This window comes from Oryctolagus cuniculus, chromosome 14 (genome assembly GCF_051225735.1).
Source record: "Oryctolagus cuniculus isolate XC-2025 breed Fujian yellow rabbit chromosome 14, ASM5122573v1, whole genome shotgun sequence".
In the NCBI taxonomy this organism is placed as follows: Eukaryota; Metazoa; Chordata; class Mammalia; order Lagomorpha; family Leporidae; genus Oryctolagus; species Oryctolagus cuniculus.
The window spans coordinates 93404516-93530095 of NC_142880.1; the positions used below are offsets into that span (position 1 = coordinate 93404516).

A 125580-nucleotide genomic window follows, 5' to 3' on the forward strand; every position below is an offset into this window, starting at 1 on the left:
GGGAAAAACACAGCCTCTAGGTTCCCACTGAGGAGGTTGCCCCAGGAGGCCCTTGGTGGTGGGCAGTAAGTCCGTGGCTTTGTCTTGGAACACTTAGCACTCACCCCTGTCTTACCGTGCGACCTGCAGTCCAACTGACGGAGAAATGCTTCCTCATCTGCAATGTAAAATGACAAACTGACTTGGAAGTGAAACTGAAAAATCCTCTCCAATGCTTCCCAATCCAGTACAGACCCCTTCCCTTCTTTCTCTCTCCTGTCTGTGGACCTTGGTCCCAGGCCACAAAAGGAAGCAGTCGCTAGTGTTGATGGTGGCTCCACTCCCTACAAACGCTAAGCTGAGCAGGGTGTGCAGTCCTCCCCAGCAGAGCCCACTGCTAGCCTGGCACCATCCCTTAGTCCAGCAGCCCAAGGAGGCAGTAAACTCTGGTCCCACACAAGTAAGCAGTTCTAGGTAAATAAGCCCAGATTGTCCACCTCCGGGAGAGGGGACAGAATCTGCCCTCTGCCTTAAGAGTCTTAACAGTAGGACGTGCAGTCCATTGTCAGGTCAGGTCCGTCTTTGCGTGTGTGTGTGTACACGCGTGCGAGCACACGCGTGCATGCTAAGAAAAGGAGCTGTTGAGCCACTTTGCCTGGCTTTGCCATGATTCTGCCCCACCCTGACTGTGTTCCCTTTAGCAAGCTGATGAACCCTGCTGGCCTCATCTGCAAGAACAGAGGCCGTGAGTAGCTCCTGCTGGACGTTGTGAGCAGAGTGAAAGGACCCACATCTGTGACGTGCTTGCCGAAGGCTGGACCCATAGCTCCTGCCCGTGGCTATGAGAGCAGCTCTGGTTTCCCTGTGCCTCTTACAGAAGCCAGAATTGTCTTCAAGTCTACCTTCTCATCTCGTCCTCTAATGAGGGGAGAAGCAGCCGATGGATCTGCTCCCTGCCTTCCGCCCTTGGTTCAGGCTCCTGCTTCCCCATTCATGGAAGAGAATGGCTCTCCCGCGCCCCAGCTCCAACAAGCTAATGAATTTCTCTATTTCTCTAACTGCTCTCTATTCCCTGCCAACCCCTCTGGGTGTCTGTTCTGTCTGTTGTTCAAGACTGTGAGGGCTGGGCTGAAGATGTCCCTGTTTCCAGTCGCTGTTAAACCAGTCACTTGATTCAGCAGCTTCCATCTGGGACAGTTGATTTCCAAGACAACTTGCAAACCCGGGAAGGGAAGCCTCCCGCAGACCTGTGTGCCCTGCTCCCTGGCCAGGGCTTCTTACCCCACAGATGAAGGTACACACTGGAGATTCTTTTTTTATTATTTAATCAAATGTGGGTCTATCTTGACTATTCTGTTCCCTTGATTTATGTATTTTTCTTTGCACTAGCACCACACTTCTTGATTACTGTAGCTTTACAGTAAATCCTTTTTTAAAAAAATATTTATTTATTTACTTGAGAGGTAGAATTACAGAGAGAGGGAGAGACACACAGAGAGAGGTCTTCTATCCACTGGTTTACTCCCCAAATGGCTGCAATGGCCAGAGCGGGGCCAATCTGAAGCTAAGAACCAGGAGATTCTTCCAGGTCTCCCATGTGGGTTCAGGGGCCCAAGCACGTGAGCCATCTTCTGCTGCTTTCCAGGCCGTCAACAGGGAGCTGGACCAGAAGTAGAGCAGCTGGGTGTTGAACAGGTGCTCATATGGGATGCTGGTGCTGCAGGCGGCTCCAAGACTAGAGATTCTGAGCCAGCAACCCAGGTAACCAGGATCGGGGGTACTGAAGACTGCCCACATGCTCCATGAAAGGGAAATGGGCAGGGGACCAGCAGGGAGGCCGTAGCAGTGCCACAGGAAGTGAAGGTGGAGGAAGGAGCCGGGGTCAGGTGCATCGCAGACGTCAAAGCAGCGCCACTGGGCCGGATCGGGGAGTGTGGCAAAGAGAAAGGCAAAGTGTCAGGTGGGCGGCCTGAGCGCTAGGCCAGTCTTCCCACAAGTGGAGCAGGCAGCATTCATTCTCTAGGAACTGTGGGCCTGCCCAGGGAGATGGCCAGGAGGCGGCTGGACAGGCCACGCTCCTGTGGAGCACGCACGTTGGTCTGGAAAGCCCCGTCATGGCTGGCAGCCGGCACTCAGCCACAGGGACAGGGCGAGCCCAGCACACGGGGGTGGGAGGGGTGAGGACAAGCAGAGCAGGAGAGGAGCACGGGGCGGGGTCTCTGTGAATTAGCCGCGTGGCATTTTCAACCTGTTTAAATTTCTGAGTAGGTTTTGAGGCATGTGTTTTCATTTGTCAGAGCCCCATTCAGTAAAACATGCGGGTAATTACTACACAGGGAAACTGGCTCCCGGCCACCAGAGCCTAAAAATAGCAAGTTTATAGACCTGCGGATTCTGTTCTCATGACGCCGAGCCACTGAGCAGTCCAAGAGGCTCTGGCCCCTCTTGGCAATGCACACAGAACTGGACACGGTGGCTTGCTGGCCAAGATGCAGACGGGGGCGACGCCTGGGCCCCACTAGGCCACCAGAGGGCGGCCCTTCCCTCTGCAAGTTTTTTTTTTTTTTTTTTTTTTTTTTTTTTTTCTGAATGCCTTTTTTCTTGCAGCCGCCGTGCAGGGGATGGGAGAGCCACACATCACGATGGCTGCAGTGGCAGAGGCAGGAAGGCGAGGAACCCAGGACGGCCACAGTCAGGAAGAGAGGGGGTGGCCATGAGTTCATGTCCAAGGGCTCAAATTGTGTGCCTACCTGGTGCCATGGTGGGTCCCTCACCACCAGCCGAGACCCGTCCTCCAGGAACAAAACTTAGCACAGAACTGCATAGAAACACACTTCTTGCTGCTACCGTCCACTTGCTACTTTCCAGTCCCTGGTCACTGACAGCGGCCCACGCAGCTCTGAATCTGGATGCTGCAACTTTATTACAAGATGTTGGTCATCCAGGGATGTGGGCCCAGAGAACAAGTTCTCCCAAGCAAAGGGACCTGCAGCTGGCGGGAGCTCGCTGTGGAGCCCTTGCCTGTCCTCACTGAAGGGGGACAATGCCCAGGGGCCATCACTGGGGCCACCGCCTTGCAGGGGTCACATTAGCCTGTGCAGAGTGGCCGTGATCTGCGTGTCCAAAAGAACTCACCAGGCCCATGGCCTGCTTGCCTGACATGCAGGGTGCTGTTTGTGGTTCTAACTGCACATCTCTTGTTAGTTATCTCTTGCTCCTGTCTTATGGAGCCGCTCCTCAGCCTGTCTTCTTCCTTCAGACACCAGGGCTGGAGCAGCAGCCCACCCAGGTCCTATGGCAGTGGACAGACAGACAAGGCACAGTGCCCTTGGGGGTCTCCTGGGATGTGGCGATGGCTCGGCTCGGCTCGTCGGGTCACAGGCAGGGGTGTGGTCCTCTGGCAGTGAGGTCAGGCAGGGGACAGGTGGGAGTTTCTGGGAAGCTCCAGAATCCTGCCCTGGGATACCCTCTGCACAGGCTGCTTCTCCAGGCACGAGGAGTCCGTGTTGCTCCTCAGCCCTCGGCCAGCCGGAGCCACATCCAGCCTGGCGCTCCGAGGCCGGCTCTGCATCTCCAGCCCTGAGCTAATGAGTGTGGGGGTGTTTATTGCCTCCCTCTGGCCAGCTGTGCAAAACAGCAGTTAACAAGTGTGGAGCTCATTATCATAAAAAGGTTAAGAGTGGAGGATGTTGCCACTTCAGAATGTCTGGAAAATAAAAAAAGTTTCGGGGTCAGCACTGTAGCGCAGCAGGTTAACACCCTGGCCAGAAGTGCCAGCATCCCATATGGGCGCTGGTTTGAGACCTGGCTGCTCCACTTCCAATCTAGCTCTCTGCTATGGCCTGAGAAAGCAGCAGAAGATGGCACAAGTCCTTGGATGCTTGCAGCCTTGTGGGAGACCTGGAAGAGGCTCCTGGCTCCTGGCTTCGGATCAGCGCAGCTTGGGCCATTGCGGCCATCTGGGGAGTGAACCATCAGATGGAAGACCTCTCTCTCTCTCTCTCTCTCTCTCCCTCTCCTCTCCCTCTCCTCTCTGTGTAATTCTGACTTACTTTCAAATAAATAAATCTTTAAAAAAAGAAAAAATATGTCCCCAAATTGTTGAAATTTTGCCTGTGATTTCTTCAGTGGATAAATTCATCCACTCGTGTGTGTATTCAGCCAAGCTCCGGTTAACTTGCCACATGGTGGGTGCAGGATGCAGGGTGGGGCTGGGCTTGCCCTCAAGAGGGTCAGAATCAGGATTTGGGGCCCAGTAGTCACCCTCAGCATCATCCCTGTGAGCAGGTGCAAGGTGCAAGGCAAACCCTTCAGAGTTTAAGTTTCCCGGCTGATGTGTTGTGTGCAGTCTGTGAGGCAGCCTTGCGGGTCGTGAGCCGTGTGCTCCTCAGCCGTTGTTCTGGAGTAACAGCTTCTATGATAGCTGCAGGGGTCCCCGTCAGCACACCCTGCCCTCGCCCCGTGCGGACGCCCTGGTCAGCACTCGGAGTGTTTCCCAGCCCCTTCTTCGCGGTCCATGGTCCCCCGACATGTCAAGGTTTCACCAACTCACCTCCTTCCAGGTCCTGCTTCTGCCACCACCGGCGGCACTCTACCTGCGGCCACCCGAACCCCTACGAGCCCCTCCCCCACGGCCGACACCTGGGGTCTGTGGGAAGAGGTTGGTTCACAGCCCCTCTGCTGGCCACAGTCTCCAGTCTCTGACCCGTGGTATAGAGCAGACCATGAAGCTCCTCCCACAGTGCCTGTGCAGCCCAAGCTTTGCCAACTCAGGTCCCACTGAAACCCGTGTGAGTCTTTCCCGGCCACAGCCACCTCAAGTGATGGAATTAGGAGGTAGAGAGTTGTGGAGTGACTGGGGAAATTATAGTGGCAATTTTGAAAATGAATGACAAAGCTCCTCTTATTGCCGTGAATTAGGTTCACTTAGTCTCTTATTGCCTTGAATGAATGATAATTACACGATTTAATGTTTCACTTTCCTCTGGCTTCCTCACAGCAGGAGCCTTGCCTCTGGGGATCCCAGCGCTTGCCTGGCCCCAGCTCCAGCTCCAGCTCCATGGCCTGCAGGCAGGAGGCACTGGGTTAGTACAGGCAGGTGTAGTTTGGATCTGCCTGCTTTGTGGTGCAGTGAATCAAGCCACCGTCTGTGACACCAGCATCCCATATGAATGACAGTTCAAGTCCCACTTCCAATCCAACTCCCTGTTAATGTGCCTGGGACAGCAGCAGAAGATAGACTGAGTGCTTGGGCCCCTGCACGCACAGGAGACACCCAGATGGAGTTCCAGGCTCCCGGTTTCCGCCTGGCCCAGTCCTGACCATGGCAGCCACTTGGGCAAGTGATCCAGCAGATGAAAGATCTCTCTCTCTCTCTCTCCCTCTCTCCCTCTCTTCTACTCTCCCTCTCTCCCTCTCCCTCTCTCTCTGCCTCTCCCGCTCGCTTTCCCTCTGTAACGCTGCCTTTCAAATAAATAAATACATCTTTCTTAAAAAGCTACAGAAGTCCCAAACTAAAACATTACTCATTTCCAGATGCTCTAATCAGCAAAAGGAAGAAACTGAGGGTAAGAAAAAAATTCAATGTGTGAATATGTAAGGAGTGGCTCTCAGTGCCACGGGCTGCAGGCTCCCAGCCAGCCCAGTCTCAGATGAGCCTGGAGGAGGAGAGACGGGGTCTCTAGCACCTGTGTGGAACTGCCATTATGACCCGGAAACAAAGATTGAAATGGGTGGCTGACTTAGTCAAGTAGTATTAACTAGCACTCAGGGCTGGCGCTGTGGCGTAGCAGGTAAAATCGCTGCCTGAGCCACTAACTTCCCGTATGGACACCAGATCAAGCCCCAGCTGCTCCACTTCTGATCCACCTCATTGCTAATGCACCTGGGAGAGCAGCAGAAGATGGCCCAAGTACTTGGGCTCCTGTATCTTTGTTGGGGACCCAGAAGAAGCTCCTGGTTCCTGGCTTTGGATTGGCCTAGCTCCAGCCATTGCAGGGGGAGTGAACCAGTGGTTAGAAGATTCCCTCAGGGCCAGTGCCATGGTGTGGCGGGTAAAGCTGCCACCTGCAGTGCCAGCATCCCATATAGGCACCAGTTTGAGTCCCGGCTGTTCCACTTCCAATCCAGCTCTCTGCTACGGCCTGAGAAAACAATGGAAGATGGCCCAAGTCCTTGGGCTTCTGCACCCATGTGGGAAACCCAGAAGAAGCTCCTGGCTCCTGGCTTCAGATCAGTCCTGCTCTGGCTATTGTGCCCATCTGGGGAGTGAGCTGGCAGATGGAGGACCTCTCTCTCTCTCTCTCTCTCTCTCTCTCTCTCTCTCTCTCTTTCTCTCTTTCTCTCTCTCTCTGCCTCTCTGTAAGTCTGCCTTTCAAATAAATAAATAAATCTTTTTAAACAATTCTCTCTTCCTCTGTAACTGTTTCTCAAATATATAAACCTTTTTTTGAAAGTATTTCTTTTATTTAATTGAAAGACAGAGAAAGAGAAGCAGAGATCTCCCACCCATTGGTGCACTCCCAAAATTCCCATAATGGCTAGGGCTGGGCCAGGCCAAAGCTGGGGACCAGGAGCTCCATCCAGGTCTCCCACAAGGGTGGCAGGGACCCAATTACTTGAACCAGGAAACTGGAGCCGGGAATTAAGCCCAGGCAGCCTGACACAGGGCACAGACATCTGACCTGCTGGGCAAAGCGCCACTCCTTGAGCATGTTTTGAAAGTTTCTGTCAAGTCCCAGGGATTTGTCTGTCTTTGGCCTGAAAAATACTGTTTTAATTATTATATTATAAATTGGTGAGTTTACTCAAAGGGATTGCTCTAGATAAATCTTAGATAAATTTGACAAGTTCAAATCAAAATCCCAATGGAGTTTTATTCATTTCAGTATATTATACTACATTTTTAGATTCTATAAATTATTTTTTATCAAATAGTATTAAATATATATAAATTAATACAAATCTCTTACTGGGAAGAATGCTGTCTTCACTTACTAAAAGATTACATGTCTTGAAGTAAAGTGTTAATGTTTTCACGGTGCTCTGTATTTTCTCTTTAAGTTTCTGGCTAATACCTTCATATTTTTGTTGAAAATATTTGAATGCTTTAAACATTTTCTAGTTATAGTCTCTATGTTGGAAAGGTATTGATTTCTGTGTATTGGATTGGTAACCAACCACCCAGTTAGAGTTTGTGATTAATTAAGGTAGTTTCCATCAGCTGATTCCCTTGGGTCTTTTCAGCAGGCATTCAGATCTCCCACAGAGACAGGTACTGTTGTCTCCTACTTTGCAGAATGTAGCTCCAGATTTTTCTCAACTTATTTTACCGTCTAAAGTTTGCAAATCAGTGATGACCCACGCCAGCAGCAGTAGGCATTTTCTCTTGTTCTTGATCCTAATGAGCATACCCATATCTTTCATTGCTAATGCATTCTATACTGTGTCCTATAGGTTATTAGATTACAAAGAAAGGGAATTCTATGCCTAGTCCGGCAGCTGTTTAAAGTTCAGAAGTGGATATTATCAAATATCTTCTTCATATTTATCAAAACATCCTGGGGCCTGTATTCCCTTGGCCTAATTTATTCAAGAGCTCTTTCCTGCTGCTCTGTTCATCAATTCCCATTGAGTTATTTGCATCTTTCTAACAAAACAGCCATTTCATAATCATTTTCAAGTTTGTATAGCTCAAAGTTCTGTTTATGTCCATTTTCTTTGTCTTTCCCAGGCAGTTTTTGTCTTTGGCGTTGAAGCACTTTTTGGTAACAATTTTTCACAACTGTGCGTGAATTCTGAATGTATGATTTAACAATACAAACTCTCCTTTGCTCTCTTGAAGTCCCTTTCCCTCGTGTGTCAGGATTTTGTCAAAAAACAAAACAAAACAAACAAACAAAAAAAACCAAAAAACAGCTACTACTAGTATTACAGAAATAGAGGACTTATTCGGCCAGTGCTGCGCCTCAGTAGGCTAATCCTCCACCTGTGGCGCCAGCACACCAGGTTCTAGTCCCGGTCAGGGCGCCGGATTCTGTCCTGGTTGCCCCTCTTCCAGGCCAGCTCTCTGCTGTGGCCCAAGAGTGAGTGCAGTGGAGGATGGCCCAAGTGCTTGGGCCCTGCACCCCATGGGAGACCAGGAGAAGCACCTGGCTCCTGCCTTCGGATCAGCACGGTGCTGATTGGAGGGTGAACCAACGGCAAAAGGAAGACCTTTCGCTTTGTCTCTCTCTCACTGTCCACTCTGCCTGTCAAAAAAAAATAGAGGACTTATTCTAGTGGCTAGTTGTACACTAGTAAGAAGAAGCAGTTTCAAATATCTATGGATACGAATAATTATTGACTTCTCTTTAGGAAAAATCAAATTATATACCAACTTAACACAACAATTTCAGATGTGTTGAGGATACATCAAAATACTTCAAAATTGAGCTACAAAATATAGAAGTAGTTATAGGAGAATGGGTATTAGGCAATCTTTTTCTTACTGACTTCCAGGCTTAAAAAGTCCTTTCATACTTCAAAGACATAAAAAATAAACCATTTTGGCAAAAGATGCCATGAAAAAAGCTGAAAGACAAACACAAGAAGAGGGAGAGATTTACAATGTATCTGACATATAAGTGATATCTGAGTATTTAGCAGGTAAAGATCTATGTCAAATCAAAAAAGAGAAAACGAGGGATACTTCCAATGGGAAAAAATGGACACAGGATGGTGGGAACCCAGCAGGGGGTGTGGGGAAGTGGCCCGTCTCACACCACAGTGTGTCTGGGAGGCACTTGGCATGCCCACCAAGTCTGGCATCGTTCTGCCACTAGACATCCAGCCTGCAGATGCACAGCCAGAGTGGCCCAGGTGCTGTGTGCAGGGCGCTCACTGCAGAGTCATTCTGCAGGAGAGTGAGCATGCGTGCGTGGAGAACAGAGGGCGTGCAAGGTCTTCATCCACCCAAAGGAATACCATGAAGCTTTTCAGAAAGAAGACAGTGCCGTGGAAATGATATTAACAATACGAGAAGACCAAAGCACCCAGCTTTATGTGATTCCATTTGACTAAAAAGAGAAATACACACGCACACACACATACACACACACAGAGTGCAAAAGCAACGGTGTATTATTTTGCTATTGCTGCTGTAATAAAATACCACAAACTTAGTGACATAAAACCACATATAATGATCAGTAGTTTTATTATCTCACAGTGCTGGAGGACAGAGGTCTAAATCGGTGCTTTGGGTTGCAGTCTGGGAGGTGCAGGGCTGCTTTCTACTGGGGGTTCTGAGCAGAGAACTGGCTTCCGTGTCTTTTTTAGCTCCTGCTGGCTGTAAAACCTAAGCCACTATCCTTGCTCTGTGGCCCCTTCCTCCCCCCTCACCGAGCATTCCTCCATCCTCTGCTCTGTCCTCTGGGCACCTGTCCTCTGAGTCTGACCCCCTCCCCCCACAAGGGCCCACCTGTACAAAACCTCCCCACCGCAGGACCCTCAGCTGCTCGTCTGAAAGTGCCCTCTGCCATGTAAGGGTTCCCGAGGTTATGACAAGTGGGTTTCTCAGCCACCCACAGCCCCGTCTGAACATACTGCATCTGGTTATGTTAACACTGCAAGACAACTTTCTATTCCCACCTTATACAAAGAGACTCTGCAGATCAGACATGTGACCTCACCTGCTGAAGCGGGCACCTAACAAGGGACGGGGTCTGAGGCTGGGACCACAGAACCAGTGGCGGGCTTTCCACCTGCACCACATCACCTCCCATGGATGTCTTCCAGTGGTGTCTTTGGAGTCCAGTTGGTGGGTGGAGCAACCTTGATCTTGCTGGCGAGATAAAATAAAATAAATGTACAAAACCTGTGTTTTTAGAGGCAGATTTTAAGCTAGTAGTTAAGACACCAGGCGATGCCTGCATCCATACTGAAGTCATGAGTTTAAATCGCAGCTCTAGCTCCATCTTCTTTCTGAGTCCCGCCTCCTGCTAACATGCACCCTAGGGGGCCCGTGACCACTCAAGTGACTGGTCCCTGCCACCCATATGGGAAACCTGGATTGGGTTCCCAAATCCCTGCTTTGGTCCCAGTCCCAGCCCTGGCCATTGTGGGCATTTGGCAAGTGAACTAGTGGATGGGAGTGCTCTCTCTCTCTCTCTCTCTCTCTCTCTCGTCTCTGTTTCTCAAATTTTTAAAAATTTTAAAAGCAGTATCTTATTTTTTATAAAGCTAAGACAGAAGAGGTGGAGGGAGATGTGGCTACATAATTTCAGTGGTTCTAAAACAATGGGCATCTTTCTGCTGAGGCCTCCACTCTCAACGCTTCCAATCCTCAGTAACTCTGAGTGGAAGCAGCCCCACTTCACAGACAAGAAGAGTGAGGCTCAGGGCATTCAATCCTCTGCACCCAGTCCCTGACTCCTGCCACTTTGCAGCTCTGTTTCTGTGTGCATGCCAGCCAACTCACTCTGCCCCAGGTGCTGTCCCCAGGGTCAGCTGTGCCACGTGTGCAGTTGAATGCAAGGCATAGAGGGGACATCAACACTCATGGACATGCTTTTATCTCTTCTCTCCATGTCAGTTGTTAGATCCTGCGATCTACTTTTGAGAGAATTCTTGAATGTGGTTTTGCCAAACCTGTTTTGCATTTCACCGAGACAGCTTTGTAGAATCTTACTGTAATGCCGTTTTATTGGGTAGCTGCTCCTGGGGTGCTGTCCATGGTATCACAACACCTTGCTGGACAACCTGCAAAAGTTCTGCTGTTCAGAATGGCTGTGTGCGGCATCCAGAGCAACTTGCACCTCTTAATTTGGAACTCACAAAAAAAGAAAAGAAAATAAAATGTCTACTATCCTGGCAGAAAGCTGTTCCTGTAACAAAACATCTGAGGCTGGATATTGTGTAATGAAAAAGAGCTTTATTCAGCTCACAGTTTTGGAGCCTAGGAGCCCAAGATTGGGCAACCCCATTGGTGTGGGCTCTGGTGAGGGCCTGCTGGCTACATCACAGCCTGGCAGATACCAGCATAATGGGAGCACATGCAAGGAGAAACCACGTGGTGATACAGGAATCCAGGGAAGGAAGCCAGGCTTGCTCCTTTATAACTCACTCTGTGAGAGTGGCATCAATTTCTCCCAAGAGCAGTGCCCCCAGTGAGCAAATCCCCTTGACTAAGCACCACCTGTTGCAGGTGCCACCACCTCCACACCACTACACTGGGGACCCCGCTTCCAGCACATGACGCTTTAGAGAACACACTTAGACCAGATCTAAACCTCAGCACCACATTTACCTTGACTTTTCTCTTCCAATGTCCAAGGCCTTGAGCAGGGTAGTTGGGGCCAGGGAAGCTCAGAAAGGAGAGTTTGAGTGACACTCTGGCCCTTTGTAGCAATAGTTTATGGTTGACCTCGTGTTGCAATGGATTAAGCTGCTGCTTGGGACACTGGAGTCCCATATTAGAGTGTGGGTTTGAGTCCCAGCAACTCCATTTCTGATCCAGCTCCCTGCTGATGTGCCTGGGAAGGCACTGGATGATGGCCTAAGAAGTTGGGCTCCTGCCACCCATAGTTGAGACCCAGATGCAGTTATGAGCCCTGATCATTGCGGCCATTTGGGGAGTAAATCAGCAGGTGAAAGATTCTCTCTCTCCCCTCGCCCTTTCTCTGTCACTCTGCCTTTCAAACACACACACCTTTTAAAAAGAAGAAGAGGGGCCGGCACTGTGGCATAGCAGGTAAAGTCGCCGCCTATAGTGCCAGCATCCCATATGGGTGTTGGTTCGAGTCCCAGCTGCTTCTCTTCCTATCCAGCTCTCTGCTATGGCCTGGGAAAGCAGTAGAGCATGGCCCAAGTCCTTGGGTCCTTGCACCTGTGTGGGAGACCTGGAAGAAGCTACTGGTTCCTGGCTTCAGATTGGTGCAGCTCCAGCCATTGCGGCCACTTAGGGAGTGAACCAGTGGATGGAAGACTGCTCTCTCTCTCTCCCTGCCTCTCCTCTCTCTGTGTAACTCTTTCAAGTAAATAAATAAATCTTAAAAAGAAGAAGCAGCAGAAGAAATCCTTTAACATCTGTGTCCTGCTGAAGCCACCGTTGAGATCCACTCAGCCTCCCTTGCCTCCATAAGGTGCAGGCCCAGCCATGCCTATGACTGACAGCAAGAAATGGTCCCCATAGACTAGACAGTGGAGTAGGAGCGTGGGACCCAGGGGCTTGAGAGCACCTGTGAGAGGAGGGCAGTAATGAGAGGAGGAGGCATAGCTGCTAACACAGAGGCCAGGAAGGAATTCTCACCAAAGGGACCTGACCAAGAAAACAGTCCGGGGGCTCCAACACTGCCAAACGTAACAGCAAATACCCCCAGGAAAGAAAGGGAGATTTCTGGGTTACAGCTGCTCCAGATCTCCTGCATCTCCCTCTGCCTCCAAATGCTCAGGAAATAAACTGAAATAGGCAGATGAAGGGAGGAAATCACACACTCTTGTTGTGCACAGCGGGGTGAGTCCCCAGTAGCTCAGGGAGACGCAGAAGTTCTGCACCCCTTTCATCGGGGAGGAAAACTGGGGTGTAGGCAGGTGAGGGGTTCGCAAGCAAGGGGGAATGGACGGACCCAAGGAACAGACCAGGGTCTGGGGCAAGGCTCTTGTGGTCTGCAGGTGTAGTGTTTGCTTTTCAGTCTTCCTTTGTTAATGAGATGCCAGCAAGGTTGAAGGCAAGCGTCTTTCTCTTCGGTGGCTTTGGTCTTTACTCACAAGAGGGAACCTCAGAGGCAAGCTTCCTCCAGCATCTGCTGACCCCCATATGCTTTTCATTAAAGTAATCAGCACCCAGGCACCAGGTTTAGAGGGGACAGTCCCGGGCCCCTTCAGACTCCAGCCCCTTGGTGTGGCTCCTGCAGGTCTGGGCCGGCTCCCTGGGCTGCCCACGGCTGCAGGGGGCCTGGCTCCCAGCCTGCAGCTCCCAGCAGTTTCCTTTCTGGCCCCTCCCTCCTTCCTCACCTGTCCTGCTTTTCCATGCTGTCCCCTTCTCAGGAAGTCCTCCTCATGATCCCGCCTTGGAATTGCGGGTGCACAGGAGTCGGATGGCCAGGTACACGATTGTTTCTGTGTGTTCTGGCCAGCACCTGCTTCCCAAGAGATCCCTGTGAACAGAGGCCACCCTGCTTATTCAGCAAACAATTCAGTTACTCGATCAATAACCACAGCTTGATAATGAGGCCGTTAATTCTCATAGGTCCTAAAAAGAAAAAAAATTCTCATCGGGAATGAGGGCCAAAACAGGAAAAAAAAATGCCTTGTTGGCTTAGTCAGCTTTCTGGCTCCTAACCACATCTGATTGGATTTTTCAAAGGACTTGGCTAATTGAGATGACTTCTGACCTGTCGCACACCCAGAAGGGGGATTGTTTTCCTTTTGGGGAAGTGAAGTGCCATTGTTGCTTTCTTGGGTTTCAGTTACTTTCTCTAACCTATCTGATACAAGTAGATTAATTTTTGCAAACAATAAAGGTTACCCAGCATGCTTATTGTATATTCAATGTGCTTAGTTGATCTAAAGAGATTTTTAGCACACCCCTGGAGATTATTTCTGATAACCCCAAGTCAGAAACACGGGAATGGGGAGAAGGGCAGGTGAATAGGGTGTTGGTAGTTCTTGGTTTGGAAAGTCCTGTGACCTAACCTACGGAGAAAGGGTCAAGACCTAAGCTGCACTTCCCCCATGTCCTTTCCAGCTGTGACAAATAGCCTCAGGACATTTGTGGTCTGAGCTTTGTCATGAAGTTGACACTGCCTAAGAGCCTTCTCCGACATTACAGAGACACAGGAAAGTCTCTCCTCCATCCTCCCCTGCAACCTCGGAGATCCCACTGCACCCCCAGGTTAACCTGTCCCCCAAATCACTCCTGTGTCACGGTTATGGTTTGCCTGGCCATTACAACAGTTAGCTCTCCTCCTGTCTAGTCCCTGACATGGGTCACAAGGAGAAACCCACGAAAGCCTGGGTGAGTCACCCTGGCCCCTGGGACCCTGCAGTGCAGCAGGTGCAGACTGTCCATCCAACACTGTCCCTTTGTGAGAGGCGTGCACCTGTGTCTCCTGGCCACACCCAGTAGCCCTTCACTCAGGGTGTTCCTGGTGCCTCCACTATGAACTCTTAGCATGAATTACTCTCTGACAATCTGGTGGATTTTTTTTTGGGTAGACATTGTGATATTTTTAAGCTCTGCATTTTCAGGCTGCAGTGTCCCATGGTGCCTTTTTTTTAAAGCGTGACATTTTTTAAAAAAAAGATTTATTTATTTATTTATTTGAAAGGCAGAAGCAGAGAAAGTGAGAGAGAGAGAGAGAGAGAGAGAGATGAGAAAGAGAGAAAGTCTTCTATCTGCTGGTTCCCTCCCCAAATGGCTGCCATGGCTGGAGCTGTGCAGATCTGAAGCCAGGAGTCAGGAGCTTCTTCCAGGTCTCCCACATGGGTGCAGGGACCCAAGCATTTAGGCCATCTTCTACTGCTTTCCCAGGCCACCATTAGGGAGCTGGATTGGACGTGGACCAGCCAAGACTCAAACCAGCATCTATATGGGAGATAGGCACTACAGAAGAGAAGCCTAATCTACCTGTGCCACAGCCCCAGCCCCATGGAATGCGTGGGACTCAAGGACTTGGGCCATCTTCTACTGCTTTCCCAGGACATAGCAGAGAGCTGGATCAGAAGTGCAGCAGCCAGGACTCAAACCAGTGCCCATATGGGATGCCGGCACTGCAGGCGGCGGCTTTACCCACTACGCCACAGTGCCGGCCCCCCATTGTGTCTTCAAACACTAGTCTCAGCATGGCTGCGGAGGGATTTCGTGACCCTCATGAACATTTCGAGTGGCTGATTTTAAGTAAAGGAGATGACCCTCGATAATGTGGTTGGCCTCATGCAAACAGGCGAAGGCCTTAAGAGCAAAGACTGAGGACTCCCAAGTTGCGACAATAGCCTGCCAGGGGTCTCCCTGCTTCTAGCCTCGTTCCTCCCACCCTGGTCTCTGTGCAGGAGCCCAAGTCCCACCAAAGCCCATGCTGGAGCCAGGGCCTCCTCTGCTCCAGGAGTTTCCCAGGTGGCAGGAGGAAGCCACAGTGCCTAGGGAGGCGAGCCCTACAGAGCTCCAGCCACCCTTGCTCTGCTTTGAGCCTGGGGAGCAGGCACCTGCCTTACAGACTGTGCTGCAGTTCTATATGCTGTCTAGACCCTGCTTCTGCCAGGCTTCCGCGTGGCCGGTTCCCTCACCTCCGGGCTGTTCCTGTCTCACTGTCTTGGCTGAGCCTATTGTAGGTACCACTGGACTCCATCCCGTCCTCCTCACACTCATGCCTCCAAGGCCTGTACTAGCAGGAGTTTCCACTGTCCCTACGATGTTTGCCACCTTCTGCTATGCTGTCAGTCTCACTTACTTATGGTACTATTGCCAGTTTTCTGTCTTCTCCCTTGAGGACATAAACTTTGGTCACTGCTGTTTCTCGGTAGCTGGACAATTCCTGCCATGTGCACACAGTGGGTCCACATTAATATTTGCTGAGTAAATAAATGAAAGTTGATTAAAGTAAAGCCCTTGGGGTGGCCCCTGGGGCACTGGAGAATTTGCAAGACCAGTCATGCTACTCAGGGCCATTCCTGTAGCTGGGGCCTGATGGGTGACTTGGCTATGCAAGTCCAGGAGCATGGAAGGGAAAGAAGAGGCCGGAAAGGGAGTCTAAGGAGGCGGAGCTAGTGTTATTGGAGTGCAAAGGGTAGCCCCCTGGACAGGAAGGCTTTTCCGTCAAGAATACTTGCTTTTGAGGCCGGCGCTGTGGCATAGCAGGTAAAGCGGCTGTCTGCAGTGAAAGCATCCCCTATGGGTGCCGGTTCATGTCCTGGCTGCTCCACTTTCTATCCAGCTCCCTGCTAATGCACCTGGAAAGCAGAGGAGATGGCCCAAATGCGTGGTTTTCTGCACCCACGTGGGAAACACGGAAGAAGCCTCTGGTTTCAGCCTGGCTCAGCCCTGGCCGTTGTGGCCATTTGGGGAGTGAACCGGTCAGCCGATGGAAGATCATTCTCTCTCTCTCTGCCTCTGCTTCTGCCTCTCTGTAACTCTGCTTTTCCAACAAATAAATAAGCCATTAAAAAAATACCTGCTCCTGATTTTGAGTTTGGCCAAGTAAACCTCTGACCCCGTGAGGCCTCCCAGGTACCACAAAGGTGCCTTGACCTCTGTAACCTTCTGGCCACAAGACAGACGAGTCCCTGACATGTCTTGATTGACACAGTGTCTCCGTGGGTATGGACCCTGCATGCTCACCCCACTCAGGAGCACCACAAGGCCTGCCTACCCGGGCTGTGGGCCACTGGCCCCAGGGTGCCAGGGGATGTGAACACATCGTCGCGGCAGCCACCTAGCCTCACCCTAACATCCTGTGACAGCCCACCCACTGGGTCCCTCCAGTGCTTCCCACGCACTCAGGGAAGCAACCACAAAGCCACCACCCGCCCCCATGCCTGTGTGGGAGCCTAGCCATGCCCCAGTCTCCCGAGTTCAGAGCGCCCTCTATCTTCAGGCCGTGCGTGCTGGTGGGCAGCTGCAAGCAGCTGTTGGTCACGTGTGCTGCACTGAGGCCTCCCTCACCCCTGAGCTGGGCAGCCCAAGCCAGACGCTATTGTGACCTTTGCCCTGTGTCCCAAAGGTAGCAAGGAAGAAAAGGAAGGTAGCATTCTAACTCCTGAAAACAAAGTAACCACCAACGGCCAATACCAGCTAGGAGATGTGTAGCTGTTCTGTGCCTGCTACAGAATAGCTAGTTACTGAGTAATTATGTGTCTGAGTTTTAGCTACAGAAGAAAATGTAGGCCTTAATCTTTGGCAGGTTTTATCTGCTGCAATACAGAGGCATAGCATTCAAGCAGAGCTGGATGCAGACTTATGCAGACAATGTGGGGCATACAGGATAGGGCAGAAAACACTGAGCAAATATCAAGGGCAAAAATCGGAAACCTGCTCATTTCCAGTGACTTCTCAGTGGTGCTGGGATGATGGGCGATGCACTGTCCATTCCTCGTGTGAAGGGATCTCTGTTTTATTCCCATGGGACGTATTTTTTTCCTTATGAACAGGGATTCACTTTGCATAAGCAATTGTCTTTCTGAACTAGCCCTGCTTGGAGGGAGTCACTCTTCACTGCTTTATACAAATGTAAGTATAGGCTGGTGCCACAGCTCACTTGGCTAATCCTCTGCCTGCGGCACTGGCACCCCAGGTTCTAGTCCCGGTTGGGGCACCGGTTCTGTCCCGGTTGCTCCTCTTCCAGTCCAGCTCTCTATTGTGGCCCGGGGGTGTGGTGGAGGATGGCCCAGGTGCTTGGGCTCTGCACCTGCATGGGAGACCAGGAGGAAGCACCTGGCACCTGGCTCCTGGCTCCTAGCAGCCATTTTGGGGGTGAACCAACGGAAGGAAGACTTTTCTCTCTGTCTCTCTCTCTCTCTCTCACTAACTTTGCCTGTCAAAAAAAAATCTAAGTATAGATTCCTTCTCTTTAGAAAACTTAAACAAAACCCTGCATTCATTATCTGCTTCTGCAAAAATGTTCTCTCTCTCTTTCTCCTCAGTTGTGCTTTTTAAAATTAATATACTTTTGTTTTCATTTTAGGCTTATAGAAAACTGACCAGAAAGTAGAAATCCCATGTGTCTCCCTTTCCCAACATGGCTTCTCCTATTAGCGACAGTTTGCAATAGTGTTGTGCATTGTTGCAATGATCATGTTAATTAATAATGTAATAACAAAAATAAAGAGTAAACAGGATTTAAATATAACAGTTAGATTACAATTTAAATACTCAGGATGGACCCTGGGCCTAGTGGCTGACATGCTGGTAAACGCGTCCCATCCGTGTCCCACATAAGAAAACCTGGGTCCCAGTCCCAGCTCTGGCTCCTGACTCCAGCCTCCCCCCAGTGCACTCGCAGGGGACAGGCAGCAGGTGATGGTGCCAGTGGTTCTGTCCAGTCACCTAAGAGGGAGCCCTGGGTTGAGTTCCCTGATCCTGGCCTTGGGCTTGGTCCACTCTTGGCTGTGCAGGCATTTTAGGAGTGAGCTGTCAGATGGAAGCTCTGTATCTCTGCCTCCCCAGTTTAAAAAAATTAAAATGATAATGGAAAAGAAGTAAAAGCAATCATGTCACATAATGGATAACAACACATTGCTATTAACTGCAGTGCTTGGTTTACATTTGGGCTCAGGCTTGGTGGTGCACACCCTGTGTCCTGCATCCCAGTGCCACACAGGTGAGTTTCACGGCCCGACATTCTCTATGCTCCACCTGGGACCTGTGTACCCCTCTCCCCACCCAAGCCTCTGGCAGTCACTGATCTTTTTGTTGCGTTTGCATTTGTGTCTTTTCTACAACATCGCCCTCCTGTAGTTGGGATCAAAGAGTTGTGTAGCCTCTTCCTTGGCTTCTTTCACTTAGCAATATGCATTCTTGTCTTTTTGTGACTTGTTTTCTATTTTTTTTTTTTTAAAAAAGCTCTCAATATTTAATTATATGTAGGTAGCACAGTTATTGATCCATTTACTGGTTGAAATGTATCATCATTGTTTCCTTTTTTTTTTTTTTAAAGATTTACTTATTTTACTTGAAATTCACAGTTACACAGAGAAAAAAGGAGAGGCAGAGAGAGAGAGAGAGAGAGAGAGGTCTTCCATCTGCCGGTTCACTCCCTAATTGGCTGCAATGGCCAGAGCTGCACTGACCCAGAGCCAGGAGCCAGGAGCTTCTTCTGGTCTCCCACGCAGGTGCAGGGGCCCAAGGACTTGGGCCATCTTCCACTACTTTCCCAGGTCACTGTAGAGAGCTGAATTGGAAGTGGAGCAGCCGGGACTTGAACCAGCACCCATATGGGATGCCAGCACTGCAAGTGGCAGCTTTACCTGCTACGACACAGTGCCAGCCCCCACTTGGTTTTGGATCCCCTGCCACCACCGGTCTAATGGAGAAATTCTTTATTCAAAACAAAGGAAAATTCTTATGGGAGAAATACATGTCTGAACTGATGGAGCCACTGCTCTCTTAACACATCTTTCAGATGCGAAGGGAAATGATGCTAATGCCAGGCGTTCCCACAATCAGTGCTGAGAATGACAGAGGATAATTGATGCCCCCCAGAGGACCCGAGTAGGGAACAGGTTTTTTCCAGCCACGCGGAGCCTGAGTACTGATTCAACTGCCTTGAAGTGGGAGGAGGAACCAGCCCCGGCTTTGACATACTTTGCAAAAGCCAGACACTAATTAATTTGAGGTATTTCTCCAATCCTGCCTCCCACAAGTGTATTTCAGACAGATCAGCTGGATTTTAAGAAAGAAAGGAAATCATTATCTCATTGAGAAAGTCAGCTTGTGTTTAATTCCATCAAACCATGGACGTTAAATTTAGTATCTGTGCTTGCTTCAGCAAATTCTTCCTGAGCCAGTATTTCGGAGGATGCGAGAATTACACGTATCCTAAGGTACACCATGTCAGTTACAGCGAGAGGATAAGAGCAGTGGCTCCTCCTGCCCTCGAGGGGTTTACAGCCACCTGAGAAATGCAGGCCCAAATAGAGAAATGCAGGCTCAGTACACAGACCACAGCAGGGCTGGCCAACAGCTGCAAATCACCCTGCAACAGCATGTTGGCTGTCAGGGTGCTTCGCTGTCCGGCTTGACTGTGCCCCGAGCTTTCTCAATGTCTGGCTTGGCACTGACAATTAGAATCTTCTCTGCAATGCGCTTCGTCACAGGGGACTGCCCCCTAGTGGAGCGTGTGCCCCAGGGCCTGTGGCTGTCAGTCTGAGACCTGACCCGGAGCCTGCAACCATCAGTGAGTGGAATAGCAGGTCCCTATGTCCCTCCCACTCTCAGCTCCAGGGATTTTCTCTGGAAAGCAGCAGGAAACCACGACCTGCACACCTCTCAATTCTCATTTCAGCCTTCTCAGGAACCCAGGCCAGACACATCCCCAAATCATCCAAGCTCGTGTCGCTCACCCACGACCTTTGTTTCTCTTCTTCCTGATTCTGGTCACGGTCCCATCAGCATCATTCTAAAAAGCAAGACAGGGAGCTGGTGCTGTGGCATAGCGGGTAAAGCCACCGCCTGCAGTGCTGGCATCCCATACAGATGCCAGTTTGAGTCCCGGCTGCTCCACTTCTGATCCAGCTCTCTGCTGTGGCCTGGGAAAGCAGTAGAAGATGGCCCAAGTCCTTGGGCCCCTGCACCCACGTGGGAGACCTGGAAGAAGCTCCTGGCTCCTGGCTTCAGATCGGTGCAGCTCTGGCCGTTGTGGCCAACTGGGGGGTGGACCAGTGGATAGTAAACCTCTCTCTCTCTCTCTCTCTCTCTCTCTCTCTCTCTCTCTCTCTTTGTGCCTTTCAGATAAATAATTAAATCTTTTTAAAAAGTATTCATTAAAAAAAAAGTAAACCCAGGAAAGTTCTCTGCTTTCAGCAGTGTCTGAACTGATTCGCAGGTGATGGCACTAACTAGATTCCTGCACTCTGTGGAGAATGTTCCAGAAGCCCTAGCTCACGTACTTTCCCCCAGAGGTCAGGTTTCCACCTGAAGCAGCCGGGCTCAGGCTCCAGCACATGCTCGAACCGGGGCTGGGGTGCGAGCAGAGAGCCGACAAGGCCGTCTCGTGAGGGACACGGTCTGCTTCTCAGCCAGGCTCGCCTGATGTCCCTATCCAAGGGCATTTGGCTGTTCTGAGATGTTGGCCTTCCCTGGTCAGTTGTGGCTTCCACACAGAGCAGCCCACCACGGGCCCCCTGCCCACATGAGCTGTGGGTGTCTCACAACACTCGGAGCTGTCACATCTCAGAGGTCAGCTACCTGTGCATGACTTTCCTGGTCCCCTGCTGACGGTCCTGCCAGGCTTCAACCAAGGGTTGTCTGGGCTGTGGTCTCCTCAGGGGTTAACTAGGGTTGGGGAGGGGCTGCTTCTCACTCATGTCATCACTGGCAGCATTCAGCTCCTGTGGTTGCAGGAGTGGAGGCTTTGGCTCCTTGCTGGGCACCTGTGGGAGCCCAGCCTCCGTTCCCTGCCCCATGAGAAGGAAGCTGGCAGCACGGGGCATGGCCTTATAGGACGGGAGTTACAATTGGGCCTGCATCCTGCCGCTTGGAGGCGCTCACCCGAGACTGCAGCACCAGAAGGCAGGGGCTGCTCCAACAGCACATCTTACAAAGATGTCGGGCATTCACTGGCACATGAGGACCTCAAAAAGTCATGTCGTGGTGAATGGAATTAAAAGATATGTTTATCCTGGTGTACAACTTTTTTTAAAAAATCCACCTAGATTTTTCATAATATGAATTTTCATGAACTTTCTGAAGACCCCTCATATGTTGAAAAATGTCACTGCAAGGACACAAGATAAGGGGCTGGTGCTATGGTGTAGTAGGCTAAGCCTCCGCCTGTGGGGCCCATTCGTGTCCCACCTGCTTCCCTTCCAACACAGCTCTCTGCTATGGGCTGGGAAAGCAGTGGAGGACTGCCCAAGTGTTCGGGCCTCTGCACCTGCATGGCAGATCCGGGAGAAGCCCCTGGCTTCAGGTTGGCCAGCTCTGGCTGTTGTGGCCATTTGGGGAGTGAACCAGCAGATGGAAGACCTTTTTTTCTGTCTCTCCCTCTCTCTGTGTGTAACTCTACCTCTAAAATAAATAAATAATTTACAATGACAATTTTTAAAAAAAGGGCACAAGATAAGGAGGCAAAGTTGCTCATGGGTTTACAAAGGAATCAGCGAGCTAAGATCAGAGGACAGCTGAGTTCCTTTCTCATATGTGGGTGAATTACAAAATGCATGGTGCAGTCGAGTGCACTGGGCTGGTGCATCTGACAGCAGGAAGGAATGGACCAATAATGCATGAACTGTTGAAGTTATTTTTTGACATTTGCTACGTAAATGCAGTGTGCTAGCATCTTACTCATTTACTGCTCATACTGCCCCAAGTGGTCATTAGTTTGCTTTGGTGGCACAGGTATTGAAATGGTGCAGCCAGGGTCCGAGCCAGCATTTTTAACCTCTCTGCATATCCTGTCGCTCTAAGTTGGGGGCAATGGCTGAGGGTGGGAGAACCCTTCCCCCTAATTAATTAGTTCTGCCTCCTGAAACTCAGTGCAGCTGGGCGGTTGGGGCAGGAGGGGAGAATGGGCAGTGATCTGGTGGCAGGAGCAGGTGTGCCGGGCTGCAAGAGAGAAGCAGCGTGAAGAGGGGTGAGCAGCACCAGGGCTGGACAGGCAGCACGGCAGGTGCTGGCCCACATGGAGGAGACGGCGGGGTGGGAGGCGGTCTCCGCTCTCCAGGGGGCAGAGGCACGGGGCATCGGAGTGCCACAGGCAGCAGAGGCCGCTGGAGTGAGAGCTCAAGCTGGATGGGGGAGGGGCCCGCAGTGCCGCTTCTGGTGATACCAAAGGCGCTGAGAGGTGTGGCTTCTGGGGCCTGGCTCCTGGGGTGGGCAGGGGGTTTCAAGACTGCTCCCTGCAGGCGCCGCGGCTCACTAGGCTAATCCTCCACCTTGCGGCGCCAGCACACTGGGTTCTAGTCCCGGTCGGGGCACCGGATTCTGTCCTGGTTGCCCCTCTTCCAGGCCAGCTCTCTGCTGTGGCCAGGGAGTGCAGTGGAGGATGGCCCAAGTGCTTGGGCCCTGCACCCCATGGGAGACCAGGAGAAGCACCTGGCTCCTGCCCCTGCCATTGGATCAGCGCGGTGCGCTGGCCGCGGCGGCCATTGGAGGGTGAACCAGAGGCAAAGGAAGACCTTGCTCTCTCTCTCACTGTCCACTCTGCCTGTCAAAAAAAAAAAAAAAAAAAAAAAAAAGACTGAAAGACTGCTCCCCAAACGTCTCTGGAAAAAGCAAGGTGTACACTCGTCTTTCCTGAATCCTATCTGATGTTTTCTTCCCCCAACCCCTGTAGCTGTTCTAAGATTTATTTATTTATTTATTTATTTATTTATATTTCTAATCTATGAAATCTGACTGCTTTCAGAATCTAAACTTTGTAAAGCGTCGGTTCAAGTGAGGATTTTAGAGCTGGGTGTCCATTCTCTGTCTCTGACGGCGACCACGCAATCTCAGGGCACAGGTGACCAGTGCTCACCGGGGCTGGGCTTCATGCACCAAAGTGCCCCCCACCACCCGCAGGCCAGCCCGGGTGGGGGTCTGCCTGCTGGAGACAGGTTCTCCAGGTGTGGAAAGCCAGTGGACCCCAGCTGCTGAGCTGCAATGAACAGGGAGACCTACCCCACAGCGCAGGGGTTCTAGAGACCGGATTGGGGCATCCTGGTCCAGCCTGCAGGACCTTGGAATCCAGGGCAGCATCCCAGCCTGGACCCTGGAGATGGAAGTTGCCGGAGGAGCTGGGGAGGGCAGGCAGCCTGATGGAGCCCATGCTTGCTGCAGTGGGCCAGGGGTCAGCAAGCAGACGCAGCACCTCACCCCTCCCTCCCCAGGGGCTTGGTCAGGAGAGAGGGACCGAATGCATGGGTTCCATATTTGAGGCAAGGTGGATGAGGCTCCGTCACATCAGGGGCCTGAGCAGGAGACTTCAGCTGTCTCAGTTCCCAGGGAGACGCAGGAGCCCCCCCATGCTTGCCTCGATTGTCACCCCCGGCAGGGACGTTCTCATCACTCCTGACGGTGCCAGCCCTGAGCACTGCTGGCTGACACAGAGGGCCGGGACCCTGACCTCGCTGGATTTTAGCTTTGTCCTGGACAGTCACTAGCTGTGGCCTTCCTCTAGGTGGCAGGAGAGAGCTGACACTGCTCTTGGTCCTGCGTGTGCCTGTATCTCTGACCGACAGCCCTGGCTTGGGTGAGGAGTGGGTGAAAGGCAGATCCCCAAGTCCCTGCCCGGGAGGGCCAGCCACCCTTGCGTCAGGGTGCCAGAGGCTCTGGCACTGGCTCCCAGCAGGCCGATGAGTCTCAAACAGGCAAAGTAACTGGTAAAACACTCTCCACCTGCTAAGCCAGCCCCTCTCTCTCCTGCACCCACACAGGAGCTGGGGCCAGTGGGGAGAAGGCAGGTGCAAGGGTGGGGCACCAGAGGCTCCACCCCCCTCCCTCTCAACTCGGGCTCTGAGTGGGGGAGGGGGAAGCAGGCTGAGGAGCCATGGGAGGGCTTTGCTTCTGTCCTGGCCTGGGCAAGCGGCCCCCGCAGAGAGACCGTCCAAGCATGGAGAGCCCCATGGTGATGGAGTTAGGTGGTGGGGCCTTGGGAGGTGGTGGGATCAAGAGGGTGAAGTCTCACAGAGGGGGCTAGGGTCCTTATCAAAGAGACCTGGGACAGACCCCTCGCCTTCCACCAAGCGAGGACACAACAAGAAGACCCTCAGTGGACACTGGATCTGGGGCCTCCATCTTGGCCTTCCCTGTCTCCAAATGGGGAGAAATCTGCTTCTGTTTTCTATAAGCGACTGAGTTTACGGTGCTTTGTCAGCAGCCTGAGCTGGGACAGGGTTCTTTCTCACCAGGGCACAGAAGGCTGGGGCACCAGGGTGACTGGTACAGGTAGGAGCTACAGGTTTAGAGTCCTGATTCCCCTGCACCCCTGGACTCCAGGTGGTACTGTGGTGCCCCTCTCAGAGCTGAGTCAGCACTTTGACACTGAGGTCAAAGAACAGGTGGAGAAGTGGATTGGGAACCCCTGAGGGGACGTCCCCACCTTGGGCCACCTGTGCACTAAGGGGCTGGGCTTGCCAGACTGTTATGGCAGAAGCCCCCAGACCTGTGTCTGGGTGCTGTCCCCGTCATTCCAGCATCTTTTCAGGATCCAGACCCCCATTAGGGCTGTCACGCCTCACTTTTTACCTTGGGTTTCATTTGTAGAAGCAGCAACCTGTGTTTTTCATTGTTCTTTTGTTTTTAGCAAATTTAGTTTTTTTGAATTAATTTTTGTATTTGAGCACAGAGAGAGAGGAGAGACAGAGAAAAAGGTCTTCCATCCACTGTCACTCCCCAAATGGCTGCAATGGCTGGAACTGAGCCAGTCCAAAGCCAGGAGCCTCCTCCAGGTCTCCCTTGTGAGTACAGGAGCCCAAGCGCTTGCGCCATCTTCCACTGCTTTCCCAGGCCATCAGCAGAGAGCCGGATTGGAAGAGGTGCAGCTGGGACAAGACCTGGCATGCATATGTGATGCCGGTGACGCAGGCTGAGGCTTAGCCTACTACCCCACAACGCCAGCGCCGCAAATGTGTTTTGAGCTTTGACCGTGTCCCAGGTTCCTGACAGGGTCTTAGTGAGGGCTGCCATGGACGGCTGGATGTGGTGCTGCCCTCTGGTAGCCACGGCCTAGGGCAGGGCTGGCCAGGAGGGAAGCGATGGGAGCCACGAGGCCCCCTTACCTTGCTGGAGAAGGCACCTGTTGTGGGAAAATGCCATTACAAGACAGGTTTATTTTGGTGCAAAAGCTTTTGAAATCCATGCATTTTTTTTACAAGACGCATTTCCGTGAACTTCCCGAAGCCCCGCTGTGTGCACGTACAGCTCACTCCTCCGCACGCTGCCCAGCACTGCTCTGTGCGTGCCGTCCCGCAGTCTGTCACACACCAGTCGATGCCCAGTCTTCCCGAAGCCACAGTTTCCTTTCTCAAGGTCCCTTTGTTCCTGGAGTGAGGATTTCTCCAGGGCCATTGATTTTTCTTCCAGTGATTTTGGTTCGTGTTCTTAGAAAAGGGCCAGAAAAGCTGAGTGGGGGTGCTGTGAGGTGAGGGTGGGGCCATCTGGCCCTGCAGACTTCCCTGAACCACGAGGCAGAGGTAACGAGCCATGAAGGGCTTAATCGCTAAAGACCAAACAGACTTTTTTTTCCCTGCGATGCCAATGCTAGTGCTTGGCTCCTCTCCAGGTAATTACTGCTGGTTTTAGCAAAGACCCTAGCCTCAGGCAGGCTTGCTTTTCCCTAGCAAGGGGTCTAGAGCTACTCCCTGGGCTTCACGTGCTCTCATGGGGAGTGGGAAGGCAGGGGACATGGCCATTTGCAATGTGTGCCCACGTCCTCATTGGGTGCCTGCTTCACTTCTGTCCTTTGTCGGCCCTGGGGTCTGCAGCTTCCGCGCTAGCAGGGTGCCATGCTCGCATCCCCTGGTGACCCCTCTCTTTCCCACCCTCGCTCACCCTCAGGTCTCTTACGGCGATTTTGACTTTTGAGCTTGGGGCGGGGAAGGGTGGAAGAAGAGTGAAGGTTCAGTTCTTCCAGTCTGCCTGGGAGCTCACACGAGCACTTCCAACATCTAGCAAGGTGACTCCAATGAGCTTGGTTTTGCAAATCAGTATAGAAAAATGCAAAAGAAGCAGCTCACAAACAATAAAAACAGAAAATATCCTAAGAGAAAGAACATTTCAGAGTAGTGATTAATAAAATAAAAATGCAAGCTAACTTATTAAACGGCAAAGTCCATTTATAATGCTGTTAAAGATAACATCTGATTATTGTTTATACTCTTGCCAATTATCCTGTTGGACTTTTTACTTATTTATTTAGTAGAGTTATTAAGCCTTGGCTATAATGTGTGTTAAAAATACATTGTTGCAGCAAGTTCGGCTGCTGCCTGGGACATTGGCATTCTATATGAGCACCTGTTCCAGTCTCAGAGGCTCCACTTCCGATCCAGCTCCCTGCTAATGTGCCTAGGAAAGCAGTGGGAGATGGCCCGAGTGCTTGGGCACCTGCTACCCATATGGGAGATGCAGATGGAGTTTCTGTCTCCAGTTCTGGCCACTGCAATGACGTACATGAGTGAACCAGTGGAAGGAAGATCTCTCTCTCTCTCTCTCCCTGTAACTCTGCCTTTCAAGCACATTTTAAGAAAAAGTTGTATCTGTTCCCTTCTTCCACTCTGCCCAAATAACTAACAACACTAATGATGTTTACAAGCTTAAATAAGGAGATGGGCAAGGAAAAATCCAATGGCTTCATCAACCAAAAAATGCAGTGTGACAATATTCTTAATAAACTAGTTCAAGTAATTCAACAAGGAGATTCTTTTGCATTGGTAACAGGTACAGGTAACAAGGAAAGTTGTGCAAAGGCACAGCATCTAAAGCATAAATCAAAACCTGTTAGAAATATCCAGGCAGGAAAATCAGACACGGGAGAAAAATGATTGCAGAGGACCACAACAATGTGTGAATTAAGAGAGAACAGACAGGATGGAGTTTCAAAAGTGCTTTTGTTGTTGTTAAAAATGTTAGCATTCTTTAGATTACAAAAGAAATCTCAGAATCTACAAAGGAGAAATTTCACAAAATAATCTCCAGTATATCCACAAATGGGAAAAGGAGTAATTACAATAGTAAACCCCCAAATGGATGAAAAGGAAAAACCATCATTCTAAACAAAAATTATTTACCTAAAAATCCCTGGATTGAAGGAAACCTTGGACGTACAACTCCAGGGGACTTGACTGTGAGGACGTACTTGTTATTCAAGTGAAGGGAACAGTGTTCCTTATAAGACACTCATGACCTCTGACCCTGAAAATGACAGCACTCCTTCCCAGCCCAGAAGAGACAGAGACATCTGCCAAGGTTAGAGCAGGCACGCTAACCAAGACAGAGGTGGAAATCCAACTACCAGGAAGTATCTAAGAAATCACAACAGATGTCAGTGTGTGATAAAAAAGAAAAATAAACTTCGGGAACATCTTAATGGAGAAAATAACTCACGGTCCTGGAACGTGCAAGTCGACATGCTGTTACAGTTTCCTATCTCCTCTACACCTCTTTTACATCCCCTTTTCCCATTTCTGACCTGTACAGAGTAAACCTGAAAATCTCAGAAGACATAAATGATAATTTTTAAAAAGCAAAGATTCCAATGGTTAAAGTAGGAAGCAGACCAAGAACCAGGTAAGGATATAAAAGGATGCTCAAAACAGCAATCTCAAACAAAGGCATTCCTGTTAATTACACGAGAATTCTGGTCTTCATGTCTATCATCCAATACTGCTCCCTAAGTTCTTGCACATTTAAGGAGGCAGCAACAAAAGTAACAGCTGCAAATGCGGCACAATACACACTTAAGATGTTTGGAAATGGGGCCAGCGCTGTGGTGTAGTAGGTAAAGCTGCCACCTGCAGTGCCAGAATCCCATATGGGCACCGGTTCAAGTCCTGGCTGCTCCACTGTCAATCCAGCTCTCTGCTATGACCTGGGAAAGTAGTGGAAGATGGCCCAAGTCCTTGGGCCCCTGCACCCACGTGGGAGACCTGGAAGAAGCTCCTAGCTCCTGGCTTCGGATTGGTGCAGCTCTGATCATTGTGGCCATAGGGGGAGTGAACCAGTGGATGGAAGACCTCTCTCTCTCTCTCTGCCTCTCTTTCTCTCTCTGTGTAACTCTTTCAAATAAAATAAATAAATCTTTAAAAAAAAGATATTTGGAAATGATGATGGCAAGGCTAGACATTCTAAGAATAAGAACATAAAAATGCTGGAATTCGTTAACACTAGCTTTGCAGCATGGCCGGGTGTGACAAACACATGAGTATCACCAGCTTTGGTTTATCCTCATTAATTACTGTGTTAGGGGGACAAATCCGTGTCCTCAAGAAATGAGACATCAAACTTCTAACAACCACGGTCATGAAAATGCATGAGAATGGCGTGGAGGGCGTTGGGCAGCTGTGCCCAGAGCTGTGTGAGATCACCTGTCGCTACAGCAGGAGGCAGGCGGGGCCGGGGCTGAAGCCATTGCAAGTACCTGCACCTGAGAGGGAGACGGGCAAAAGGGCTGGTTCTTCTGCAACCTTTTGAGCCTCTTAGAAGCCACAGTGAACCCAACTTCATCTGCTGCAGCTTACAGGAGCGGCACTGGGACCGAGACGCAACAGGATTTCCCCCTGTGAATCGCACACTCGCTGTGATCCTGGCTCTTATTTTATGGTGATGACACATATGTGCTAGGAGCTGGAAGCTGGGCACCCAGCCTCGAGTCAATCCCGAGTTTTGCACCTGAGTCATTAGGACGGAGTTAGAAGTGCCAGAGCTGCTGTGGTCTCCCGTATCTTCTTCCAGCCAGGCTCACTCTCCACAGCAGGGCCCAGCCTTTTGAGCTGTCCTGGGGAGATCCAACAGGTTTGTGGTTTTGGGGTTGCCAGCAATTACTTGGTCAGCACAAGGGCCAGAGTTCACGTAATAAAATCCCTCTGCAAGAACGCCATGTTCGGTTAAAGCCAAGCAGCTGCCTCGGGGCGTTCCCTGGGGGGATTCGGCAGCCCTGAGACTCTGGAAGGCACTGGGCCAGGGCCTGCAGCTCCTGTGGGCGATTCAGGGGAGGGAGGCCGACAGGTACCGGGGCAGCAGCGGGCTGTGGCCCAGACGGCAGGTGCATAGCTGCGGGTGTGTCGTGGGCTTCCTCATCTGGCCACAGTGGTGGGTCACCGAGTGAACCCCAAGTTCCTGTCTCTCGTTCAGCTCCCGCCCTGCCGAGGGACAGGCCCTGGGGACACCGTCAAGACCAGTTTAGTGGATTTTCACAGGATCCCAGACGCCTGGCAGACGCCTGGCCTCCCTCCAGCTCCCGCTGTGGCGTTCCTTATCTGAGTGGTAAATTTTATCTCTGCCCTTCATCTCTGCAGACTCTCCATTGCACTTGAAGGAAAAGACTGTTCCAAGATTCGATTTTGCAATCTCGAGGAAGACGTGAAAAACAAGTTTCTCAGAAAAATCCCAGTTCTAGCCAAGCTGAAGAAACAGAACCCATGATGGTTGAGGACGCCGATGGCTGGGGTGGGGACCTGAACCCCAGCTTCGCACGCACACCAGAGGCCCGAGTCCTCCACCAGGGACACAGAAGCTGGCTCCCTAGAGGCTGCCATGCCACCTGTCCCGTCCTGCCCATCGAGGCTGTCTGATGAGCTGGGCTGGTCCAAGTGCCAGATGCCTTGGCTGGGCCCCGGCAGGCCCTCCTCTACCTCCATGCCCCACTCTCTGCCCACACACAGCACCTGCAGCAAACACTGCCAGGAGGCACCTGGCTCTCCCAGGCCTCCTGTGAGGACCACAGGAAAGATCAGCAGGTCCGACGGCACCTCTGTGAGGGAGGGGCACCCCTGCAGTGGACCCTGAGTGGAAAGGGAGAGCGCCACCCGGAGGCCACAGAGAGCACATCCTGGCCCTGCACCTTCCCGGCTCAGCACAGCCCACACGGCTGAGTCCCAAATCAGGGGACCGTCAGCGGCGCTTACCCAGAGCGCCCCGTTCCTGACCTGGCGCGCACCGTGACCCTGGTACTGCCGCGTGGTTAGTGCATAACCAGTCAGCCTACAGGTCAACACAACAACACAAAACAATCTCCTTAGACTATCTTGAGGACAAGGAAGAAGCGGGGCAACGACAGAGCAGTCATTCAGCCTCAGTCTGCAGAGGAAGCGCTCAGAGGCTTCCAGCTGAGAGGCTTCCAGTGTCAGCAACGCACTTAGAACAAGAAGGGGATCAGAATTTTTCTGAACTTCGGGTAGTCTTCAAACTTCTCGAGGTACCACCTAAAAACAGAACAGCAAGTATTTAAAAAGGAACACATTAGACCACTCAGACGTTTACCCGATGCTAATACAATGGATATTAGTTTTTTTAAAAAAGTTTATTATTTATTTATTTATTTGAGGCCGGCGCCGTGGCTCAATAGGCTAATCCTCAGCCTGCGGCGCCGGCACACCGGGTTCTAGTCCCGGTCGGGGCGCCGGATTCTGTCCCGGTTGCCCCTCTTCCAGGCCAGCTCTCTGCTGTGGCCAGGGAGTGCAGTGGAGGATGGCCCAAGTGCTTGGGCCCTGCACCCCATGGGAGACCAGGAGAAGCACCTGGCTCCTGGCTTCGGATCAGCGCAGTGCTGATTGGAGGGTGAACCAATGGCAAAAGGAAGACCTTTTGCTCTGTCTCTCTCTCTCTCTCACTGTCCACTCTGCTGTCAAAAATAAAAATAAAAAAATAAAAAAAAAAAGTATTTATTGATTTGAAAGGCAGTTAGAGAGCAAGAGAGACGGAAAGGGAGAGGGAGAGAGAAAGAGATCTTCTGTCCTCCGACTTACTCCCTGGCGGAAGCCATGAGCCTGCAGTCCCTTCCTGCTCTCCCACATGGATGCAGGGCACAAGCACTTGGGCCATTCGCTGCTGCTTGCCCAGGCCTGTCAGCTGGGAGCCGGACTGGAAGTGGAGCAGCCAGGACTGGGACTGGTGCCCATATGGGAGGCTGGTGTCGTAGGCGGTGGCTTAACCCGCTGTGCCACAATGCTGACCCGCAGACTTCTTGTTATAAAAGAATAAAAGGGTGTTTACTAGCAGAGAAAAAAGCTGTGGCATTTTCAATACAGAGTTTCATTTGGTCTTCACCACGAATGATGACATAATCAGAAAGTGCGATTCAGAAGAGGGGACTCCCGGGTAAGTCCCTCTGTTGGGAAGGAACAGTACTGACCCGTGACGAAACCTCTGATGTCTCTACCTGGGAGTGCCGATCCCACCCGCCAAGGGGAAGGGTGCAGTGATGGGTGGGGTGGGGAGAGACTCCCAGATGCCATGCGTGACCCTGATGGCTGCCTCCTGTCCCCAGAACCACCAGGAGAACTTGGTGCTGGGGGCTCTGGGACAGCTCTAACGGAGGATCCAGTACCATCTGGGAAATGCGATCTGCCTTTGGCCACAGCTCAGCCCTGCACTTAGCAGATGGACTTTTCCATTGCTGGGTCTGAGCTGACATGCTGCTGCCTTCCATGGAACGGTGACTGGCCCCTCCCCACGTGACGGCCTGCGTCATGTCCAGAGTGTGCCGGGGCCAGGTTCACTGAGTCAAGCACTCCAACGGCATGACTCCAGCCTGGGGCCCCCAGGTCCTCCAACCAGTCTCCCTCAGGATACGGCTGACGCCACGAGTGACTGACCAGAGGCACTTCCTGAGTCACGCTGTGTGTGTCTGTGTCCGCCGCGCGGCCAGGGGGAGAGTGAGGCAGCGTCTCACAAGCACATCTCGAGTGTCCCTGGGGTCTGACCGTGACCCCTCACTCCCAGTGTCTTCAGGACACCAAATGGGTTCTTTAAAGTGACTCCTCCCACACCGTGTCCTGCCCCCTTGGCCCTGGGGCGGGCCGCTGGCTGCCCTTGGACTTGGCCCCTCTGGCCTCAGCTTCTTCATCTGTTGGATTAGAAAGACGCCGTCTGAATTCATTTCAACTCTGACGTCCTTTGAGTACTTATGAGCTGGCTCACAGGTGCTTCCAGGGAGCTGAAGGAAGTGCAGGAGCCACTCTGGGAATGGTGTCATTTCAGGGGGTGCCCAGGGCCCCCAGCCCACCTGGGACCCCAAGTTCAGAGCCAGGGCCTGAGCCACCACCCAGCTGGAGGCACCCATGTGCATGAGACCTGTGAGTGGGGCCCGACTCCGGCTTTGGGGCTCCCTCTAACAGCTGGTGCCCGGTTACAGCCTCAGCTTTCATCAGTGTTGGGCAGTGCAGACCCCTGAGTCCACTACTTGGTATTCAACTTGACCATGGACTCAGCAGGATAAATTCAGAGGCCACAAACGCGGCAGAGAAAACCATGCTGACATGGGTCTGAGGACTGCCCAGGGCAGGGATTCGTCTGGTTTCCTCCTGGTTAGCTCAAGGTCAGCAGGACCGGGGATTCAGCAACTTCACAGGACATTTGAGAAAGCAAACCTGAAAGCTGTTAGGAAGAAGTTGCAGGACAGGGGACAAGTGCGCCAGGACTTACTGGTGATGCTGCTCCGCTCTGGTGAGCAGGACACAGAACGTGAACATGGCAAAGGCGCTGCCTTGCAGGGACCAGCTGGCCAGGGCGAAGCCGCACCACTCCGTGATTTCTCCAAAGTAGTTGGCGGCGGTCACGAACTCAAACAGGCCTCCTAGACAAGACACAGGCAAAGCAGTGACGGCTCCTGATGGATGCTAATCAATCCTTGCTCAGAGAAGTTCGTGGGGAAGGGAAATTAAAGGGTAAGCTTTTTATTTTGGTGCAAAAGATTTTGAAATCTGTGTGCGGTTTTTTCACAGTTTGCATTTCCCATGAACTCTTTGCCAGCAAAAACTCAGCTATGGAAAGACATGACCTTGATAGAGAGCTGATCAATGAGATTCACCCGACAGCACGAGCTTTGCTGCTTTTCATCATAGCCCCTGGCCGTCAGCCATGTGAGCACAGCAGTCTCTGTTTACACAGATACCGTACGGATCTCTAGTTCCGCTGGAAGACGTTGGCTTCCACCTCACAGTCAATGGACTGTGCTGACAATAGCTATGCCAGCACAGAGAATAACACTCAACAAGGACAAGCTTAATGAAACAGACCCACGTGGACCCTGCCAACAAGTGAAGTCAACGTTTGTTTTCGAGCACAGCTTTACTGGTTCACTCACCGAATTTTCCCAAATACATGGAGGCTGCGTATGCACCAGGCCCTGCCCAGCCTTCCCACCAGCTAGAACCATGGACTCCAGGAAGGCACACAGGGTGCTTGAGGGGCAGAGCAGGGCAAGGGTCTGTCCATGGCCAGCAGTCCCTGGGGGCAGGAGGGCTCCAGGAGGAGGAGGAGCCACAGCAAAGGCCCCAAGGCCAGAGGGCAATGGCCAGCACCCTGCAAGCCCCAGGGGAAGAGGGGGTCAGGAGACCCCTGAGGTCTATCTGCATCTGTGGCCTTGTGGGTAGTGACTGGGGCTGCTCAGGGTGTCAGGGGGCTCTGGGTTCTAACTCTGCTGTCTGCTGGGAGGAGAATCATCTGTGGGTTGCAAGGGTAGAACGTTTGGAGAAGAAAGGGTTGCGCCGTAAGACTTGAAGCCAGTTTCCATCAGAACCTGGCATGGCGTAGAGACCACAGGCACTGGAGGCACTGGGGCTGCACGGGAGATGGCGCCCACCTCCCGTGCAGGTACTTGGGTCTCCCTAGCTGGTGTTCATCTGTAAGCCGCTCCCTTTGTCTTGGACCAGTTGCCGTGACTGTCAAGCGCTGGAAAGGAATCTGAAGGTCATTGCCCCGGGCTGCAGAGGGCACAGCTGTGTGTAGGCGACCGGTGGAGTGACAAGCCCTTTGGAGATCAGAGCACATAGACAGAGGAAGAGCTGTCACTCAGCGCAGGAGTGGCAGCCACATGCCCTGAGCCATCGTTTACGGGCTGGGGCGGGACTCTTGGCTTCCACCTTCCTCATCTGTCCTTGTCCCCCTGCCGCCTCCTGGGCTCTGGCATAAAACGGTGCCGCCGCAGATCTGAGGAACCTCCCTGGCCAGCGCTCCTGCTGCCGGCCTTTTCAAAAGGTGGACCTGAGTCTTGGTTCACCTCACACAGGCTTCCTGGAATTGGCTGTTCAGACACGTGCTCTGTCCCAGTGCTCGGGGCTTCTTCCCGCGGTTTCACAACCGTTCGAGGGCACCGCTTCCCTGCCTTTTATGGCCCTCATGAAAAATGAAAATATCAACTTCATTTCTTAACTGTTCCGTTTCTGTCTGCTCTGTCCTGTCAGCGAGTTTCTGCGTGTGTGCGTTTTAATTTGCCAATCAGAAAGAATGCATTTTAGAGGGGAGTTTGCCCTACGTTTTAGGGGTTCCCTGTTCCTCTCCACTCAGTCTCCAGGGTCAGGTCCTGCTGTCTGTGTTTCTGCCCGGCCTGTCCTCAGAGCTGCCGTGGATGTCCATCAGCCGGACATGGCCTGGGAGGCCAGTGGAGCTGGGCCTGTCCTGGCTGCGCCGTGAGGCCCCTGCCCGCAACCTCTAAGAAACCAGGCTTGGAGACTGTGAGTTTGACCCTGTGATTGCTTTGTTTCTGTTTTAAAATTCACCCTGGAGTTTGGATTGCAATCCTCCGCTTTGTGGAACGCGTCCCTGCCGGCCCAGGTTTGCTTCTTCTGTGGCTTGCACAGGTGTGGTGGCTATGCCTTTTGTTACTGAGGCTTGAATGTGCTGCAGGAGGAGAGGGCATCACGGGACTGGCGCTGGGACTCAGCAGGTTAAGCTGCCGCTTGCAGCGCTGGCGACCCATCTTAGTGCTTCTTCCAGTCCCAGCGGCTCCTCTTCCAATCCAGCTCCTGCTATTGCACCTAGGAAAGCAGCAGAAGATGGCCCAATCCTTGGGCCCCTGCCATCTATGTGGGAGACCCAGGAGAAGCTCCTGGCTTTGGCCTGGACCAGCCCTGGCCATTGCAGTCATTTGGGGAGGGAACCAATGGATGGAAAACCTCTCTGTCTCTCCCTCTCTCTGTGACTCTGCCTTTCAAATACATAAATGAATCTTATTAAGGGGGAGGGGGCAGTGCCAGCCGCTGGCAGCAGATGGAGGCAAAGGCCAGCGACACTGAGGCTGCACCCCCACGGCTGTGCCCCAGGAGGCAGGTTCCTCCAGCCAGGGCAGGACCCCCCCCCCCCCCCGCCCCGGGGACACCCTCTCTTTTGGAAGGGGAGTTTCTCAAATCTGCCACCTTATGGCTCCTGACGTTTTCTGCATCTCTTTACTCTGCCTCCCAGGACTTGAGCACTGCCCAGTCTCAGGCTGGCTTATGGCAGCCCCTCCTCCAGGCAGGGTCTCTCCTGGTAAGAGTTCATTCAGCTCCCTAGGGTGTGGAGTAGGGAATGGGGCGGCCTCCGGCCAGCCCCCTCTGGCCCCTCCCAAGGAAGGGGCTCCTTTTCAGACTACATGAGGGTGCAGTCTGCTCACAAGCCCACCACCAAAGTGGGCTCCTCCTGCAACCCACCCTGGCAGGGGCTGAGGGTGCTGGCAGCACCCACAGCAGCTCCTCTTCCCTGCCCGGGCTGTCACACCACTGCGACTTCCAGATGTTGGTTCGGCTGACGATCCAGCATCTCAGGGCCGCGGTTTCCGTCGCTAGAGATTGGCAGAGTTTTTTGGTCCATTTGTTTTTGTTGTTATTCTTGTCTGGTTTCCAGGAACATCAGTGGAAGCAGGCCAAATGAAGCGGTGCCAGGCAGTTTGTCCAGGAAGGTGTTAGTTTTCCCTCATGTGTTGGTTTTTCTTTTTCTGTTTTTAGAAGTGCGATTGGCTTCTATTTTAACACCTGCCTGGTCCTCTCGTATTGCACTTTCACAACCCCTTGAAAGACACTGCAAGTGCTCACTTCATATCGTGCTCCTGTTGGCGCTGAGCTCGGAGCTCTCTCCAGCTTGCTCGCGGTCCTGACTCCTCGCGGACCCTGCCCCTTTGGAGCACGCCCCTTTCTAACTCTGCGCGGCAGGCTTCCTTGGGTCCTCAGAGGCTCCCGTGGAAGGCAGGCCCCACTGCGGACTGGGTTTCCCCTGTGCCTCCACCCTCAGACCATCTGGAACCTCACTCATGGCTTGAGGCTTTGCACACCATCTGGGCATGAGAGTGGCTGCTGGCTCTCAATTCTCATAAGGTGCTCCTGGATTCCAGCAGTCACTTAGGTTTTCTCTCCTGAAAATTACTACTTCTCTCTACGGGACACTGATGCTCTTACAAAGATTCTTTGGAGGCTGGCACTGTGGTGCGGTAGGCTAAGCCACGGCTTCAACACCGATATCCTGTATGGGTGCTGGTTTGAGTCCTGCCTGCTCCACTTCTGATCCAGCTCCCTGCGTAACGTGCCTGGGAAATCAGCGGAAGATGGCCCAAGTTCCTGGGGCTCTGTACCCACGTGGGAGTCCGATGGAGTTCTGGGCTCCTGGCTTCGGGGAGTGAACCCGCAGATGGAAGGTCTCTCACTCTCTCTCTCTCTCTCTCTCTGTCTCTCCCTCTCTGTAACCCTGCCTTTTGCATAAAAATAAATAACTCTCTAAAAAGAGATTATTTAAGAATTTAAATAAGCATTTGTTTAAATGGAGGCAAAGGCCAGCGACACTGAAGCTGCACCCCCATGGCTGTGCCCCAGGAGGCAGGTTCCTCCAGCCAGGGCAGGCCCCCCCTGCCCCGGGGACACCCTCTCTTTTGGAAGGGGATTTTCTCAAATCTGCCACCTTATGGCTCCTGACATTTTCTGCATCTCTTTACTCCGCCTCCCAGGACTTGAGCACTGCCCAGTCTCAGGCTGGCTCATTCAATTAATAATTTAAATGAAATTATTTAAAAAATTAAATAAGCAGTGAGTGACATGTTGAATTGCTTTCAACAAGTTATCTGTCCTATTTTGTACTGCTACAGACAAAAACCACAAATTCTTCCTCATTCCCTCTTTTCAAATCCGGGTATTGCCTTTTGCTTCACCACATGCCATTCCACAGGGCCAGTGTGGAAGGTTCTTTTGTTATTCTAATAAAGCAATGGTGGTGACGCTCAGCATATAAACACCATGTTGCTATTTGTCAGAACTGGAGAGGAGAGGGGCACCGCACCTCCCCTTTGGTACCTACCCCTGGGTATCTTGTATCCCATCTCCCCTGGTCGCCGGAGGACGAGAGGGGCACCACACCTCCCCTTTGGTACCTACCCCTGGGTATCTTGTATCCCGTCTCCCCTGGTCGCCGGAGGACGAGAGGGGCACCACACCTCCCCTTTGGTACCTACCCCTGGGTATCTTGTATCCCGTCTCCCCTGGTCGCCGGAGATTCCTCAGGATGTGGTCTGAATGGATGTTTATCAGCAGCCCCAGGAACCACAGGGCAAAGCCTGTCAACAAAGAGTGCAGGGTTACCACAGTGAATGAGCCATACGAGGTCAGCATACGAACCCTCTCTGCGGCACAGCGCAGTACCCGCCATTGTGGGGGAGGCGGCACAGGGCGCTTTTCCAAAAGTCCTACTCCATCATCTACTCATTCAAAATCCTAGGGCCCGAGGATGCAGGGGTGGCCCAGGCTCCCAGCTGAGGTGTCAGCAGCATCAGGGAGGGAGACGAACGGATCCTGCTCTTCCGTCATGGCAGCTCGGTGAGCAAGGCCACCGTCTCCACACTGCGGACGGCGGGAGACTGGCACCTGCCCCATCCGTAACAGCAGAGTGGCGTCCTTTGCTTGTAGGCAGGTCTGGTCCTCGGCTCTCCCCACAACCTGCTTTGAACAATGTCATGCACGTTCATGGCTGCCCACTGGTCAGCACCTGCGGTCAGCGCTGCCTCCTCAGCTCCCGATGCCGGGGCACGGCTCTTCCCGGAGCCCTGGGGCTGCCCAGCGTCTCCTCTCCTGTTCTCACAAGCCGTCAGGGGCACCATCATTTAGGGGAGACTTCTCAGCCTCCCTTCAGCTAATTCTAGCAAGGACAGGTAAAATGCCTACCTGGCGTTTGATGACAGCACTAATGCTGATAAAAGAGGTTAACTTGATTGTTCTATCAAAACAAATGTGAAAGGCAGATTGGCGCTTCCATCCAGTACAAAAGAAATGGACACTTGGGGTGATACCGAGTAATTCTTCACAGATGTGTCCATGGACAGCTCCTGGTGCTGCCACTGGGGTGGCTTTCCCTCTTAAGCAGGTTGTACCATACTTTGAAATAGATTTTATAAGTCAGATCCACAAATGTATAATGGATTTGCTACCTTCTTTTGGATTTCAATATGTTGTCCCAAGGTGATTCAGCTCCTAATACAAGGTTCTAGAAAGAATTATGTGGTCTAAATTCTGTGTGTGCTTTGTTTCTCTTTCAGAAGGCAAGCTCCCTTTATCACGTGTAATGGAAGAAAAATAGCACTTGTGCTAAGCTGAACACTTAATTCCACGTGTAAAGTCCTTGCCTAAAATATGTGAAAGTTTTCAGAATCAAAATGGAATCAAGACCTACAAGACAGACAGAGAGAGGACAAAGGCTGGAGGTTGTGACGGACAGGCACCCATGATGGTTGCCTGGCAATAAGAACCATCACACAAGACCTCACTGTACCTCCAGCCTTGCACAGAAGCCACTGCAATCTCACACACACGGACACTTGGCCAAAGACGCTGTCCAACAACTGTATCCCGCATTGCCACCCTTGCTGTCAGTGTGGGGAGCTAAGCATGGTTGTTTCTGGAACACCCCACGTGGTCCTTCTCCTTCTACCTTTGAAAAGTCCTGGGTTGCACCCTCTTGGAACACGCCCATAGTTCCAGTCACTGCCAGGTCCCCAGCAAACTTCCTGCTCTTTGCAGAGTCTCTTTCTGCTGGTTATTTAGGTTGGCAAATCTCTTCGACTCTCTACTTTCACTGTGAGGGAAACTATTCTGTTGTAGTTTTCCTATTACTTAGCTTGACATGGAAACTATCATAGGTGATATCCAGAGTGCACACAATTTCCTGTTTCCTCACAAAAACGAACTCTGTGATGTGAACACAACACAAAACAGGCAAGCTAGTTTGTTTCCCAAGTGGCACGCTTTTCCCCTTTGAAGTCCTGCTCAGCGCAGCGCAGTCCAGAGGTCTGTACAGAACTTTCTGGCCCACCTCACAGGCACATCCAGGTGATACATCTGTCAGCCCAGCTGCTTCAGATGACGTTGAAAATGCAGAGACGAAAGACTCCCTTGTTGATGCTGTCCATCAAAAGCACCCAAACAACTCATCCCAGAGATGCGTCCTCTGGGAGTCTCAGCTGATTTAAAACCTGCATCTTGGGGCCAGCACTGTTGGCACAGGGGGTCAAGCGGCTGCTTGTGACATCAGCATCCCATGGCCAGCACCAGTTGAGGGCCAGCCAGCTCTGCTTCTGATCCAGCTCCCTGTTAATGCACCCGAGAAAGCAGTGGGTGATGGCCCACCTGCTTGGGCCCCTGCCACCCATGTGGGAGGCCAGGATGGAGTTCCAGGCCCCTGCCTTTGGCCTGGCCCAGCTCTGGCTGCTGCAGTAAGCTGGGAAATGAAACCAGTGCATGGAAGATCTCTCTTTGTCTCTCTGTTGTTCTGCCTTTCTTTTTTTTAATATTTATTTATTTATTTGAAAGTCAGATTTACACAGAGAGAGGAGAGGCAGAGAGAGAGAGAGAGAAGTTGTCCATCCACTGGTTCACTCCCCAACTGGCTGCAATGGCCAGAGCTGCGCTGATCCGAAGCCAGGAGCCAGGAGCTTCCTCCAGGTCTCCCACACAGAGGCAGTGGCCCAAGCACTTGGGCCATCTTCTACTGCTTCCCAGGCCATAGCAGAGATCTGGATCGGAAGTGGAGCAGCCGGGTCTCGAACCGGCACCCATATGGGATGCTGGCACTTCAGGCCATGGCTTTAACCTTCTGTGCCACAGAGCCAGCCCCCTTATACCTTTCAAATAAAATAAACACGTTTTTTTCTTTTTAAAAGCCTGGATATCCTAATTTTTTTATTTGACAGGTAGAGTTATAGACAGTGAGAGAGAAAGGCAGAGAGAAAGGTCTTCCTTCCGTTGGTTCACTCCCCAAATGACCATTATGGCCGGTGCTGTGCTGATCCGAAGCCAGGAGCAAGGTGCTTCTTTCTGGTCTCCCATGCGGGTGCAGGGCCCAAGCACTTGGGCCATCCTCCACTGCCCTCCTGGGCCACAGCAGAGAGCTGGACTGGAAGAGGAGCAACCGGGACTGGAATCCAGTACCCATATGGGATGCCGGTGCCACAGGCAGAGGATTAACCAAGTGAGCCACAGTGCCGGCTGTGGATATCCTAATTTAAAACAAAACCAAACCAGAAATCTCCCTACTTCTTCTTTGCTGCCCACTTTCGGGGGATCTGTTGGGGGAAAAGGTTGAAATCGCTGATCTGCCATTTACTAGACTTGCACGTGGGGCCAACGTCTGACCTCCTGCCCTGCCATGTGTCACCTGTGGGCAGCACTGGGAGGAACCCAAACACCTGGCACTTGTCTTCTTCTGACAGCCAGGAAGCAGGCAGGGCCCGAAGGTATCTGGGACAGCACGCAGTCAAAACCACGTGGTCCAGCGCTGTGCGGAACTTCCGCAGCGAGCAAGGGATCCTGGGATGCTCTGTCATCCAACCTTCCCTTCACGGAGCCGGACGCAGTTCTCACGGCTGCCGTGCCCGGTGCTGCGGGGGCAGAGGTGCTGCTCTTGGAGCAGAATTGTAACTCAGAGGCAGCAGTGTTTAGAAAAGTGAGTTTCTTCATCAAAGAGGGTTAGTTTGTTTATTGTATTATCATTTAGAATTATTTATACTAAAAATGTGTATTTATCATTATATTACTTCCCGTATGATAAATTCATATGCTGGGAGCAAAAGCAAAATGACACGGATGGTCACTTTATGTATCTTGAAGCCGGCACTGCAGGGCAGTGTGAGACCATGGGTGATCGACGCCAGCCCCCTGCCGACCACATCTGAATGGGATGCCCTTTCTAAAGGCCCAAAATGTATACAGGAGTCCTTCTTATATGAAAGATCCCTGGAGCGTGTATTTTTAATGCTCATGCAAACAGTGTCGATGTGAATGTTCTATTTTCATTTTTGCTCTGGACTTGTAAGGTTGTCATTACAACTAGAACATGTGCATCAGTTCATATTAATTGCTACATATAAGAAAAAAAATCAAAGGCTTCACAAACCCAAAAGTTTGTTCAAGTTAGGATAATCGCAGGGGTTGGCGCTGTGGCATACAAGATTAAGTCTCCCTCTGCGGTGCTGGCATCACATAAGAGCACCGTTTCAAGTCCAGGCTGCTCCACTTCCAGTCCAGCTCCCTGCTAATTGCCTGGGAAAGCAGTGGAAGATGGCTCAAGTCCTTGGACCCCTGCACCCACATGGAGACCTGGAAGCAGCTCCTGGCTCCCGGCTTCAGATCAGCCCAGTCCTAGCAGTTGTGGCCATTTGGGGAGTGAACCAGAGGATAGAAAACCTCTCTCTCTGTCTCTCTCTCTTGCTCCCTGTGACTCTGTTTCTCAAATAAATAAATCTTAAAGAAACAAAGTCCACTTGTATTATAGGAAAATAACCCAGAGTGACTCTCACCTAACAGAAGAGGCTCAGAAGTTACCTTGGAGCAGGTGTTCTGGCACAGCAGGTTAAGCCACCGCTTGCAACACTGGCATCCCACGTGGGCTCCAGTTTGAGTCCCGGCTGCTCCACTTCCAACCCAGCTCCCTGTTCATGAGCCTGAAAGACGGCAGAAGATGCCGGGGCCCCTGCCGCCCACGTGGGAGACCCTGATGGAATTCCAGGCTCCTGTTGGCTTGACCCAGTCCTGCATGTTGTGGCCATGTGTGGGGAATGAATCAGTGGATAGAAGAGTTCTTTCTGTGTCTCTGCCTTTCTCTCTGTAACTCTATAATTTTCCAGTGAATACATAAAGCTTTAAAAGAGACAAATTTTGCTAACTAGAAACCACTGGACCATAAAAATGGGAGTGCTGGCTTGAATGAGGTGGACCTCCTGGCCGTGGACACTCACCTGAGAGGAACCGAGGGTCTGTCAGCCAGTCGTCGGGATAGACTGCATACTGGCTCAGGTACCTGCTCTGCAAGTAGCCATTGTAGGCACAGAACAGGAACGCCAATGCACACGCATACACTGGTGTTGGCTTCCCTCCTCGGATCAGAAACGGGAAGATCAGGGTCCTTAGGAAACAAACAGAAGCAGACTTCAAAGAAACAGAGAACAGGATTTCTGCAGGTCTGTTTTAAATGTCTTGGGTTGATTTTTTAAAACCTCTCTTCTTTGTTGCACATGTCACTCTTGCACTGACTGTATCTATGCCAACCACAGAATTTTTAGATAAAATATTAACTGTGTTTCAATAATGTAGGCCACAGTGAGCCAACTCTTGATTCTAATCACCCAGAATGTGAAACAGATACAGTGAGTCAAAGGGAGCCCGTGGCTCCGCGAGGCTTCCCAAACTTCCACTATCCTGAACCATTAACCCATTCTAGTGGAGCAAGAGCAGGGGCTTGTGCATATCAGCATCACCATTGGCCTGTTCTGGTCCTGCCGCCCTCACTTCGAAACTCATAAAGAAAAGAAGGTGGAAAATGCCACTGCACTTGGGTTTTCTCTGTAACACCAGTGTATGCAGTGTGAAAAGAGAGGACATCACTATGCACGTACAAGTCTGCAGAGAACACAAGGAACTAGTGTGTTTGACACTAGCCGTGAGTTTGACAGCCTGAGGAAGTATACCCGGTCCTTGAAAGATGTGGATGACCAACGGTGACCCAAGAAGCAACAGACAGATGACTCACACTGTATCAATGACAGGATCTGAACTTGGACTTGGGAAATTCTAGAACAGGAACATCTAGCCTGGGGCTGAGGGGATTAAGCAGAGAGGATCGAAGGAGCTCCCAGGGGACATCAACATGTACGTCAACCGTGAGGCTGTGCTTGGCCTTACGGGACCTACAGAGGGCAAAGCCAGGGCCAGGAGGGAGCTGCGTGAAGAGAGGCAGGGGAATTGTTTCAGAGGAACGCGGCTGGTCTATTTCTTGATTTTGGTGAGATTACATGACAGCGCGCCATCACCAAAACTCCTCAAACCACAGACTGAAAATACACGACCTTTGATATTTATAAATTATACCTTAACGCAGCAGCAAAATGTTAAAAGCTCGCTCTTTGTTACCATTCTGGACATCTACTCCAGGGTCCAATCATCATTAGTCATTGATTATTAACAGCAATCTATCAGCACAAAAACAGAAGAAATGTTGGCCATGCATCCTCCAGGCACTGTCTCCCTGCAGGGCTCACTCAGCACCCTGGGAGACGTTCCCAGGGGTCCACAGCAGGCCAGGATCCCAAAGAAGACTTCACTCAGGTGTAGGACAAGGTGCTTATGGGAAACAAAGCATCATCCGTTTAGACCCCTCAGTAGGGAGGCAGTTGTATTGGCCTGATTTTTGTTGCTACAACAGAACACCTGATGCAGGCCAACTGCATAAAGCAAAGGGATTGATGTAGCCCAGAGCCATGGAGGCTGGCTCCCAGGGGCAGCCTCTGCTGCGGGCCTCATGGCGGATGGCGTGTGCCCATGGGAGGAAAAGGTTGCATCTCGAACTAGGAAGCTGGAGAGACTCAGGGTTGGGGTCAGGTTTACAACTCACGTGGGTGAGAGTTCAGAGGCTCACAACAGCTGTCCTCAGCCCCACATGGGGAAGCTCCCTACGGCCCCAAGGATCACCTACCAGGCCCCACTTCTTTTTTTAAAACAGATTTAGTTGCTTTTCAAAAAGATAAAATCACAGAGAAGGGGAGAGAGATCTTCCATCAGCTCGTTCACTCCCCAGATGGCTGTAATGGCCAGGTCTGAGCCAGCCTGAAGCCAGGAGCATGGAACTCCATCCAGGTCTCCCACAGGATGGCAGGGGCCCAAGCCATTGGGCCATCCTCTGTGGCTTTCCCAGGCACGTTGGCAGGAAGCTGGATTGGAAGCAGAGTTGCCAGAAGTTGAACCAGGACCAGCATTCCCAAGCCTCACTGTGCCAAAACCCAGTCCCAGGCCCCACCTCTTCAAAGTCCCACCATCCCAACACCACCCAGCTCCAACACAGCAACCTTGAGGCAAATACTCAAGCCATATCTGCGCCACAGCTGCTGTCAGCTGCCTGCAGGCTCTGATGGTGCCAAGAGGCTGATGGACGAGAACAGGGAACCCCAGCCGTCCCCTCTGTGACTCAGCGGGCAAGGGGCTGGTGGGGGCGGCTGCCATTTGGGAGGCAGGCTCACTGCAACCCCCGCCCCGCCCCCGCCAGCATTTTCCAGGCACTGGAAAGACTGGGTTCTGACAGGGATGTGTGTGTCTGGGGCCAGGGTGAGCAGCCACGGCCGTCAGCGAGTGCCCTGCCCCAGGTCTCCCCAGAAAGTTCCGACTTCTACCAAGAAGATAAAAGTCCCTGGTGGAAGGCAAAGTGGCTTTCCCACGGTCCCTGAGTGCACACAGAAGCACAGGGCTAAGCAGCCCACTGGCAAAGGAACTTGAAAGAAAGCTACCCTTTGAGTCCTGGCCCTTCCCAGGAGGCAAAATGCAGGCCTGAACAGAGTATTAGAACCTGAGTCTGAAGAAATTCAGGAAAAAGAGCAGGGAGTCCGAGTTGTGGGGCAGCAGGGCCTGGGGCTGCTTTAGAAAGATACCTGGTGAGACGGAGCTCAGGGGTCCCTCAGAATGGTTATGGGGGCATCTAGGGCCCCCCGAGGATACCAAAGCCCACGTGGGCCACGTCCCTTCTACGTGGCGTGGAGAAGGCACACACACTCTCCTGTTCACTTTACATCTTCCTAAGGGGCCTTACAATGCCTAGCCCAGTGCAAACACCATACCTGTGGCTGTCATTCTGTACTGTTGGGGAACAATGAGGAGGAAAGCCATCTGCACAGTTTTTAAAAAAGATTTATTTATTTATTTGAAAGTCAGAGTTACACAGAGAAAGGAGAGGCAGAGAGAGAGGGAGAGAGAGAGAGAGATCTTCCATCCGATGGTTCACTCCCCAATTAGCCCTAACAGCCGGAGCTGCAACGATCTGAAGCCAGGAGCTTCCTCTGGGTCTCCCAGGTGGGTGCAGGGCCCAAGCACTTGGGCCATCTTCTACTGCTTTCCCAGGCCATAGCAGAGAGCTGGATCAGAAGAGGAGCAGCCGGGACTAGGACCGGTGCCCACATGGGATGCCGGCGCTTCAGGCCAGAGCGTTAACCCGCTGTGCCACAGCACCGGCCCCTGTACCAGCAGTTTTAAGAGAAACATTTATGATCTACAGTTGGCTGAACCCAGACATGGAGGCCACAGATATGTAGGTGGCCCGTGCTCAGTTCCCAGAGATTTGGGCCCTTGAGCTGAACAAAAGCCACCCTAAACTCAGTGCAGAAAGGCAGGGTTCCAAAGGGAAAACCTGGGAAGCCTGCAGAGAGTAAATGGAACAGCCCGAGAAAGACCCGAGGCTGGGCACCCTGACTTAAAAAGGAGGGAGGGATGGAGCAGCATGGGACTTCACGGGTGGCAGGAGTGGGGACACGGCACACGCAGCAACCTTCCCTCTGGGCAAGAGAATCCTGGGCAGAAAGCTTTTGGTCGACTTCTCCCAATCTGGTTCCGAGTTCGGGGCTGAATTCTGACCGTGTTGATGCCAGTGAGAGCGGTGGGAGTCTAGGCAGGCAGTCCTCAGCCTCAGGCCAAATCCAGTCTACCAGGGGCTGAGCTACCACTAGCTCCGGGGCTTCTGGTCAGGAGCCAGCGTGACATCCTGACTTGCCTTGCGGCACGGCACCTGCTCGGCTCAGTAGAGTTTTACTGCATTATTTGACTTGGACCCAAGACTGAAACTTCTCCAGACAAGTGGTGTGGCCTTGAAGCGCTGGGCAGCAGCTTTGGTGGCAGACTTGATGACACAGCCTAATGAATTCAACTGAAAATGCCAAGACAACAGCTCACGGGTGCAAAGCCTATCCTGTGTCGTGCCAAGGACAACTAGCCATGTCGGCCATGCCAAGGTGCTTTGTGGACTTTCCACACTATTAAAATTAAAACAGGACAGGTGACCCGCAGTTCCACGTGGAGCTGCAGTGGGTCCAATTTCTCAGGTCAAACAGCAGGTACCTCAGCGTCTGCCGAGCCCGGGGCCCCGTATTTAAAACCCATTTACCTCTCCTCTTCCATGGGAAGGTTCCGATCAGCGGTGTGAGAACACAGAACATGGCAGCTACCCCGGGGGGTTCAGAACACCCTGGTCGACTGACACCAACATCTGCATTTTCTTTTCCGTTTTTTTTTTTTTTTTTAAACAGCTGACACATGTCAAACTTCACTGAAGGCCAAGTTCTGTTCTAAACATTTATGCTATTGCATTTTTAAAAAATTTATTTGAGAGGCAGGGAGGGAGAGACGGAGGGAGAGGGAGCTTCTTCCAGGTTTCCTATGTGGGTACAGGGGCCCAACCATTTGGGCCATCTTCTATTGCTTTCCCAGGCACATTAGCAGGGAGCTGGATGGGAAGTGGAGCAGCTGGGACTCGAACTGGCACCCATATGGGATGCCGGCACTGCAGGCAGCGGCTTTACCCGCTACACCACAGTGCCAGCCCCAACATCTGCATTTTCACAGATAAAACCCACGAAGCCCCATTACACACCAGCTGTGAACAACTACACGCACCTGGATGATGAGAGCATGCCCTTTGAACTCTAGCAGGTGAAACATTATTCCCCCCAAACAAAAAAAGAGCCCCACTTTTCTCACTGCCCAGGCCCCAGGAGCCCATGGTGCAGCTCCCTGAGGGGTGTCTGTGTATGCTTCCTGGGCAGAATTCTCTTTTCTCACTGCCCAGGCCCCAGGAGCCCGTGGTGCAGCTCCCTGAGGGGTGTCTGTGTGTGCTCCCTGGGCAGAATTCTCTTTTCTCACTGCCCAGGCCCCAGGAGCCCGTGGTGCAGCTCCCTGAGGGGTGTCTGTGTATGCTTCCTGGGCAGAATTCTCTTTTCTCACTGCCCAGGCCCCAGGAGCCCGTGGTGCAGCTCCATGAGGGGTGTCTGTGTATGCTTCCCGGGCAGAATTCTCCTCTGAGCAATGACGCAACACGCTCCCTGTCGAGCCCTCTCTTTGGTTCACGTTAGCTGCACGTGGACTTTCTGGAAAGACCAGAGTTGGGGACTGGGGGCACGGATGAGGATGGCTCTCTGGCCGCCGCGATGTTCAGCGCTTTTGGCTGAGCCGTGAGGTCAGGGTCCGGCTCCGTGAGTGCCTGGGAGCCGCCGACTCCGACTCCCGCAGCTTCTCAGCCTGAGCTTGATGACCGTGGCGCTCGAGCTGAGCACGGCTTCTCCCGGTTGAGTGCCAGCCGAGAGAGACCTGAACGTGTGCTTTTTCTCACTGAATATCTATGCAGTCTCTTGGCCCACAAAGCTTCAAACGCGCACTACCCGGTCCTTCCCAGAGAAGCCTGCCGACCGCAGGGCTAGCTGTGAGCTGGCACTACCTGTGTGTTCCACAAACACCGCTCTGCCTTCCTTGGCGAAGGCGTTTGCTCGGGCACCAGCACCCTCGCTGCAGACAGCTCCGCCGCCCAGGCCGGGCCCTGTGGGTGAGGAGACATACACAGGGAAGCCGACATCTGCTCGGGCACCAAGGACCCCAGAGGGCAGCTGCCCCCTCTGTGGTCTCATGTGAATGTCAGAAAAGTGGCAAGGACTGGAAACGGCCTCAGCAGGATCCACGCAGGTCTGTCACCCTCTGACCCCTGTCCTGGGAGGTGGCAGTGATGGCCCCGATGTCCACAGGCCTGGCCATGGGATCACCGGGAAGCAAGGTGAGGGGGTGCTGCCCAGGCCCCAGCCTCCCTTGCACACCCCTCCCCCCCTCCCTTGAGGGCGCCAACATGAATCACCTGGACACGCACCAGCTGGACATGGACCGACCGCTGGGCTCTGGGGACACACCTGCCAAGGCCTTCAGCTGCTGGCATTTTGGGGTTGTCTTTCTCCTTTAGGTCCATTCCCTTCAGCTTCACCTCTTTTCCTTTCCTGTAAGTACATGTAACTGTGGCCAGCAAAGCTTGTCCTTGACCAAGGCCAATCTGGAACTGGGATGGGAGTCCTGGCTGCAGCTCTTCCCTGGGCTTCGTCCAGGCTCTCGGGGGACAACAGCACACGAGAAGCTGCACTTGGCCCAGGCAGTTGATTGGGGCCAACAGAGTCCTCCTGGGGCCTGGTGGCGAGCCTCGGATGTGCCAAGGACACTGACCACCCGTGGGCCGACACAGGCCAGTGGCCTGGTGCCCAGGCCGTGCGGGGCCAGGCACAGGCGACCCGGCGAGTTTCCACCTGCGTCTCATGCACTCCCAGCAGCCCTCCCTGCAGGCGGGTGGGGCCCGGCCGCCCAGGGCCGCGCAGGGCCAGGCACAGGCGACCCGGCGAGTTTCCACCTGCGTCTCATGCACTCCCAGCAGCCCTCCCTGCAGGCGGGGGTGGGGCCCGGCCGCCCTCCCCACTCCCGGTCGGGAAAGGCAGGTTCCGAGCCAGAAGCTGGAACTCCTGACAGGAAGCACCTGCAGGAGCAACGACGAAGCACCTGCCCCAGAAGGCCCATCTCAGCTCCTTGAACCAGAGCAGGCTGGCTGAGTGAGACGGAGAACTTAAATATTGGTGCTGAAGAGCTACACTTGCTGATTGGAAAGACTCAAGGAGGGGCTGGCGCTGTGGCACAGTGGGTAAAGCCGCTGCCTGCAGGACTAGGGCATTCCATATGAGCACTGGTTCAAGTCCTGGCTGCTCTACCTCTGACCCAGCTCTCTGCTGTGGCCTGGGAAAGCAGAAGAAGATGGCCCGAGTGCTTGGGCCCCTGCACCCATGTGGGAGACCTGGAAAAAGCTCCTGGCTCCTGGCTTCGGATGGACCCAGCTCTCAGCATTGCAGCTATTTGGGGGAGTGAACCAGCAGATGGAAGATCTCTCTCTCTCTCTCTCTGCCTCTGTCTCTCTAAATCTGCCTTCCAAATAAATAAATAAATCTTAAAAAAAGAAAAGACTCAAGGAGAACAAAGCAAAATTTGTCACTAACCACACACACACACACACACACACACATACCAGTGGAGAAGATGCTGAGAAGAGCCTGAGAATCACACAAGTGCCCAGGATGAGGACGGGGTGACAGAGCCTGCCTGTGTGCCTGCTGCCATCCACCGTGGGGCTGTGGGCATGGACAGCGCAGGCCAGGGGAGCAGAGGATTTCTCAGGCCCCGGCAGGCAGGGCCTCCGTGCTTCTGGACTGCTGGACCTAGCAGGACGAGCCTCTGCTGAATGCCGTCGGTGGGGAAGGAACTGCCCCCGCCCACCTGCCGGGTGCCATCTGCTGAGCGTGGGAAGGGCTGGAGGGGAAGTACTCGTTGCCAAGGGTCAAGATGCGACCAACTCTGCCTCAGACATCCCTGGAAAGACACTCAGGGTTTGGCCATCTCAGAAGCCAGTTCGTGTTCAGCGCTGCCTGAGTCGCAAGTTGGTGTCTGCTCAAACTCTGCACCATGTTCACGTGTCTACATTTGTCTTTCAATACCCTCGGCTCTGTGCTGTGCTTCAGCGTCGTGCAGGCCTCGTGGCAAGAGAGGCTGGGCCAGGCCATGCCCAGGAGGTCACTGCTAGGACTGTGCGGCACAGTCGGTGTCAGAAGCAGATGGGGTGCTTTGAGGCACTCCAACCAGCGACAAGGCCAGCGGGGGAATCCCACGGGACATGGGCGTGACTGTGCCCAAACCTCAGGGCAGCTGTGAGGAGGAGGAGTCCTCAGGGCCAGGGGCACTCAGGGGCCCAGCTAACCCTGAGGGTGATCACCCAGGGCAGGCAGCCCCTCATGCTGGGGCATGCTGGGGCTCTTTCCTAAGTGTCCAGAGGCAGAGGAAATCATCCCCAGCCTACAGCTCTCACTGCTAGAGTGGGAAGGGAGCTGGGGCTCAGGAAACGCTGGGCAGATATGGGGGCTGCAGGGAAAGGAGCGTGAGGTCACACAGCAGCGTGGAGCCCTGTGCCACAGGGACTCCAGCCTGGCACGCAGACCTGAGCTGCTGCCGGTGACAGCGGGAGACCACGGCTGTGGCCGGCAGAGCGGGTGTAAGGGTGGCAGCACGAGCCAAGGCGGGAGCTGAGCATGGTGCAGACAGGATGGGGGAACAGAGGGTGGCAAGGGCACAAAAGCCAAGTCACCAGAGACTCAGGCCTGGACCCCCAGGCGACGGGACAGCGTCAAGTGCACGGAGATGTGGGAGGCCTGGCCGTGGCAGCAGGAGCCCGCCTGTCACAGGCAGCTGGGTACACATGGGACACTGCTCCCTGTACAGCAGACTTAGGACAGACACTGCTGCCCTCGAGAACTCCAGCCCCCTGAGATCGGGGGGAGGAAGCCTCAATGCACATGGGATGCAGCCACCCCAAATGGCCAAAGCTGCTGGCCAAGGGTGGAGGACATTCCTGGAAATGTCCTATGCCTGCTCTGCGGGGGACGAGCCAGGCCGGGCGGCTTGTCCATCCTGCCTCACAGCTGTCTCCGTCTCCCTCGCAGGCCAGGCTCTCGTGTCAAAAGACCCTGCAGATTCTCCACTACGTTCTTCTCCCTCCTCAACTGCCCAAGGGAAAGTCTTGCCCCCACATCCCCAGTACAGGGCCAGGCTGGCCACCCATCCTTGCAAAGCTGCCTGGACCACGCAGAAAATGCCACATATTCCCCTTCCTTATCCAAAAGGAGCTGACTGTCCCATCAGCATGGCCCTGAATGGTCAGTCACGCCTCCGTCCCATCCCACGGACTGCAGAAAGCCCTGGACAAAAGCCTCCCACTCCCCAGGCAGGTCCTGCCCACTCCTGCGCCGTCTCCCAGTTCAGCCAGCGCTCTGGGTACAGCTGCTGAGGTCTGTGAGCTGCTGGCTCCCTCACGGCTCCTCACTCCCTGGGTTGGGCAGGGCCGGCCGTGCCCTGCACCAGAACATGTGTAGGCGGCAAAAGCCGATCACCTGAGCAGAATGCCAAATGCTGTTTCCTGTAGGACTCTCTCCCAAGTGCTAACCAACTCAGGTCAAATAGCTGTTAATGAATTAGCTGCTTGGGTAGAACAGAAAATGTTTACCATTTGAAAAATGTAAATGTCCCCAAATCACAATGGTAATATACACAGAAACCCTGGAAGGGGCGGTGGCAACCGGGGTGGGGGGGCAGCAGTCATGGCTCACGTGACTGGGCTCCTACCACCCACCTGTGAGACCTGGGTTGGCCCCTGGCCACTGCAGGCATTTGAGGAGTGCAGCAGGGAGAGGGAGCGTGCACCCACATTCTGCTCTCTCTCTAAAGTTATCTGCCTTTAAAACAATGTGCAGCAGGGAGTACAATGCAGTGTTCTTTCCTTTCTGTCTGTCAAGCACAGCAACTTCACTTCTAAGGTTTTTTTCTTTGACAAGAAACATCACTCAAAACGATGATTATGCTGGTCTAATAGCTCGGTTTCCGTATGCAATCTGTGTGGTAAAAAATAAACACATGAAGTGAATGCGCAGGAGATGTTTAAAGTGAACTTTGGATGTAATTTGACATGGTGCAGTGATGTGAGTGCTAAACGTAAATTCAAGTACCCTTGACTTCTTAAAGTCTGTAGAAGAGACTACACACACACACACACATGCACGTGCACACACAGACACATGCACACACACATGCACACACGCACACACAGACACGCACACACATGCACACACATACACACCTGAGTCTTTAGGCAAATGCCTGCTTTTCCATACTGAAAAAACCGCTGGATGAGGAAACACATCTTTCTGGACATAAACACATCTTTCCTGGCAAAGCAGAAAAGGAAAGCACAGCACACACGCTGCGAGTTTGCAGCTCTGCTAGCTGTTTTCCACTTTCATTGCCTACCTATATCCTGGCCTGGATCCTGATTTCTGCTAGTTTTCTCCAACCTGGCTGCGACTCTTTGCCCAAGGACAGGACTCATTCCAACAGCCCTGTGAGCTGAAGCTGGACAACCCCAGGCAAGCCTTGTCCACACGGTAAGCTGGCCAAACCGCACCACACAATCGCAGGGACATTCGATCTGCCAAGCACCGTGTAGGGTTCGACCTTCCCCTGCAGCGCACAGCTTCTTGTTGTCCCAACAAGACTCCGAATCACCAGGCTCTTAATCCACTAACCGCTCCTTGTTTACCAATCCTTTCTCATGGGACAGGACATGGTTACGATTTCACAGGTCGATAGACACTGACCATGAATTGACCGTGACTCGTCAGGACCGGATCCGGGACACCTTTGGGCAGCATCCTCCATGCAACTTTGTGCAGATGACGCTAGTGGAGCTTTCTTGCCACACTCATGATTCAGCCCAGCCCTGGGATATTAAATAGTAAAGCTGCTCTCGATTACTCACTGGCTGAATAAGGAAACGTGCGGGTGCTAATTCTGCATGCTGGACCCTGATAAACCCATCTGGGGACAGGAGACTCCACTGCACAACACGAGGCCGGACTCAGTGGTCCCCACAGGCTCTTCACTTCTCCAGCCGGTTATCGCGATGCCCAGAGCTACGACACGAGCTGCATTTGTTTTGCTTATGTTGGTTTTGTTTCACACTACGTCCTTCCTGAACGTCTGCGCCCCTTGCCTGTCAAGTTTCTGCAGAAGTAACACAGGCCCAGCACCTTCAGATGATGGCCAAGGCTTATGAAACAGAGAACTGAATGATGGACTCCGGGAGACAGGCAGTCCCGGCCCAGCTCTCCCTGTGGCTACAGCCTGGCACTGACTCCTCACTGTCAATCACCTCCCCCGTGCCCCACAGGGTCAGACCAGTCCAGCAACCCGCACAGCTCCATCCTGGCACTGGGAGACCACCAGCGATGCTGTCAAAGATCTTGATCAAAATGTGCAAGCTGGCAGAATCAAGACAGAATCACTTTCGGCAAATCCTATCCACCCTCTAAACAAACAAGTAAATGAGAGGCTGTGCAGGCGGGGATCTCACATGTGTGGTTGGTAACAAAGAACCATTTTTGAAAGACTGGTGGTACCTCAACCTTGCACCACAGCCACCGTGACCTCACCCAAAAAATACTTCTGCAAGGACACCCGCCTGGCAACCAAGTGTTGGGCCGATGCCACCCTTGTGATGGCGCCCTTACAATCAAAGATTATAGTTACAAAATGTCTTATGTAATCTCCTCTTGCCCTTTGAAAACCTCGCCTTGCCAACCCCCTTGAGCATGAACCTGGTTTTACGACGGTGGGGCTTCCCACTGCAATCCTCTGCTGTTGCCAAATAATCCCAGGAGAATCTCTGTGATTTAGCTTGCCTTGTCCGGCAGCCTGACTCCAAAGCTTGCTTCTAGCCATCAGAGAAGCGCACACAGGGTCTGGGGAACTCTAGACAGGAGACTACAACTGACACTCAAGTTACAGTCATGCCCGACCCCCTTACAAAAACACAAGTGGCCTGACAGTCAAGACTGGGTACACAGTACTCCTCAAGTCTTTGTTGAAAGTTGCCTCCACCCCTGCTTTAAGTATCTTCGTCCAAACAGCCTGGGGACGGGGCAGGTGCGGTGGCACAGCTGCCTGCGACACCAGCATCGCACGTGGGCCCTGGTTTGAGTCCTGGATGCCCCACTTGTGATCCAGTGCCCTGCTAGCGCACCTGGGAAAGCAACGGAGGATGGCCCAAGGACATGGGCCTCTGCCGCCCACGTGGGAGATCTGGTGAAACCGCTGGCTTCACTTGGCACAGCCGTTGTGGCCGACTGGGGGAGTGCACCAGTGGATGGAAGATCTCTCTCCTTCTCTCTGCAACTCTGCCTTTCAAGTAAGCAAATCTTTGAGATAGAGAGGAAACCAGAGGGAGGACTCGATCCTCATTGGGTCTGGCTTCACATACTGGTACCCAGGTTCCAGTACTGGGCCCCCTCCAGGCGCCAACACGGGTTCAGGGCGCTAAGAGCCTGTGTTTCCTCACTGGAATGTGAGGCACCAAGCGAAGGCAGCAGCCTCTGAACTGTACACGCACAGAATTCTTCGGCTCTCTGGGTCACCAGGGTTCATGGCTAGTGAGCTCAGCTTCCTCTGATGCACACACATTAGCTTAGCGGCTTTTCTGTGTATCAAGTGAACCATCTCAACGCTGACTTTAAATTTTGCGTCAACCATTCGCCTTGGCTGTGCAAAAGCCAACAGGACTGAAGATTTCCGGGGTGGATGCTTAAAAGAAATCTTCGCAGAAAGTCAGCGATGCAGAAGTCACTTTCAGGCCTCTGTGTTCAGGGTCCTCGCCTGGGAGGCCGCCCCCCACCCCCAGGGCCTTGGGGGCTCCTGGGAGCAACTGAGCGATGCCTAGGGGCTCAGGTCCCCATGTGCAGCCAGGCCCTGCCCTGCCCCCTGCCCAGGGAACCCAAGGAGGACGCAGCAGAAAAGCCAAGCCCCCAGGGGGAAGGGGGGGGCTCCCCTTCTGCTAAGTTACTTCAACAAGTTACGGTGTCTGGTTATCACAAGAAGCAAAAGGAAACCACCGACCTAAAGTACCAGCAACTCCCTACACACAGCAGCCGAGATGAAGAGCTAAAACTGGAGCAGAAAAGTTTGGAAGCTCCTGGCTCCTGGCTCCGGCTCGGCACAGCCCTTGTGGCCATTCGGGAGTGAGCCGGTGGATGGAAGATCTCTCTTTCTTTCTCTGTCTCTCTCTCTCTCCATCTCTGTAACTCTGCCTTTCAAGTAAACAAACACGGCTGGGCTCACTGGAGGCCACCGTCAGGAGATGCAGTCCCCTGATACCGAGGAACAAACCCCAGGCTCCCTGTGCCAGGAACAAGGTCTCGAGCCCAGGTCCACCACCCGCAGGACCCCTCCGGGCTGCCCCGTCCAGATTGACCCTACTCGCTTCCGTTAACTCAGCGAGGGGAGCCGGGGCGCAGGGCTGGGCGACTCCTACTGGTGTCTACACAAACCCGCTAGGGGCCCCCGGGCCCGGCCCTACCGTTGCATGTAGTGGACCAGGAACATGGCCAGCAGGATGCGGCTGGGCCAGTGGTGCAGGCGCTCCGCGGCCGCGCGGCCGCACTCGTACAGCGGCCAGGCCAGCGAGGGCAGCTCCTGCACGACCCAGGCGACCCGCGCCGACACCCGCAGGCCGGGCCACTGCGGCGCATAGCGACCGTAGGGCGAGCCCAACAGCTTGAGCAGCACGAAGCACAGCGGGCCCAGGAAACACTCCAGGTAGGCGAGCGCGTCCAGCACGCGCGGCTCCGCCTGCTCCATGGCCGGGGGACGGCGAGGCGCTCCATGCCCGGCCGGCCGCGGAAGGTCACATATAGGGAGGCGGCCAAGGGGCGGGAAACCCGATTGCCCCGGGACCGCGCGGCCGCCTACAACCCCGCGGCCAGAGCCATGCGGGTCACCTGCGCGGGGTGGGGCCGCCGGCTAGCCCCACCCACCTGGCCGAGGCCCCGCCCCCGCCCGGGCGGCCGCTCTGCGCACGCGCTGGGGTCGGGCGGTCCGCGGAGCTGCCTGAGCCCGCGTGCCCGACCCCGACCCAGCGGCCGGGGACGCCCTCGGAGCTGCTCTCCCCGGGGCGGCCCGCGGCTGTATGCCGCCCGTGGTTTTCCCAGAGGACGGACGTGGCGCTTCGGCTTCGTTCTCGACAGCCCCTGCGGCTCCCGGAAGGGGCCAGGCCCCCAGGCGCGGGGGCCTCGGCGGCGGCCGGAAGTCGCGGTGGCAGCGGTGGCGGGCCGCTTTCTGCGCGCGGCGTGCGCGGCCGCGTGGGCCATGGGGCGGCGGGCGCGGGGCCGGCGGCTCGCGCAGCCGTCGCGGGCCGAGGCCGGGGCGGACGGCGCCGAGGGCGGCGGGCCGCGCGGCGATGCGGTAGGCGCCGGGCTGGCGGGCGGGCGGGCGGGCGCGGGGCCTGCGGGGCCGGCCTGGGAGCCGGGGGTCTGACGCCCCTGCCCCTCCTCAGGGCTGGGAAGGCGGCTACCCCGAGATCGTCAAGGAGAACAAGCTGTTCGAGCACTACTACCAGGAGCTCCGCATCGTGCCCGAGGGCGAGTGGGAGCAGTTCATGGGCGCGCTCAGGCAGCCGCTGCCCGCCACGCTGAGGATCACCGGCTACAAGAGGTGCGGGGGTCCGCCCCGGGGAGTGGGGTCCGCCCCGGGGAGTGGGGTCCGCGGTGGCTCCTGGGCGGCCGGGCGCCGGGCGGCCCGAGCCGCGGGGTAACGTGTCGCGTCTCCGCTCCTCCGCCCCGCGCGTTTGCAGGGGGAGTCGCGAGCGCGGGTGGTGTTGGGCGGGAGGGAAGGCGGTGTGGCCCGCAGCGTGTCACCGTCCAGCGACCCAGCCGGGGCGGGGGCCAGGGGGTCCCTGCAGGCTTGCAGCGTAGCGAGAAGGCGACGACCCAGGCTGGCTCCTCGGCGGGCAGAGCCGGGTTTCGGGTTGGAGGACTCGGGTCGAGAGACGGCGCCGCGCGCGTGTTGACTTGCTCGTTTCGCCAGCCACGCGAAAGAGATCCTGCATTGCCTGAAGAACAAGTATTTCAAGGAGCTGGAGGCGCTGGAGGTGGACGGCCAGAAGGTGGAAGTTCCGCAGCCCCTGAGCTGGTAGGCGGGGGCTGGGTGTGGGGGCTCTGGTCGTGGTGTGGCCGGCAGGGGCAGGATGGGCGCTTCAGATACTCTGTTTCTCTGTTTTAACCCAGGGCTTGTCCTGACGCGTGGTTTGTAGCTCCCTGTACCCGAGTCACCGAGTTTAGTTAATTTTTTCCGTCCATCTAGTCTCTTGTCTAAGTTACAGTTTCATCTATCTGCAGGCCTTGTTTTCTCACATCAGAACTGTGTGTAGGGGGAGAGTCCGTTCTGTCTGGTGGTCAGCGTGCTAGCAATGACACCACGTCCAGCTGGCTCCAGCTACCTGCTAACGCACACCCCGGGCGGCCGGGTGACCGCTCAGGGGCTGGGTTCCTGCCACCTATGCGGGAGACCTGGTCTGAGTTTCCAAGCCCACAGCCATGGCCCTGGTCCTGCCCAGCCACGGTCCTTGAGGGCATTTGGGGAAGCTCTTTCTCTCTCCATGTCCATCTCTCAAAACCAGAAACCTGTCCCCCAGGAAAGGACAGCTCTGCGCTGGCAGTGTCACCGCAGCCACCTACTGTGTGTCCAGCACAGACTGCACGGCCGCCAGTCTCCCTGCTGTCTGCAGTAGCCAAGCTTGGCGCTCCCGGTGCTGTCGCGGCCCGTGGCTCACGTGGCCAGGCGAGACAGGCCCCGCAGGTTGTGAACTTGAAGAAGGAGTGAGTCGGTCACTTCCTGCCCACGGCAGTGACCCTTCCTCTGTGTCCAGCTCACTCCGGTGGGACGGGCTCAGGTGCACGCTGGAGGCGCCAGCTCGCTGGTGTAGGTCCTTCATTGAGCAGGAACTCTTGTTGCGTGGTTCCCAAAAGAGAAAGGCAGTTGTAAATAGTTGCTGTCAAAGCATGCATTGAGTAAGTTGTGGGGCCCTTTCAAGGTTTCAGATAGTCACGTGCCTGGTGTTACCTTTTTCACACACCTTCATGGGTGGTAAACCACTGGGTAGATTCACCGGCTTTTCTGTTGCTGGCCATGTAATTTTTCAGTGCCTTTGAGTGCATGGCTAAACACTAAAATCAACCTTCAGTCCAGGCCAAAAGCACATGTCGTAGATGCATTTGTGGGATAGAAGAAGAAATCTTCAGTTTTATGGGATAAAAAAGTTAAGTGGTGGTGCTTTAATTACACTTTGCAGTCAGATTTTAAACGCTTGAAGGACACAGCACAGGGAGATGACTCGGGGCTGGGCTGCTGTGGGGTGACCCATAGCAGTTTCACGGTGGGGAGGCCAGTGGGGAAGGGAAGCATTTTTTAGCTGCTGTGGTCATTTCAGTTTTTTAAAAAGAATTATCTAAGAGGCAGGGAATAAGAGCTCCATGTCCTGGTTCACTCCCCAAGTGCCTGTGATGGCCGGGGCTGGCCGGGGCTGGCCTGGGCTGCATGGAGTTGAAACCAGGACCCAGGGACACAGTCCAGGCCTGCCACATAGGTGTCATAAATTCAGTCATTGAGCCATCGCTGCTGCCTCCCAGGGTCTGCACCAGCAGGGAGCTGCAGTCAGAGCCAGAGCAGGGACTAGGGCCCTGCTACTCTGGAGCTGGGCATGGTCACTGCTAGGGCAGCCGCCCTGCCTGTGGATGGCCTTCCTGAGATGCAGTGGGCTTTGTGGGACTGAGTTTTTGTCCTCAGTGGTAGCCAGGTGGTAGGGTACCTGCTCTCCAGTGCCTCAGAGATCTGATTGACAGCACTGACGCTGTGCGCTGTTGGAATCAGAGTGCTGTTCAGATGTCTCCATTTCTAGTGTGTTTTGTATGTAATCGCTGCTTCACACAATCACCTGAAAACAGTTGTTCCTGAAACCTTGTGGCGATGGGGTGTGGACCCAGGAGGACATCTCAGCCTGCATCTCCAGGGGACAGGCTTGCTCTCCAGGCATCATCATGGCTGTTTCCTTTCTCCCTCCCTCCCTCCCTCCCTCCCTCCCTTCCTATTTATTTATTTGAGAGGCAGAGAGCGAGAGAGAGGTCTTCCATCTGCTGGTCCACTCCCCAAATGGCCACAGCAGTCAGAGCTGGACTGATTAGGAGCCAGAAGTTTCTTCCGGGTCTCCCATGCGGGTGCAGGGGCCCAAGGACTTGGGCCATCTTCCACTGCTTTCCCAGGCCACAGCAGGGAGCTGGGTCGGATGTGGAGCAGACGGGACTCGGACCGGTGCCCTTAGGGGAGCCGGCAGTGCGAGTGGCGGCTTTCCCTGCTACGCCACAGTGCCGGCCCCATGGCTGTTTTCTTTTGCAGGAGCCAGCAAGCTAGGCAAAAACGCTAGTGTAAATAAGACTTCTATTTTTTTATTCTTCTTTGCAAACTAAGTTAACTTTTTCTTGAAGATTTATTTATTTTGAAAGAGTTACAAAGAGAGAGAGTTTCCACCTGCTGGTTCATTCTCCTGGATGACCACAATGGCTAGCACTGGGCTCCGCCGAAACCAAGGACAAGGAGCTTTGTCCAGGTCTTGCACTTGGGCCATCCCTGCTGGGTTCCCAGGTGCGTTAGCAGGGAGCTGGATCAGAAGTGAAGCAGCCGGGACTCAAACCGGCACCTGCGTGGGATGCCTGCACTGCAGATAGTGGCTTTACCCACTGTGCCATAGAACCAGCCCCGGATCTGCACTTTTTTTCATAATTTTTTCCTCTGTCCTGTCTTTTTTCCGATGACTTCCACACCAATCGACTTAACATCGTGAGGAGCAGAAAGGGCTTTGCTCTCTCCTCAGCCCTGGCATGTTCTGTTGTGATTTTATAGGAACGTTGCGCCTGTGTGTCCTGGGAGACCCCGGGGCTCTAATCTCAGTAGAACTGTGCTCTTTATGTCCGGGGACACCGTTCAGTGTTTATAACTGTGCCCGAGAGGATTGTGGCTATGAGCATTAGAGCGAAACCAGCTGTTTGATTTGACGCTTGACGCGTATGAGCGACTCGTGTCGACAGAGCGCTCGGTCTCTGTGAGTCTCTGTGACCCGTGAAGGTTTTGCTTTCTTTTCCGTCAGGTACCCTGAAGAACTTGCCTGGCATACAAATTTAAGTCGGAAAATCCTGAGAAAGTCCCCACAGTTGGAAAGATTTCATCAGTTTCTCGTCAGCGAAACTGAATCTGTAAGTAGATGTTTTAGACTTGCAGCTCTTTTAAGCATTAAGTGTAGAGATTTATCATAGTTACTGTTCTGATCGTGTGTCACCTCGAATGACAGGCAGAGAAGGCACACCAAGACTAAGTGTGTGTGCACTGTTACTTTGTGACTGTATCTGCTACGTGACCCTCACGCGGGTATCAGTCGGAGTTGTTTGATTTGTATTTCCTCTTCCCCGTGGATTTGGGTGTCCGGAGTTGAGGTGAGGGTGTGTGACGGGCAGGAGACTGCTGCTTGGTCGTCTGCACACGCTGGATGTCTGTGGTGTGTAGTGTGTTTAAGGCCATTATTTTTAACTGAATATAAATTTCCGAAGTACAGTTTATGGATTACAATAGCTTCCCCCATAACTTCCCTCCCACCCGCAACCCTCCCCTCTCCCAGTCCCTCTCCCCTTCCTTTCACATCAAGATTCATTTTCAATTATCTTTATATACAGAAGATCAATTTAGCATATATTATAAAGCCATGTTAACAGAGTACATGGGTTTTGTGTTTGTTTTCTGGGTTTTTTTTCTCTCTCTCTTTTTTTTTTTTTTTTTAGTAAAAATACATTTTATTAACAGTGAGACTTTGAAGTCCACCTGTATCCTGTCTTTGTTTCTCTGCATGTGCTCTACCTTTGTAGAAACACAGCACTCGGGGCCCTCGCGTCCTTGTAAGGTGACATCCGCCTCCCGCCCCTGAGAGCGGTCAGGGCGCACTCGGGGCCCTCGCGTCCTTGTAAGGTGACATCCCCCTCCTGCCCCTGAGTGCAGTCAGGGCACACTCGGGGCCCTCGCGTCCTTGTAAGGTGACATCCGCCTCCTGCCCCTGAGTGCAGTCCGGGCGCACTCGGGTCCCTCGCGTCCTTGTAAGGTGACATCCGCCTCCTGCCCCTGAGAGCGGTCGGGGCGCACTCGGGGCCCTCGCGTCCTTGTAAGGTGACATCCGCCTCCCACCCCTGAGTGCAGTCCGGGCGCACTCGGGGCCCTCGTGTCCTTGTAAGGTGACATCCCCCTCCTGCCCCTGAGAGCGGTCGGGGTGCACTCAGGGCCCTCGCGTCCTTGTAAGGTGACATCCCCCTCCTGCCCCTGAGAGCGGTCGGGGCGCACTCGGGGCCCTCACGTCCTTGTAAGGTGACATCCCCCTCCTGCCCCTGAGAGCGGTCGGGGCGCACTCGGGGCCCTCGCATCCTTGTAAGGTGACATCCCCCTCCTGCCCCTGAGAGCGGTCGGGGCGCACTCGGGGCCCTCGCGTCCTTGTAAGGTGACATCCCCCTCCTGCCCCTGAGAGCGGTCGGGGCGCACTTGGGGCCCTCGCATCCTTGTAAGGTGACATCCCCCTCCCGCCCCTGAGTGCAGTCCGGGCACACTCGGGGCCCTCGCGTCCTTGTAAGGTGACATCCCCCTCCTGCCCCTGAGAGCGGTCGGGGCGCACTTAGGGCCCTCGCGTCCTTGTAAGGTGACATCCGCCTCCCACCCCTGAGTGCAGTCCGGGCACACTCGGGGCCCTCGCGTCCTTGTAAGGTGACATCCGCCTCCTGCCCCTGAGAGCGGTCGGGGCGCACTCGGGGCCCTCGCGTCCTTGTAAGGTGACATCCGCCTCCCACCCCTGAGTGCGGTCCAGGCGCTGCCCTTCCCTCTGTGCCCGACTGTCCCCATCCAGAGAGCTCAGCCTCTGCGCAGTCCGTGATCAAGTGCGTGCCGGCGGTGGAGGGCTGTGAGCTTTGCAGGCCCCTCCATTCTCCAGCCTTTTCTGGCGGAGTGTCTGCTTGGTGTCCACTCTAGTGTCCCCAGGTGGTGCGGGGTTTTTCTTCTCTGAACCCGGAGAAGCAGGTGCCTCCGTGTTCCTGCCTGGCACCTCACCTGTGTGGCAGGCAGCCTCCACCTCGCTTGGTTCTGCTCTGTACCTACTCACGGCTGCTTTCTGTGCACATGGGCAGCCTGCTGCCCTGGGCCTGTGCGTGCCTGGCTTTTCCTCCCTGGGCATAACCAGAAGGAAGAGCCAGGTGCTGCCATATATACCCTGTGTGTACTGGGGCTGCGTAGGGAGGTTTCTCTGGCTCAGCCTTTGATCCGGATGGAAACTCAAGGTCAAGTGTGGATCAGTGCAGTTTGAGTGCAGTGGTGAGCTTTGCACTGTGAACAGTCTAGGGTTTGGGAGAAATTGTGTGATTCACAGTGAGTTAAGTTTGAAAGGCCAGGTTTGGGCACCTTGGCATAGGAGATGGGAGGAAGGGTAGGTAGATGTGTGGGAACCCGTCCAGGAGTGCGTGTGCCGGGAGCTCTTGAGATGAATAGTGATACCTGCCCAGTGATTCAAAGCCGGCAGCCACAGAACGTCTGTTACTCAGGTGACTGTCGGCTGGGCTGCGGTAGCCAAGGGCCTCCCGCCCCACCCTGGGCAGTGCTTTAGGTGACAGCCTGGAGGGGAGCAGGTGGGCTTCGTGGGATCACACTCCAGTCTGAAAGCCTGACTCTACTTGCCTGGCGAGTGCCTCAAGATGAGACAGCCAGCAGAGGGAGGCTGGCCGGAAGCCCGTGGGGTCAGAGTTAGCAGGTCTCTCTGGGCGGTGTGAGCTCAGGTTCTGAGGATGTGCGAGGGGAAGATGTGTGGTGGCTGCCTGGTTGGCTGCTCAGGTTCACGGGAGCTGCTGCTGTGTAACGTCAGGCTTCTAGGGCGCAGCGGCCGCGTCAGGAGAACCCTGCCTCTGAAGAGCTGTGCGTCGGGACCGGCGCCCTGGTTCCTGGGAGGTGAGCGGGTGGTGATGTAGTTCTGGTATTGGTTGTCAGGAGAAAGAAGGGTCAGTGGCTCGTGTCTATGTCTTCGGAAGGCAGGATGAGGAAGAAGTGGACATGGCTCTTTGAAAATTGCAGGATAAGGCCGGCGCCGCGGCTCACTAGGCTAATCCTCCGCCTTGTGGCGCCGGCACACTGGGTTCTAGTCCCGGTCGGGGTGCCGGATTCTGTCCCGGTTGCCCCTCTTCCAGGCCAGCTGTCTGCTGTGGCCTGGGAGTGCAGTGGAAGATGGCCCAAGTACTTGGGCCCTGCACCCCATGGGAGACCAGGAGAAGCACCTGGCTCCTGTCACCGGATCAGCGTGGTGCACTGGCTGCAGCGCACCGACCGTGGCGGCCATTGGAGGGTGAACCAATGGCAAAAGGAAGACCTTTCTCTCTGTCTCTCTCTCACTGTCCACTTTGCCTGTCAAAAAAAAAAAAAAAAAAAAAAGAAAGAAAGAAAATTGCAGGATAAAGAAATAGAAATGAGAATTTTAGTGAAGAGGGCAAAGGTGCCAGGCTTTGGAACTCAGAGGGCACGGCTGCCGTCAGAGGTGCTCAGAGGTGCTTGGCAGCGTCTGGCCGTCTGACTGGCAAGGGGGGCTGAGTGCCGACCCCTTTCCCGGGAGCTCGGGGCCGCACTGGGACTTCCGGTGGCTGGCGGTGAGTTCTGGTGGTGGTCATCCCCAGGGAGCCTGCAGCAGCAACGTTGACCCGGCAGCGTGGGAATCTTGGCTGCTCTGTAGGTGGGCCTCCGCTGCTCTGTGTAGGATTCTGTGCGCTTTCTACGCTGCCTGCCGTCCTCACGGTTGCTGCTGGTTTCTGTCCGCAGGGAAATATCAGTCGCCAGGAAGCGGTGAGCATGATCCCCCCGCTGCTGCTGAGCGTCCAGCCCCATCACAAGGTAGCGTGTGGCGCGGCGTCCGCGCTCGCCAGCCAGCCCGTGGCGTGGCTCAGGCCCTTTGTCTTAAGTTATTAACATGTCGTTCCTTCTTCCCCCTCTGGATAGGGACCTAGACATAGTTTACGTTCTTTTCTGCACTTTGGCCATTTTACTCCTCGGAATTCAGGTAGATATTTTCTTCCCCTTTAAAACTGGCTCGTGCTGTGTGTACTGCACTGATTGTGTCTGTGACCCTGACTGGCTACATGAGGCTGGAGACCGCAGGGAGTGGGGTCACAGCATGACTGAGCTTTCCTGGAACCCATCCTTCTCCCCCACCACCCCGGAAAGGGGTGCTGTCCCTGTGCACTTACCCACTCGTGTGGCCCTGGAAGGGGTGCTGTCCCTGTGCACTTAGCCCACTCGTGTGGCCTTGGAAGGGGGTGCTGTCCCTGTGCACTTAGCCCACTTGTGTGGCCCTGGAAGGGGGTGCTGTCCCTGTGCACTTACCCACTCGTGTGGCCCTGGACGGGGGTGCTATCCCTGTGTACTTAGCCCACTCGTGTGGCCCTGGAAGGGGGTGCTGTCCCTGTGCACTTAGCCCACTCGTGTGGCCCTGGAAGGGGGTGCTGTCCCTGTGCACTTACCCACTCGTGTGGCCCTGGACGGGGGTGCTGTCCCTGTGCACTTACCCCACTCGTGTGGCCCTGGACGGGGGTGCTGTCCCTGTGCACTTACCCACTCGTGTGGCCCTGGACGGGGGTGCTGTCCCTGTGCACTTAGCCCACTTGTGTGGCCCTGGAAGGGGGTGCTGTCCCTGTGCACTTAGCCCACTCATGTGGCCCTGGAAGGGGGTGCTCTCACTGCGTTTTCCCAGGTACGTAGAATGTCCCGGGATTGCAGGCTCAGTAAGTGGCTAGACTACAACCTGAGTGCAGGTAGCTGTGTCCCTGAGCCGTCCTCATGAGAATTCTTGCTCACTTGTCTCTGACATACTATGTTGCAAGCCCTGTGGAGGCCATACCTCTACTGTTGTGTGATTTGCAGGATGCCCAATACAGGATCCCTATAAGGAAATGTGGTATAGGTTCATTTTGTAAGGAATGTATTTAGGCCTTGGCATCAAAATTAGAACACTAGAATGCTTGCAGAAAGAATTCTTCTAGATTAACTGTAGACTATTTGTTCATAAACCATCGCGCATTGTCTTGCTCTGCTAATAGATCTTAGACATGTGTGCAGCACCTGGATCAAAGACCACGCAGCTCATTGAGATGCTCCATGCCGACATGAACGTCCCATTTCCAGGTATTCCTTGGACTTGTCTGGAGGGGGTGCTCCTTTGATGGGTTGTGTCCAGGAGGAGGCCTTGAAGTTCCTGTGTGCTGAGAGAATAGTCGTTTCTGGAAACGGCCATCAGTAACTCTGAAACCCACACGTCTGTGCTTCAAGGGACACTGTGTTTGCCGGCGGCACCGTGCCCTGGCAGACTTAGGCAGAGTAGCTGGGTTTCACAGTTTGAGTTTTCGCTGGTGCTGTCCTCCGTTCTTGTTTCTAATTACTGACTGCTGTACGGGAGGGGTGGGGGAATGCAGCTGTGGCAGCCGCTGTTGGGTTCTTAGCTCGAATGCCACGGCCTACTGGACAGTTGAAGTGACACGCGCTACATCGTGCGTGAGATGGGGCGTCTGCCCAAGCTGGAGGGGTGCAAGGTGTCCGGAAGACGACACTTGTTTCTGCAGTATCACCTCGGCTCCTGTACACAGACTGCTTTAAGAAGTGAAGGTCTGACCATGCGTGGTTCCTAGTGTCAAGTCAGCCTGTACCGTACTTTCTTGCGGGGAGCCACTGCTCTGTTCTGTGTTACAGCGGGCCAGCTTGTGAGCTGTGTGTTCTGAGTCTCTCCTTATGCCCAAGTACTGTCCTAAGGTGATGTTGCTCAGAAGCCTCCTTTTATTCCCGTTTTTAATTTCTCTGAGTTAATAGTAAGGAGCCCGAGTGGTCAGCAGGAGAGGTTCTTGTTTGAGTGATGTTACTGCTTGGAAGAATGATGTCAGTCGTAAATGTTTCCGGGTCTGAGAGGAGCCAGGAGCAGAGACGACACCAGGTGAACCTCCCAGCAGTGATTCTTGGCCTGGAGGACCCAGCTGAGTGTCCCGGGGCGCTCCCGGTGCAGGTGCTCTGGCAGCACTGTGGGAGTCTGCTTCACAGTGTAGGGTGCCCTGCACGTGGCAGGGTTGTGAATACTGGTCAGGTGATTTTCTTGTTTTCTACACCTTTCTCTTGCTCCTTATCCTTCCTTGTCATTATCACTCGTCATAGAAGAGACACTTGGCACCGTAATTGGTACCAAGTGAATGATTGTTAAACAAATGAGCATTGCGGTTTTGAAGTTGCCATGTCTAGAAAATACCCGCTGAGCTGCCGGCTCCTCTGCGTGCCAGGCGCTGTTTCTAGACGGTCTTGAGTTGGGTCTCAAGTTTGGTGGCTGCTGCTTCTCCCTCTGACCTAGACACGAGGCTGTCAGGAGATGACTGCGCGTCGGGCGTGTTTGCTCTGACCCCGCCATCTCGTGTTCCCAGAGGGCTTTGTTATCGCGAATGATGTGGACAACAAGCGCTGCTACCTGCTCGTGCACCAGGCCAAGAGGCTGAGCAGCCCCTGCATCATGGTGGTCAACCACGACGCGTCCAGCATACCCCGGCTGCAGATGGACGTGGACGGCAGGAAGGAGATTCTCTTCTACGACCGTATTCTCTGTGACGTCCCCTGCAGGTGCTTGCATTATTTTATTGTATTATTTTTTATTTATTTATTTTTTACAGGCAGAGTTAGTGAGAGAGAGAGAGACAGAGAGAAAAGTCTTCCTTCTGTTGGTTCACCCCCCAAATGGCCGCTATAGCCGGTGCGCTGTGCCAATAAGAAGCCAGGAGCCAGGTGCTTCCTCCTGGTCTGCCGTGCGGGTGCAGGGCCCAAGCACTTGGGCCATCCTTCACTGCCTTCCCGGGCCACAGCAGAGAGCTGGACTGGAAGAGGAGCAACTGGGACAGAATCTGGAGCCCTGACCAGGACTAGAACCTGGTGTGCCGGTGCCGCAGGCAGAGGATTAGCCTAGTGAGCCGCGGCACCGGCCAGGTACTTGCATTATTAAGGGGCCACAAAGCCCAGAGTCCACAGAGGAAGTCAGATCCAGTGCAGACTAAACCGAAGCTGCACGCGTAATTTGGCCCCGGGTGTGGAGGAGGAGACACTGCGAGCCTAAGCCATGGGGCAGATGCTGGCCTCTGGATGGATAGAAAACAGCTGCAGAAGTGGTGGTTTTTATAACATTTTCTTAAAATATACAAAGAAAATATCTGAAGGCAATAGAAACTCTAGGCTTACTATTTCAGGATATTATTGCTAGAATGATGTTGTAGTTGTAGTATTTCTGTTCTCTCATTGAGTGTTTATAAAAACATTCCCTGGCATGCCTGGAAACTGAATTTTTCCATAAAGAACAAACACAGCTGAAGGCGTGTGTTCATTTCCCAAAGGCAGGGCATGGATGATGACTCCCAGGGTTAATCCCTTCTGAACAACGCCTGTTTGTTGAGACCAGAGTCTCAAAACCGCCTCCAACTTTTTACCACTAAACATGGTGTTTCAGTAAGATCCTGCACTATGAAAGAATCTTGTTCAGACAGGTGGCAGACTTACTGCGCTCGACAGAGCTCATTTGCAGAAGTGCAGCCGCTACTTGGATTGATCCTATACTTTCTGTATCACTGTCTATTTTTTTCTTTCCTTTTCTCTGAAGGCAGCAGGTAGCACTGAATATGAGTGAATGTTAAAATACCTGGAAACTCTTTAAAGTAAAATAGGTCATGGTCTAAATTCCTGTCTTTCTAGGTTGCAGTTTTCTATTTTTCCCTTGGGTCCCATGGTTTCCAATCTCTGTGCTTTTGATCAGAAATATGATTTATTTCTTATATTCTGAAAAGGAAGTGGTCCTGTGAGCGGTAAGTTGGCAAGCTGAGTGGATTCTTGAAGTTACAGTCAGGTTTCCACCATACAAGACAGCAGGATACAGCAGGGATGGCGTTGAAATGTAGAAATTATTTTCATAACATTTTCCTCCTGTGACCCTTCACCTCAGTCACGTGTGACCAGACCATCAGGGGAGGCCCAGCCTCACAGAACCAGCAGTGGTTACCCCTGGAAAACTGGTGGATAAGATTGGGCATGAATGGGAGGTTAACAACTCAAGTCTTTATTGTAAGATTTACACGGAAGCAATTTCCATTAATGAAAAGGGTTTCTATTAAATAAAAGTAGAATGTCAGAAACATTTAACTGTGATTATCAGAATAGTCTGGTAGACAGTTAAATTGGTGTGGTTGAATTCACTGTGGAAAAGCCTTTGTGAATATAGATTTACCATTATATAAATCTGATTTAAATGCCATTTTTGATTATCTAGGCTTCTTTCTGTTCAAGGTTCTGTGTCTTGTGTCAGAAAGTGAGTATTTGTCCCAAATGGAAGCAAATGAGTAGCTCCTTCAGTGTTCAGTGGAGTTTACTTTTCAAACCTACTTTTCCTTTTTGAAGTGAAAATGCAAATATCATTAAGATGTATAATGGCATCCTTAAAACAGAACTAGGTAGTTGAGTTTTAGTTTGTGAGTTTAGAGTGTTTTCTAACTATTTATAATGTGTTTGTAATTTAGTTTGAATATGATGTGTTTGTTAAACTTTAATACGTACGTACAGCGCTCTAAGTTCTTTGACTTTCTTCCCAGCGGAGATGGCACCATGAGAAAAAACATTGACGTTTGGAAAAAGTGGACCACCTTAAACAGCCTGCAGCTGCACGGGTGAGTGCCACTGTAGGTAGTCACACTGGCAGAGGGATGTTAAATGGTGTCTGTAGTGACAGTTCATGCCATCTTCATGAATGTTTGCTTATCGTTCAGAAGGTATTGTTTTAAGATTTATGTATTTATTTATTTTTTATTTTTTGACAGGCAGAGTGGACAGTGAGAGAGAGACAGAGAGAAAGGTCTTTCTTTGCGGTTGGTTCACCCTCCAATGGCCGCCGCGGCCGGCACACCGCGCTGATCCGATGGCAGGAGCCAGGTACTTATCCTGGTCTCCAGTGGGGTGCAGGGCCCAAGCACTTGGGCCATCCTCCACTGCACTCCCTGGCCACAGCAGAGAGCTGGCCTGGAAGAGGGGCAACCAGGACAGAATCCGGTGCCCCGACCGGGACTAGAACCTGGTGTGCCGGCGCCGCAAGGCGGAGGATTAGCCTAGTGAGTCGCGGCGCCGGCCAAGATTTATGTATTTATTTACTTGAAAGGCTGTTAGAGAGAATTCTTCCATCCTTCAGTTCCCTCCCCGAAGGGCTATAAGGGCTGGGGCTGAGCCAAGCCGAAACCTGGAGCTGGAACTCCATCCTAGTCTCCACGTGGCAGGGCCGGGTCTTGGCCATCCTACTTGCTTTCGCAGGCACATTAGCAGAGAGCTGGATGAGAAGTGACACAGCGGGATGTAAACTGCTCAGAGGGGCGCTGGCGTTGCAGGCAGCTGCTTAGCCCACTGTGCCCCAATGCTCACCCCTATTTTTTAAAGCCTTTCAATAGTAGTGGCCAAAAATGACATGCGTTTCAGATATGTTTATTAAAAATGTCTTTCATAAAAATTTCCTGTAACATTTCAAACATGTATTATTCCATGAAATGATCCTTAATCTCAATGTCTTGCTAATCTTTTTCTTCTCCATTTTGTGTTCTTAGTGTTATTTTGAGCTCTTACAAATGTTATTAGGTTGGTTCTTTGTATGATTGGGAAAGTGCTCGTTAAAGAAGTGAAAGGAGAATCTTGGTGCAGTGGTACCTTCCGTTAGTGTTTGGTGTACTGCAGTGCTGGCCTGTCTGTAAGGCTTTTCAGATACCTGTTTCAGACGTGCTGTTCTCTCATTTAACATAAAGCCTATGCAATCCTAAATGTGCAGCTGAGGGTTATCTAAAGTGTACCACCGAATATTCACCAACGCCAGCGAAGTCCCTGTTACTATCGTTTTTGTGAAACAGAGGCCAGGGTAGGATGAGAATATATGAAAGAATACAAATTTTTCATAGAAAAATCGCCTTTCAGGTATGGAGGATGTTTAATAGTAAAATTCATCTGAATATTGAATGTAGTCCTCAATCAGCTTTGTGACGTGTTGGGAAAGGTTAACAGAACAATGAAAACATTTACAGAAATAGATGATTTTATCTAAAAGTTTACCCTAAATTAACTTAGAACCTTTTGTAAGTGTCATAAGAACTTGTGGTCGATGGGACATAAGACTAGATGCTGACTGAGCTTTGCATGTGATCTGTGTATGCGTTTGGGCGCACGGTGACCGTGTCATCCCTTAGCTTACAGCTGCGGATCGCAACGCGAGGCGCTGAGCAGCTGGCGGAAGGTGGGAGGATGGTGTATTCCACGTGTTCGCTGAACCCCATCGAGGATGAAGCCGTCATCGCGTCACTGTTGGAAAAAAGTGAAGGTAAGCGGATTCGCCGAGGCTTGGAATAAGCGCGTGCTTCTCAGGAATGCTGATGTCCTGTTTGGGGTGTACTCCTGCAGGCCACTTCCTGGGCTTCGCTTGTGTGCTGAACCTATAAGCTTAACCCCTCAAATGAGATGTCCCAGTGAAAAACTTGTTCATGTAATGAATTTGTTGTATCTTGTCCACTAGAATTCGAGGTTTGCAAACGAGGGGAGCTTGGCTCCGCTGTGTCTCTCTGAGTTTGGAAGCTCATGTGAGACTTGCAGTGGTTTAAGCTGTAGGTGTAGTAGAAGGCACGTGGTGGAGTGTACCGACTTCACTGTCTCCAGTGCTGGGCGTGTCGCAGGGTGGGCTTGCGTCACCGCCACGTGTCTCCAGGCCTCTCCGAGCTGAGAGCCGGAGCTCTGCCCCCGTAACCACGAGCTCCGTCTTCCCTGCCCTGGCAGCCACCGTTCTGGCTCTGTCACTGACCGTCCAGGCTGGTGCTCGTGTCACCGCCACGGCTGCCTGCATTCGCCGTGTTGGCGGCAACATACACAGTGCTTGCTGATCCACCTCGTGTCCACCGGGTTCCACCTTCCGGTTGAGACGTTGCCTCTCGTGCGTCTTTGCAGCCCACGATTGTCCCTGCTCAGACTGAAAGACCTGGAGCCCACTGCTCTGTGGTGGATAAGTGGACACAGTGTCACACATGGTGTACCGCATGTAGAATGGGAATAAGCAAGAGCAGTCCGGGCGACCGTGGAGTGAGGAGAGCTGCAGTCGGATCAGGCAGTACTGATGTGGCACTGATGGACATGCCCTTCTCCTGCCTGAACCTCCAGCCGGTTTTCGTCTGTTTAGGAATCTCAGCCCGGCCCGTTTTGTAGTTAGGTTCTTACTGCTGGCTTTTGAATGGGCACATGAGAATTTTACAGATGTCTCTCCCTGAGTGTCTAGGCTACAGCACAGCTGGCCGTGTCCCTTTCCAGGTGTTTGTGAGATGGGCAGGGTTTTGAGAGCCCAGGAACTCTACCCTTCATTCCCCCTTTCCCTGGGGGTCTGCAGCCTGGGGCACAGTGGCACCTTGATTACTAGTAGGGGTGACAGTGCGCCTCCAGACACGGATCGGGCTCACCTGCCCACCAGCGGTCACAGAGGTCCGGGTCTGTGGTGTGCGGAAGGTCTGTGTTCTCAGGGCAAACCCTACTGCGAGACCGGGAGAAGGAGCAAAGCAGAGAGAGGAGAGTGGGCCCCAGAGCCCAGGGGTTGCCCAGGGATTAGGAGTGGGGAAGTCCTGGTAGGGGTCAGCCTCTGCAGAGGGCCCCGCAGGACCAGCTGGTGTTGTGTTTGAGGACATGGTTATTAGGAAGAACGTGTGGACTCTTAGTGAAGTTAGCTGTGTGGATTTCTACCGTGTTTCCTTCCACTCTTGGTGTGTGCTGAAGAGTTGATGGTGTGCATCTAAGTTTCCTGTGGTGCTTTTCTCCTTCTCGCCTGGCAGCCCAGTGTGGCGCAGGTTCTCTTGGCAGATGTCAGTGATCAGCTGCCTGTGTTACCCCGTGGAGTAGCAGGTGGGTTTCCAGGGTGTACCTGTCTCTGCGCGTGGGTGTTTCAGACTGCGTTGTAGGTGCTTCGTCTCAGTCGTGTCAGAGACGTGCACAGGAATGCCTCAGTCCGTAGTGAGCACACCTGCCCTGATCCTGTCGCCACGGTTGCTGCAATGCTGACTGGAAAGCGTTGTCCCCACCAGAGAGTGCTCAGCGCGTAGCTGGAGCAGGGACAGCTGGTAGACCGGCCACGGACAGGAGTCACCCCTGAGGCCAGTTCTGCTGATTCAGAAGGCCCCTGGGACAGTGTCGGAGTGAGGACACCAGTCTCCATGTACCCTAATGACTTCGCGTTGGGTTTCTGAGGAAGGATGTTCAGAAATAATAAAGTCGATGAGATACTCGTGAAAGGTTGCCTCTGTCTCATGTCCGCCTTGGGACTCCTTGGCTTTGTTTTATAATTGTGCAGTTTTTTTGCTTATAGCTTTTTCATGGAGCTTTGTCGGATTGTCCTTTCGCAGGAGGCTGTCAGATTTCTATTCATGAGCTGGGGTGGGAGTCGACTTCGGTTTCCTGTAATGATTCCACCTTAGAGCTTCTTGTAGTGTCATTTGTTGTAGACATGTTAAGTTAGAGTACACGTAAAGTTAGTGTGTTTACGTAACGATTGTCCCGTTTTTAAAATTGAAGCTGATTTATTTTATTTGCATGGTAGAGTGATCTCCCATTTGTTGGTTCACTCCAAATGCCTGTACCAACCAGGACAGGGCCAGGCCAAAGCTAGGAGCCTGGACCTCAATCCAGATCTCAAAGTGGGTGCAGGTCCTAGAGCCATCGCGTGCTCCCTTCCAGGGCGCACGTTGCCAAGAAGCTGGATTGAAGTGGCGTGGCCATGTACTCCACTGTGGGATGTTGGTGGCCAAGTGGCAGCTTAGCCATCCCTCCGTCACATTTTCGGTGTTATTTTTGGTTCTCGGGTGTTGGTTGGACATGAAGTTGTGAAGACCCAGATCAGCTACCTGGAGTGTGTCCAGGCGCGGTGAGTCCTGGCTGCACGTGTGTCTGTGTCGCCTGCTCGGCAGAGTTGGTCCTGGACTGTGGTGGACTTCTGCTTAGCAGCTTTACTGAGCAATAGTTGATGTGGTGTAACCTTCACTCCCTGTAAGTGGATCTGGTTCAGCGATTCTCAGTACATTGACCAGGTCAAAGCCCCTCACCACAGTCCAGCCTCAGGCCATTTCCACCCTCCCAGGATGGCCCCTGGTGCTCACGCGCACCTCCTCCCATTCCTGCGCCGCTCTGCTCGTGTTGACGGGTCGCCCCGGGCACGTGTGTGTGGTCCTGTCATGTGACCCTTCCTGTCTGGGTTTCTGCCGTACAGGTGCTCTGGAACTGGCCGATGTGTCTGCTGAGCTGCCAGGACTAAAGTGGATGCCCGGACTCACACAGTGGAAGGTACGCTTTCTGCGGGAGTGGAATTCAGAGAGCAGGGCAGCTCAGTGGGCCTAGAGCCCGAGAGGGACGTCTGGTTACACAGTGGAGATGTTGGCAGTTAGATTGAATGACAGGTATGATTAAACAGCTGTCTTCCCGGCGACGGGAGAGTTCTGTCTGCATTTATCCCAGAGTAATAGCTCGATTGTTCTTGTGTCCCTAAGTACGCTTTGCTCTTTTTCTTTTCTTCTCTCTCTCTCTCTCTCTCTTTTTTTTGTTGTTGCTTTTCTTTCTTTGTTTCAAGCTTCATTTCCCACAGGAAACAATTCCTGTTACACTTTTCTAGGCCACAAAAAGTCTGAGACTTGTATTTTACAAAGGAATAGAAGCCGGTACTCGTTGTCCTGGTTTCTAGAATGAAAGTAGTTCATTTGTTTCCAGTAGATTGGTGTGACTTGAAGATGATCTGTAAAGACCATTTCATTTTTATCTCTGCACACAGCCTCCTGTCCTGGAGACACTGGGAGTCGCCGTCGCCCTGCCTGAGGGTGTGGCGCCACTCCCCGTGTCCCCATGTTAGGGCAGTGGGCTGGCAAGGTGCCCTCTCGTTGGCAGGTCATGACGAGAGATGGACAGTGGTTTGCGGACTGGGATGAGGTTCCCCACAGCAGACATACCCAGATCCGCCCCACCATGTTCCCGCCCAAGGACCCAGAGAAGCTGCAGGCCATGCACTTGGAGCGGTGGTGAGCCTGTGGGCCCTCTGGGGGTGGGCAGGGTGGGCTCCTCCAGCCGACTCACGTTGTTGGGATGAGTGAGAGGCAGCGATAACGTTGCCACAGCCCCACCTGTGTGAACTTGCAAGCAAACAAGATGTTCCCGGGAAGTCTGACTGTCGTCGGGTTTCTGGGAGAGAGTGGATTAGAGTGAAGGGTAACTCCTGGATACCTGGAGTGACCTCATGGCCGTTCCCTGAGTGAGGGCTGCGTGTTCACAATAAGACGAGACTTTCCTCCACGTCCTCTCTCTAGTGTTAGTCTTGATGCTAAACGAATGCGTTTTGCATTGGATAAAAAGTGTAATTATGTGTCTTTTAGCCTTAGAATATTACCGCATCATCAGAATACTGGAGGGTTCTTCGTGGCAGTGTTAGTGAAGAAATCTCCAATGCCGTGGAATAAACGTCAGCCAAAGGTAAGGTTTTTTACCCCAGGATAATATACTAAGACATCTTTTTTAAGACAAAAAAGAGGGGCCGGTGTCGTGGCACAGCAGATAAAACGCCACCTGTGATGGCAGCATGCCATATGGCTATTCCAGCTCCCTGCTATGGCCTGGGAAAGCAACAAAGGACGGCCCAAGTGCTGGGGCTCCTGCCACCCACGTGGGAGACCTGGAAGAAGCTGGCTCCTGGCTTCAGCCTGGCCTGGCCCTGGGCCATTGCAGCCATCTGGGGAGTGAACCAGTAGATGGAAGACTTCTCTCTGTCTCTCTTTCTCTTTCTGTAATTCTGCCTTTCAAATAAATAAATCTTTCTCTAAAAAAAAGAACAGGAGTTCAGTGAAAAATGAGGCTGTTTTGGGGGAAGACTTCGGGGTGGAGAGAGCTGAGCCTGGGCAGAGGGGAATTCATTTCCAGGTGAACTTTCCCAGAGTGGTAGCGGTGAGTCTCCCAGGGGTTGAATAGGCCAGAGAGGCAGCCTGGGGCGGGGGTGTTCGTCTGCAGCTCACATCCAGGTATTTGATGAGAATGAAGAGCTAGGAAGGCCCTGTGCTGTAGCAGGCCCCGTGGGCGGTGCGGTTCAGCTGACTGCAGGTCCCAGGCGCTGCCGTGCCCCTGCCCGTTTGCACTGGCCAGGGCTGGCGCACAGCTAAGGCCTCCCTGTTCCTGCCAGTCCAGCGGCCTGCTGCTTCCTTCCTCTGGCAGGCCGTGAAGCCCCGGGTCACAGGGGCCGTCCTCGACCTGGGGATCTGCCCTGGCAGTGTTGCGCTAGCGCGGGAGCCCATGCCTGAGTGAAGAGTGTGGCCTGGAATCATTTGCTTCTTTAAGGTCTATGCTTGAACAGTAGGACACATCGTGCTTAGCCCTCGGAGAAACAGGGAGGGAAGGGCGCCTCAGAACGGAGCAGTTCCTCACTGCACACCTGGTCTGGGCAAAACCCTGCACTCGGGACGCAGCTGTCATGGCTTTCCTATCAGGTTAGAAGGGGTTCCTGGCGCCGGTGTTGTGGTGCAGTGTGCTAAGCCACTGTGGACACCGGTTTGAGTCTGGCTGTTCCACTCTGATCCAGCTCCTGGCCGACAGGCTGGAGAAGCAACGGCAGGTGGTTCAGGTATTTGGGCCCCTTCCACCCATGTGGGAGACCCAGTGGCACTCCTGGCTCCCGGCTTTGGCCTGTGCTGGCCCCGGCTGTTGGGGCCATTCGGGGAGTGAACCAGTGGGTGCATCTCTGTCTCTCTGCAACTCTGCTTTTCCAATAAGTAGATAAATCTTTAAAAAACAAAGAAAAGGAAGGGTTGGCCGCATAAGTCCCATGTTCTGCCTCACTGTGATTCACCCTACACTCCCGTTCACTGGCGTCGTAGGAAGAGCAGCCGTGTCTGTCACGTTTTGTAGCAGCCACGTGTTCAGGATAAGGAGGCACTGACTTCCCTGCTGTTGCAGCAACGGCGTGCTTCAGCCTCCAGGAGGGGGCAGAGCTGCCCTGTAATGCGTGTGTTTCCGTCGAGATGCACTTGGGGCCACGTTCCCGCCTTGGTGAAGGGCTTCCCTTTCCCTGGTGTGCCTCTGACGTGCCATCTTGCTCTCTAGAACAACATGGTGTCATTTGCTCATGCGCATGTTGACACTGGCTCCCGTTTCTGTTACTGTGTCGGTTGCTTCTCCACTTGAGCAGTGCGTCTGGGTTGTCTGCCCCGCAGGGTGTGTGGTCCCAGAGACAGGCGGTCTTAACGACCTGGTTGACGTGGTGAGGCAGAGGTAGATGATTGGGGTGGGACAGAGTGCCGTGGAGGCCAGGCTGTTGGAGACGAGCTCCGAGAAGGGAAGCCTGCGCACATCGCTGGCCTCATCCAGGGCTTAGCTTCTGTGTCGTTGCCTCCTCTACATTGAAGTGCACTCGCGAGCGAGCGTGGACTTGCCTCTGCGGGAGTGTCCTCACCGTAACCTTGTTTCATGGGGGCCGTGAGTTACTACTGCTGCTCTTGTGACTTGTTAGAATACGTATTTTTTAAAGGTTTCAGTGTAAGTGAAATGTGTTTTTATTCCCAAAGCCCAACTTAAATCATATTGTTGCCTGATGTAGCAGGCCGTCCCTCACCAGGTGGGCTCTGTCCCTCCTCATCCCGGAGCCATGGAGCAGAGCTCACGCCCATCCACCCCCCTGTTACTTTTGCACTGTCGTTTGACCCCGACTCACCTTTTAGGGGCCATGTTCGACTTATTCTTTGTGTGCTTCCCTGTGCCTCTCTCAGAGCAGGTGCATGTCAGCATTTTTAAGCAAAGACAGGTAGGGGCTCTGCTGAGAACCCGGCTGTGGGAGTCAGGGAACATCAGCTTTGACCTCACAGAAACTGCCCGTGAGTGCTGATAATAGTAGTTAGGGCTACCATGATGCATTTCGGAGTTCTGTGGCCCGTCTCTGTGAAGCTGTAGAAAATAGAGCTGATCTTGTGAACTTGGTATTTTAAGTCTTCTCATAGCAGCGTGAAGCAAGCTACTCTTTGTGTCTGAAGGACCCGTCCCCCCCACAGGTGCAGGGTAGGTCTGCGGAGACCAGAGACCCCACGCAGTCCAGCCCTGCAGAGCCTGCAGAAGAGAGACCTGGAGACAGCCCCGACCTGGACGGTCAGTCAGCCTCTGGGACTGAGGATCCGGAAGCCATCCAGGCAGCTGAGAACTCGCGGGACGGCGGGAATAGGAAGGATGGCGTGTGCGGGTAGGGAAAGGTTATTTATGTCTTGGTCCTGATGCCCTCTGTCTTCACAGCCCCCTTGGGCCAAAGGGGGTCCCGAGTAGAGCTGTGGATACAGGATACAGCACACGTGTTAGCCCGCGTGCAGCCAGGGTGCTGTGCTCCGTGTTCGGTGGGGGCGGGAGGTCCCTGGGCCAGCGCCCTGTTTGAGGCCGCAGTACACGGACCAGAGTGAGAGGGGCTGGGGAGGGAGAGGTGCTTGCACTGAGCGTTACTGCCCACTCCGGCCTCACTTGTCTCTCTCTCTTCTCAGCCCCCCTCCGTCAAAGAGAATGAAGTTATTTGGGTTTAAAGAAGACCCCTTTGTGTTTATTCCTGAAGACGACCCATTATTCCCACCTATTGAGTAAGGACTGACCCAGCTTTTAATTCTTGGTTTGAATGGGTTGATGGAAGTAGCTGGGTGCACAGCACTGCACTTTGTGTGCAGTCTGGGCAGCCCGTTCTTACTCAGCTTTTCCGTTTGGGGTGAACTAGTCAAAGGAAAAGGTAAAGCTGGCAGAGATGAGGAACCCAGACCGTGACCCCAGCTGTAGTTGGTTGATGAGGTCCCTGGCGGTCCAGGTCAGTGGCTGAGGCTGTCTAGGTTGGCTCCTGTTAGGAGGTGAGGAGCCGTAGGTCTGGGGAGGGCGTGGGGGGCACGCTAGTGAAGAAGAGCTAGGCAGCACGGAGAGGGAAGGTGTTTGGGGGATGGGCTCCGTCCTTCTCCCTGGTGCTGTGTGTTTGCCAGAGGTCGCTCCTGTTGTCCTCTGGGAAGCTGGAAAGTAGCGTAGGTTTTCTCATCGCCAGGTCACCGCCATCCGAGCAGCAGTTAGGGAAAGGAGCTGCGCTTGTTCCGGCAGGCCCCTGAGCTAGTTGTGCCCCAGGTCAGCGCTGCCTGGGAGCTGGAGGTGAGGGCAGAGTGCCTGTAGGGAGACAGCACCACGGTGCAGGAGTGGAGTCCTGTCGGGGGGAGTAAGGTGCTGAGAAGGCCTAACAGGTCTCGGCCTGAGCGCGAGCGCATGACGCTGCTTGTTTCCAGGAAGTTCTACGCTCTGGACCCTTCATTCCCCAAGAAGAACCTGCTGACGCGGACCACAGAAGGGAAGAAGAGGCAGCTCTACATGGTCTCCAAGGAGCTGCGCAACGTGCTGCTGAACAACAGCGAGCGCATGAAGGTGCGGCCCGTGGGTGCCTGGCGGGCGCGGCGCTGGGCGCAGGTCCCGGTGCGGTCGGCTCAGGTCCTGCCAGGACCGGGTGGATGGTGGGTGTCCTGTGTCTCACACACACCTGATGGATGGATGGTGGGTGTCCTGTGTCTCTCACACACACCTGATGGATGGATGGTGGGTGTCCTGTGTCTCTCACACACACCTGATGGATGGACGGTGCCCTGTCTGTGTCACACACACACACACACACACACACACACACACACGCCAGGAGAGCGTGCAGCATGAGGAGGCTGGGCTACTCGGTGCCCCGTGCATCCCCGTGCTTAGCCCCAGCACACGTTCTGGACCTGGACCTGGGCCACTCCTGTTCCCTTCTCCATTTGCCTCCCTGCTGTCCAGGCACATTACCCAGTTTGCCTGTCTGGTCCTGGGGCACACCCTGAGGCTCACCCTGTCTGGTCATGGGGCAGCCCTGAGCTTCACCCTGTCTGGTCATGGGGCACACCCTGAGGCTCACCCTGTTTATACACCCTGAGGCTCACCCTGCCTGGTCGTGGGGCAGCCCTGAGCTTCACCCTGTCTGGTCATAGGGCACACCCTGAGGCTCACCCTGCCTGGTCATGGGGCACACCCTGAGGCTCACCCTGTCTGTTTATACACCCTGAGGCTCACCCTGTCTGGTCGTGGGGCAGCCCTGAGGCTCACCCTGCCTGGTCGTGGGGCAGCCCTGAGCTTCACCAGGTCAGAGGCACATTTGGGACAACAGTGACGTTGCGGGTCCTGTCCACTGCTGTGGGTATCTGCTGGGCTGGCGCTGTGGGACACGCGGCAGCTCCCTGCCCTTGATGGCCAGCATGTGTGCTGTTAGCTCCTACTGTGGCACTTCAGCAGAGGCCCTCGCTCCCAGGGGCCGGGCAGGCGGCTCTTCCGGCTGCTCCCACTTTCCCTCCCCTCCCTGTGGTAGCTCCGTGCTCAGGCCCCCCCCCCCCCCCCGGGTTTGTTTATTGATTTCTGTATGCACCTGTGTGTGTTCTGCGTCCGTTTCCACCTGCAGGTCATTAACACGGGGATAAAAGTCTGGTGTCGGAATAACAGCGGTGAAGACTTTGATTGTGCCTTCCGGCTGGCACAGGAGGTGATTCTGGGAAGAAACTGGACTAGCATTCGCCACCAATAAGTGTGACGCTTCCTAGCCAGCCAGTGGGGTCTGAGGGAGGGAGGGAGGGAGGGTGGGGCTGACGCCCGTAGCTGATTGGCTCTCGAAACTCACTCAGTTCCTGGAGGGCCGTGTTGTCCCCCCATGCTCCGAGGGGGGCAGGTGCTGGGGCTGTGTGAGGGCCCAGCACCTACGCAGACAGCCCTGGGACTGTTGTCACTTAAGAGTGGCGTGTTGACCTGTCTTTATCCCCACAGGGAATATATACACTGTACCCATTTATTAATTCAAGGATTATTAATGTATCCATGGAAGATGTTAAGATACTGTTGACCCAGGAAAATCCATTTTTGAGAAAGCTCAGCAGTGAGACCTACAATCAGGCCAAGGACCTGGGTAAGCTGCGAGGAGCCGGGACGCGTGCCCTGCTGAGACTGACGTGAGGATCAGAGCGCCTGCCTCTGCAGGTTCTCGGTGGCGAGCGTCTGCGGGCGGCCCTGCGTGTGCAGGCTCTGCTGGTGGGGCTGGGGGTGCTGGGGCGACTGCTACCACTACCCAGCGGGCGTGTACATCCTGCGGTCATAGTGTGCGGCAGGCTGTGCTGAGGTTACGTGCAACAGTGCCCCTTTAGAAGGGACTCGGGCTTCTGCGGATTTTGGTATCTGTGAAGTGAGACGGGGCCCAGTCCTGAAACCAGTCACTGTGGCTTGCGTTTTACCATGTCGGAGTCTTACCTTGGAGTGCCCAGTAAGTGTTGGAGGGGTGCTAGAGGTGCCTGCTCCCCAGGCCATGGTGGGGTGCCTGGTGCTCTGTGTGGCCTTTGGGGCCGTCCTTGTCTTGGGTCCTCCTGGAGGTGCTGAGCTGAGACCAGCCCTGGTGAGGCCAGCCGCCCCGTGTTGATGCTGACTGCCAGCAGGTGCCCAGGGGAGCGCCAGGTAGAGCAGGTCTCTGGTGCCCGGGCTGGTTGCTGCAGGGTGTGCAGGATGGCGCGTCTCATCTTAGCCAGACGTGTCAACGCGGAGTCTGCTCCTGCCAGCAGGCAGTGAGCGTGAGTGCATGACTTCCACTTGAGACCGCCCTGATGGCACTTCCCTAAGCATAGAAATAACCTGGCCAAGCTGTTCCACGTCGTCTTCCTGACTGACGTGTCCCGTCGCTGAGACGCACACAGCCGTTCTTGCAGTTCCTCGCGTGTTCCTGTGCTGCAGGTGGCTGGCCTGCGGGGAGGGGCTGCGGCCCCGGCCCCTCCGTGTGTCCTAAAGGCTCGAGGAGCCTGTCTGCATGTCTTGTGTACGCTCTCAGCCTCACTTTGCAGTAGTTGCACTGTGGTTTTGGCCAGTTTTTATGTGTTGTACTATTTCTGGGAGTTGGCTCTGTAACCTACCTAGTTCTGAATTTTGGGAGGTAACTGGTAGCGAGTCCCCAGCCTCCCTCCTGAGAGTGACCTCTAAGTGGCTTCCCTGGGTCACCCCGTGCCATTGACCTCAGTCTGTCCACAGTATCCGACTGTGTGGGGGACGTGGCTTCTGTGTCGCGATCCTTGAGACCTGGAGTGGGTTACCCATGGTTCGCCTTGCTCAAACTAATGCAGCCCCGGTGTTAGTTGCACAGACACGCCCACCGCCTGGAGAGCTTGACCAAACGTGTGTTGTTTGTCTTGCAGTGAAGGGGAGCGTCGTGCTGAAGTACGAGCCGGACCCTGCGTAAGTACCTGCCTTGCCTGTGGCCTTGGCGCTCCCAGAGGCCTTCCGTGAGCGAGCGTGGTGTCCGTGCCTGCTCCTGTGCTGCGGAGTGCGGCACCTGGACACGTGGGCCAGGCTGCAGGTGGGGCACAGTCATCACTCACCGGAAGCTCTGTTCACTTGCAGGAAGCCAGAGGCCCTGCAGTGCCCCATCGTGTTATGCGGATGGCGGGGAAAGATCTCTATTCGGACTTTCGTGCCCAAGAATGAGCGGCTTCATTATCTCCGGATGATGGGGCTGGAGGTGCTGGGAGAAAAGAAGAAAGAGGGGGTCGCGCGGACGGACGAGAGCACAGCCGGCGCCCAGCAGCCGGAGGACGAGGCGAGTGAGGAGCAGAGGACGGGAGAGGTGGACAGCCCAGCAGCCTGCGACCCGGCAGGGCCCGAGCCGCCCCGGTGAGGCGACCCAGGGTGGACGCCATGTGACCTGGTGTCCACCCTGGCCTCTGCTGTCCCAGCTCCGGGAGCGCCTCTGACCAGAAGGACCTGGTTGGGAACCCGGAAGCTGCTGGGCTGAGGGCGCCGCGGGAGGAGGTGTCCCGCTTCCGGGCTCACAGGAGAGGGCTCTTCCGGCGTCTTAGAAGTGGCTCCCGGGACAAAGCTGTGCCTGCTGTTTCCATGTCGGGGTTTCTGTCACCTCCCAGCTCCTCCGCCAGGGAGGAAGACTTCCCTGGGCAGGGATGTCCGTCCCTCTGCTACCCCCGTACTGCTCTTGCGGTCCAGAGTCGTTAAGTTATTTATAGAGTCGATAGCTCAGCTCGGGGCGAGTTCTCGGACCCGTGTGAGTGTCCATGCTTGCGCTGAGCCGCTCGCTCTGGCTCCGCAGGCGGAGGGGGGCCGGCAGGCCTCCGTGACTACTGTGCCTTCTCAGAGCAGGAGCTGTGTCGGAAGCGCCGACGCTGGGAGAGGGGGTTTGGGGGGTGCTTCGCAGTTTTTATTTTTAAATGGGGTTTGGGATCCTAAGAGTGTTTAAATAAAGAGTTATTACTGATGCTGTGTGTGTGCACACGTCTCTCTTGGTTCTGCTCTCGGAAGAATGAGAACAAGCTTAGTTCTGGTGCAAGGGAAGTGTTGGCGTTGCAGCCTGGTCTCTGCGTGGTGAGAGTGCACCCTGCCGGCTGCTCTGCCCCCGGGGAGCGCTGGGCTCCGGGCCCTGCGGGGCCAGCCTGTCCCTGAGCCGGGCCAGCACAGAAGGGAGCGTGGCCCGCTGTCTCAGCGCCCTCTCTGTAAACACCACCCCCCTTCTGAAGTCAGTCCCCACACCGTGTCCACCTGTGAGCTTTTCCAGGCTGTGGTCGCTGCACACCCAGGACGGACCACCGAGCAGCTGAGTGTCAGCTCTGTCCGTCTCGGGTTTTCATTGGTGTGTCCACACGCCCAGCGCGCTGCGCCTGCCTGCTGTCTCCCAAGGCTGTTCAGAAGCTCCTGCTTCACCCGCTGGAGTCTCGGTCAGCATCAGACGGCACAGGTACAGGGGCACCACGGGGCCGGCAGGCGCGCTCTTGGGGCTGCCGGTCTCTGCCCTGTCCCTGTGCCGGTGGTCTTGAGTTCCCCGAGGGTCTGCAGACCCAGATGGCTCTGAGGGGTGCAGGCGGGTCCTGCTGCCTGTCCTTGAGTTTGCTGTCGCTGGTGTGGCGTGGGTGGCGGCGCAGCGAGGCTTGCTGCCAGCCCTTCCCTCACATGGCTGAGCGGTCACGGGGGCGGGCCCTGCCCCTGCCCCTGCCCCTGCCCTCAGTGTTCCTCACCAGGCCTCGTGCCACTGCCTTGAGCACCTGCTTCCCCGGGGAGGGCTGCAGAACGTGGCTTTGCCCGCTCCTTCCTTCCACACAGCCCCTGGGCCAGTGGGGCTCTGCCCTCTCCCGTTCATTCACTTCCGTTGCTGAGTCAGCACACTGCCGCTGGGAACGGCTCGGCGGCCCCTCGCGTGCCGTGTGATTGAGCGGTGACTGGAGTTAACCGTGGCTCGGCGGCCCCTCGCGTGCCGTGTGATTGAGCGGTGACTGGAGTTAACCGTGGCTCGGCTTCAGGAAGGCGTGGAAGTGATCCACACTCAGTGGGAACTGTGCTTGGAATTGGGTTTGTGGGCCGTGGTCTTGCGGGCACAGCTCCCGTGGGTCACAGTCGAGGCACAGTGACGGACCCTGCAGTGTGTGCCCGTGCTTTTCGGGTGCAGGTACCCGTAAGTTACATGAGGACGGGCATCAGGCATGATGATTAAGGCAGCACTCGGGATGCCTTCCCACGCCAGCTCCCTGCTGACAAGCACATCTGGGAGGCGGCAGAGGGCAGCGATGGCTCTGCGGCTGACTCCAGCCCCTCATGTTGGGCACCGCGCCCTGGCTTCTGCCTGGCCCAGCCCAAGCTAGTTGCAGGCATTTGGGGAGTGAGTCAGTGGATGCATGATCTCTCTCTTTCCAATAAATAAAATCAGCAAAGCCAATCACCGGAGGTTATTCAGTACTTAGCCAGGCGGGCTTGGTTAGATGGTTCTGCCTAACTGTACACTAGTGGAAGTTTGAGCACATTTAAGGCAAGCCACAGTGTTCAGTGAGTGTGTGAAAAGCACTTTTTTTTTAAGATTTATTTATTCGAGAGGTGGAGTTAGAGAGAGAGAGGTCTTCCATCTGCTGGTTCACTCCCCAAATGGCCGCAACGGCCAGGAGCTGCTTCTGAGTCTCCCTCGTGGGTGCCTGGGCCATCTGCTGCTACTTACCCAGGCCACCAGCAAGGAGCTGGGTTGGAAGTGGAGCAGCCAGGACTCAAACTGGCATCCATCTGGGATATGGCACTGCAGGCGGCGGCCTAACCTGTGCCTCCGTGCCAACCCCAAGGAATGCACTTTTTACCTAGTGATAGGTTCACCTTACGAAGCATCTATAAATTTTTTTAAAAGATTTATTTATCTGAAAGTCAGAGTTGTTAGAAGGAGAGGCAGGCAGAAAGAGGTCTTCCATCTGCTGGTTCACTCCCCAACTTGGTGCAACGGCTGGAGCTGTACTGATCCAAAGCCAGGAGCCAGGTGCTTCTGGGTCTCCCACATGGGTACAGGGGCCCAAGGACTTGGGCCATCTTCCACTGCTTTCCCAGGCCATAGCAGAGAGCTGGATTGGAAGTGGAGCAGCCGGGACTCGAACCAGCACCCATATGGGATGCTGACACTGCAGGCAGTGGCTTTACCCACTACACCACAGTGCCAGTCCCAATATAAACTGTTAAAAACCATCCCACACCAGAAACTCTTCTCAACATTGGGCTTGATTGTTCTCCCCTGTTCTGTGTACCCTCTCAGACTGGAAACCCCACACCATGACCAGGCTCCTGGCTTTGGCCAGGGCAGTTGCAGCCGTTTGAGGGGTGACCCAGCAGATGGAAGTTCTCTCTCTGCCTTTCAGATAAAGAAATCAAAAAACACCAGAACGGAGGAAGCAAGGATAGAAAAGCAAACCCTTTGTGATGTGTTCATGAAATTAATCCGATAATTGTATATTTATACATTTATGTGTGAATAATTTATATTGTAAATTATACATGAATCTATAAATAATTAAGGCATAAGGACTGTGGAGATGTTAAAAACAAATATTTAATAAAGTTCAAGACTAATTTTTTAATCTGAAAATATTAGAGTGAACTTCATTTAACGTAAGAGTACCTAGAAGTCTCATATCCAGCATCATACGTGATGGTAACGTAGCACAACCAGGAGCCAGTGAGCAGCATCTCGTTCAGTTCCTGTCAATCCTGGTGGTCAGTGCAGTGAGGGCCCAGGAAGAAGTGGGCTGCAAGGGAGGGCGCTTGGCTGTGTGTGACCCAGGAGCAGGCGCCGGCGGGGCAGAGCGCTCACACAGGAAAGACGGCGTGGACAGGAGGTTGTGCAAGGGGCACCGTGGGAGGAGGCAGCTGCCGACGGCGGATGGCGCCACGCGTCCACACATCCCTGAGACGCACCGCCGGAGAGAAAGGCTGGCCGAGGACGGCTCACTGCCCTCCTGTCTCCCCGTGTGCCCGGCAGCCCTGCAGGAGGCGGCTTCAGTGAGCGCCCGGCTGGGTGACTTCTAAAACCACGTCCTAGACAGCCGCACCCGGTGTGACGTGGGGAGCCAGCGCGCTCACAGGTGCATGGTGCGATCTGGGGCGCTCACAGGGAAGGCAGTCCGATTCCGCGTGGGAACCGTTGGAGGTGGGGCAGGGGGATAACGGGGAAGGGGCTTCTGCCTCAGGGGAGAGACTGGCAGTGGCCTAATGGGAACAAGCCTCAGAGCACTTGGGTTCAGCATCAGGAGCACAGCCGTTTGCAAGTTAAAACCGAAACCTGGGAGCTGAGGCCTGCAGAATATTTGGGGCTGGCGAAGCTACGTGGGAGGCCCACCTTCCTGGGGTGAGGGGGCCTCACTGTGCGGGGAGGCCCAGTGTCATCCCCGGGGCACTCAGAGGTCCAGAAACAGCATGCGGGCAGCGCGATGCAGCCGGTGCAGGTGCAGAGGCCCGGTGGCCTCGGAGCCCTGAGCAGGAACGCCCGGCCGTGGTGACCGGGAAAGGCCGCGTTCTGCAGGGTCTCCGCGTGCTGCCCGCGGTGGCGGAGGTGGGGGTGGGTGTCACCCCGCACCTGGCCCGCAAAGCCCCGCTTCGTGCCCTCAGCGTGAATCAAGGACTGGTCACCGGTGGCTCTTCCAAACTCCCGCTCTGGGAACCCCGGCGCTGCAGACGGGGCGCCGGGGCCCCGCTCCAGGAAGACCCTGTCCTGTGCCGGCGCTGGGGTCTCCCCTCCCTCGGTCCCCCTCCCCCGCTCCGCGGCCCGTCTTCTCTTCCCCTGCTCCTCCGCTGAGAGGACAGCGGGAGGCGCCCGGGCTCTGCGCCCGCCCTCGGGAGTGGTCCAGTGCGCCCAGGCGCCTGGGAGAGAGGTGGCTCCACCGGGGGTTGGCTTGGTTCGTGGCGTGCCTGGTGTGCCTGGGAGTTCGGGGCAGGGAGCAGCGTAGGCTGACAGGGGCCTCTTGGTCCCTTCCTACCCCCGTGAGACCTTCCGGAGCTAGCCTGGCGCCAGGCCACGGCGTGACCCCCGGGGCGCCCGTGTGCAGCCTGGGCTCAGGGCACGCAGCTCCATCTGCGGTCAGGGGACTCGTCCCCGCAAGGTGGTCGTGGAGGACCCCACCTTACAGGGGAGGAAAGGAAACCGCGCCCGCCCGGGGCACCTTCCACAGGGGCCATTGGCTGCTTCAGTCCCCACGGGGGCAGCCAGGAAGCGGGGTCGGGAGCCAGCAGGGATGGCGTCCAGTCCCCGAGATCTGGGTGTCGCCAGAGAAGTGTCTGGGGGCTGCGTGTCCCTGACTTTAAGCCAAGGAGTGGACCCCGGAGTGGACAGCGCGCAGGGCGGGCCTTGTCCACCAAGGACACGCACCCAGGCTGCCGGCCTGCATCCTTGTCTGCCTGTCCTCATTCAAGGGCTCTCCCTCTCCGCCCGTACCTGTTGCCAGCTCCAGTGGTTTTTTTAATAGCCACGTGGATGGTGAGTGTGGGCAAGATTTGGTTCTTTTTCTTAAGATTTATTTATTTGAAAGGCAGAGTGCCAGCGAGAGAGAGAGAGAGAGAGAGAGAGAGAGAGAGAGAGAGAGGATGCATGAGCCCAAAGCCAGGAGCCGGGAAATCCATCCAGGTCTCCCGTGCCGATGTATAGGTGTGAGCACTTGGGCCGTCCTCTGCTGCTTTCCTGGGCCATCAGCAGAGAGCTGGCTCACAAGCAGCCTGCTGGAACCTGTAGTCTGATCATGGCATGCCGGCGTCCTAGGCAGCAGCTTACCCGACCCCCCGCCCCAGCCCACGGCGCCAGCCCAGGATCCATTTCACCGAAGGTCGGTTTCGCTCGGCAGGGAGGGGAGCTACAGGATAGTGCCGCCGCTGTGGTGAGCCTTTGAGGGAGAGGCCTATCCGGCGGCTGGAGCACCGAGGGGCCACAAGGGCATGACCTCTGGGGTCATCTTCATTCCCGGACACATGTCACCTGCAGTTTATCCGGCTAGTAGCTGGCGTCCTGGAGTGTGGGCCCCACTCAAGTCGAAAGCATTCCCTGAGCACAGGTGACCCTTGGCAGGTGCATTAAGTGATGCTTGGTGTTTCCGGGCTGGGGGCAGTAGCAGCGTCCTCCCTGTCTTCTGGGCTGCCAGCCCTGGGTGCGGCAGGAGGGGCCGGGGTGCGGTTGGGGCAGGAGGCTGGGAGAGAGGAAGGGGAGGGCGCCACCTGCTGCCTGTAACCTACTCAGCATCCGCGTGCAGGACCCTGGTTTCCCACTGCGGCGTGGGAGGTGTGACCAGCGCCAGTGCTGTGAGGATGTGTGTGGGCTGAGCGCGACTGTGCCTCACACACAGGGCACCTTTCTCCAGCCCCGGGCAAGTTTGAGGAGTGCAGCGTGGAGCTCAGGTCCCTCCTGGGGGCGCCTCCCTTTGCACGGCGTGGAGTGTGGTGAACACTTCAGCACCCCAGCTCCTGGCCCGCCCTCCTTTGGAATTCCTAGGGCAGCCACTGAGACTGGACAGGTGTGAGGTGTGGCCCAAGGGAGGAGAGCAAGGCTGGCCAGAGGGTGGAGGCCCCAGCTGCCCTGGGCGCATGTGCTGTGGTTGACGCACTGTGGGTGCCTGGGGACAGGGGTTTGTCCCTTACCAGCGGAGCCGGCTGACACGCAGCCGCCCAGGGACCCCACCTGGGGGCCGCCTCCCCATAGCTGCACACAGAGAGCGCCTGAGCACCTCAATGTTGTCCACGGGTTGCAGGTGCTGCCGTCACCGAAGACAGCCGTGTGTGTGGGTGCGTGTGGGGTGGGCAGTCAGCCTGGGCGCTGGTGGGCCTGGTTGGGCCACCTGTCAGGCGGCTCCTGGCCTCTGCTGACATCCACAGGGCGGTCAGGCAGGGAGCCGCGGCCTTCCCTGTAGTGGCAACCTCGGGGAGCAGAGCACCTGCGGAGGCTGGGCCTTTTCCCAGGGCTAAACCGGCGGAGCAGGAGCTCAAGGAGGCTGGGGCTGTGGGGCACAAAGCAATGGCGAATGCAGTGCTGTCCACGCTGCCCGGGGGGCTGCGGCGTGGGGGCTGCCTCCGTCCCCTGCAGCGCGCAGGTCCCCACTGCCCACCCCCAGGGAACCACACCAGGTGTGACTGTGCAAGGGGCGTGTGGGGGAGGTAGTTCAGCCCAGCCAAGTGGGTCCTCACGGCACCCGGCGTTCCCTGTGCCGGGCTCCCATCTAGAAAACTCTGACAGGTGCTGGGATCTGCTCCACCAAGGCCAGGACGCCTGTAACCCAGTCTGGTGGAGCTGGCACCCGGATGTCCCGTGTGCTTCCTCAGCCTCCTTCTGGGCTGTTCTGTGTGTGCTTTTTTTTTTTAATATTGCAGCGAGCGGGACCCCAGCAGGGATTCCCACCCCATCACCAGCTTGCCTCATGTGCCTGGCACTGTGGCGTGTGCTCAGGATGGCCATGCCCCCATGCATTGGCAACGTGTACCTGAAGAGTGCCCATTTGTCCTGGGCTGCTGTGCTGTGTGGACAGCGCCCAGCCCCCCAGGCCTGTGCACCCTTGTGCTTGGCTTTTGTCTCTGGGCCGAGGCCTCTCTGTCCCCGATACACTGCCCCCCTCCAGAAGGTGGGTCCCCGAACTGCAGGCGCTTTTCTCCAGGGCCTGAGCAGGTGCGGCGGAGCTGAGCGCTCCCGCTGTGCATTCCTGCTCTGTAAGGGTCCGCTGGCTTTGCAGGCAGCTCTCAGGGCGCCCAGGGCTGGGGTTCGGACAGTGGTCCCCGAATCTGTTCCCCAGCAGCGCCCTGTTGAAGGGGAGGCACACGCGGGACAGGCAGCTCCAGGTGTGAGCCCACAGGTGGTGCAGCACTGGGTGGACCAGGCTCCCCGCCTGGCCTGGGGCTCCAGCGGGAAACAACAATGACGTGGTGGAAAACAGGCCATTGCCAAGGCCGCTGGTGGTTTTTTTTTTTTTTTTTTATAACTTTTATTTCTTTATTTGAGGGGTAAAGGGAGACAGAGACACAGAGATAGAAAGACAAGTGCAAAGACACAGAGTGCTCCTACCTGCTGACGCACTCTCTAAATGCCCGATTGGCTGAGAGGACCAGAGCTGGGAGCCAGAAACTTTCCCAGGTCTCTCCTGTGGCTGGCAGGAACTCAGCCACCTGCTGCCTCCCAGAGTCCACATTAGCAAGAAGCTATAATCAAGAGCAAAGCTGGGGGGCCGGTGCCGTGGTGTAGTGGGTAAAGCCTCCACCTGCAGTGCCCGCATCCCATATGGGTGCTGATTTGAGTCCCGGATGCTCCACTTCCGATCCAGCTCTCTGCTGTGGCCTGGGAAAGCAGTAGAAGATGGCCCAAGTCCTTGAACCCCTGCACCCACATGGGAGACCTGGAAGAAGCTCCTGGCTCCTGGCTTCGGATCAGCTCAGCTCCTGCCTTTGCAGCCAACTGGGGAGTGAACCAGCTGATGGAAGATCTCTCTCTCTCTCTCTCTCTCTCTCTCTGCCTCTACCTCTGTAATTCTGGCTTTCAAATAAATAAATAAATATTAAAAAAACTAAAAAAACAACAAACAAAAAAGAGCAAAGCTGGGACTCAAACCCAGGCCCTCAGATGCACGCGTGCACACTTGCACCCTCATGCACACACGCTGTTCATTCATAAATTCCCAGGAGAAAAGGCGGCCAGGGAGCTTTGCTCTGAACAGCATCATGACACAACTTTCTCATCGAAGGCAAAACGCAAGACTCTGGAGTTGAGTTCTGTGTGTTCCGGTTACAGAGCTCAAAGCCCAGGCTCCTGGCAGCTCTACGGCCCGTGATGCCCTACGGTGCCTCTCCAGAGACGGTGCCCGCGCGCGCGGCGCAGACTGGCTGTGTCTCCAGCCCTGCTCTTGGAGCTCTCGGCGACACTCCTGGAGCGAGGGCGGGTCCACTCCCCATCGCCCTGAGCCCCAGTATGCTGGACACCCCTGCTGTGACACCATCAGAAGTTTCCTCCGTGACGGTCCAGCCTGGTGGCTCCTCTCCCCGGCTGTCTGTGCTGTCCGTGAGGGTCCCCTGGGTGGCCTTGAGGTCGCCGCACCCTGTGCTGGCAGGGGCGTCCTCTGTCCGGCAGGCACGGAGGACAGACAGGCTGATGAGCAGAAAGAACTGCTCGGGACGCCGGACACCCTGTGCTTGTCCCACCTCCCTTCTTTCAGTCCGGGCAAGAGCCAGAGCCAGGTGACCACAGTGGTGAGCCCAGCCTAATGGGAGCCTCAAGGGGCCCCTGTCCTGGAGAGACGGGCTGGCCCTTCCAATGGCTTGTGTCTTACCATGGTGCTCCCACGTCTTAAAAGATGGGTGGAGCGCTTCTGAAAGGACTCCATTTTATTCCGTCTACACCCCACGGTAGGACCTTTCCGTCGAGGCCCCGTAAGCCCTGGGGAGGAGCTGCAGCACGTCCCATCACTCCTGGTTGTTTTAGGGGCACTCAGCTGTGGTCCTCAGTCAGCTCCCAGGACTCCCGCCCCCTGGTGGGCATGTGGGGGATGGGCATGCAGAAGCTGGGAATGTGGTGGGGGTGGCTCTGGCTGGGATCCTTTCTGGAGTGACAGACTGGACACGGGGTGGGGGTTGGGGGGCGCCTCTCCCCCTCCCCTTCCCTCTCCCCCCTCTCCTTAGCTGCACGTTAGCAGGAAGCTGGAATTGGAAGTGGGGAGGGGAGTCAAACCCAGGCACTCTGATATGGGCTACGGGTGTTCCAAGTGCTGTCTTCATTGCTGCTCCAAATGGCTGCCCCAAAGCGTGCTTTATGCGCTGCTGGGGGCAGTGTCTGTTGGCTCACCTGTTTTGAAAATCAGTCTCTTAAATTTGCGCATTAGCAGACCCTGCAGTCTGGCGGGTGTGTTGCTTCCTGTGTGTCTAAGAAGGGCTTGCACTGGCAAGCAGGGAACGGGAAACGTCCCAAGTGCACGTGTGAGGGAGTCTTTCCATAACTATTGGACAAGGTGGAAAGAAGGGGATCACAGCTGCCCTGAGCTCACAAGACATCGCGGCGATGCCGCTGTGTGAGGCGGCAGCTCCCCACAGGCTGCGTGGGGTCTCACAGCCTCGTATGATGGCTTCTCCTTGACTGTGATAAGAACCCTCACCATATGATTCCTCTCTTAGCAACGTCGCAGTGTTCGGTAGGATGTTGACTGAAGGCAGGATGCGGGGCAGATCTGCAGAATTTAATCATCTCACATAAAGCCCCTGGCAACAGGCGCTGCAACATGAAAATGCAAACATTTTCTCTTTTTTTCAGTTCTTTGGGTAAATACCCAGTGGTGGGATTTCATCCAGCAGTTCTGTTTTTTCGTGTTTGGAGGAATCTCCGTATGGCTTCCCGCGGTTGCTGTGCTGTGTGACATTCCCACCAGCAGTGCACAAGGCTCCCGGTTTCTCCACCTCCTCGGCAACACATCTTATTTTCTGTTTCTTTCTTTTTTTTTTTAAATAATAACTACAGGGTGAGCAGCTCTCTTGGTGATTCTTATTTGCATATTCTTGATGATTAGAGATGTTGGGTATCTTTTCATATCTCTGTAGGCCATTTGTATGTCTTCTTTGGACAAATGTCTATGCAAATCCTTTCTCCACTGCTATTTGTATCTTTGCTGTCGAGTTGAAGGAATTCCTCGTATATTTTGGATATTAATACTTACAAAACACAGTGGCTTGCAAATATTTCCTGCCTTTCCCTAGGTTGTTTTTACTCTGATAACTGCTGTGTCAAAGGTTTTCAGTTCGATTTAACCCCATCTGACTATTTTTGCTTCTGTTGTTCATGCTTTTGGTATCGTATCTAAGAAATTGTGGCCAAGGCCAGCATAATAAAGATTTTTGTGTGTTTTCTATAAGAAATTCTTACAGTTTCAGATCTTATGTTTAAGTCTTTAACACATTTTGGGTTGACTTGTTTTAAAGATTCATTTATTTATTTGAAAAGCAGCATTAGAAAGAGAGAGAGAGAGAGAGAGAGAGAGAGAGAGAGAATGAGGTCTTTCATATACTGGTTTACTTCCCAAATAGCTGCAACAGCCAGGGCTGCGCCACACCGAAGTCAGGAGCCAGGAATCCCTTCTGGGTCTCCCACTTGGGTGGCAAGGACCCAAGCTCTTGGGCCGTCTTCCACTGCTTTCCCATGCACATTAGCAGGGAGCTGGATCGGAAGTGGAGCAGCCCAGACTTGAACTGGCGCCCACCTGGGACACCAGCATTGCAGGTGGCAGCTACATCTTCTGGGCCACAGCACAGGCCACTTGACTCTCTCCTGTGGAGTAAGGGAAGCGTCCACTTGCACTCTTGTAGGTGTAGACAGCAACTGCCCTAACTGCGTTTGTTGGAGAGATGGCCCTTGCCCACTGCGCGTTCGCAGCATCCTTCCCGCGGGCCAGGTGACCGAGCAGCCGCGGCTTGTCTGGGGCTCCCGGTTCTGCTCCTTGCTCTGCATGTGTGCTTTTATGCCGGCGCCATGCTGTTTCAATCACCGTGACTTTTTTTTTTTTTTTTTTTTTTTTGACAGAGTTGCAGACAGTGAGAGAGAGAGAGACAGAGAGAAAGATCTTCCTTCACTCCCCAAATGGCTGCTACGGCTGGCGCTGAAATGATCTGAAGCCAGGAGTCAGGTGCCTCCTCCTGGTCTGCCACGTGGGTGCAGGGCCCAAGCACTTGGGCCATCCTCCACTGCCTTCCCGGGCCACAGCAGAGAGCTGGACTGGAAGAGAAGCAACCGGGACTAGAACCTGGTGCTCCAACCGGGACTAGAATCCGGTGCCCATATGGGATGCCGGCGCCGCAGGCGGAGGAGTAACCAAGTGAGCCACGGCGCCAGCCCCTCGTGACTTTTTAACATGCTTTGAGATCAGAAGTGTGATGCCTGCAACTTCATTCTTCTTAAGACTATTCAGGACCCTTTGCTGCTCCCAGTGAAGGAGGGTTGTTTTTCTGTTTTTTTTTCTCTGAAAAGTGCCCTCGGAATTTTGAAGAGGGTTGTGCTGAGTGTGTACGTTGCTGTGGCAGTGTAGACACTAGCAATATTAGGTGTCAATCCATGAGCATGGGATAGCTTCCCGTTTATTTGTGTCGTCTTTGCTTTCTTCCGTCAGTGTTAATAGTTTTCAGTGCACTTCTCTTTCTCCTCCATATTTATTTATTTATTAGAAAACTTTTATTTAATAAATATAAATTTCGAAAGTACAACTTTTTGATTATAGCAGCCCATAACCTCCTTCCCACCCACAACCATCCTATCTCCCACTCCCTCTCCCATCCCATTCATTAAGATTCATATTAAATTATCTTTATATACAGAAGATCAACTCTATACTAAGTAAAGATTTCAACAGTTTGCACCCACACAGACATATAAAGTACTGTTTGAAGACTAGTTTTACCATTAATTCTCATAGCACAACACATTAAGGACAGAGATCCTACATGGGGAATAAGTGCACAGTGACTCCTGTTGTTGATTTAACAATTGACACTCTTGTTTATGGCATCAGTAATCTCCCGAGGCTCTAGTCATGAGTTGCCAAGGCTATGGAAGCCCTTTGAGTTCGCTGACTTCGATCTTATTCCGACAGGGTCATAGTCAAAGTGGAAGTTCTCTCCTACCTTCAGAGAAAGGTATCTCCATCTTTGTTGGCCCCTTCTTTCCACTTCTCTTCCTTATTTGAACTGATGCTCAGATTTTATTAATTTTGTTGCCATTATAAATGGAATTGTGTTCATAATCTCCTACTGTTTGTTGTTAGTGTATAGAAATGTAAGTGATTTTTGCATGTTGATTTTGTATCCTGCGACGTCACTGAATTAATTTATCAGTTCTAACAGTTTGTGTGTATGCACAGCCTTTGGGATTCTCTACATGTAAGATCTTGACATTTGCAAAATGAGATCATTTTACTTCTTGCTTTCTGGTTTATTTCTTTTCTTTGCTTAAGTTCTCTGGCTAGAATGTAAACACACACACACGCAATGCACACATATGCACACACACATACACACGTGCATGAACACGCACATACACACACGTACACACATACACACATGCACACACATACACACATGCACACACACATACACAGCTGAACAAAACACACTTAGGCACATTTACATGCGTCATAATACTTTATTTATTTTTAAAAGATAATGAACCCAAATCCACTAGCAGTTGCCTCTGGGGAGAGAGGTTAAGTGACAGGTGAGCAGGTGCGCTCAGTGAGCTGATGCAGTGCTCTTGTTCTCCTGCTGGCTGGGGGTCAAGGGTGATCCCCGAAACCTCACAGCATGGATGATAGATGCACACAGCCAAGAGGATACCAGGGACTGGTGAGGACATCGTAACCTGAGCCAGGGGCTACGCTGACCCAGCCCTGTGCTTCTGGGCTCCATTAAGAAAGAAAGCAGGGAAGGGAGGGGGGAGGGAGGAAGGGAAGGAGGGAGGGAGAGAAGGAGGGAGGAGGGAGAAAGAGAAGGAGGGGGGAGGGAGATAGAGAGGGAGTAGGGGAGGGAGGTAAGGAGAGAAGGAGGGAGGGAGGGAGGTAGGAAGGGAGGGAGGTAGGAAGGGAGGGAAGAAGGAAGGAAAAATCTCTAAAGAAACTCTGTTGAGCTGCCATATGTCGAGAAATGAGGAGCAAGTGATGCCCTGTTTACAAATCTTGTGACCTGGCCAACATTTCAAATCCGTCTTCCAAGACTGACAGCGACTCTTGAATCAAGGGGTGTAGACATATTGTGGAAAATGTAAGGATGTTGCAATACAATGCTGTCAAAGTCTTTCAGCCAATCTCGATTGTCCCCACCCTATGCAGGTAACACCTGAACTCGAGGGTGCCATCAGCCCCTGTGCAAAGCTCCTTGGGGCTGGTTTGGTTTTCTCCTGGAAACAGGAGGGATCATCACCTTCCTGCAGGCCCAGGGTCCCTGCTCTGTGCACCCTCACCCACAATTAGGCTGCCCGTCATGGGATCCCTCTCTGGGCTGACACCTGGCCCTCTTCAAGGAGTTAGCGGGTGACTGACTGCTCCTGGCATCAGTGGTCTTTGTGGTGATCTGTGAACCCAGTTCCCATGTGTGCTTGTTAACTTGTGTTTCTCTCTGCCTTATATTCTATATGGAAGTTATTTAACGATCAATTATTAAAGCAACCCTATTCACGCTCAAATACTGGGTGCTTGAGCAAACGGATTTTTGTCATGCCAAGAAAGGACCTAGCAGAAAGCACTCAGTTAATGATCAAGCGGAAAAGACTCAGCCAGTATTTATTTTATGGGCAGCCTTTGGGGCATTCTCTGCAAACGCACACGTTAAAATTTAAGACCCTCTCAGCGATGCAGGTTCTTTCCTCCGAGGCTCGTGGTGTTGATGACTCCTAGTGGAAGATTCAGGGTGACAAAAGTCCTCTGTCTTTTTCTTAGGACAGCTCAGAAGGCTTGTGTTCAGCTGGCCAGGTGGTGAGCTGGTATCCCCCGTCAGCCGCCCTCACCAGCCCCACCTCTGTGCTAGTCATTCTGCTACCTCCCTGATCAGCACAAACCCTAGCGATGTAGAGTCAGCACATACGTGTGTTACTAGTTTGTATCATTCCCCCTCCTGGGAGCTTGGCTCTCAGCCTGGCAGTGGGCCAGAGCGCCTCCCTGTGGCCGGGGTCCGGCACGGCACTGGGTACCGCAAGTCCAAGGCTCTGGAGCAGGAAGCGCCTGGGCTGAGAGACTGGGGCCAGGGGTCGCTCAGGCTGTGGCTCCGTCGGTGCGGACACAGAAGGCCAGAGGATTTGCACAGGGGTTTGCGATGGGGACCGGCCTCCGGGTTGGCGGCAGAGGAGGAGGCGTTCCTGGTACGGTGCTTGGGGAGCGGACCCAAGTGGTGCCGCAAGCTGCTGACCGTGCAGTTGCCGCCACACCCGGGCTGGTGCCCTGGACAGAGTGCGTGCCCCCGGAGGTCCTATCCAGAGGCCCTGAACCCCAGGGTGACGGGACTTGGGGGTGGTGCATTTCACAGGTTAGGCGGGGTCCAGAGCAGGTCCCTGGTGCTGGGATTCATGTCCTCATAGAAAGAGTCCCTCTGCACCCCACACCCTCCCTCCCCAAGGAGGCAGGGAAGAGGCCCTCTGGAGGTGAGGGTCAGTGCTTTCAAAGTCACAGTCAAGAGGCGGGGCGAACGTCATGGCGGAAAATGACCACTGCATCCTTTAGTGAAAGTGACCACGTGGTCATCGGACAGGGACGGTGAGCGGAAGGGGGACACACAGCAGCCGTCAGAGGAAGCAGGGAGGAAGCAGAGCGCGCGGCAGCCGGGTCGCATCAGCGTAACGTGCGAAAAGGCGCTGGGGTGGTCTCTGCAGCAGAGGCCCCGGGAGAGGGTGGACCGTGTGACAGCAAAATCCAGGAAATCCACGTAGGGCAGTCACGTCAGAGACCGCCGCACGGGCAAGCAGCTTGTAGGGCACGCCCAGCGGGAGGAAGCAGCACTGGCAACGCGACCAGCCCAGAGCACCGCACTGTCCGCTACAAGTGTGCAGGGCAGAGGGAGGCGCTGAATGTTACAGAGAGGATGCGCTGCTGTGTTACTAGGTCTCAGTCAACAGAGTCACATAAAGCAAAATGTCTGGAGCTGAAAAAGAATCTGATGAAAAATGTGATTATCCTGGCGAATTTTCCTATTCTACCCTCAGAATCAGATCTAACTGATAGTGATGATAAGCCAGATATTCAGAATTTGAAAAATTCAATTAGTAAATTTAATGTAATTCATAAAAAGAGCCACCGGCCTGTTAAAAGGCAATGCACGTTATTTCTCCAAAGGCTAAACGAATACTTACAAACGTGGAATATTTTTCTAGAAGGAAAATTCCAGTGCATTCCAATAATGAAAGTGTCGGCCATATTCTCTATTCACAAACCTAGGAAGTTGGAAATAGTGATGGACAACAAAGGTATTTGGGAATAAGAAACATTTCTTGATAGCTCTCGTGCCAGAAAAGAAAAATTAAAGGAATCTGACAAAGGCTTAATAACCAGAATGTTTCAGGAACCCAAATAACTCAATAGCAAAAATCCACTTTAGAAGTAGGCAGCTGATCTAAACAGGTGTTTCTCAAAGCAAGACATACAAACGATCCGCACCATCAGTTGTCATGGAAATGCAAATCAAAGCCCGCCAGGTAGCGCCCTGCAGGTGGATTGGTTGTCATGAACAAGACAAGCGGTGTAAGTGCTGGTGAGGATGTGGAGAAAGGCACCCTTGGCACTCCTGACGGGAGTAAATTAGTACCCCCGCCGTGGAGCAGTGTCGGGGTTCTTCAAACAACTAAAATGACCTTCCGTGTGATCCACAGTCCTATGACTGGCTACATATCCGAAGGAAATGAACTTGGTCTGTTGGAGGGACGTTTGCACGCCACGCTTACTGCAGCACTGTCCACAGTAGTCGAGAAGTGGAATTACTCAGGCTGATGAATTGTATCCGCTGATGAATGGACAAAGAGAATGTGGTACGCACACACAGTGGAATACCACTCAGCCGTAAAAAACGAAATCTTGTTATTTGCAACAACATGGATGGGACTGGAGGGCATTATGTTATGTGTAATAAGCCAAATGCAGAAAGAAAGTATTGCATAGTCTCAGTCGTGTATGGAGTCTAAAAAAAGAGTGATCTCATACGTCCAAAGTGTAACGGTGGCTATGGGGTGGGGGACGGAGGGGGGAAACATGGGGAAAAGCTGATTGGTGGGTACTAGGTCATAGCTGTGTAGGAGTAAGAAGTTCTGGGTTCTACTAACAGTGGGGTGACCATGGAAACTGGTAATACGTGGTAATATTACACCACAGCTGGTGCTGTGGTGTAGCTGGTAAAGCCGCCACCTGCAGTGCCCGCATCCCATATGGGCACTGGTTGAGTCCTGGCTGCTCCATTCTGATCCAGCTCTGTACTATGGCCTGGGAAAGCAGTAGAAGATGGTCTAAGTCCTTGGGCCCCTGCAGCCACATGGGAGACCTGGAAGAAGCTCCTGGCTCCTGGCTTTGGATCAGTGCAGCTCCAGCCATTGAGGCCATCTGGGGAGTGAACCAGTGGATGGAAGACTTTTCTCTCTCTCTGCTTCTCTGTGTAACTCTGGCTTTTTTTTTTTAAGATTTTTATTTATTTATTTGAAAGTCAGAGTTACACAGAGAGAGGAGTGGCAGAGAGAGAGAGAGAGAGAGAGAGAGAGAGAGAGAGGTCTTCCATCCTATGGTTCACTCCCCAACTGGCCACAATGGCTGGAGTTGCACCAATCCGAAGGCAGGAGCCAGGAGCTTCTTCCCGGTCTCCCACATGAGTGCAGGGGCCCAGGGACTTGGGCCATCTTCTGCAGCCTACCTAGACCACAGCAGAGAGCTGGATTGGAAGAGGAGCAGCTGGAACTAGAACCGGTGCCAATATGGGATGCCGGTGCTTCAGGCCAGGGCGTTAACCACTGTGCCACAGCGCCGGCCCCCTGACTTTCAAATAAATAAATAAAATGGCAATATGCTGTATACTTCTCTGTTAAGACACTGGAAGTTAGGATTTTGGTGATTGTCACATGAAAAGGGTTAAATGGGGAGATAGATATATTTACCTTGGTTGCACACTACACAAATGTACTGAAATATCACATACTAATTATACAATTATATATACAAATTATACAATTTATATTAACTAGTAACCCATGTCTATGTAAAATTAAGTAGTAACCCATGAGTATGTATGATTTATATCAAATAGTAACCCACGACTATGTTCAGTTTTACATTAAAATTTATAAGGTGATAAAAAAGAATTACAAGGAAAAAGATCACATAGGAGCCGAAAGGGAACGGTTCCTGCTAACCATCTCCAGGAAAATGTGTCATGTCCAATAGCTTTGTGATTAAAGAAGAAAGAGGAGAAAGAGATACTTAGAATTCACCTTATGAATTTTGCAGACCAGCAAAATAAAGCTTAGCAAACTAAGAGAGGGAGGGAGGAGAACAGTGAAACTGATGAAGAGCACGAAGGAACAAGGATGCTGAGAGCCGGCCGCGAGTGCGGTAGGGCAGGCGAGGCTGGAGGAGGAAGAGGCGCCGGCACTCGTGTGGAGGGGAGAGAAATCCCTGGGTGGGAGTGAGGCCGGAGCGCAAAGCAGCAAAACGAACAGAAAACGTGAGAACGGCGACCACACTGATCGCCCAGAAGACGTGGGGGTGCGAGCAGGGCTGCTTGGCTTCTCAGCTGGGTTCCATAAAACCCCGAAGGCTGCTCATTTCCCCTGGGTGTCTGGGCCATGCTAAGGGCGGGTATTTCGGCCAGCGCTGCGGCTCACTAGGCTAATCCTCCGCCTTGCGGCGCTGGCACACCGGGTTCTAGTCCCGGTCGGGGCGCCGGATTCTGTCCCGGTTGCCCCTCTTCCAGGCCAGCTCTCTGCTGTGGCCAGGGAGTGCAGTGGAGGATGGCCCAAGTGCTTCGGCCCTGCACCCCATGGGAGACCAGGAGAAGCACCTGGCTCCTGCCATCGGATCAGCGCAGTGCGCCGGCTGCAGCGTGCTGGCCGCGGTGGCCATTGGAGGGTGAACCAATGGCAAAGGAGGACCTTTCTCTCTGTCTCTCTCTCTCACTGTCCACTCTGTCTGTCAAAAAATTAAAAAAAAAAAAAAGGGCGGGTATTTCCCCAGTTTATTATATGATCTCAATACCAGTGCTTCCCTACGTCTGTTACTGTCTGTGTAACCCACCGATTTCAGCAAGAGTGGCGAAGGCCCAGAGAGCGACCCCAACCTGTAACTCATTGTGTCAGAGAAAAGCCACGAGGTGGACTGACACACGCGCCTAAGGCCGTTTATCTGCGACGCCTGTGAAGAACTTTAGGCTGAACAGGGACAGGAGAAAAACAGATCACCTGCCATGAACACTCAGTGGCCATTTGGCTTTGTTATTCTAAATAGCAAAATGCCTCCAGTATTTTAATTAAAACCAGGAATTAGCGATTCCTGCTTTTGCCATTTTTATTTAACATACTCTGCAGGCGCTAAAAATACAGTAATAAAATAAAATAAAACAATTGCTATAGTCATTGGAAAAATGTGCTAGAACTCTCTCAGCTTTCTGAAGATACTGTATATTTAGAAAACCCAAGAGTCTAATAGAATTAATATGAGATTTTGTATACAAGGTTGGAGTGCAATTATCACGAATGTTTCTGTGTTCTAGCAAATTTCTAGAAATGGAAACAACAAACATGAGAGTGAAGAAGATGATGAACTTACAAAATCTTGCTAAAAGACATCGTGTTGGTCCATTTTCCACGGCTGTAATAAAATACCAGCGGAGGCTACTTGGTAAAGAAAAGAACCTAATTTTGGCCCACAGTTCAGTCTCAGGTCGAGGATCTGCACTGGTGATGGTCTTCCAGTGGTGACAAGGGCAATGACAAGGTGCGGCAGGAGCATGCGTGGTGTGCGTGGGTGTGCCTGTGTTCTCAGGTCTCTCCCTCTTCTGTGACCACCAGCGTTCAATCGAGGAGCTCCGATCGATGTAATCCCTTTAGTGCTGACCACCGCGTTCACCGCTGGAGGACAGCCCAGCCGTACCCAGCAGAGCGGGTGCCAGATAAGCATCAGTGGGGAGGCGCGCTGGTTTGGATGGTCAGTGGGGAGGCGCGCTGGTTTGGATGGTCAGTGGGGAGGCGCGCTGGTTTGGATGGGACGGCTTACCATCTCAAGTAGCATCTCCAAAGCTATATTACACATGGAGCTCAGTTGCAATTCGTATTCCAGCAGCGTTTCCATGGAGTTGATGGATCTCGCAATTTTCGGGAAGAACCCAACCCTGAAGAAAGCCAGGGTGCCACAGAGCCTACAGCACAGGTTCTGGATGTGTGCTGGCTCCTGCCGAAGAGCAGAGTGGCCCGGTGAGGGTCGGATCCTGGAGTGGACCCGGAGTCAGGGGAGGACCCAGAATGCCGTGCCTGCTAAGCCGAGAAGCTACAGTGCGGCAACGGCTGTCGTTTAACTGAATGGAAGAAACACGAATTATTTAATGCACACCAACACAACCGCCCCACACCGAGGGAGCCGCATCCGTGACTCAAGGCCTCTCGCCTCGAGGTGGGTCCCGCGGTTTTTGCATCATGAGGATTCGTGCCGTCACGTGTGTGTGTGTGTGTGTGTGTGTGTGTGTGTGTGTGTGTGAAAGGCCCAGCGAGGCAGTGGGCGCCCAGAGGCCGCTGTGGTTTGCTTGTGGTTTTCGTCCTCTGAAACTGACGCTACAGTTTAATCCCCAGCAGAAGCCTTAAGAGGGGGAGCGCAGTCCGACTGTGGTGTTGACAGGTGAGTCAGGTGAGACACGGTCATCAGCGTGGACCCGGCGGTTGCAGGCTGGTGGCTCTGCACAAAGAGGAGAGACCAGAAGACACACACACGAGCTCCCTGTTTATTGCCCTGCAGAGCCCTGGATCAGCCCGGGACTCCGCCAGCAAGAAACCCCCAGCGCGAGCAGCCCGTCGACCTTGGAGCAGACCCTGAGCCCACATAAACCTCTTTCCAGTCTGGCTGTTGTGGAGATGGACTCAGTGGGACAGGGTCATTGATAGGTGGGTGTGAGGAGCCTCAGGGCCGAGGGCTGCTGTGAGCTGCCACAGAACGGGGAACGGCCCCACAGGCACGGAGGGGCGGCCCCATCTACAGGGGCATGAGAGGGGCCGAGCGCGGAGGGGTGCAGAGGCAGCAACCCCAGGACGCACCTGCAGCAGCCAGAGCCCGGCCGCGGTGCTCGCAGGATGGAGCTGCTTCGTGGAGGGTGGTGCTGAGCTAGGGAGAAGGCGTGGGGCACGTCTCGTCCAGGTGAGCTGCAGGTGAGGGTTTGTGTGTGGGCAGAGGTCAATGGGAAAGGGACACTTGCATGACCTTGGCTGTCTTGGCTGAGCTCAGGGGAGTCGGGATTGGCAGGTTCTCGTTCTAGCCTGTGGGGTGACGGCGGCGGCAGCCCTGCTGGCGGAGGGCCATGGCGAGGCAGCAGGCGGTGGGGACAGCAAGAAGGGGCAGCACGGGAGGGTCCTTACAGTGATCACGAGGTCAGAGGGCCTGGACGCCATTCCTGACCGCCGGAAGGCGTCATTGGTGTGACCGAAAGCCAGTTCATGGGAAAATGAGTGCTTTTACGCTGGTGGCAGAGGTAAGCCGCACAGCCGCTTTGGAAAGCCATCAGGCAGCTCCTCAAGAGATGGAATCCACAGTCACGATTCGGCTCAGCAGTTCTGCTCCCCAGGATTGGCCCAAGACAAATGAAAGCGTGTCCATGCGAAGTGGTTTGTGAATGTTCACAGCCGCATGGTGCGTGATCGCCGACAGCTAGAAGCTACTCGTGTGCTATCAGCCGGTGAACGTAAGAGCAAGACGTGTCGTAACATCTGTACCGCGAAACAGGATCCAGCCCCAAATAGGAGAGAGGCACGTACAGCTGAGACACGGGCGAGACGTACAGCATGACGCTGAGTAACATTGGCTGGTCACCAAAGGCCACATACTGGATGACACCATACAAAGTGTCCGGAACAGGGCAGTCTATAGAGGCAAAGTAGAACGTCGGTTCCCTGGGGCTGGGCAGTAGGGGTGATGGCTGAGGTTTGGGGCTTCTGTTTTGAGATGACGAAAAGCTCAAACGTTGCTTGTGGATACTAAAAGCTGTGGAATCCCACACTTTAACGGGGTGAAGTGATGTGTATGTGCTTAGATCTCGATTAAGTCATTTCAAAGGAAGCACACGGAAGTTTTTGAACAGGCAGGACCTGGGTGACAGAAGAGAGAAGAGGAAGCAGTTGGGCTGCAGGTGCAGCATCTTGGGCGTGGCCCTCCTTCTTCTCGTCCCGGCTCCCTGTCTCTACCCCAATTCCTAGCAAGCTTCGTCGGTGTCATCCTAAGAGGGCTCCCAGCAATGGGTGGGCCAGTCGGAGCTCGGTCAGCCAGGACACGCCCAGCTACGAACCTGCTGAAAAGCGGGGGTGAGACCAAGCCTTTGAAAGCCACGTGGAGAGAAGAGATTGCCCCCTGCCCGTGAGGATTGCAGCACAAGGCCTCTGCATTTGCCTGACACGCATCCTAGCTATGGGCAGGAACACAGCGAAGGCGGCAGGTGGACTTACGAGCCCGAGAGGAATGGAGCCCTGTTCTGCTTTGTCGCCGCCTGCGTCCGACTGGGAACGGCCGCTTCCTCTCCCGCCCGTCGTCCTCAGCTCTGCAGCAGAGGTCATGGGCATCGTGGATTCCATCAGAAACTCGCTTGTGCTCAGAATGCGATAAGAGAGCTACCACGCAGCATTTGTGTCTGTCGGGTTATTGTGCAGCGTTTGTGTCTGCCTGGTGCTTCGAAGAACGCGGAGCGCTAATAAAGCAGCCGAGCCAAGGTTACAGGTGACACGTTTCACAGGCCGGCAGCAGAGGAAAGCAAACTCACAAAACACCGGACGCTGGAGGGAGCAGGCAGGGGACCGTCCCCACCCCGAGGTCTCTCCATGCTGAGCGGTTTCCTTTCCCGCTGCAGCCGTGACGAGGCCAAGGTCAGCGAGAGGCTTTCTTCGGAGACGGCAGAGCCTGCTTTCGGCGTCACCTTGACTTCTCTACCATCCTCCCGTTGACCGTGGTGGGTGGTCGTCAGCGTGCCCCCTGCACCTGCCGTGGACAGGAACACTGTGGGGTGTGGACAGCCGGAGCCCACGGTGCTGCTCTTGCTTTCTGTCCGTGCACGCGCCCAGGAGCAGGGCTGGCTGGGCCTGGGGAGGTGCCAGCCACGTCTGTCCCTGGCCTGGCTTCCTGCCTCCTTCCAGCTCCAAGATGGAACCCAGGAGAGGGGGAGATTCTAGAAGCCCTCGTGGGAGTTTGTGCAGGGAGGTCTGGGGAAGAAAAATGAAACGCTTCCTCCGACGGATGCAGGCTGCGATCCAGTAGTAGTGGAGTAGACCCGAGCCTTGAGTCTAACAGGTGCTCAGCTGAGGCCGCTGCAGGCGCAGGGGCCACCCACACAGCAGGACTCACGTGGTTCTGGGGCTCCCAGGGACTGAATAGGGCAGGGGACAGCATAGGCAGAAAAAATTAGAAAGTACTTCTGGGGCCGGCACTATGGCGCAGAGGGTTAATGTCCTGGCCTGTGGAGCCAGCATTCCACATGGGCGCCAGGTCGAGACCCGGCTGCTCCACTGTCCATCCAGCTCTCTGCTGTGGCCTGGGAGGGCAGTGGAAGATGGCCCAAGTCCTTGGGCCCCTGCACTCATGTGGGAGACCCAGAAGAAGCTCCTGGTTCCTGGCTTCAGATTGGCACAGCTCTGGCCGTTGCGGCCAATTGGGTAGTGAACTAGCGGATGGAAGACCTCTCTCTCTCTCTCTCTCTCTCTCTCTCTGCCTCTTCTCTCTCTGTGTAACTCTGACTTTCAAATAAATAAATAAATCTTTAAAAAAAATAAAAAGTACTTCTGCCAGGAGGCCAGTCTGCCTTCTCTCTCGCCCTTGCCGCCACTCTGAGAAGGCGCTGTTGTTAAAGGTTTGACGTGTGTCCTCTTTAGTCACAGCCTGAGGGTCGGCCTGGGCCCGGGTGACCACCGGTGTCCTTGCACAGCCCAGTGGCCACGCTTGCTCTCCCTGGCCGTGCTCAGCCTCTCTCCACCCCTGCCGCCCTGGCCACGCTGGCCTCTCCCTCTGTCCTTCCTCACCTGCCTGACGCCCTCCGGCATCTGCAGCCAGCCTCCAGTCAGGAATTCCACTTGGGTCTGGGGCTGTGCTCTGAGTGCAGTGGCCTGTGAGCTGCTGTCGTCCATGCCCCTTAGGTGTTCAGAACCGACCAGGAATTCCACACACATGGTTTGGAGACGGCGCTTGCTCCTGGGGCTTCCTGCATAGACAGAGCTGAGTCCTGGCTTACGTGATCGCCCCTCCCCTTTGACATGGCACTGGAATTTTTAAAAAGAGGCAGAGGCAGAGGCAGAGCGAGAGTGAGAGAGCAAGAGAGAGAGAGAGAGAGAATCTTCCATCCTCTGGTTTACTCCTCAAATGGCCACTTCGACCAGGGCTGGGCTGATCTGAAACCAGGAGCCAGGAGCTTCTTCTGGGTCTCCCACACAGGTGCAGGGGCCCAAGCACTTGGGCCGTCTTTTGCTGATTTCCCAGGCGCATTAGCAGGGAGCTGGATTGGAAGTGAAACAGCTAGGACTCAAACCGGTGCCCATATGGGATGCTGGGGCTGTAGCTGGTGGCTTTACCTGCTATACTACAGCGCCAGCCCTTGCCATTATTTTTTTAAAGATTTAAAAAAATTTTTATTTGAAAGGCAGAGTTACAGAGAGAGAGAGAGGGAGAGGGAGAGAGAGAGGGAGAGGGAGAGGGAGAGGGAGAGGGAGAGGGAGAGGGAGAGGGAGGGGGAGGGAGGGAGAGGGAGAGGGAGAGGGAGAGAGAGGGAGAGGGAGAGGGACAGAGGGAGAGAGGGAGAGAGAGAGAGAGAGAGAGAGATCCTCCATCTCCTGGTTCACTCCCCAAATGGCTGCTATGGCCGAGGCTGGGCCAGGAGCTCACTCTGGGTCTCCCATGTGGGTAGCAGGGCTCCAAACACGTGGGCCCATCTTCTGGTGCTTTTTCCCAGGGAGCTGGATGGGACGTGGAGCAGCCAGGACATGAACGTGTGCCTGCACGGGATGCCAGTGTCGCAGGTGCAGCTCTGCTCCCTGCACCACAGCGCTGACCCCGGGATCACTTTGCATTCGTGTTGCTGACAGTTCTGTAAAGCTGACAGCCTGCCAGGTGAGCTCCGTGCAGGTGAAGGGCTTTGGAGATTGCAAGGCGTCCCTGTGGTCCAACCCACAGCAGTTGTCCTGGGTGGGGAAGGGTCCTCTTTCCAAAGCACAGGGTGTGGCAGGGGAGGCAGGGGCAGGTCAGGACATGCACACACGGAGAAGCTTCTGGAAACAACGCCTGGAGCAGGATCACAGCTGTGGCGGCAGGTGCTGGTGTTGCGCCACACCCCTCTTCTCTGCCTGGAGTAGTTTTAGAAAATCTGCAATCAACAGCGCAGCTCCCTTTGGCTTTGGAAGACATGTCCTGTCCTCGCGTGGCTGGCCTGGTGCTGCCGTGACGGTGCACCCCACGCTGGGGGCTGGAAGCCACAGGACATTGCTCCATGGACCAGAGGTCAGGACTCAGGTGTGGGTGTGACTCTGCTCCATCCGAGCCTCCTGGGTCAAGTTGTCTTTGCCTCTTCTTGCCTTCGGGGGGTGGCCCACGGTCCGCGGCACTGCTGCATGCCCAGGTGCTCATGTGGGCGTCTTCCTCTGTGTCTCTCCTCTTCTTTCTGGACAGCAGTGGGGTTAGGAGAGGGGCCGCCCCCTCCAGGATGATGTCATCCTAACTCGTGGCATCTGCAACAGCCTCATTTCCAAATAAGGCGACTCCGGGACTCCTGGGGTTCGGAGCTCAGCCTACCCTGTGGTCTTCTTCTGCCCCACAGACAGGGGCTGCACCAGCTGAGGGTGGCCTGGCCACTCCCACAGCAGAAGCTGTGGAGTCCCCCGTGGACGGGACTGTGGATGCCGTCCAGGGGCTCTGCAGGGAAGAACTGAAGTTTCCTGGTGACCCGTAACTGTGGGAGTGTGCTCGGCTAATAAGGTAAGCGTGCAGCCTGGAGCTTAGGGCTAGAGCCAGCTGAGCCTCTTCCTGCCTTTGACTCCATTCCTACACAGGGGACAGGCGTTCTGATGAGGAAGTGGGAACCCAAGCATAGACCTCAGCCCCCCTCACACCTACCTCGCTGGTGCTGTTCCTCTGGCTGTAATGTCCTCTGTGCCCCGTGTAACCCCCTCCAGCCCCAGCCCCTCAGGGGCCCTACAATGCCAATGAGGACTCATCTGTGTCCCTTGAGCAGCCCCCAGGCCCCTCCCCTTTAGTGCCACCTCCCCCCAAGTCTTCTTTCCCACCTGATGGTCCTCCCCCAACCTCCCCCAGGCCCTAACCCGATGGCTCAAGCCCTTCTCAGAGAGAGGGGGGCTCCAGGCTTCCCACCTCTCCTGGGAGATTTTCCCCCAAAAGCTTCCGTCTCCTCACTGGGTTCTCCAGGCCCAGGTCAGCCCGATCCTCAGCAGGACTGGAGGAGCCGGGTGCAAGGTGTGAGCAGGCCGACAGCCAGCAGCGGGATGACACGCCTGCCGGGAAGTTCTGCCTGCTGGCTTCGTCCTCCGCTCCGCTGGGGAAGAGGAAGGGGCCAGGGTTGGAGAGGTTTTGAGAGGGCAGGAGGCGAGCCTGAGTGTGAGTGCGTGTGAGTGCACAAGTGTGTGAGTGTGAGTGTGAGCGCACAAGTGCGTGTGAGTGCACAAGTGTGTGTGTGAGTGCACAAGTGTGTGTGTGAGTCCACAAGTGTGTGTGTGAGAGTGCACAAGTGTGTGTGAGTGTTAGTGCACAAGGGTGTGTGTTAGTGCACAAGTGTGTGTGAGTGTGTGTGAGTGCACAAATGTGTGTGTGAGTGCACAAGGGTGTGTGTGTGAGTGCACATGTGTGTGAGTGTGTGAGTGCACAAGGGTGTGTGTGAGTGCACAAGGGTGTGTGTGTGAGTGTGCGTGAGTGCACAAGGGTGTGTGAGTGTACAAGCGTGTGTGAGTGTGAGTGCACAAGTGTGTGTGTGAGTGTGTGTGAGTGCACAAGTGTGTGTGAGTCTGTGAGTGCACAATGTGTGAGTGTGTGAGCGCACAGGGTGTGTGTGAGAGTGTGCTGCTCATTGGAGGACACAGCACTCGGCCTGTATTGGCCTTGAGTTAGGTGACTGGAAGTGAAGCTCAGCTTTGCTTTAAGGATGGGGTGACCCGCCATGGGCGAGATCATGGTGGGCGGAACGACAGACGGGTAGGTGGATGGCTGTGTGAGTCGGTGGACAGATGAATGGATGGACACAGGCGGATGGACAGGTGAATGGACAGGTGGGTGGACAGAGGTGGGTGGGTGCATGCTCATTTGCATGAGTGAGTGGGTGAGGTGTTGACGGCTCAGAGAACCTGGCCTGGCAGGAGGTGTCTGGGAGGAGTCACTGGGCAGCCGTCCCTGTCCCCTGTGCTCCACAGAGGTGCGCTCAACACCTGGATCCGGATGCATAGAAACTAACACCCAACACAGAGCGAGAGGCGTCTGTTCCTTTCATAAAATGATTGGCTGCTGCGACTGAGCTATTGTTTTTAAGAGTTTTGTCTGATTTCTTGGGGCTGGTGCTGGGTCAGAGTGGGTAAAGCCGCCTGCAGTGCCGGGATCCCATATGCGTGCTGGTTCAAGTCCCGGCCGCTCCACTTCCGATCCAGCTCCCTGCTAATGCGCCTGGGAAAGCAGCCAAGGATACTCCAGGGCCCCTGCACTACATGGGAGACCCAGAAGAAGCGCTTGGCTTTGAATTGGCCCAGATCCAGCCGTTGTGGCCATTTGGGGAGCGAACAAATCAGTGGATAGAAGATTTCTTTTCTCTCTCTCTCTGCCTTTCAAATAAATAACTCTTTTTTTTCCCACAGGCAGAGTGGACAGTGAGAGAGAGAGACAGAGAGAAAGGTCTTCCTTTATCCGTTGGTTCACCCTCCAATGGCCCCCGCGGCTGGCGCACCGCGCTGATCCGATGGCAGGAGCCAGGTGCTTCTCCTGGTCTCCCATGGGATGCAGGGCCCAAGCACCTGGGCCATCCTCCACTGCACTCCCTGGCCACAACAGAGAGCTGGCCTGGAAGAGGGGCAACCGGGACAGAATCCGGCGCCCCGACCGGGACTAGAACCCGGTGTGCCGGCGCCGCAAGGTGGAGGATTAGCCTAGTGAGCTGCGGCGCCGGCCTCAAATAAATAACTCTTAAAACCGAGGATTTTGTCTGATTTCTCAAAATCCAGTCCACGTTCTCTGGTACAATAGGTCAGACTGCACCAGGTGCAGACAGCTCCTTCTCCCCTCAGGTGTCAGGAGGCAGGTGGCTCATTTGCACTCTGCATTTGTTTAGTGCTTCCTTTCCTTAAGGGACCCTTCCCTTTTCTCACCAGACTCCATATTGTTAGCAGCTTTATTTAGATGCACTTTAATCCCCACAGCATTCATTCATCATAAGTGTGCAATTCGACAACTGCAGTGACTGGCCTTGGGCACCCATCTGCACAACCCAGGTTCCGAACTTTCCCTCCCTCCCCCACCGGGCTTCTGCGGATGTCGTTTTACTGCGAGTTTTACTGACCAGGAAGCCAAGGGGAGAAGACTCTCAGCTCTGCCCTGCCGGGTCCTGGGCAGCGTCCGGGGCCTGGCTTTGCAGGGTGGACTCTGCTCATGCTGCGGCTTTGTGGTGTGTGAAGCATCGCCTGCACTGGCTCCTTGCAGTCCACGTGTAGCGGGTGGGCCGCTTGCACAGAGGGGAGGGGCGGCTCAGGGGAGGAGGGGACCTGCTGCTGGTGCGTGCTGAACAGGGGGCTTGGACATGAGGCGTCCCTGGCTCTCATGGGAGGCCACAGCAGGGTGTGTGCCCCTCAGCCTGGAGACCTCACGTCCCCACCTGGACCCCAACCTAGAATTCCAACTGGGCACCCACAATTCGGAGTGCTCCCTCCTGTGGCACGCTGTAGTTTCTCACAGTGAGGCCTTCCCCATCGTGACCTCGGGGTGCCAGGCCCTCCTCGCCACCCCTGCTCACTCTGCCAGAAGCCGGAGCCACTACAGGGCAGGGAGACAGGACTGTGGGCACACCTGTGTGTTTAGTGCTTTGTTGTCAGGCTGGGGGTGGGGGTGGGGGCGCGAGGGCTGTGACAGCCGAGGACATCCCTGGGTGCCTGCTGTAACCCCAAGGTGGCCTTGACCCCCCACACTCTGCCTTCCCCTTGGCTGTAACCAGAGCTGTGTTTCTCTCCCATCTCTGGACTGAACCTGCCAGATGGCATTGCCAAAGCAGTGTGAAGCCTGGTGCCTCCTCGGAAGAGGTGTCAGCTGGAGCCTGGGGTGACTGACAGGGGCTGGCTGTGCCCAGCAGGTGCGGCTGCAGGAGGCTGGGAGGGGTGGGGCCTTTCCTGAGAGGGTCACTAACAAGGCCCAGGTATCCTGCAGACAGCGCCGTGTGCCTTCCTGTGTACTTCATATGCCTTGCTACATGCCATTCACATACACCCACATGCATCTGTAGACACCAGTCTCCATAGACAAACACATCTCCCTACACTATACACACATCTAGCTGTATGTGCATTCATATCACACACGTATGCTATATATATCTTCACACACAGAAATCTATGTGCACATCCACACACACCTGTTTCTACCATACCCACACATGAGTGTATCCATATATACACGTATCTCTATATGGACACATCTATCTAGACACATGTATATATATTACACACCCATATATACATATATATGCACACATATCAATGTACACACATCTGATATTCACATATGTACACACAAATATCTCTATATATACACACGTCTCTGCCTACACACATATATCACTAGTAAATACTCATATATATCAGTAATATATTTTCTTCCAGAAGTTTGTGGGGAGATGGAATTAAAAGCTACAATAAGTTTCCATGAACTCTTAGTAGACTCATCATATATAACATTGAGATGGAATTCATCATCATAAAATGAGCTGCCTTTTGAATTAATTAATTAGAGAAGCAGAGAGACAGAGACAAAGAGACCGAGAGCTGGACAGCAGGCTCCTGCCTGCTGGTCCCTCCTCCAGGGCTCGCTGTGGCTGGGGCTGGGCTGGGAGCTGGAAGGGCGAACCAGGTGTCCCATGAGGGTGGCAGGGGTCCGTCGCCTGAGCCATCCCGTGCTGCCTCCAGGGAAGCTGGAGCCGGAAGCTGGAGGTGGGGAGTGCGCCCAGGCCCTCCGGGGTGGGGTGTGGTGTCTTTTCCGGGGTTGCAACCTTTAGGTCAAATACCTAGCCCCAAAGCAGCCATTTTCAAGGGACCGATTCAGTGGCGCCTGCACATTCGTAATATTGTGTAGACATTGCCTCTATCTAGTTCAAAAGTATTTCCTCATCCCGAGAGGGGACCCCATGCCTTCTGACCCCGCGCTTCCCCCAGCCCGGGCTCCACGTGCGTTCTGTCTCTTGGGCTTCCAGCCTATGGCCACGTCTCGGGAACAGAATCTCGCCGGGGTCTTCTTGCAGCAGGTGAAATGTTTTCAAGGCCCGCTCAGAGCGGCCAAGTGACGTCCCTTGCATGGATGTGTCACGACGGCCAACCGTTCACCTGTCGGGAACCCTTGGGTTGCTCCCCATGACTGGCCGCTGTGGCTGGGGCCCTGTGAGCCAGCAGGTGGCCTGACCAGGGGGCACGTGAGCTGCTGGCATCATGTCGGTAGGGATGCTGGTAAACCCCCCACCAGGCTCAGGACAGCTCCACAGCCGAGAATTCCCCAGGCCCGAGTGTCAGCAGTGCTGTGGCTGGGAAGCGGCTGTCTCCACACACACTGTGCTTGGATCCCAAATCCCCTTGGTCAAAAGGGTTGCTTGTAGGGACGCGCACCTCCCAGAGTCCTCGATGTTTCCCCTGGCTGACTCCGCTTGACGACGTGTCCACATCCCAGCATCCCGCCCGCTTCCGGGCACCGCCCCAAGCTCTGTCGCTGCTCATCTGGACCCCGGAGGTGCTCACACTTGAGCCCTGCCTGTGTTTTCCCTTTGCACCTGCCCTCAATGTGTATGGGACCACCCGGTGACGGGACGCATTCTGTGGGACCCTGTGCTGTCCCACGTGGCCAAAGGGCCTGCCTTGGGAGTGGGCACGGCATGTTCTAGAACACTCCATGCCATGGGTGTTCCCAGGCCAGGCTCTTGGCTCTGTTGCTCTCTGGCTTTGAAGCTGCCCCATCACACTCCTCAGCAGTGCTCTGCTTTTGGGGCCGGTGCTGTGGCGTAGTGGATAAAGCTACTGCCTGCAGTGCTGGCATCCCATATGGGCGCCAGTTCGAGTCCTGGCTGCTCCGCTTCCAATCCAGCTCCCTACTATGGCCTGGGAAAGCAGCAGAAGATGGCCCAAGTTCTTGGGCCCCTGCATCCACGTGGGAGACCTGGAAGAAGCTCCTGGCTCCTGGCTCCTGGCTTCGGATTGGCGCAGCTCCGGCCATTGTGGCCAACTGGGGAATGAACCATTGGATGGAAGACTTCTCTCTCTTTCTCTCCCTCTCTCTCTCTCTCCCTCTCTCTCCCTCTCCCTCTCCCTCCCTCTCCCTCTCCCTCCATCCCTCTCCCTCTCCCTCTCCCTCCCTCTCTCCTCCTCTCCTCTCTCTGTGTAACTCTGATTTTCAAATAAATTAATAAATCTTTTTTTTTTTAAGAGCTCTGCTCTCGCTGCTGGTGCCTGCCACCCTGCCCACACCCGCTCCCATGCCTGCCCGTTATTTTTCACAGCACTTGCGGCCACTCGCTCCTGAGCCACGTCGGGTACAACTTCTGTATGCCCGAGTCCGTGTGCCAGTGTGCTCGGCCCTCTCTGCCTCCCTCCCAGGGAGCTCCAGGGGCAGGAGCTTCTAGAATGGACTCTGCCCCGTAAATACCTGCTGAGTGAACACAGATTTATATTCCGTGAGTGAGCTCAGGCTCCGTGCAACGTGACACTCCGGAGAGTGCGGCCATCTGGAACATGGCGTCAGCCTCAGCCAGGGAGCAGGCCGGAGGTCGCGCGTCCACTGCTCGTGCTCACTTACGCGTGCGTGTATTTTTAATGTAGAGAAGCCCTTCAGCTCTGACTCAGGGCCTGTTTCTGTCTTTGGGTGAATTTCCCACAGATGTTGCAAGCTGTTTCTCGGGCTGCCACAGGACATTGGCACAGAGCCGAGTTGGGGGATTCAGATCGAAGGCTGCAAGGGCTGAGGGCCCCGACTCACCCTGTGCAGGCCAAGAGCTTGGAAGGCCATTGCCACACATGTGTCGGGGTGCCCTGTGCACCAGACCAGTGCCAGGACAGCCCACATCCCCAAGGTCTACACTGATCTCCATGAGGTCAGAATTCTCTGTTCCAAAGTGTGGCCATTGTGCACCTGTGTTGGAAAGAGTTCATCAAAGATGGCTAAAACCCTTGAAGTTTAGTCTAAGCGTTAAGCCTTTTCTGGCCTGGAAAACCACCCCAATGGGTAACGCATCCTGCCACGAGGCCGGAGAACACGGGGTCACTCACAGTGAGCTCCTGGCCTTCCCACAGAGGCATCACAGCTGGCTCTGGCCAATATTCCTGCTACTGGAGGCGTCCAAGGCCTGGGCTCCCTGAGTTCTTGGGGGCAGGTGGGCCAGGGAAGTCCCAGAAAAACCTGGAGTCCCCTGGGTCACCCACAACCAGAGGTGAGGCAGGAACTGTGGCTTCCAAGGGTGTTTGGGCAGGTGGTGTTTCAGCAATAGGCGGGGTAGTGAGAAAGCCACACAGGTGGGTGGGTGAGGCCGATGGCACAATCAGAAGCCCTTGGTCGGAGCTGAGGAAACGAGATCTGGGGGACCCCATGAGAGCCCCCCACAGAAGTCAGGACAGGGGTCTTGCAAGGGAGGCAGGAGGCAGAGCCGGAGGGCCCTGGGCCCTGCTCACATGGCCCGCTGGCCTCAGCAGGTGTGGACTTGTGCCGCGGCATTACTCCTTCGTGAATCCCTGGTCCTTCATCCCTCGTCTTCATGTCTGTTGATGTAACTGTGGTTTCTCTCTGATAGGAAGTTTCCCAACCCTGGGGCCCTGTGTCAGATTCACTGGCGGCCACAAGACAGCTCACAGACGTGTGTGATTTTTGCTCAACCCAGGTTCAGAAACCGTGTGATTGGTTGTCCACTTGGGCATGGCTGAAGACAGACTCACCTCTCTGCACCTTGCGTGGTGCCAGTGATAGAAGAGGGGTTGAGCATGGACTCTTGTCTAAGGAGTTAGACACATGGCTAACTTTATTTTAAGATTTATTTATTTGAAAGTCAGGGTTACACAGAGAGAGGGAGAAACAGAGACACAGAGAGAGAGAGAGAGAGAGAGAGAGAGAGAGAGAGAAAGGGGAGAGAGAGAGGGAGGGAGGAAGAGAAAGGGAGAGGGGAGAGAAAGAGAGAGAGAGAGAGAGAATCTTCCATCTGCTGGTTCACTCCAAATGCCTGCAACAACCAGGACTGGGTCGGGCTGAGAGCAGGAGCCTGGGACTCCATCATGTGGGCAGCAGGGACCCAAGTTCTTGGGCCATCATCTCCTGCCTTCCAGGCACAGTAGCAGGAAGCAGGGTTGGAAGCGTGGAGTAGCTGGGACTCAAGCTAAGTCTGGTTGGATGCAGGTATCCCCAGCAGAGCCTTAATCCTCTGCTACACCTCCCTCTCGGGGTGATATTTTTCGATAATTCAATTCTCAATTTGTTTGGAATCCAAAAAGATAGAACAAGGAGTAAAGGGTGGGATTTGTCCTAGTACATATTAAGACATTCGGTAGAGGCATAGTCAGCAAAAAATAGATTCTTTTTAAAGATTTATTTATTTATTTGAGAGGTAGAGTTACAGAGAGAGAGAGAGAGAGAGAGAGCAAGGTCTTCCATCCACTGGTTCACTCCCCTAATGGCCGTAATGACTGTAATTGAGTCGATCTGAAGCCTGGAGCCAGGAGCTTCTTGGGGTCTTCCCACACAGGTGCAGGGGCCCAAGGACTTGGGCCATCTTCCACTGCTCTCCCAGGCCACAGCAGAGAGCTGGATCAGAAGAGGAGCAACCGGGACACAAACTGGCACCCGGATGCTGGTGCTGTAAGAGGAGACTTAGCTTACTACAACACAGCCCCCGCCCCATACGATATTTTCAAAGGAAACTAAAAGGATTAATAAAACAGAAGATGGAAGTGGCACCCCCTCAGAGTAATAAAAGATATTGTAAATGGATATCTTTGCAACAGAGAGGTGGAGAACGATTCGTTAAATTGTGTCCCCAAATACTGGGACAGAAAAAATTGCCGCTGAACGTAGCGCCGCTGTGATAAAAGAGTTCTGTTCAATGCTGCTTGGGAGAAGAGCGCCGCGTCTAAACGAGAAGAGAGGAACGCGAGCCGACCTCCCGAGGAAACACTGACGTTAACAGGAAAGACAAGAACCCCAAACGACAATGACCCGCGTGTACAAGGCGGCAATTTGCCGCGGAAACTTCAAAGGCTTACAGACTAGAGCTGCGGAGACTCTTCAGGCACTAAAGAATCGCAGACGGAACAACACCTTCGCTTCACACCCAGGAAACTCCCACTTTACCCGCATTAGCATTAGCGCGGCAAGTGTGGTAATGGCCCCGGTGCCCGGTGCCCTGAGGCGGGCGTGGGCTGGAGCATCCACTCCGCAGGGGGAGAGCCTGGCTGTTCCCTGTGGTCCGCCTTCCTTGCCAGCTGTGGGCCAGTGACGGAGTCAGCTCCTGGCCCCGGGGGATCCCGCCTTTATCTCAAGAGCCGGCAGCTTCCATGCCTTCAGCTGGGTCGGGAAGGCACCTGCTCTCCTGTGGCCCCATTCTCTGGCTGGAAGCAGGTTCCTTAGGGGCGGGGTGACCCAGGCTGGGCTCTCAGGACACCCCCAGGAGTGCCACGTGGGCCACAGGCCTCAGGTACGTCACATCATTCCTGTGGCCACATACGAATAGTAGGGACAAACTGGGAGGGTTTAGTAAAATGTTCTATTTTGTCTAGGGTATCTAAAATGTGATTTCAACATGTGTTTGATATGAATGTAGGAAAGAAATATTCAGCACTGTTCTTTTCCCACTCGGCTTTGAAATCTGGTGAGAACTGTACCCTCACACCACCTGTTAGCCCACACTCTGCAGAGGGATGGCCACCCACCGCAGTGACCCTGGCTGCCCACGCTGCTGCCGTGAGCTTGAACTCACCAGCAGGTGTTCTCCTTCTGTTAGGTGGGAAGTTGGAAATCAGCCTATGTGTGTGTGAGGGCCCGAGGAAGACAGGCACCTGCAGAAGCCCCCCTGGGAAGGCCCCCAGGATCGTACACTTCAAGGTCCTGCCCAGACCCGGATAACTACAGGTGGGCGCAGCCCTTCCCCCAAGGAAAGCCCCCAGGAGAATCCTCTCTGCTCAGCACCACGTGGGCTCCCTGGCCTGCTAGCATGGAGCAGTCAAACCTTCCCGGCCTCCTCCCAGGCCGGCGCCCTCGGGGAGGCTCCTGTGCCCGGTGCGGTGGGCCCCACAGTCTGACAGCACTGAGTAGTGAAACCTCGGGAGGAGTTTTTCCTAATTCACACTCAGCAAACCCCTTCGTCCTGGAGGAGGAGGGGGGGGAAGGGGAAAAGGCAGGAAGAACTGGGCCCCTCTTCCTCGGAAGTCTGAATACAGACTGCGCTCAGCTCTCGCTCTCCGCTGAGCCGCCCGCCTGGCCTGCAGGTGCATTCTCGCTGTTTAACCACGCATCCTTGCCTGAGCGACCAGGCCCTCTCTCTAGGATTCTGCCCCATCCGTTCTGATGAAGGCCCTCTTGCTTGGGGTCAGGGGCCAGAGCCGGGAACTGAACCGGGGTCCTTGGATAGACGATGTGGGCGTTTCACCACTAGCCCAAACACCTGCCCCCACGAAATGGATGTAAAGAAAATGAAGCGACGGCTCAGTCTTACTTTCCTGAGTCTGTTAGACCAAACGTGTACCCATAACCACCTGTGTGCTCCCTCTGGCCAGCACTGTCACCAGGAGCCTTGATCACTTCCACCCCAGCGGGCAACCCAACGGGACTGACGCCAGGCTCTCCCCTTGTCCGTGCTCTCTGCAGGGACCCCTGGCCCAGTGTGGTCGGCAGCACCAGCTCCAGCCACGCCAAGCGGAGAGGGGTGAGGGCAGCACCTCCACCCCTGTCCTGCCAGCCAGGTGAGCGCCGCACCTGTGCTGTGTAAGAGCCGCCTTGCAGGAGGAGGAGGAGGAGGAGGAGGAGGAGGAGGAGGAGGAGGAGGAGGAGGAGGAGGAGTTTTGTCCCCTTCCTCCCCTGGCACTTCCGTCTCAGCCACTTGCTGCTCTCAGGAGTCTCGCTCACCGGACGTAGAGATGTAGAGCAGCGTATGGGAGTCGTCTGATGGAGCGGTGTCAGAACTCCCAAGGGGCGAGGCAGGGTGCAGCGGGGAAAGCGTTTCCTCGCCCTCCCAGCTTCTGGGCCACCTGCAGGCCGGGCTTCTGGCTCCTTCCTCACGTCCCTTGCCCCTCAGCCTCCGTCCTCACGTCTTCTCTGACATCCGCTGTCTTAGGAGGACCCAGCGATGACCCTGGACCATCCCAGTGGCTCAGGACGGTCCCCATCTCGAGTCCTCTAAATTAGTCACATCTGCAAAGGCCCTTTTGCCTGTGAGCAGACACTTTTTTTTTTATAGGCAGAGTGGACAGTGAGAGAGAGAGACAGAGAGAAAGGTCTTCCTTTTGCCATTGGTTCACCCTCCAACGGCCGCTGCGGCCGGCGCGCTGCGGCCGGCGCCTGTGCTGATCCCGAGGCAGGAGCCAGGTGCTTCTCCTGGTCTCCCACGGGGTGCAGGGCCCAAGCACTTGGGCCATCTTCCACTGCACTCCCGGGCCACAGCAGAGAGCTGGCCTGGAAGAGGGGCAACCGGGACAGCATCCGGCGCCCCGACCGGGACTAGTACCTGGTGTGCCGGTGCCGCAAGGCGGAGGATTAGCTTATTGAGCCATGGCGCTGGCTGAGCGGACACTTTTGCAGGCTCTGGGGACTGGGACGCCCAGTTGGAGGGGCTGTGATTCTGTCAGCACCCCAGGGCGAGCCTGTTTCCCTGACGCCCCGCCCCCAGCCCTGGTCTCCGCCTGGGGATGGGTCACCTGGCACACAGCTTGCACTGGCTGCGACCCTCACTGCACTCAGTCTGGAGCACTCCCGGGAGGACACTCCCGGGAGGACACTGCTGGTAGGTTCGTCCTGACCACAGAGCATCCACTCCTTGGTCAGCTAAAGGGCCTCGTGTAAGACCCCGGCAGCAGTAGGGCAGATGACGCACCCCAAAGCCCCGAGTCACTGGGATGCGACTCTAACCAGGCAAACCCACCCACACTGCCAAGGGCACCCACGGTCTGCGGCCATGGCCATGAAGAAGCTCGGAGAGCAATCCCAGCAGGTGGCAGGGCCTCCTGTCTCGTAGGTCTCCTGCCCACAGCAGGCCAGCCTGGGGGCTGGTCCAGGCGGCCACCTGCCTCGCCCTCTGCCCTGCCCGCCGTGGCCAGAGTGTCTGGGACGTTCTGCACGGCTCCTCGGCGCCCCCAGGCCCTCCGAGCCGCCTGCTGAGGTTTCATTTCCAGCCCTGTTTTCCGTCTGCTTCTTTTACCTTTTTCCCTTTTTAAGTAAAAAATTACAGGAAATATATGGGTTGTTTTTTTTTCTCCTGAAATGGAAAAAAAAAAAGAACATGCACAAATAGAACAACTGTTAGGAAGCACGAGTGGGCAATTTGGGCCGTTCTGTGCGAATTCTGTCGTTTTCTGGCCCACGCAGCCGCTTCCTGCCTGGCTGCCTTTCTTCCCAGGGGCCCTGCTGGGCCCTGGTGTGAGGCAGTTCCAGGCCAGCCGACTCCAGGCCGCGTGCTAGTCTTTCATCGATGGCCCCTGGGGGCAGACCAGGGCTCAGGACGATGGGGGACAGCCAGAGAGCTTTTGAAAGGAAGAATGAGAGAGAAAGTCAGTTACAGGGTGGGCCCCAGAGCGGGGCTTGCTGGTGTGGCTGCAGGGCTCTCAGCGTGGGGCTGCGGATGAGGCACCAGCAGAGCTGCGCGGCCCCTGAGCCTCGGCACCCTGAGGCGGCGCCCACCTCCACTGCCCCCTGCCCCCCGGCTTGGGCTCCCGACAGCATTCCCCGACAGGATGGTGGGAAGCAGGCCGGGCCTGGGAGAGACTCCGATTTGACAGGCAGCTGGATGATGTCTCACACTGCTCAGCATCTCGCTTAGTCCTGGTCTGGACGAGCTTTGAGAAGAAAGGGAGCTCCCAGGGCCCAGACGCTGCACCGTGCGGAGGTGGCACCTGGCTCTCGGGTGCGTGCCTCTTGGCCCTGTCGCCCTCCCCCTCTGATGACCACGAGATTCTGTTTCACCCTTCACCAGGTCTGCTGTGCACACGACGGACGGGCAGGGCTGTGCACGGGGCTGAACTCCAGAGGGTGGGTGGCAATGATGGCGGCCGTGATTCGGGTAGGTGAGGGCTGGCTGGTGGCGGGTAGTGGAGACAGACCCAGAGGAGCAGTGGGCGGGGCAGGTCTTCCTTTCCTGGGCCCTGCCTGGTGGGCTGTGGGCACCCTGAGGGCGGTCCCTGCCGGGCGTTGGAGGTGACATGCAGGGCGCCTGTTCCGCTTCCTGGGAAACGGGACCTGGATGATCTTTTTCCATTCTCCTTCTCCTGGAGCTCTGTTTGTCCCCACAGGGCCCATCTGCAGCCTGGGGAGGGAGAGCAGAGATGACTCAGGCCTGGGCGCATCCACAGGGCCGGGCTGCAGCCTCAGGTCAGCTGGGGACTCCAGCACACATTTAACTGCGGGTCTCAGGGCTTAGGGCACAGCTGATAGAGGGCACAGGGCCCCTGGGCAGTGTGAGGTTCCCTCCCTTGGTGGGGATGTGGTGGGCTGCCCAGGAGCTGCCCAGGGTGGATCCTTAGGCCACATACCCTCCCATCACTCATGCGTGCTCCCTCTTCCTGGACAAAATCTCCGAGGCCAGGATCTCTGAGACCCAGAGGGCACATTGCTGCTGCTGGAATCTGCCCAGCCGCAGGCCATCTGTTCTGGCAGCTCCAGGATACAGCACAATGCCCAGGACACAAGAGTAACCGCAGCCAGCAGCCGGGCGAGAACAGACCCACCGTCCTCTCCTGGAAGCTTCTCTCTCTCACTCTTAAAGATTCATTCACTCATTGGAAAAGCAGAGTGATAGAGACAGAAGGAGGTCTTCTGTCCACGGTTCACTCTCTAAACGCCCTCAATAGCCAGGGCTGGGCCAGGTTGAAGCTGGGGGCCTGAGGCTCGATCCAGATCTTCCACGGGAGTCGTGGGGACCCAAGTACTCTAGCAGGAAGCTGGATCAGGATGGAGGCAGGATGGGGTCCCAGGCATGGTGATGTGGGAGGCAGGTATCCCAGGCAGTGGCTTAACCCGCTGCACCACAACACCTCTCCCTGGACCCCTCTCTTGATCTCTGAGGTCAACATCTCAGGCGGGGCGCAGACCAGGGGGATAATGGGAGTTTCTCCTGGTATCAGGTTCCTGTGAGGCAAATCACAAATCCAGTGGCTGAGAATGACAGGCTAGGGCTGGCTAAGATGCCACTAAGGTGCCCGTGTCCCATGGGGTTGATTCCCAGCTCTGGCTCCTGCCTCCAGCTTCCTGCCAGTGCTGACCCTGGGAGGCAGTGGTGTCAGCTCGAGAGACTGAGTCCCTGCCAACCACACAGGAGACCTGGGTTGAGTTCCTGGCTCCTGGCTCCAGCCCAGCCCAGGCCATTGCGGGCATTCCAGGAGTGAACTTGAACCCAAGCTTTGTGTCAGTCAGTCTCCGCCTCTCAAGTACGTAATAAAAAAGGGAAATCACATGAAAACCCCACCTCACACTCTGCATGGGCACAGGGCTTCATGGAATCTTCTGCCCGGGGTCTCACAAGCTGGCAATCAAAGTGCCGGCTGGGCTGTGTTCGTTTCTGGAGTGTGGGGTCTTTGAGCACAGGAGCTGCTGGTAGCTGCGGGACCCAGGTCCTGTTTGAATACTGGTTTTACCATTAATTCGCATAGTACAACACACTAAGGACAGAGATCCTACATGGGGAGTAAGTGCACAGTGACTCCTGTTGTTGTCATAACAAATTGACACTCTTGTTTATGATGTCAGTAATCACCCTAGGCTCTTGTCATGAGCTGCCAAGGCTATGGAAGCCTCTTGAGTTCACCAACTCCAATCTTATTTAGAAAAGGCCATAATCAGTGAAAGGCCAGATAAAAGGAGGACCTTTGTCTCTGTTTCTCTCTCTCACTGTCCATTCTGCCTGTCAAAAAAAAAAAAAAAAAAAAAAAAAAAAAAAAAAAAAAAAGAGAGAGAGAGAGAGAGAGAAAAGAAAAGGCCATAATCAAAGTGGCAGTTCTCTCCTCCCTTCAGAGAAAGGTACCTCCTTCTTTGATGGCCTGTTCTTCCCACTGAGATCTCACACACAGAGATCTTTCATTTAGGTCATTTTTTTCCCCACAGTGTCTTGGCTTTCCATGCCTGAAATTCTCTCATGGGCTTTTTAGCCAGATCAGAATGCCTTAAGGGCTGATTCTGAGGCCAGAGTGCTGTTTAGGGCATTTGCCATTCTATGAGTCTGCTGTGTATCCTGCTTCCCATGTTGGGTCATTCGCTCCTTTTTAGTTCTATCAATTATTATTAGTGGACACTAGTCTTGTTTTTGTGATCCCTTTGACACTTGTAGAGAAGAAAGTGTCATTGTTCAAAAGGCCTTGGTACTTAGATTTCCAGAGCTTCAAAGAATGAAGCTTAGGGGCTAGTGCTACGGCATAGCGGGTAAAGTCACCACCTGCAGTGCCGGTATCCCATATGGGTGCTGGTTCGAGTCCCAGCTGCTCCACTTCTGATCCCAGCTCTCTGCTATGTTCTGGGAAAGCAGCAGAAGACGGCCCAAGTGCTTGGGCCCCTGCCTCTTCCACGTGGGAGACCCAGAAGAAGCTCCTGGATCCTGGCTTTAGATCAGTGCAGCTGTGGCAGTTGCGGCCATCTGGGGAGTGAACCAGCGATGGAAGACCTCTCTCTCTCTGCCTCTCCATCTCTCTCTGGGTAACTCTGACTTTCACATGCATAAATAAATTTTTTAAAAAAGAGTGAAGCTCAGAAAGTCGGCTTTGGATCGTGCAGCCGCTTGCATGCCCACATGGAGAGGCTCTGTGGAATTTGTTCTTATGACTCTGCTCATGGGGGGGGGGGCGTGTGGACCCCTCCCTCTCTCAGCTGCAGACACCCTTGCTCCCTCAAGTGCAGACTCTAACCGCGACATCGTCTCTTCCACACGGCCTCCGGCTCCATCCCTGCTTCTCACGGCTCCTCTCCGGGACATCGGTCACCGGACTGCGCACCCAGCTTAGATCCGGAGAGGTCTGATCCTGAGATTCTCACTGAATTATATCCACAAGGGCTGCAGGACTCAGGACATATCTTTTTCGGGGTCAGTACTCAACACAGTAATACATGTAAACGTAAAATTATAAATGTCATTTACATATAATTGTATGTATTAGGTATAATTATGCATTGTATATACATAACATTATCAACTATATAATTCCCCCTTCATGTTCCAACACGGTGCCTCATTCGCAGGTGTGCCATACGCATGCGTGTGTGTGAGTGTGGTTTATGTCTTGAAGGCAGACTGGCCGGAAGACACAAGAGCCCCACTTCTGGTTCCAGCTTTACAATAGATTGTACGAGGTCGTGGACGCTGAGCTTAACTTTCTGTGCCTGAAAGTGACTGAGTGAGGTCTGTGGTTTATGCGTCCTTGTCACGAACACTTGGACAGTTACAAGTCAGGGCGATAGGCAAGTTTTAAAACCCAGTGGGCTTTAAGACAGGAAGAGGCAGAACCGGCTCTGAGCCGAGGGCTCCACCCGGCTGGAGGGGACAGAACCAGCTTAAATGACCGTCATTCCCGGTGAAGGGCGAGGTCCCTCCCAGTTCATTTATTAAGTGAATAATTGGCAGGAAGATAGACTGATTTCTGATGCTAACCTTCCAGTACTCTAGTACTTCTAGTACTCTAGTACTAACCTTCTAGAGTACACGTTAAGCTCCAAGACATCCCTCGTGAAAAGCAGCTTCTGTCCCCACTACTGGGATACAGAAGAGCTGACCCTTGGGTGCCCTGTGAGGTCCAGAACTTTAGGGACAAAAGTCTGGGACACAGAGTCCCAGGGGTGAGGACGGAGGCTTCCAGGAGACTGTGGATCTCAGACAAGGACGAGGCAGCATTGCGGGAAATGGCATGCTGTATTGGAAATTAACATTTCTATATTTATTTTATATTTTCCATGTTTATTTTATGGAAAAGCAACAGCACACGACATAGAAACTAGAGAACAGTGAAAAGAAGACTCATGAAGCAACACTGTTGCATAACTCCGGTGTGAGTGTGTGTGCACACACAGTCAGGCAAAAGTTAGATGTGCTGCTTAACACGACGTTTTCTGCCTCATTTGAGGGGGTGGGCTTTGTGAGGTTATTGCTCCAAGTGTCTCTTGAAGTGAGAGATTAAAACGTTGCCTTAGAATTGACTTAACGCAATGTTTCAGTGACACAGGAAATTCATTGACCATGTTTAAGTAAAATCAGATAAGAAAAATCAATTCCCCTTGATGCCTGCTCCCGCTCCCCGCTGCGTGCTCCTGCCTTGAGGTCTGCCCGGGGAGGGGGGGTGATAAGCTGGTTCCTAAAGGCCTGTGAGAAATGGGAAACTTCGCAAAGGCAGGAAAAGGGAAAAACCGGGATGTTTTCCTATGGGAAAGTTTATTTGTGTCGTTCAGCTATTGATTGAATGTCACCTTCAAAACTTTTTATCAGGCAACTTTTTTTTTTTTGACAGTCAGAGTTAGACAGTGAGAGAGAGAGAGAGAGAGAGAGAGACAGAGAGAAAGGTCTTCCTTCCGTTGGTTCCCCCCCCAAAAGGCCACTACGGCCTTCGTGCTGCACGGATCCGAAGCCAGGAGCCAGGCGCTTCCTCCTGGTCTCCCATGGGGTGCAGGGCCCAAGCACTTGGGTCATCCTTCACTGCACTCCTGGGACACAGCAGAGAGCTGGACTGGAAGAGGAGCAACAGGGACAGAATCTGGCGCCCCAACTGGGACTAGAACGCAGAGTACCGGCGCCGCAGGCAGAGGATTAGCCTAGCGAGCCGCAGCACCGGCCCTTCAGGCAACTTTTAATGACCCAAGTGATCTTTTTCAAATGCTCTCAGGCAGGCTTGGAAACAAGCTACATCCAGAACTCAGGAGGCTCCGGCTGTGGGGCCCCTGTGGCAGCATCACTGTACACTGAGTTACATGTGGCCCCTCACCTGAAGGTTGAGCAAGCGAAACACCATCTGCTTAAACTCCCGCTTCGACAACAGCTTGTGTGTCATCTCCCTTCCTATCTCCATCCTTTCTCTGTGTGCAGGTGCAAGTGTTTGCAATCACTCTTACTCTGGCATGGTAGAGACCTCTTCAAGACGAACACTTAAGCGGGACACAAAGAAGACTTGAGGGCGTGCACTTGACATGGTTTTGACCTGCTCCCGTCCCTGACGTAGGCAATGTACCTTGAGTTGGTCACTGTCAGAGTCCAGGTTCAGCCCTGTTGGGTCTCCTATCTGAAGAAAATTCTGGACACAGATGACCCGGGCCTCTGCCTGGGAACTCTCAGACACAGCCGCCGCTGGATCTGCTCCGGGGAGAGCGGGTGAGTTGCAAGCTCCTGCCTCCATCGCCCTGAGTCCAGAGCCCGTGCCCTGTCGCTGGCGGATCTCCCCCCCCCTTCCTCCCCAGGAAAGGGTACAGACTCACCTGGGAGGGTACGGCCACCCGGCAGTACGTCCCCACAGCCCACTCAGGCTGTGAACTTGACTGCTTCGCGTGGAGCTCACTGGGTTTCTGCTGAGTCCAGAGGCACTGCAGGCTCTGCCCTGCCTGCATCCCACGCGCTGCCTGTCTGGGCCCAGCAGCCAGTGCGCGACAGTGGACACCCGTTTCAGGATTTTAGCTTGGGAGGCAGGAAGCAAGAATGAGCCTCAGTGCCTCACCTACGTGTGTCGGGAGGCAGAGGAATGCAGAGCTGTCTGATGCCTAAGCCAATGCTGATTCAATGTGCAAACAGCCACACATGTGGGGTTTGAAAGAAAGACACGGTCCTGATAAGAAAATGAGCTCAATGTTGATGCAGACTGAGCCGCTCCTCCGACGCGAGCACCGGAAGCCAGCTTTCACGCAGTGGGAACGTGAGCGGATGTGCCCGTTCAGGGGGTTGTGCCAGGGTATTTGAAAACCCCCGCTTTCCAGCACCGCTACTCTGTAAGTGCTCCTAGTAACTAAGTCTGTGATTCCGCGGTGGTTAGGGGACGGTGCTGTGCCCGCACGCTAGTTCCACTGTGTTAAGGGATGTTACAGGAATCTTCCGCAGACGTCAGTCTTTACAGTGCCAACGGTGGCTAGAGGGGGAATCTAACTCACGGTGATGCTTAACTAGATCTGGCTCTCTTACATCTCATTGACGTTCATAGAGAATATGCGTGAACCGTGGGACAAGCCACAGACAAGCCAGCCAGCCATCACAAGGGACCACAGA

At 54.3% G+C, this 125580-nt stretch overlaps 2 protein-coding genes across 4 annotated transcripts; one reads left to right on the plus strand and one right to left on the minus strand.

Moving 5' to 3' along the window:
• Positions 1–27179: 27179 nt before the first annotated feature.
• Positions 27180–55782, minus strand: SRD5A1 (steroid 5 alpha-reductase 1). The gene is made up of 5 exons (XM_089313308.1): positions 55310–55782; positions 42270–42436; positions 37500–37601; positions 32732–32882; positions 27180–30510 (listed from the first exon to the last, which is right to left on the minus strand). The coding sequence occupies exons 1-5, from the start codon at positions 55588–55590 to the stop codon at positions 30444–30446; spliced, it is 768 nt and encodes a 255-aa protein (XP_089169434.1). The 5' UTR covers positions 55591–55782; the 3' UTR covers positions 27180–30443.
• Positions 55783–55826: 44 nt separating this feature from the next.
• NSUN2 (NOP2/Sun RNA methyltransferase 2) lies at positions 55827–82235 on the plus strand. Of its 3 annotated transcripts, none has more exons than XM_070056853.2 (19): positions 55827–56193; positions 56285–56442; positions 56815–56919; positions 59927–60032; positions 63661–63684; positions 64935–65019; positions 66294–66486; positions 68493–68567; positions 70119–70249; positions 73163–73236; positions 73831–73961; positions 74313–74409; positions 76968–77152; positions 77442–77534; positions 78210–78345; positions 79397–79477; positions 79756–79894; positions 81162–81201; positions 81367–82235. In XM_070056853.2, the coding sequence occupies exons 1-19, from the start codon at positions 56098–56100 to the stop codon at positions 81638–81640; spliced, it is 2223 nt and encodes a 740-aa protein (XP_069912954.2). In that variant the 5' UTR covers positions 55827–56097; the 3' UTR covers positions 81641–82235. The 3 variants fall into 3 exon arrangements, with proteins under 3 accessions (XP_069912954.2, XP_069912955.2, XP_069912956.2); XM_070056855.2 differs by having other exon boundaries at positions 55828–56193; positions 63661–63732; XM_070056854.2 differs by lacking the exon at positions 63661–63684.
• Positions 82236–125580: the final 43345 nt, after the last annotated feature.

Bases quoted from the DNA above. Each gene is read 5' to 3' on its own strand.
- SRD5A1 (XM_089313308.1), bottom strand. From the start codon at position 55,590: ATGGAGCAGGCGGAGCCGCGCGTGCTGGACGCGCTCGCCTACCTGGAG. The intron at 32,883-37,499 runs GTAGGTACCAAA...TGTCTTGTCTAG, and splicing joins GGGATACAAGATACCCAGGG to GAGGCCTGTTTGAGTTCGTG. The intron at 30,511-32,731 runs GTAAGTCCTGGC...TTCTGTTTTTAG, and splicing joins AGAGCGGAGCAGCATCACCA to GTGGTACCTCGAGAAGTTTG.
- NSUN2 (XM_070056855.2), top strand. From the start codon at position 56,098: ATGGGGCGGCGGGCGCGGGGCCGGCGGCTCGCGCAGCCGTCGCGGGCC. The intron at 65,020-66,293 runs GTATTCCTTGGA...TCGTGTTCCCAG, and splicing joins CATGAACGTCCCATTTCCAG to AGGGCTTTGTTATCGCGAAT. The intron at 77,153-77,441 runs GTAGGGAAAGGT...CTCTCTTCTCAG, and splicing joins AGGAAGGATGGCGTGTGCGG to CCCCCCTCCGTCAAAGAGAA.